General features: G+C 39.0%; 2 protein-coding genes across 4 annotated transcripts in view; both read right to left on the bottom strand.

Annotated features, from left to right (window-relative positions):
• Positions 1-38,894, bottom strand: part of LOC127526744 (L-selectin-like) — a 43,674-nt gene extending 4,780 nt beyond the window's left edge. The window contains exons 1-2 of the mRNA XM_051923272.1: positions 38,845-38,894; positions 24,641-24,973 (exon numbers count right to left, since the gene is read on the bottom strand). Coding sequence (XP_051779232.1) covers positions 24,641-24,662 — 22 coding nt within the window. The 5' untranslated portion in view covers positions 24,663-24,973; positions 38,845-38,894. The remainder of the gene's footprint in view (positions 1-24,640; positions 24,974-38,844) is intronic.
• Positions 38,895-60,855: 21,961 nt separating this feature from the next.
• Positions 60,856-119,105, bottom strand: LOC127526745 (secretory phospholipase A2 receptor-like). Of its 3 annotated transcripts, XR_007934175.1 has the most exons (9): positions 119,054-119,105; positions 110,055-110,399; positions 104,161-104,505; positions 103,224-103,550; positions 101,209-101,544; positions 81,560-81,592; positions 63,788-63,885; positions 61,045-63,017; positions 60,856-61,014 (listed from the first exon to the last, which is right to left on the bottom strand). XR_007934175.1 is itself a non-coding variant. In XM_051923280.1 (8 exons), the coding sequence occupies exons 1-8, from the start codon at positions 119,097-119,099 to the stop codon at positions 62,922-62,924; spliced, it is 1,626 nt and encodes a 541-aa protein (XP_051779240.1). In that variant the 5' UTR covers positions 119,100-119,105; the 3' UTR covers positions 60,856-62,921. The 3 variants fall into 3 exon arrangements, 1 of the variants encoding a protein (XP_051779240.1); XR_007934176.1 differs by lacking the exon at positions 101,209-101,544; XM_051923280.1 differs by having other exon boundaries at positions 60,856-63,017.
• Between the last annotated feature and the right edge of the window lie 25,074 nt (positions 119,106-144,179).

Here is a 144,179-nt window from a genome sequence, read left to right as displayed (position 1 = left end):
TATTTAATATTAATCTAATTATTTTAGAGGTTGAACCCTTGAAATAGTTTTTAATTATTTATTTCACAATATAAGCACACATTATTTGCATTAGCTACTCTTTTATCTACCTCCTTTATTGTCCTGCTGGTGCTTGGTCCCTAACAAATGCTCCTAGGTCCTGAAATACCTTTGTTGGAGAACCTTGGAATGTGTTAATGCCCAGCCTCCTGTGAGGGACCTTATTAAATACTTTCTGAAAATCACTATAAATAATATCATATGTACCACTCTGGTCATGTCATTATGTTGCTTCCTCATGGAAATCCACCATGTTAGTAAAACAAAACCTCTCCTGTTAGACCCCATGTTAAGTGTTCCCTAAAATTTCTGTTCTTTCCATATTCTGCTAAATCTTCTCCATAATAATTCATTCCATTGTCATGAATCTCATTTTTCTTAACTTTTCCTGGGAAGGATACATTTTTCCTTAAGCAAGATTTGTCTTGTAATAATGTTATTTGTTGTCAGAATTTTTTTGGTTAGGAATTCCAATGTATATAGCAGTGTCACTCAATCAACAACAATTTATTTCTTGTATAGCCCAAAGACACAGAAGGAATGCCTCAATGGGCTGTTTTTGACAGCCCCCCAGCCTTGAACAGAAGAAAAAACTCCACAGAAAAAAACGTCATAGGGAAAAAATGACAGAAATCTGGAGAAAAGCAACTGAGAGAGAGACCTCCTTCCAGGTTGATTGGACATGCAATGGGTGGCAAAAAATGGGCAATTACAACACACAAAACTAAACACAAGTAAGCCTCCTCACAGAGTTAGATGGCCAGTCTATCATTGCCACCTCAGAAATACAATACGATAGTACAAACCACAAGGCAAAATGCAGGAATAGATTATACCACTCACTAAAGACAGAACTATCACATATGAGGAGACACTTTGTTCAAATACATCAAAAACAAAGTAGAAACTTAACATAAATGAAAAACTACAATATCTGTCCATCATTTAATTATCTATATTACTAAACCACAGTTTTAATTTATGCACGGAGGCACCGATACGCATGCGCACTACGCCTCGGCGCCCCAGAGTCAAACACAGCCGCTTCCCAGAGTCAGTAGGTGGCGCCCAAACACCGCCCGAACACCACAACCCACAGTCAAACGCAGCGGCCTCCCAGAGTCAGTAGTATGTATGTGCCAGCGGTCTGTGTTGCATGTTTGAATCACATAACGGTAATTCAGTACCAGAGAAACAAAAACGAGACCGCATGGATACAGACAATACACGGAGGAACCTACCACACGCTTCACAAACACCAGAAGCAAAGAAGTCACGGCTCCAAAACGAAACACCTCAAGTAACGGAAATACAAAAACGAGCCCGTATGGATAAACAAAATGCACGAAGGCGCCTACAACACGCCTCTGAAACAGCGGACGCAAAGGAGTCACGGCTCCAACAACACAGAGCTCAAAGGCGCCTACAACGCGTTTCTGAAACACTACATGCAAGAGAGGCACAGATTCAAAACGAAACTGCACAAGGGCTACAAAGTCCTTGAAGAAAAAACTGCCATTACAACTGATGACTTCACACGTGGTTGTCAAAGAGGTCAGGTTAAGCTGCCTCCTTTGGATGAATATCCTGAATATTTACGTATGCGTTTAACTAACAATGTACCCGAAAGTAAAAGCTTTATGGAATGCATTAGATCCTACAATAATTCATTTGCTTTTGCATCTACTGGGGTAAATATCAAGCCACCACCTGGGAATGGCCCATACTGCTTTCGCGTGTGTGGACAAATATTGCATTGGATTGGAACAGTGCACCCTGAGCCAAATCACCACCGCAAATTTGCTCTCTTTGTACGTGTGTTAGATCTAGATGACGCAGTTTATCAACAATGTTCCCATCGTTAATGAAGTGGCAATTGTGTTCCACAGTAAAGACGGTGAGCCTCCGTTTTACCGTGATATTGTCATGCATTTACGTCCTGATGGAACCAACTACCCTAACTTCCAATGCGTGGACACTGGTTTTACTTATAAGTGCAACAACTCAAAAACATTTTAGACTTACATGATGTGACAATTACAATTCCATGTTTGTTTTAATAAATTGGTTAATGATAGTACAAATATCATGCGCACAGCCCCTCAGCGCCCCAGAGTCAAACCATGCGGCTTCCCACAGTCAGTGGGTGGCACCCGAACAACACAACCGGGAAACTACACTTGCTGTAATCCACTGTCCCGGCAACTGGTGTCAGCAGAGGCAAAGGAATCGCGACTCCACAAAATGAAACCGCTTTAGTACAAATATGCTTATTTAATTAAATGACGTTTCCCCAGATGTACCCACCCTCCATTGTATTTCATCCATCCAAATATCGGAGGGAACAGAAACTGATTGCCATTCTTGGATTTGCGATTCTTTCGAGAATTGTGGGCTTGCTGGTAGAACCTAGGAGTCAGAAAAGCCAGACACAGTCAGAATTCTGGACACTGGCCATTTTAGAGCTGAGTCAGTGCTGAGCGGGCCAATCTGATTAAAGGACTCTTCTACCCTGTGATTCCAGTGCCCCTTTATCTGAAAATGTATTATTATTATTATTATTATTATTATTATTATTATTACTTTTCCATGGCAGGCAAACAACTTGGCCATAGAGCAGTGGGACCAAGTGCCACATGAGGATACTGAGAAGGGAAACACAATAGAGGAAAATTATTAACAGTTTATAAATATCATATTATATTTTAGTAATAATGACTAAGAACAGAGATGCAGTATGCACAGCTAATCAACAGCTCCACTCGGGGTACTAAACTGAAGTAGTGAGGCTTCAGCCAGGATTTAAAAGCTGAAACTGAAGGGGAATCTCTTATTGTCGTAGGCAGACCATTCCACAGCTTCAGTCCCCTGCAACTAAAAACTCGACTATTATTTTGTTAATCCTTGGAATCATAAGTAGGCCGGAATCTTGAGATCTTGATGTGTGCTCTGGTTTGTAATTAATAATAAGCTCAGATATGTAAGTAGTTCCTTGGCGATTTAAGGCTTTATATGTTAAATTAAGAATTTTGAAATCTGCCCAAAACGTACTAATCCCTGTTGGGTCACAGGCTGGAGGCAGTGGGAGTGAAAGTGGGCTGCAAGTGGCCCCTCTGGGTCATGATACCATAAAGGTTGAGAAATTGTGCCTTTTGAAAATGATTAATTATTTTATGTTAGTATTTTGAAATGCCATGATACCTTTTTGTTTTTATTTGGACATTGCCATTGAGGAACCTCGTTGCTAGGTGGTTGCCAGGGTTACATCTCTGCGGAAGGTTTGGCTCCCATGTCAGTTACATGATAGTATAAGTAGTATAAATCATTTCTGAGTGAAACTTTCACTATCCAACTTTGTGGGTAGCTATAGAAAATTATGCACAAAAACCTTTCTTGCATTTTCTTTCTTGTTTTTACCCTGCTTTGTTTTCTTTTTTTAACAGCAAATTTCCCTTACCCTTCGGTTTAGCTGCCAGATCTCTTGTCTTTCTGGTTTCAATCTTTGCCTGCCTAGATACTTCTCTTCCTGGTTAGCCCCTTTAACCTGTCTTTTCATTTTTTCCTGATGGAAAAATTCCATTGATTTATTTGTGATGCATGTTAAGCTTACTGGCTTACTTAGATTAACCCAGTCACCCTTTTTTATATAACGGAATAATATTGGCTATTTTCTAGTCCTGAGAAATTTCTTCAGTGTGCAGTGACTTTTTGAAAAATATGCATCAAGGGTTTATATATGCACTAACTAACCTTCTTAAGCACTTGAGGATAAATGTTACCTGGTGCTGTTAGATTTCAGCCTATTTAATGTAAGCAGTACTTCTCCTTCCCTCTGTTACTGCTGGCAGGTTGTCCACTTTCTCACATGTGAAAACTTCAAAAAAGTTTAGAGCGTTTGCCATTTCATTGTCTAAATATTTTAATTTCTTCTGACTATTTCTTCATCTCCTCCCTGACTGTTTTTTATTACTAAAATATTCAAAGAATCTGTTTGGGTCATCTTTTGCCTTATCTGCAATGTTCCTCTTGAAATGCCTTTTAGCCTCCCTAATACCCTTCTTTAAGGTTGTACTTGGAAGGCAACACATGAGACTCTCTATATCTAGAGCAAAACTGCATCTCACACCAAATAAAGATTGAGTCTTCCACTCTCACAACCTCTCTCCTGCCTACCACCTCAGAGTTTTTAGAGTTGTTGTCCAGCTCTGAAAAGGTCTTTCAAAAATAGTTTGACAATTCCAGTTCTGGGGTTGATGCCCCTGAATGGTTTGCACCCTTTAACTTGCACTTAAATTAGACTATCATTCACCCATCTCTACTTCGCTGGTCAGGAGTCTCCTCCCATGTCACCTTAGTGGTACAAACTCCATAAAGGACACCAGGGCTATGGATTTCATTTATCAGACTTTGTGTAGATTCAAGCATGAAAATATGCTCACACCAAAAATAATCAATAGGAAAATTCTTATGCCAAAAACAGTCAGATTTATAAAACCTGGTGTGCGCAAATTTCTATGCAATTTACTTTTTTAAATCATAATCATCTTGTAAATGTATGCACGTGAACACACCTGGAACATTGCGTGGTTGCCATCCTGGAACAACCATACATGGACTATGCTAATGAACCTCATACATATGCAATCACTATACTCTATTGGCTGATAGAGCAACCTCTCAGCTGAATAATCCAGCCACTGCCAATTGCAATTGAGAAGTAATATGGTCTCCGTAGCATTGTAACGCTGCTCTTTAGTGCTCTGGGGGTCTGGGAAAGACATAAGATGCCAGCATCTGAACACGTAGTCACTATCACCTGGCACATGTTATGACCTGATTTCTGTTACAATGAATAGTCACATACATACCAGTGTCTACCACTGCTTACCTTCACTAGAATGACTGTTTGCCACCTGCAAAGCCCCTCTCTTATACTTCTTTATTTTCTTGCCCCTTATACTTTAATTAACTCTCATTCAGCAGTAATGCACAACACTTAGCACTTCTTTCACTTCAGCTTGCAAGGATGACATCAACATGTCAATACTTTACTCTCAGTTTCCAATTATATCTCAGTCTCCTCTCCTTTCTCTTTTTCCCATCTTCATAGAAACAATTATTTGGCATCAAGGAGTTTTCCTGGGCAATACTGCTAAATTTTGTAACCCGGGTTTATCTGCCAAGAATTTTTTTCTAGGTACTATGTACAGGTGTTAACAAGTAATGTTGAATTGTGTGCCAGTAACACATGTGGAGAGTTAATTACACTTATAAATAAAAATATATTTGAAACATGATGTTTCATTATCCACCTTCTTGCATTTAAAAAAAATATGTACTTAGAGGGTCATGGAGGATGGACAGGCATCATGGCCAGGATGGTGGTTGGCTTCCGGTCAGTAAAGGAAGCCACAACAGAAAGACAAGTTGTGTAGTTGTGACCAGTAGGGGACGTAACAGCATCATAAACCCCCAGACACAACTACATAATACAGTCCATGGTTCAAATATAAGAACTTCTTTATTATTTTTACTTCCAACATTTTCCCAATTCTCTTCCTTAATAATATGATTATCAAAACCAACTCTTTTACCTCCTTCCACACCTCCCTGAAGCCTCACCCACACTCTGACTGCTCTTGCTGGAAACTTGACTTCTTTCACTCTAGATCCAGGATTACTTCTGGTGGCATAGCATTGCACACTGGAAGCACATCCAGGCCAGGTGGAATTCTATTAAAGAAGTCATACCATTCCCTTACAGCTCCCCTGGGCGGCACTTGAGAACCCCAACAGAGCTGTCTCCTAAGGATTACAATTCCCAGTCTGTCCCATGGATATTCCTATGTGTGTCCCATCAGTGGAATGCCGCTACCTTGTGTATAGGAGAAGAATATAAATTTAGGTGACAGGTGTCTGTTGTCCTTTCATTGTGGCTTCTTTTTCTAGCTGGAAGCCAACTTCCTTCCTGGCTGGGATGCCCGTCTTTCCCCCACGATACTCACAGTACATTATAGAAAGTACTATGTGATGTTTAAGTATTCATATGTCAATACTGCCTTTAACACAAGCAGTGTTACAGTTGACACCATTTGGCATTTTGTATTTTTAAATGCTTAATTATTTCATCAGTATTCCTGTTATGTTCCCATCACTCTTTGACGTTTCCTAAATTATTGCCTCTGTTGTCATAAGTCTGAAATTATATTTTTATTTTTAAACCAAAGACCTTGCTATTAATGCTACAGGCAACACCACTGATCATTTTTACCCAGATGTGAATCACTGCCTATCTCTTTTGGAAAGTTTATTCAGATTTTTTTATTTCACATACTGAAACAATGTCAGTGATTATACTGTAAGTAATATTTTTTTATGTGAGTATTGTGTAGACATCTGGAGGAGAGACAGCAATTCATATTTGTGCAGCAAAATGCATTACCCTCAATAACGGTGACTAGATTGAATTTTTCAAAGTGAAAGCCATCTCACTCAATGTTTCCACAGACACAGCAGACCCAGTAATGTATGCAATTCAAGAATAAACTGTGGGCTTTCTTTGTGGAGATGGAGGGCTAAGGCACTTGGACAGGAGAGAAAAGCATTGTGCTGAAAGGTGTCTTACTCACGATGTTTTCACAGACTTGGCAGGCCTGACTATATATGCAAAAATAAACAGTGGGTTTTCGTTATGAAGACTGAAGGACTGATTGAACATGGTACTTGGCTTTGAATGAAGGGTCTTTTAAAAAAAAATGTTTGTGTATAGCTATATGAAAATGCCAGTGCACATATTGAATAACATACAAACACAATTTTATGTGTTTGTACAATATAATTGCATGTATTGAATCACATGCACACATAATGATTTTATTGCTGATGTGTACAGAAACAAAGAATGATTACTGTTTATTTTTGTATTTGTATGTATTGTTGAGCCTCGCAGTTGGGAGACCTGGGGACCTGGGTTCACTTCCCGGGTCCTCCCTGCGTGGAGTTTGCATGTTCTCCCCGTGTCTGCGTGGGTTTCCTCCGGGCGCTCCAGTTTCCTCGCACAGTCCAAAGACATTCAGGTTAGGTGGATTGGCGATTCTAAATTGGCCCTAGTGTGTGCTTGGTGTGTGGGTGTGTTTGTGTGTGTCCTGCGGTGGGTTGGCACCCTGCCCGGGACTGGTTCCTGCCTTGTGCCCTGTGTTGGCTGGGATTGGCTCCAGCAGACCCCCGTGACCCTGTGTTCGGATTCAGCGGGTTGGAAAATGGATGGATGGCTGGATATATTGTTGAGTATGCAGTGTCTGAACATTGCAATGTTTTCACAGAATTTGGAATAATAAGTACAGTACACAGCCAGTATCAATTTGGACTTATTAAATGTGTCATCTTGTTTGTTCTCTTTTCCACATATCAAGTTGATGTTGGCTTTATTCTTCATATCCTAACAGTTCTGCTGCTATATCAGACATTTGGCACATTTATGTCTTAACTACATCTTGCAGTAAATAGGACCAGAACACAACCACTGATAAGCAATTATTCAGATTAAAAAGTTGATGTCCTTTCACACCGTGCAAGTCAAGCAAACCTGATAAGCATGGCCTCAAATTTTGAACAGCTGCTGATGTAAATAACAAATACATACTAAATGCTGTTCTCTATTTGGAGAAAGAGTACCCTTGATTTTAAGGAAAAGACAGTCTGTGACTGTGGTGATGTAACTTGTTGAGATTTTTATAGGCAATGGCAACAATGTCAGTGCTAACAATATTTTCACATCACTTTCCATGGCAAATAAACTACTTGCCTAAAAGACAACCCTTCTCTGTACCAAACTGTAAACAAAATGAAATGGAATTTAACCCCCTTCCCTCATGATAGGTAACACAAAAAATTGTCAAGGAGACAGACACCAATGAAGATCAAATACAGTGTCAGCGCACAAGCAGCAATGCAAAAGTCAATGCAATGCCTCCATTTTTAATGCAGGAGTCACTCACTCTGCTGCTGTGGACATTTTTGTAATTAGTTTATCATGGCATTTGCTGTCTATCTATCTATTTTGTGAAATCTGAAATTATGGCTGGAATTTTTATAAACTACTAGCAAAATACCCGTGCTTTGCAGCGAAGAAGTAGTGTGATAAAGAAGTTATGAAAAAAAATGAAACATTTTAAAAATAACATAACATGATTGTCAATGTCATTGTTTTGTCACTGTTATGAGTGCTGCAGTTATCAGGGATTTGATTATCATTATTTCTTTCAATCAGGTTCGTATTTGGAGGAAGTGTTGTGTTCAAGTTACATTCCGTGTTTGTCAACCGTTGTAAAGCTACAACAAGTTTCGTTGATAACTTTGCGTCCACGTTATCAGAGTTGAAACATTCATAAACATCAGAGTGTCCGCTACCCAAATCGCTACCCATGAATCTAAGATGTTTAACAGGCATTCCCAGTTGTCCAAAGCTGTAAAATATTTCCCCATTTTTCTACACTTGAAAGCAACAACGAAACAATTCTGCGGCAGCTATCAGTTCACATGCAGAACCATAGGTTGAGAGTTTAAGCATTTCACTGCTATAGTGGTCCTGTGTAGTATAATTGTCTCCTGTACCATCATCAGTCCACACCTTGAACCTGTCCCAGTCATTCAGTACATAAGACACAATGTCTCTGCGGATATCAAGGCTGAGTCTGATATGGACATGCAATAAGTAAGAGAGAGAATGGAAGAAGCAGGCACAATCTCGGGGCATGGAAACCACTGGGTACGGGTTGGTGAAATTGTGATCGATGGTGATCACCAGAATAGACATGTTATTCAGGGTAAACTTGAATCCATTGAGAAAGAAAGTATGAAGGAAGGAAAGAAGCAGTGGAGCAGGGAATGAAAAGCAGAAGTCAGCAACAGGAAAACGTACATGAAGAAGCAAAGAAACCCAACAATGTCAGCCTTGAACCGGTGAAGTAAATGAAAAGGCAGGAGTCACCAGCAGGAAGACGTGAAGGAAAGTGAACAATAACAGGCTTGAAGCAGCAGATTAAAGAAGAAGGGAGCAGTGAGCACGATGAACAGCTGAGGAAAGTAAGGAAGCGAGTGAGGAGGCACATAAGATGTCGTTAATGTATATAGGCAGGGAGTCAACCACGTGGTACATGAGCGGAAGGTGGCCGTGCAGAAAAAGGAAGGGGGACCAGGGGCAGCCATTGTGCATCTCTGCCATGAAATAAATTGTCTGTTAACGGAAATAAGGAATGAAACCACCAAAAGGAGAGGTCAGTTCCGAAAGTTCCCTATGGAATAATGGTGAGAACCACCAAAAAGGACATTAGAAAATTAGAACACTCTAGCCGAGAACAGGCCATACAGCCCAACAAAGCTCGCCAGTCCTTTCCACTTATTTCTTCCAAAAAAACATCAAGTCGAGTTTTGAAAGTCCCCAACGTCTTACACTCTACCACACTACTTGGTAACTTATTCCAAGTGTCTATCGTTCTTTGTTTAAAGAAAAAGAAGACATTATTTTCGAAAGTTTGTTATGGGGCATGGCGCGAAATGAAACATACTTAACATTTGTAAGTACAGTGTAAAGGATGAGCATGGGAAACTTGGGCTTCCTACGTATATTGGAAGTTGCAGAAATAGTGAGGAGGGGTTTCCCCTATCTATATATACAGTTTAGGGGGTACACCTGTTTCCTCCCTTTGGGTGTTGCAATAGGACATGAAACATACCTAACTTTTGTAAGTACACTTCAAGGAATGAGCATGCAAAATTTCAGCTTCCCACCTATATGGAAAGTGGGGGAATTAGTGATCAGAGTCAGTGAGGGCTTTGCCTTTTATATGTATAGATATATATAGAGAGAGAAAAATTTGTATTTTTTGATTAATTTATTATTATGTGTTTCAAGTTGAATGTTATCTTGCTTTTTACAATTAAACAGTGAGTGCATTTGGACAGCTATTTGTGTTACACCATACCTTTGGGTCCCTCTTGCTCTCATTAGAACAAAGCAGTGCAAGGAGGGAACAAATGGAAAATGTGTAAAGAGTCATTATTAAGATGGAAAGAATCTGTGTTTATGGCAGATGCGGACTGTTTTATAATAAGCCTACATGCTAGATAAATGTAAAGAATTATTTTTATTATTATGCTTCCTGTTGTTTACAAATGCTTGCAAATTTGCATCTCAGAAATGTGCAAGTATTGTAAGTTTTTCATTTGCTTATTTTATGTTCCTAGATAAACACAGAAACAGTTTTCTTACCAGTAGGCAGTGCAACCCTTGAAGTTCTTTCTTTTTTTTTTTAAAACATATAGTATGCTAAAAATTTATCTAAATAATATTGGCCATGTGTCAAGCAATTATTTACTTTTACATTCATTCAAGCTGTATTAGGCTATCTATGGTTTGTTTTGGTAACGCAGTAGGGATGCACCATCAGGATGCCAAAATCATAGGCTATTAGAGAGAACAAAAGGATTCAGAAACCACCTGGCATAGTCATGGCCGTCATACTGTAGTTCTGAAAACATGGGTGCCGGTTATAGTGTTAAAAAATGTTCTAAAACATGCAAACAGAGGGAAATCTGAATTTAATTTCAGTGCAATCCAATGAGTAAGATGGCCTGAGATACAAACAAACATTGAAGCACTGTGCATTGCTTTTATTTAGTCAACAAAGATCTAAAGATACAGTATACCCTAAAGGATAGTAGTCATCTGCTGAAACATTAGCATCAGGTGCACCAAAGTAGCTGCAAATAATCAGCAAAAAACTAGAGGGTTGATTGAATGGAGCAGTTTTACATATTTTTTTATTGTTCACATATTTACTATATTTCTTTATATATGTGTTTTGTGCAATTTGTTTTTTTTTTTACAATGGCAGTACACACAGACGCTTCATGCTCCCTGATCAGGTGCTCTTTTGTGCTAATAATGTTCATAATATTGACTTTCATCATTTTTCAAATGAAAGTGAGCATCCACTACAATCCCCAAAAGCTTCGACAGATCGGTTCAAACAGCACACATAATTATTATAAAACGGAAGCAATACCGCAGGAGATTCTCAGATCACTGGGACTTACATTGACTCCTACCCTTGGAAGAAGGCGATGAAAGACAGCACAGAGAGAGGAAGCAAAAGAGAGGTAAGCAAGCAAGATTACTAGCTATGCTAAGAGTCGCTCCACATAAAACCCTTCTTCCTAGCGCTCTTCTTGCGAATACTGTTTATATGGATGAATGGGTAAATGGACATTGTACACTATACTTTAAGGACTTGTTTTCTCGATATAAGTCCAGCCTTTTAGTTGTTTAACCCTAATCCATGTGGCGTGGATAAAAACTGGTCCATGACAAAGATATCTACCAGGAAGCCTTTAATAAATAGCTGCACAGTATATCACAAGTATTCAGCAGTACTGTACATACTGTGACAGACGACCGCCTATGGACTCCGGTCGTCACCCCCAGGCCGCTAGGAGGAGCCCTCCGGACAGCATATTTGTGCCCCGAGTTCCAGCAGGGCCTCATGGACTTTGTAGTGTTTTGACACAGCCCTGCTGGATACCTTGGGGGCCGCCAGGAGTTGCTGTAGGGGGGCTAGTAAGCTCTTGTGTGCCCTATAACCTGGGAGTGCATCCCAGTCACGTGACTGGAAGAAGCGATGTGCTCCCGGGATGAAGAAAAGGACTTTGCCCTGACCCGGAAGGAAAACGGACTTGTGGGTTTGGCTTAGAGCCACTTCCGGGTCAGGGGCTTTAAAAGGACTCTGGGTGAGCCCAGACATTTGAGCTGAGCGGGGAGGAAGGGTGGCAAATTGTCTGGGAGTGTGGAGGATTGATTATTGATTATTGTTATTATTATTGAGTATTGTGGAGAGGAGGGTGCTTTGTGCACTGTATTGTCCAAATAAATACAATTATTGGACTTTTACCTGGTGTCTGTAGTCGAGTCCGAGGGTTCAAGGGGTCACGGAGACCTCTAAACTATCACAATACACATTGAAATTAGTGAAATAGATGCTACATACAGGTCATTGCTCTATCTAAGAGTACAAAGTGCTTTTAATGTGCATCTTTACACCAATCAATAAACACGCTTCTACTGCGCTTCATATCCAAGATAACTGCACCACGGGAAAAGTCACCCTGAACATTAGAATGGTACAACAACAATCCTGGTCACTACACAATTTTGTCTTGTTTTGTCTTCATGTTGTTATTCAACTGCTCTTTCATTTAGCTGCACATTTTGTGCCTTCTACTGTAATTATGTTAGTTGTAGCAAAGTCTTGAAAAGTTGATATACCATTCAAGTGTAGGAACACCTAAATCTTCTGTTTCAAGTGCCAAGAAGTGAACACAAGATTGCTTGAAAGGAGTTGAAAATATCTTCTGACTTACAGGAGAGGCACATGGTTCCTTAATAATAAAAAAAAGCCATGCACTGTGTTGTCTGCTCTACGTGACTGGCATGGAGCCTGCCTGCAAAATCTGATCCTTTAAAGAAAACCAAAGTCCCAGGGGTTTAGGGATACTGGGGGTACTACATGCGGGTACCCCTAACCGTAGACATGTTTCTAGAGCTAGAATGAAACAGATTCAAAAAGGTTAAAACCATCTAATAGCCAAGTTACAATAACATCTAAGACCAGAAGGAGAATTTTGGGCAAGGACTTGATTGATAAGGAGGATGGGGTTGAGAGAGACAGAAACAGAAAGAGAGTAGGAATTGTGAATAAGTGAACAGGACACCATATGTGTTGACTATTGTCTATATTCACATAAACTACAGCATTGTTGTATTTTTAATTTTAGTTTGTAATAGTTTGTAATGTTGTACTATTTAATATAGAAATAATGATAGAAAATATTCATGAGAAGCATATTATTTAAAAAACGCTTCTTTGATTCATCAGCAGCTTCAAAATTTACAAACATTCTAAGCAACCAGTTCATTTGTTGTGCTAACTACAATAGCGAGGATAATGTAAATAGTAAGGTGGAAAATTTTAATACTAAGGTGAGAGCTGCTGCTGACATAGTCACACCTGAAAAGACAGTTAAAAAATCTTCTAGCATTGTTATACCATGGAAGACCCAAAGAATGTCTGATTTAAAGGGAACATGCCTTAGAGCTGAGCATAAATGGAGAAAAACTAAACTAACTATCCACTATGAGATATTGAAGGTTAAAATAACAGAATAGAACAACATAGTCCATCTTGAGAGGCACTGCTATTTCTTTAGAATTATAAATAACAATGCTAGTAATCCCAGAGTCTTATTCTCTATAATTGATCGTCTGCTAAATCCAGGTCACTCAATGGAATGCCTCCAAAATACTTCCAGTGAAACTTGTGAGGCTATTGTTGTATTTTTTAATCAAAAATTAATAATATTAGAAATAATATAGTACATCTTCCCAACACTGATCCTCTTAAGCTCCAGTACTCCATTATAAACAAATTAAATTCTTTCACCAGGATAGATTTACCTGATTTATATAAAATAATTTCTCAACTGAGACCCTCCACCTGCGTCCTTGACCCAATACCAACAAGTTTTTTCAAAGAAGTATCCGGCGTGCTCATTGACAGTATTCTTGATATAGTAAACTTGTCATTAGATACAGGGGTCTTCCCAGACTGTCTTAAGACTGCTGTAGTTAAGCCCCTGCTCAAGAAAAATTATCTTGACTCCTCTGCTTTTTAAAATTTTAGACCTATCTCTAACTTGTCTTTCTTAAGTAAAATTCTAGAGAAGACAGTCATTATGCAGCTTAATGATCACCTCAATAAACATGCTATTCTTGATAAGTTTCAGTCGGGTTTCAGAACAAATCACAGTACAGAAACTGCACTTGTTAAAGTAGTAAATGACTTGCGGGTAAATGCAGACAGAGGCTGTTTATCTGTTCTCATCCTCTTAGATCTGAGTGCCGCATTTGATACCATTGATCACAATATTCTTAGAAATCACCTTAATCAGCGGGTGGGCCTCTCTGGCAGTGTCTTAAATTGGTTTGAATCCTACCTGGAAGGTAGAAAATTCTTTGTTAGTTGTGGTAATTATACTTCTATGACACATGATATTCTCCACAAGGCTCTATACTGGGTCCGCTGCCCTTTTCGATTTACATGCTTCCGTTAGGTCAGATTATCACTGGGCATAACGTGAGCTACCACAGCTATGCTGATGACACACAATTGTACTTATCAATAGCACCTGATGACCCCGACTCTGTTGATTCACTGACACAATGTCTTACTTGTGTTTCTGAATGGATGAGTAGTAATTTTCTCAAACTAAATGAGAAAACTGAAATTTTTGTGATTGGCAATCTATATACAGTATATAATTCACTAAATCCATGGCAAGCAAGACGCACGCAAGACATGGCAAGCAAGATGCATGCAAGACAGAGCCATGCCTGCCAACAATTTACTAAGCAGCCGACCATGGCACACAAGACAGAGACCAGACCATGGCAATCAAAATACATGCAAGTCCTTGACAAGCAAGACGCATGCAAGACAGAGCTACGCCCGCCAACTCACAGAGCCTCGCACACCAACAATTCACTAAGCAGCCGACCATGGCATGCAAGACAGAGACCAGACCATGGCCAGCAAGATGCACGCAAGTCCATGGCAAGCAAGACACACGCAAGACAGAACCACGCCCGCCAACTCACAGAGCTCCACCCACCAACTCTAAGACCATTGGATACGCATAACAGAGCCCCGCCCACCAACTATAACCCTCCTTCCGAGTCCACCCTCGCTCTCGAGGCACGCAGCACCTCACCAAACACTGTCTCAGTCGCTTTCATCTCTGCTACAGTCCACATGCACCTCTGAGCCATGTTGACTTTTCATTGTTCTTTTCGGGTCTGGCTGCTTTTCTATATATAATCCATCAAGTCGCCCGACCATGGGATACGCACGCACGCAAGACAGAGCCTCGCCCGCCAACTCTAACCCTCCTCCCGCGTCATGGGGTACGCACGACAGAGCCCCGCCCACCAACTCTAGCACTTACTGTCACCGGTTGCATTAACAAGCAACCTTTGTGGCGTCACATGCGTGTACTTACACTGACAACAAATATGACAGCTCTTCCTCACGAACAAGATTTCGCAAGACGGGAAAAACGGAACACCTGCAACATTACCTTCACATTATTTTCCTTTTATTTCTGATACCGTTCAACAACTATGTGGCGACATCGACTTCTCAACTGTGACTCCGGAACAACTCAGTACGCGAGCTATATTAAGCGTCACCAACGAAGACTCGCTACACCTTAATGAACAGGTACTGAAACTTATCCCGACCGACGAAGCAGCTTTCACCAGCGTTGACTCCATCGTCACAGACAATCCCGCACATCAACTTTCATTCCCCGAAGAATTTCTTAGCAGTCTTACTCCCACTCGCATGCCTCCGCATAAACTCAAACTTAAAATTGGTTCAGTTGTCATGCTTCTCAGAAACCTCATGCCAGCAAGAAGTCTCTGTAAAAGCACTAGACTGACTGTTACCAGCATTCACCACAATGTACTAGAGTGTAAAACAATCGCAGCTGCTACCTCACAAACTGTCCATATTCCTCGGATTTCCCTGACCCCATCAGATTTAAATTTGCCTTTTACTTTTACACACAGACAATTTCCTGTTAGATTGGCCTTTGCAATGACAATTAATAAGGCACAGGGACAAACTTTCAAAAAGATATGCCTGTATCTGCCAAAAACAGTTTTCAGTCACGGACAATTATATGTTGCTCTCTCCAGAGTTCCATCTTTTCATTCACTCACAGTCGTATCCTCAAACCCACCCCATTTGGACAACTGTGTCTATCAGGAAGTGTTCACCCATCAATAAATAATTATGCGGCGTATGCTACGCCGCGGGTTGGCTAGTAATGGATATAATTAGGTTATTAGAAATAAATTGGATGCATTAGGATTAAAAGTCAAGAAGGAGGTAAAGAATTTAGGGGTAACTGTTGACTGTGACCTGAATTTTAAATCACATATTAATCAGATCACTAGGACAGCATTTTTTCACTTAAGAAATATAGCAAAAATGAAACCTCTTATATTATTGAAAGATGCTGAGAAATTAGTTCACGCTTTTGTTTTCAGTCGACTAGATTACTGTAACACACTCCTCTCAGGACTACTCAAAAAAGACATAAATCGATTGCAACTAGTGCAGAATGCAGCTGCTAGACTCTTAACTAGGAAAACAAAATCCGAGCACATTTTTCTAGTTTTGATGTCACTACATTTGGTTACCTGTGTCATTCAGAATTGACTTTAAAATACTGCTTATGGTTTATAAAACCTTAAATAATCTCGCCTGCGGTGGGTTGGCACCCTGCCCGGGATTGGTTCGTGCCTTGTGCCCTGTGTTGGCTGGGATTGGCTCCAGCAGACCCCCGTGACCCTGTGTTCGGATTCAGCGGGTTGGAAAATGGATGGATGGATGGATGGATAAATAATCTCGCTCCATGTTATATTTTGTAATGTCTGACACCTTACACTCCAAATCTTCAAATGAGTGTCTGCTTAGAATTCCAAGAGCTAAACTTAAAAGAAGTGGTAAGGCGGCCTTCTGCTGTTATGCATCTAAAATCTGGAATAGCTTACCCATAGGAATTTGCCAGGCTAATACAGTGGAGCACTTTAAAAAGCTGCTGAAAACACATTACTTTAACATGGCTTTCTCATAGCTTCATTTTAGTTTAATCCTGATGCTCTGTATATTCAATTAATTATCATTATTATTCATGGTGGCTCCAAAATCCGTACTAACTCCTACTCTCTCTTCCGTTCTTTTTCTGGTTTTCTGTGGTGGCGATCTGCGCCGCCACCACCTAATCAAAGCAACGTGATGTCCCTACATTGATAGATTAAAGACCAGAAGTCCACATGATCGTCATCATCAAGTCCTTCCATGAGAAGCCTGAATACAATGAAGACTGACTGATGTCATTTATGTTAGGTAGAATGCCTAGAGGGGGCTGGGCGGTCTCATGGCCTGGAACCCCTGCATATTTTATTTTTTCTCCAGCCGTCTGGAGTTTTTTTGTTTTTTCTGTCGTCCCTGGCCATCGGACCTTATTTTTATTCTATGTTAATTACAAGGGGGCTCCGCCCCCTGCTCGCTTCGCTCTCCTACCCCCGGCGTTTTGAACCCACGGCCGCTGGGCAGCCACGTGTGAGGATGACGCACGTCCGGGTCCGCCCCCGCTGTGTGGTGTGGACGTTTAACTGTTGTTGTTTCTGCCTTTTATATTCTGTAACTCGGTGTGCATGTGTTTCGTGCCTAGGTTTTTTTGAAGTTGTTGCATTCTAGTTTTCATCATCTGTAACCCGCACTCCATGTGTTCGTCCCCGTTCTTTAATCCCTTTATAAAGTTTGACTCTGTTACCTACTCTGTGTTTTATTTCTGACCTCGCTTTATTCTGCTTGCGGCATGTCAGACGGTTCGTAGTCTCTCTCGTTTTACTCTGGGCAGGGGGGCTTTGTTCTGTAACCTGCTCTGCATGTGTCTGTACCTGTTCTTTAACCTTTTCATGACGTTTTACTTTGTTTCCTACTCTGACGGTTCGTAGTCTCTCCCGTTTTGCTCTTGGGGGTCGGGGGGTGGGGCTTGTTTCCTACGTTCCTTCCTCTCGTTTTGCTCTGGGGGAGGGCTTTGTGTGGCGGCTGCGCACGTGCGTAGTCTCTCCCGTTTCACTCTGGGGGGGGGGTTTGTGTGGCACTTGCGCAGTATGTCTTTTGCGTCCACGGGCATGTCCCTGCGTGCATTAGTGCCACTCACAATATGGCGGCGACGCCTGCACCTTCCGTATTATGTCGGTTTTTACCATGCTGTGTAGGCGCCTTTGCCTATTGTACTTTACCGCGCCTTCTGACGCACGATGTAGGCACCTGCACCTTCCGGGTCCGCCCCCGCTGTGTGGTGTGGACGTTTAACTGTCGTTGTTTTTGCCTTTTATATTCTGTATCTCGGTGCGTAATGTTTTTCGTGCCTAGGTTTTTTTGAAGCTGTTGTATTCCAGTTTTCATCATCTGTAACCCGCTCTCCATGTGTTCGTCCCCATTCTTTAATCCGTTTATAAAGTTTGACTTTGTTTTATTTCTGACCTCGCTTTATTCTGCTTGCGGCATGTCAGACGGTTCGTAGTCTCTGTCGTCTCTTTACTCGGGTCTTTGTTCTGTAACCTGCTCTGCATGTGTTTGTCCCTGTTCTTTAACCTCTTTATGACGTTTTACTTTGTTTCCTACTCTGACGGTTCGTAGTTTCTCCCGTTTCACTCGGGGGGGGGGAGGGCTTGTTTCCTACTCTGTGTTTTATTTCTGCCCTCGCTTTATCCTGCTTGCTGCATGTCAGAGGGTACGTAGTCTTTCTCGTTTTACTCTGGGCAGGGGGGCTTTGTTCTATAACATGCTCTGTATGTGTTTGTCCCTGTTCTTTAACCTCTTTATGACGTTTTACTTTGTTTCCTACTCTGACGGTTCGTAGTCTCTCCCGTTTTACTCTTGGGGGTCGGGGGGTGGGGCTTGTTTCCTACTCTGTGTTTTATTTCTGACCTCGCTTTATCCTGCTTGCGGCATGTCAGACGGTTCGTAGTCTTTCTCGTTTTAACCTCTTTATGCCGTTTTACTTTGTTTCCTACTCTGACGGTTCATAGTCTCTCCCGTTTTGCTCTGGGGGGGCTTTGTGTGGCACCTGCGCACATGCGTAGTCTCTCCCGTCTCACTCTGGGGGGGGGGGGGTTTGTGTGGCACTTGCGCAGTATGTCTTTTGCGTCCATGGGCAGGTCCCTGCGTCCATATCCGGTTTACCATTCTCGTTTAGTAATATGGAAGTAATATGGATAGTTCTCTTATTTTAATTCTTATTTTGTCTTTTTTCTCTTTCTTCATCATGTAAAGCACTTTGAGCTACATTATTTGTATGAAAATGTGCTATATAAATAAATGTTGTTATTGTTGTTGATAGTCAGCTCCTTTACAGATGTATCCATCTGGAATGAAAAGACCCACTACAGGCATTCCCAACAGTAATCACTGAGCCTAGGGCAAACATTGTTAAATACGGTTTTTCAAAGGAGGAGCTCAGTTAGTGGTAAAAATTAGAGTTTTGCACAGATGTGGTAATAGGGACTGCCACAGGTACTGTATGTGTATCAAGATAACAACACCTGCACTATTGTGAGTAAGGAAATGAAAACATACTTCAGGTAAGGTTTGGTTTTGGAAAAGTGACTGCAGAAGTTAAGTAGACACAGAACTAAAGAATGTATTTAATGTGTACTACGTAAGTGAACAGTGTAAACTTTAGTGATTTAACACATACAGTATACAGTTGGCCTTCCATATCCGTGGGTTCTGCATCCAAAAATTCAACCAACTGCAGATCAAAAATATATTAAAAAAAGCAAAAGTTGAATCTGCCATGCACTGAGTACTACACTAAATCCCTGCATATGAAATGATTTTTAGACACACCCTACATTACCTTCCTGGCATTACACAGATCCTCAGTCTCTCTCCAGCACTCTTTGTTTGTGCATTATTAGCCTGTTGTCTCATTCGTTCACTATTTATGTTATGTGCACAATTTTGCTGCCATCACATGCTGTCAGACAGACAGTAAATCTAAGTTGTCAAGTTGGAAAAACTACATGAATGCTTGACGGACTTGAAATTACAAGTTAGACAATTCAGAAAAATCAAAACTACCCAGATTGTCCAAGTTGTGACGTAACTCTTGCTTTTCACGTTAGTCAAATGTTTAAAATAAAACATATAACCGGGGACCCCAAAATGCCATTTTTTGGATCAAATTGAATTTGGAGCAGCTTTTTTTTTTTTTTTGCAGACCAAGTAACAAATTAGCAGAGACTTCCTGATGACTCAGTTTGGCTATTGCGTCATGTGATGTGTAAAAACATTTGACACTGTGGGACTAAATTTTCAAAAATTTTCTTTTTTTGAGTATTGGTTTAGAATACTTGGTTTCTTTTGCCAAATGCCAAAAAAAATGCATTTTTATATATTAAACATTACATAATTATCTTAATAGGATGGACAGCATCATTGTCTCCCTTCTGGAAATTGATGCTGTCTAATTTCTCCTGCTTACGAGGTGACAAGGATGCTGTCTCGTAATACAGCAAGCATTAAAAACTAATGCGTTTATAGTTTGTTTCTTTTGTCATGTGTGTAAATATAAATTAATGATTTCACTTAAACTTATTAGAGGATACCATATTCTGGGATGGTATTAGTGTTGGAATGTATATTTAAGGTTAATTTTATTGTATGAAGACCTATTACTTTGAAGGTTGCTTGTGTATCAAGGCTAAGACAGCGACACCCTGGATACTGTTTAAGAGAAACTACTGAATATTGTTTATGTGTTCGATATATGACCTTTTGTTAATTTTATTATCTCAATTGAACTTGATTCTCATTACATTTAGCTATGTTAGTGTGGAAAGACAGTGGTTAATTTCTAGATCCATGTGTTATTGCATTTTCCTTCAAGCAATTACAGTAATGTCATTTCCTGTCTTTCAGAAAAAAGGACACAATACCTATATTAACTCTGTATGCATATAAAGGAGAAAATGATTCCTTTGCCAGTTACAATTTAGTTTTAACTGGGTGGCATATAAAATAAACTGGTTATTCTGAAAGACATCTTGTGTCTTTTTGTCTCTGACTGGATCTGCTGTGAGTACTTCCTGAACTTCCTGCAGTGTATGATTGTGAAGGCTACTCACTGAGAAACACTTTCTTTATAATATTAGATTAAATAAACTGTATTAATTTCATGGGGAAATTCTGATGCATGGGAACAAATACATAAAAACAAGGATACAGACTCACAGGACAAATGATACAGCTGATCAATCAATCATTCAATCAATCAGTCAATAAAATAAATGTATATTGTGCAGATATTTCAAAATTAACTTAAAACAAGTACATTGGGAGGAAGCATTGAATTGCCTTATAGCAATGGGCAGAAAAGAGACGCTTCTTAGCACACCTTGGTGGAATGAGCCTGTGGCTAAAAGTGCTCCAAGAGAGTGCATCCTGGAGGGGATGGAGGGGATTTTTTCCTGATTGCATCCAATTTTCCCACCATTCTCTTTTCCACAACAGCTTCCAGTGTATCCATCATTTGCCCTGTGATGAGGCAGCCTTTCCTGATATGTTTGTTCAGGCATTGTGCTTCTTTTGAGCTCAAGTTGCTTTCCCAGGAGACTGCAACTTAGTACAGCACACAGGCTACAATGGGGTGATAGAACATTTCCAGCAGATTGATGCATACATCAAAAGACCTGAATCGCCTTAAGATGTACAGTCTGCTCTGACCCTTCTTGTAAAGAACTACTGTGTTGTCAGACCAGTCCAGTTTGTTGTTTATGTGAATCCCCAGTTACTGTTTGTGTCACACTGCACCACTTCCATGTCCTCCCTTGAAAGGTGACAGGTCTCAGAGGCTCATTGGCACATCATGAGTCCACCACCAGCTCTTTTGTCTTTCTGATGTTGAGTTGCAGGTTGTTGTCCTTGCACCACAAGAGTCCTCCATAACTTTCCTGTTCACTGGCTCTTCTCCATTATTAATGCAGCCTATGATGGAGGTGTCATCTGAAATTTCTGTAGATTGCAATCACTGGTACTATACTGGACATCTGTTTGGTAGAGGGTAAACAGGAAGGCAGACAGGACTGTTCCCTGAAGTGCTCCAGTATTACACACCACCATTTCTGACACAGTCCCCTCAGACTTACAAACTGTTGTCTGTTGGTTAGGTAACCTATAATCCAGGAGATTGTGGGGGCATCAAGATGCAAAGCCTTGAGCTTTTTACCTAGTTGATGAGGCAGAATGGTGTTAAAGGCACTGGAAAAATCAACAAACATTGAAAACCAGGGGTCATAGCTGTTTTAGGACCAGTGTAAAGGTGGCATAAGGTGAAGAGACGGCTGGATTCACGATTCATTCATTTATCTCCAGTTTATATCGGTCGTTAATCCAATTAAAATGTCTATATCTTGTCCACCCCCTCCCTCCTCCATTAATCAAATTATACACATCGATATCTCAGTCTGCAAAACCAGTATCAGCCTTATATGCACGTTTGCGAGATGCTTTACATTGTTCTTTGCCTCTTCAAGTATCTGACCACATGATCTATCCTTGGACCCTCATCTCCAAAAACATGTCGGTATCAGCTATAAACCCTAATCTTCAAAATACTCAATGTTAGTTTGTACATCGTTTATATTCTGATAGTAAATGATTTATCATGTGCTTTGCCGCAAACCTGTCATGCCATCTGGGGCAGTAGGCACTTTTTTTCACACATTTGTCGAATGTCCCATCATAGCTCTTTTTTTGTCTAATGTTCACTTGTTTCTGTTTCCCATTCTTGATGTTAACGTTCCTCTCTTGCCGCATTATTTTATTCTGCTTGATCTTTCCTCCCTCTCACTAGATTTTCTCCAACAGAGGGTATTCTTCTTTGGCGCTCTTGCTGCTAAATCTATTTTAAGAATGTCTTTTTAAATCCACAGACTACATCATTCTCAGCTTTGAAAGCCTTTTTTCTTAATATAACCTAGTTAGAGCTTTCAGGAACAAGGACTAATGTGTCATAACAGTAGAAAGTGGCAGCATTGGGTGAAAGTCATTCATGGCCAGGTTTTGAGTGGTCAACACTGCTGTCACGAAAGCGCCTCTAGGAGCTCTGGGGACCAGTTGGCATGGCTGCCTCTCCCGCTTGCTAGTTTGGGCTTCTTTAACTATATACATTGGTTTGAAAGGCTGGGGAAGGAGGCTAGGGGGTGGATGCCAAAGGAGTGTGGTTCATTATATACAGTATATATATATTTTTTTATGTACATTATTTATCTGGATTTGTTTTTACAAAAGTAGCAAATGACTGATCACAAAAAAACAACTTTTTAGTAATATATTTAAAAATACAGTACATCCTGTCTCAGCCTACCCACTTTCAGCTCTATGCAAGTGTAGAGAAAGAAACTATTATAATGAATATTATGATGGAACGCATTCTAAAAAAAAAATGTTGTTGTTCCCTCTTCCATCCAGGAATCGGTAATGGTTGGACAGTATGGGTGTAAGGACATCCTGACAGGATAACTGTTGCATAACCTGACTGGGGAGACAGAAAAAGGAAAGTACCGTGGGAGAATGACTCCTGGGGTCATGTATTCCCCCACTGCACTGGATGGCAGTATCTATCTGCCAACTGGCTTCCCTGTTGGGCTCCTTAGATGCCGCTGAAGGAAGCTGCCAGAAGGAGGCTCCCCTGTTCTACTGGGATTCTGTCTGACCCAGAAGTACTTTCTGGAGGCAATACTATGATACTAGAAGTACTGTATTTCCGGGTGTCTTGAAAATGTGTCAGGAGAGAAGGAGAACAAAGCTCACCTGGTGCAAAGTCATGGAGGAATACAAACTGAAAAAAGGAAGGAAATAATAGACTATTGTGCTTGCTGCATATTGGGATAGGGCATCAATTGAGCACTATTTTATTTGTGTGAAAGATATTGTCCCATAATAAAGGAGTCTTTCTGAACCAAAGCTAAAGTTGTGGTCAGTTGTGTCTGGGATTTTGAGTGTGAGATGCACACAGCATCTACAGCCCACGATAGCAAATTAAGAAATTAAAGCTTGTGAGAGATGGTGTCCTAGCTAGAGCTGTACCAGGATCTTTACCCAGCCAGGACAATAGTATAATGGAAGGGCAGGTGATGGCAGTGTATTCAGGTCATTGTCTTCCCCCACACGATAGGTGGCAGCATCCCTGGGTTACAGTTCCCTTGCAGATACCCACAGGGCTTTATGGGATTTGTAGTTCTGTGGGTCAGTCCTGTTGGTTCCATGGGGGCTGCCAGGGTGCTCTTGAGCCACAGTTTCAGGACAATGGAAGTACTACTGGGTCCTCCATAAAAGGAGCCTCCTGCCTCAACATCAATGGGCCTGAGTCGGGAGGAGGAAGCCAGGAGGAGTGGAGGAGAGACAATGGAATTGTAGACAGTAAGAATTAAAGTTGTGGTGCGGGAAATGCTTTGGGGTGTAACAGTTTTGTGCAATAAAACCATTTGCTCATTGGAGAACTTCTGTCTGAGCCTTTGTGTTGGGAACTTGGGGAGCTGCACAGCCCTCTGCTGTTGTACAAGCTGTAAAATTATATATTAGAAGTGAACCCAACTTGGTCAGTAAAGCAAAATAACATTCAAGAGGAGCTCAGGTGAATCAATTACATATCACCAAGCTAAAACTGCTGTAACCCTTTACATGTTCACTTGCAGCTCCTGGGAATTCAGTTTTTAGACTCATTAAAAGAGTTTTGACAGACTCAGTTATCAGCCATCACATTTTCTTTCAACCAAGATATTTTTTCCAATAAACTATAAACTTAACTATTCCATTCAAACTCTGTGCTGTTTATTTGGCAATATAAATGTGCACAAATCATGAAATATTAAATTACCTACCATTGTAACACATGAAAGGCATTTCTGTACTGCATATAGTATCATTCCAGGAGCCATCTGATCGAACAAATGCACAGTAGAAGTCTCTACTCCAGTTGGTATAAGTAACGTTTTCCCCACTTGACCACTGCCAGTTGTCTCTGTTACGTCGCAGTCCAATCCAGAATGAATTTCCTTGAGAGAGGTTTACCAGCTACTGATTTATTTCTTCATTTTCAACTGTTGCCAAATCTGTGAAAGTAATTCGGCAAAAATTCTGTGCATCATCCCCCGTCATTTTATTTGACACAAAGGTAAATTGGGTGACATTGCAAGATATCATTGAGTATGACCCTGTAATAAAGAATTTGTTTAGAAAAATTATTAGAAAGGGCTATGACAAGCCTTTATTTAAACAAGTAAATGCACTCTATATGTATTTGTACTGTACATCTTTTCTTACATGCATTATTTATGACACCAAGTTTCCTCTTCTACCTTGTATGCTTTTTAAGTTCAATTGTTAAGATTAATGCAATCATTAAGTATGATTAACTTATGACTCCTTTGTTAAGCGAATACCTAATTAATGTCTTCATTTGACAAGTACATCATGCCACTTTTTTTCCTTCCTTCCAATTGTTCATATTCTGCTTTGCAGAAAGAGTATGTAGTCAAGATTCGGAAGAATGGATAAATTAATATTTATTATATTGTTTTATATTATGCAAACATATTTCCATTAAGCCAGATAGTTGTCAGGTCAGGCCAGGTCAGGTTGGGGAGCATGCACTGGTACAGCACATTGCTGCACCCACCACACGACGAAACAGCTCAGGATCCTGATTGGCAACCCCCCAGGCAGACACGGGTCTCACCCTCCAGAAATGACCCTCTATCTGCTGCAACCAGGTGTTATATGGATGTCACCTTGGCCTGTTCCAGCCACTTGGGTCCTCAACAATGAGGATCCTGTGAGTTGAATCACCCTCGGGGAATCACACCACATGGCCATATTGCCATAACTGATGCTCCCTCACAGTGCAGGTAATGTGAATCATTCGGAACTCAAGGGATACAAAGTCAAACCAGAGATGCCCAAAAATTCTCAGAAAAGACACAGTACCAAAGGTGTCCAGTCTTCATCTCAGGTCACTGGATATCTATGCAAAAGGACGAAGGTCCAAGTCTTTAGAGATAGTTGTGTGGATAAGAAAATGCAACATGTTTGTTATGAGATCCATCCTGTGATATACACCTAGAACTCATCCTCTTCAAACTTTGGGCAAGGCCTATGTGCCCAGCATACATTATATTGAAATAGGAAATCTTGCACCTATAGTGCCAACTATCTGGATGATGTCATCATCTATTCCGACACATGTAAGAAATACATAGAGTAGGTTCAGTTGGTGCTCCGGACTCTGGGTAAAGCCAGACTCTGAATTAATGTGAAGAAATCTTTCTTTGGATTACTCAAAGCCAAATATTTAGGCTATCTAGTGGGTGTGGCCAAGGTCAAACAAGAATGTTCTAAAGTAGATGCCATATTGAAATGGCCCCGTCCAAAAAACAAGAGGCAGGTCTAAGCCTTTCCCAGGGTGACCAGGTACTACCACCTGTTTGTTCCCCAATTCTCCAAGAGAGCAGCACTCTTGATAGATTTAACACTAGAATTACCACAGCCTACGAAAAAACTTGTAGATCCGTCCCAACTTAAATCTGTTCGCACCTCTCCCTCACCGTCTTTTGTCCTGTAAATGTGCCGATTAAGACAAGCAGCAAGCAGCCTGCTATTCCATCCCTCACAGCCGCAGAACATGAACAAAGTTCTACCAGCTCATGCCTTGATTGATTATCTGGGAGAGAAGTGCTGGAATTTTAGAGTGGAAATAATAAATTGTTATTTGGAACACATGCATTTCATGTGTGTTCCATTTCTACAATAACTAGGGGGCTCCGCCCCCTGCTCGCTTCGCTCGCCAACCCCTGGTGTTGGGAATGAGAAAGAGCGTGATGTATGAATGAGATATAGAATAGTGTGAAGGTGTAGATGATGCAAATAGAAAGCAAACAATAAAGTGTGTGGCACAGTGTAAAGGTTTATTGGAAAATTTCTTTGCACACGCCGTTTAAGTGTAAAAGGTAATTCCAGGTCAGAACTTATAAGGTCAATGAAGATGGTTATTGTCGTGATCAGAGTCAACTTTGTCAGAGCTTAGAAAGAGTTGTGTCTCTCCAGGAAGTAATGCAATGACTTGGGTATTTATGTTTTCCACATTAATATTTTTTGGACATAATATAGTGCGTTGTGTTAAAAGGGGCATTTGGTCTAATGAGATTGCTGTTCCAAATCTGTCTGTAACTAAGTAGGCGCAGATAAAGGCTTGAGGAATTGTAATAATATCTGGGAGAAGTCTATCTGTGTTGGTGAGTGTACCATCTCCCAGTTGTAATAACCAATTGTTATGATCTGGATGTGGACATCGCATGTTTTGTACTAACTGTATCTTTTGAAAGCAATGCCAATTGTCTGCGTATTTTAAGGTGCACTGAACAATAGCTGAGCGCATGGAATGTGAAACAATAGCTAAGCACTGTCTAAAATCTCCTCGTAATAAAAGTACCTTTCCTCCAAAGGGAAGATTATTATGCATAAACGTTTGTAGAAGTTTATGAATGGTGTTGAGTAAGTGAGTGGATGCCATTGTACATTCATCAATAATTAACAGTTTTGCAAGACGGATGTCATGTGCAGTGCCACTGTTAATGTTCATAGTGGATATCGATTTGTAGGATCTAATGCAGTTCATAAAGATTTCACTTTCAGGTACATCGTTAGTTAGAAGCTTCTGTAGATATTCAGGATATGAATGTAAAGGAGGCAGTCTAATTTGACCGTTTTGATAACAACGTGTAAATTCATTACTTGTATTGCTAGTTGTTTCTTCAGGGAAGTTAAGTGAATGACAATGATTGCAAATGACATTCATTAATCCCAATGAATTTTCCTGAATAGTGGACTCATTATTGAACGCGTTGTCAGCCACCTTTATTTATTTTGTCCCTTCGCTGCCGTTTCTGTATGTCTGAGGCGGGAGGTGTTTCGTTTTGAATCCGTGCCTGTTTCGATGCAGCACTTTGAGACGCGCGCTGTATGCGTCTACGTTCAGTGTGTCTGTCCATATGCGCTCGTTTCTGATAATGTGTTAGTTGAGCTTTGCGTTTTTGGAGCCGAGACATTTTTTCTTCCGGAGGTTCAGAAGCGCATTGTAAGCGCCGCCGTGTATTTTGTTTTTTCATGCGGGTTCGTGTGTTTGATCCCGTTATTCAAGCTGTATCGTTTTGTACCTGTGATCGTGTATTTATGACTTGTTTGTTCTTCAGCGTGATAAATATGGATAAGTAATAAGGAGGATCGCACTCACTGTTAATATGGAGCCTTTTCTGCAGTTGAACGGTTAATAGTGCTTCAGTGTAAGGAGATCCACCTATGCTGCATAGTGTGAAGGTGTTGAGATGACGTATGTTTAATACAGACTGGCACTCACTGTTAATATGGAGCCTTTTCTGCGGTTGAACGGTTAATAGTGCCTCATTGTAATGAGATCCACCTATGCTGCATAGTGTGAATTGTGTTTGGTCCCGTTATCCGAGCCGTATCGTTTTGTACCCGTGATCGTGAATGTATGACTTGTTTGTTCTTGAGCGTGATAAATATGGATAAGTAATAAGGAGGATCGCACTCACTGTTAATATGGAGCCTTTTCTGCGGTTGAATGGTTAATAGTGCCTTATTGTAATGAGATCCACCTATGCTGCATAGTGTGAACGTGTTGAGATGACGTATGTTTAATACGGACGGTTCATTTAGAAATGGGGCTTTGTGTGTAGATTTGTGCATATTTACGTTGTTGATTTGTTTCAGGGTGCACCGTTCCAATGCGATGCAATATTTGTCCACATATGCGAAAGCAGTATGGGCCATTGCCTTTTGGTGGCCTGATATTTACTGCGGTAGATGCAAAAGCAAATGAACTATTGTAGGATCTAATGCAGTTCATAAAGTTTTTACTTTCAGGTACATCGTTAGTTAGAAGCTTCTGTAGATATTCAGGATATGAATGTAAAGGAGGCAGTCTAATCTGACCCTTTTGACAACAACGTGTAAATTTATTACTTGTATTGCCAGTTGTTTCTTCAGGGAAGTTAAGTGAATGACAATGATTGCAAATGACATTCATTAATCCCAATGAATTTTCCTCAATAGTGGACTCATTATTGAACGCGTTGTCAGCTAAGTGGCGCAATCGTTTAGCAGGTGTCTGCGGACGGTTCCTTTAGAAATGGGGCTTTGGGTGTCACTTCTTATTGATGTTAGTGTGTTTGTGGGTCTGAATCGTCGTTGTTGTGAACGTTTCGTGTGCCATGTCCGTAGTCTGTCCCATTTCGTCTCTAATGGGCTTGGTGTGGCGGTCACGGCTTCTTTTTTTTGGTGTGGTAGGAGCTTGTTGAATCCTCCTCTTTGTGTGCTAGTTTCGTGTGCAATGGCTTTCGTGCGGCGCTGTGTGCGTCGCCTGCATTTGACTCCTTTTTTCTGTGCTCACTCCTTTTTTCTGTGGTCGCGGCCGCCTCTTGCGGCGCCTCATTTCTTGGGGCGCCTGCGCAGTACGTCTTTTTGCGGCTACGGCCCATGGCCGGATGTCCCTGCGTCCATCCGGTTTAGCATTCTCGGTTAGTAATGTAGATCTGTGTAAACACATTGTTGAAACAGAAACGTTTTCTATATTTTAGTACTAAATGACAAAATGTTGGCATAAACTGTATAATGTGTGAAGCCTGAAGTCCAAAGATCAAATAAACACTTTCACAAAAGGCTCAAGGATAAAACAACAGCTTCTGTGTCATAGCAGTAAGATTTGCTGACTTGTATTCAAGAGTCCCCGGTTCAATCCCCACTGCCTACTATATTTGCCGTTTTCAGTAGTGAGCTGCTCTTATTGTTAATATTATACAGTACACACATACATTTGGTTTTAGTCTGTAACAGACGGTGTACATTTATAGGACTTGGAAAAGTTACCATTTTTTTTCACTTGTATTCTCTCAGTCACTATCACGATACATACTACCGTCCTAGGGATCTGACGCTGTTAGTTTTTATTTGAAACAGGGAGTAACTGTAGATGTGAGTGGTATTTTGAGGCAATGGAACGGGACATTCTCTGATCTGGAGGGATAAAAGCTGACAAACAAACGCTGGTGAATCTGCCTTCTTCATATCTCACCGTCACTTGATTTTTTTTATTCAGTTTTATTGAGTGTTCCTGCTCATGCTGAATTAGTATGCACCTTATGGTCTATGATGTCAAAAAAAAAAAAAAAAAAACAGAGACATAGGTATATATGATATTTGGAGTTATTAATTTTATGACCTGTATAGTACATTTTGGAAAACATTGTGGCATGGATGCAACATTATTTATATTATTCATATTCATTTGCATAACACTGTGTGTTTTATTTCCCCGATCTTGCCAGTCCCCACATGTTGCTGTTTCTTTTGTACTCCAGGACATGCAGAGGCAACAATAGTACAGAGACATCAGTTCAGCGCTATATGCAATCATCAAATTCAAATGTTAACAGTTCACACACATGCAAGGACCGTCCTTTCTACATTTACAATATGTGTACCTGTTGCAATGCGCACACTTCTCTCTACGCTGTGGTTTCTATTACACACATGAAGTAGAGACAATATATGTGACATTTTGAAGAAATCATTTTATGACCTGAATAGTGCCAATCAGAAAACATCATCACACTAATGCAATATTATATGAAAACGAACAGCGTCAGATCGGGTATGAATTTATGCTGGCGCTGTTACTTACAGTCAGATCAGGAGGGGTGGGGTTGGGGGGGGTACAGCGTGATCGTGATTCAGAGAATAAAAGTGAAAAAAGCTAACTTTTACAAGTACAATAAATTTATACTCAATGTCCCATATATAGTATTTGTCTCTTTCTTTTTTTCTAAGTGCTGCGTTGACATTGTGCACCAGAAGTCGTGAGCTTACTCTGCAGGAACACACAAGTGGCCAGTTGCTTGTGTTATAACAAGCTTGACCTGGCAGCGATCAACACACATGTACTGTGCAAGGCATGCACGGAGACCACTGAGAAAAGAAGAATGTTCATGGCTCACCTTGCTGAGGAACTGCGTTGTCGCATCTTACTAGAAAAGGCGTTGGAAAAAGAAAAGGAGGATGCAACATCGACAAGCTTCTTTCCAAGACAGCCGCTTTCCCCAGGAGAGTAAACTGAGTCAGTGTCAGGTGTCCTTTTAGTGTAAAAGGAACCAAAGCATAGAGAGAAGTGTGCGCATTGCAACAGGTACACATGTCGTAAAGTTAGGAAGGACGGTCCTTGCGTGTGTGTGAACTGTTAACATTTGAATGTGATGATTGCATATAGCGTTGAACTGACCTCTCTGTACTATTGTTGCCTCTGCATGTCCTGGAGTACAAAAGAAACAGCAACATGTGGGGACTGGCAAGATCGGAGAAAAAAAACATGCTGTGTTATGTGAATGAATATGAATAATATGAATAATGTCGAATCCGTGCCACAATGTTTTCCAAAATGTACTATACAGGTCATAAAATGAATAATTCCAAATATCATATAGATAGATAGATAGATAGATAGATAGATAGATAGATAGATAGATAGATAGATAGATAGATAGATAGATAGATAGATACTTTATTAATCCCAAGGGAAAATTCACAATATATAACATACAGTAATCTCTCGCTATATTGCGCTTCGCCTTTCGCGGCTTCACTCTATCGCGGATTTTATATGTAAGCATATTTAAATATATATCGTGGATTTTTTGCTGGTTCGCGGATTTCTGCAGACAATGGGTCTTTTAATTTCTGGTACATGCTTCCTCAGTTGGTTTGCCCAGTTGATTTCATACAAGGGATGCTATTGGCAGATGGCTGAGAAGCTACCCAACTTACTTTTCTCTCTCTCTCTTGCTCTGACATTCTCTGCTCCTGACAGAGGGGGTGTGAGCAGGGGGGTTGTTTGCACACCTAGATGATACGGACACTCGTCTAAAAATGCTTTCACGTTGCTCCCTTCTGTGCAGCTGCTTTGTGAAGCGACATGCTGCACGGTGCTTCGCATACTTAAAAGCTCAAAGGGCACGTATTGATTTTTGATTGTTTTTTTTATCTGTCTCTCTCTCTCTCTTTCTCTGCTCCTGATGGAAGGGGTGTGAGCTGCTGCCTTCAACTGCTTTGTGCCGCGGTGCTTCGCATACTTAAAAGCCAAACAGCCCTATTGATTTGTTTGCTTTTCTCTCTCTCTCTGACATTCTCTGCTCCTGAAGAGGAAGATATGTTTGCATTCTTCTAAATGTGAGACGGAACTGTCATTTCTGTCTTGTCATGGAGCACAGTTTAAACTTTTGAAAAAGAGACAAATGTTTGTTTGCAGTGTTTGAATAAAGTTCCTGTCTCTCTACAACTTCCTGTGTTTCTGTACAAATCTGTGACCCAAGCATGACAATATAAAAATAACCATATAAACATATGGTTTCTACTTCGCGGATTTTCACCTTTCGTGGGGAGTTCTGGAACGCAACCCCCGCGATCGGGAGGGATTACTGTATATAATATAATAACATATATACCTATATCTCTGTTTTTTTTTGACATTATAGACCATAAGGCGCATACTAATTCAGCGTGAGCAGGAACACTCAATAAAACTGAATAAAAAAAAATCAAGTGACGGTGAGATATGAAGAAGGCAGATTCACCAGTGTTTGTGTGTCAGCTTTTATCCCTCCAGATCAGAGAATGTCCAGTTCCATTGCCTCAAAACACCACTCACATCTACAGTTACTCCCAGTTTCAAATAAAAATTAACAGTGTCAGATCCCTAGGACGGTAGTATGTATCGTGATCGTGACTGAGAGAATAAAAGTGAAAAAAAAATGGTAACTTTTCCAAGTCCTATATATGTACAGCGGCTGTTACAGACATAAACCAAATGTATGTGTGTACTGTATAATATTACCAATAAGAGCAGCTCACTACTGAAAATTGCAAATATAGGAGGCAGTGGGGATTGAACCAGGGACTCTTGATTACAAGTCAGCAATTCTTACCGCTACGCCACAGAAGCTGTTGTGTTGTCCTTGAACCTTTTGTGAAAGTGTTTATTTGATCTTTGGACTTCAGGCTTCACATATTATATAGTTTATGCCAACGTTTTGTCATTTACTACTAAAATATGAAAAACGTTTCTGTTTTAACAATGTGTTTACACAGATTATTGTAGAAATGGAACACACATGAAATGCATGTGTTCCAAATAACAATCTATTATTTCCACTCTAAAACTCCAGCACTTCACTCCCAGATAATCAATTAAGGCATGAGCTGGGAGAACTTTGTGTATGTTCTGCAGCTGTGGGGGGATGGAATAGCAGGCTGCTTGCTGCTTGTCTTAATTGGCACATTTACAGGACAAAAGACGCTGTGGGAGAGGTGCGAACGGATTTAATGTGGGCCAGATCTACGAGTTTTTTCATAGGCTTTGGTAATTCTAGTGTTAATAAAGAAACGGGCTCTGAACCATGTGGTATGGGATGGCAAAGCAGATGCTGCATTTCATAACCTTAAGTAGGCCCTTATGTCGGCACCAGATTTGATTGTACCTAACTTCTCTCTACCCTTTATTCTCCAGACTGACATTTTGGACATAGGACTTGGAGCCATGTTAAGCCAAAACATGATGGTGTCGAACACCCCATTATGTTCCTGAGCCGGAAACTGTTAGACAGCCAGTGGAACAGGAAGCCTTGGCGATTAAATGGACAGTAACATAATTGAGGTACTACCTCCTGTGTATTGAGTTCACCCTTATCACCGATCATGCTACTTTTCAGTGGATGGCAGTGAAAAAAGAGTCAAACCCAAGTGTCTCTCGGTGGTTTTGAGACCTCCAGCCTTTTAAGTTTTCTGTCCTTTATTGCCAAGGATCTCTCCAGGCCAACGCCAATGCTCTTTCTCTGTTTCATGACCTCTCGGTATAGGCTGCCTGTCCCGATGGGTTTGTGCCGGGGTGTTAGGGGAAGGGGGCATGTTACACATCTGCAGATGGGAGATGGTTTACTGGCTCAAATAGTGTAATTTCTCAGCCAGACCAGGGGTTGTCGCTGTCAGCTAATACTCTCTCCTTTTGTCCCTTTGCAGACCAAGTGAAGACAATACCTCCCAGTAGCACCACCTCTGAAGCACCCACTGATGACATCACCGCCAGCACCCTCTAATGATGTCTTATTCGATATCCAGAACCCACCTTCAACAGACATCACTTCCTGACTCCACCTCTTCCTGTTTCTTCAATATATTTATATATATATTATATATACATAATAATAATTCATTACATTTATATAGTGCTTTTCTCAGTACTCAAAGCGCTATCCACACAGGGAGGAACCAGGAAGCGAACCCACAATCTTCCACAGTCTCCTTACTGCAAAGCAGCAGCACTACCACTGCGCCACCTGTGAGGACAAATATACATGACAGAACTCCATTGTTAGATCAGATCCATTTTGAACTCCACTTGTAAAGATGTGTTTTCTTTATATATATTTTCTTTTTTGTTTTCCCGTACTGATTTTTATGTGAATAGCCAAGTCAGAAGTTTTCTTTCTTTACTTTTTAATTTTTTTTTGCTTTATAGTCATTCTGGTGTGTATTCAAACCAAAGTGAGTGTGTATATTTATTTATATATTTATTTACTTATTTACCTACCTATTTAAGCAGTATGTAATGAATGTATTTATTTATTTATTTATTTGAAGAACTTCTGTAAAAAGCCAAATTTCCCCCTCGGGACAAATAAAGATCTATCTATCTATCTATCTATCTATCTATCTATCTATCTATCTATCTATCTATCTATCTATCTATCTATCTATCTATCTATCTATCTATCTATCTATCTATCTATCGTTTGTTTGATTGAGTGGTATGCCATGGAAATGGTCTGCTTTTAAAAATAGAATAGAAAATTATTTTTTAAAAAAATAAAGCTGGTGCATGCAAAATCAGGGAGGTGGCAGCATTAACAGGTGGCTCACGCAAAGACAGAGTTGAATGTGTACAAAAGGTAGGTACAAATTCAAAGTGAAACAAGAATACTGTTTTATAGGAAAAACTGTGCATCACTTCTGAGTGAAAGTTTGATGACAGTATTAGTAAGCAGGCTGGAAAAGAGCATTCTTTATATTTTGAGATATATAGATATGCATTTCATAACTGAATTACAGTATATACTTCTCAAAAAAATTAAGAGAACACTTAATTATCACAATCTAACACCAAATCAATTAAACTTTATGGATATCAGTCTGTCCAGTTACGAAGCAAAAGTTATTATGAATCAATTTCATATGCTTTGGTCCAATAAGTTATAACAGGTGCACTGGAGAAACAACAGCAAGACTTCTCAAAAGGGAATGGTTTTTTTTTAGGCGGCAGAACCAGACAATTGCTCCCTCCTTATCTTTCCTGAATGATTCTCCTCTAGTTTTGCTTTTTTCTAGTGTTCTTGTCACTACTGGTAGCATGAGGCAGTATCTTCAGCTGATTCAGTTTGCAAAGCTTCTCTAGGATGGCACATCCATATGTGTGTTGCAAGGGGGTCTCAAGAGCATGGAGGAGATACCAGTAGATGTGTGGGCCAATCAATGGCATCATTGTGACCAGGAAAGAGACCAGGGGCCTCATGTATAACACTGTGTGTAGAATTCACACTAAAACATGGCGCACGGACAAAAACAGAAGTGTGCGTATGTACAGAAAAATTAAAATGCATAAAACTGTGCATACACCAAGTTCCACGCACTTCCTCTTTATAACTCCCAATTAATGTAAAATTCAACACATGTGAATGTGCCTACAGCCCCCTACAGACTACTCTCAGAATTTTGCATATTTGAATATGAAAATCAATATAAATAGCCCCTTCTGTTCCATGTTTTGTTAAAAGACAATGGTAAAACCACATATAAAAAAGAATTTCACCAAATGAGAAGTGGAGGTCCTATTTAGTGAAGTGGAGGCAAGGAACAGGAGTGTGCAAGCAGTGATCATCACACATTAAATACATGATATTACGGCTCTCTGAAAATTTTAGAATACTAAGATGTATAATTGACATAACTTTCATGTTGAAATGCATTAAAGCTTGTGTTAAACATGAGGACACAATGGCTCAGAGGTAGCGATGAGCTGGCGCCCAGTCCAGGGATTGTTCTTGCCTCCCACAAGATGCAAGATCCTGGATGAAATCATTTATTGCAGCAATACTATGTCTGTCAAACATACCAAACCCCACTTAATTTCTCCACGTAACCTATCACCACAGTATAAGCTCTATAATAACTGTAAAACCAACTGTAAGCTCAGAATACTAATTTTTCAAAACTTTTCAGGAACATTGAAAAATCTTCTTCATACACATTTAATTATTTCATCCATCTATCCATCCAGGGTCACACCAGTCTCAGCAAGCATACAGTGAAAGGGAGGTAGAATCCTTGGATAGGACAATAGCTTATTGCTACCACTGCGCTGCTGTGACCCCACTTGTTTAATTATTAACAGTATACATTATTTAAATGAGGTTAACAACTGAAGTTAACAATTTATCTGTAAAATGTAATATACATACTTTAATGAATTTCATCATAAAAATTATATCAAGTATACATCCTTGTATTCTAACAGCACACAGCTTCAAGAGGATAGCTCTTGGAAATTTAAATTGACTTAGAAGCCAGTCATCATCATCTGTAAATACATGCACTCTTCTATTGAATTGAATTGAATTCCTTAATTGCCATTTTATGGTACAATGAGATTCAATATGCAAATCTGCCACAAAATCCTTTTCTTGTAAAATGATAAAATAGCAATAATAATAATTATACAAAAAAATAATGAAAAATATACAATATGAAAGCATAAATACAATATACATGTACATATAGTACAGATAGTGCAAATGGTTCATAAAGTGGCTCAGATTGTACAATGTTACATTTGTTATGCAAGTTTACAGTGAGGTAATTGTAGTTTTAAGTACAAACAGTTCTACAGGGAGCACTTGATGCACTGATTGAGTGTGTTTATAACTCTTGGGATGAAACTGTTTCTGAGCCTCGAAAAAGCTCTAAAGTGTTTGCTGGATGGGATAAGTTCAAATAGACTGTGCGCATGACTGAGTTGAATCCATGCAGATGGTGGTGGCTTTCCTGAGGCAGCATATGCACAGATATAATGGGTTAAAATGTGGTGCACTGAGAGAAACAATGCTAAAGCAGCCTTCGGTATTTGGAATAGTTTGGCCATTGTGTGCACCTTTACATTGTTACAGAATGACTACAATCAAGTGCCTTAAATTTGTAAACAATATGCAATTAATTTTGACATATTTGATAAATCCTGCGTCACTGATGCAAATCTCAATAAAAGTGACAGTGGGTGCCACCAGTTTGCAAAACCAAGCAGAAAAGTGCATATGCAATGTGTGGGGCTGCTGCGGAAACGTGCATGGCTTTACACCAAGTTTAGATTTTATACAAGTGAGCGTGGAAACAGGTGTATGCACCATTTATACATGAGGCCCAAGGACACTAGCAAAATGCAAAACTAGAGAAGGAATAAGGAGAGAGCAATTGTTTGTGGTCACCACCAGCAAAACCATTCTCTTTTTGAGGGTCATCTTGCTATTGCCCCTCCAGTGAACCTGTTGTCATATTCATTTGCACCACAGCAGATGATGTTGATTCACAATTGCTTATGCTTCCTAACTGGACAGACTGATATCTCTGAAGCTTAACTGACTTGGCGTTAGACTGTGATGATTAAGTGTTCCCTTAATTTTTTTAGCAGTGTATATAGTTATTGGGGCGTACGTAGAAACAGGACAGAACCACTTTCAAATCTGAATTTAGCTTAGATTGTGCCATTTCAGTTTAATAAAAATAAAACTATAAAATTAATCCATTTTAAAGTTGTGTGCAAGAACACCACGGCATTATGTACATTACAATTTCAGTCCAGTTTGAACAATGAAGATAAATTAAGATACAGAAAATGTAGGTATACTGTATGCGTCTGTAGCATTCCACTATTTTGTGTGGGAGATAGGAGTCAGATGAAGGCATAAACAAGCCTTGGATTGAATTCTACGGCAAATACATAACCATGCTGACCTATACCAGCTAATTTAAAGTCAATAAGCATGTCTTTTAGAGAAGCCAGACTATCCAGTGTTTCCGCAAACTGTAACACATTTGTGTGAACATACATATACCTTGTTTCTAATGCTGTCTACTGAAACGCTAGTCTCACTTTTTGACTTACTTGGTTATTCAGTTATATCATATACAAGGAGCATTTGTATGTGTTTTTTTAATCTAATAAGATTTTTGTCGCAGAATTATCATAACATTATAATAACATATCATAACACGTCTCCATGCATAAACTTGACAGATGTCCCCTCTTATTTAGTGTGCACCACTTGTTTTAATTTTCTGTTGCTTGCACTTCGGGCCACAGTACAAAATAACCTAACCTGCATGACATTGGTGATATGGAAAAAAGGAATATTCCGTTTTGGAAAACCCAAGCAGATACAAAATTTGTGTGTCACACAATTAAAAAGACATAGATCAAAAGACTACAGTACTGGGTTTTGAGGTGTGTTTCTTTTAAATCTCATCTGTACCCTGCTAAGATACATCTGGATCATAGACACTAAAGGATAGTACACACACAACAGAGTAACCAATATTAAAGTTGGGTAAGAGCAAGTCAGAAGGCAGAGAATGGAGATGTACAGTATGTAGTGACTGAGTTGGTCAAAAGAGCTAAACACAAGTTGTCAAACCCAGCACCATATAAAACTAGTTCCATCAGCACCACAACCTCCATTGTAGATTAGCAACGGAGAAAATAAAGTCTGTGGTAGAAAGCCTTTCAAACGCATATATGACACTGGGATTATATAACTACTATACAACCAACAATTGCTCAGAAACAAACAGAACTTATCATGAAAACATGTACAGTATATTTCATGAATGCCAAATTGACTTCTTATTAACAACTTACCGGTTAGCAGAAGTATCACTAAAATGTCTTTCTTCATATCAGAAACCTAAACAGTAAAACAAACAAAAACAAACAAAAAAATGTAGCCACATCATACTTAAATGTCAATAATTTAAAGCTTCATTTTTTATGTACATTTTAAGTCATAATTTGCATCTTTACATTTTAAAATTTCAGTCAATTTAAGACACAAGTCTTTGCATTAAATCTTTATCCTCAGCTATGCTGAAGACTTTTATTGAAATGTTTTAAGGTAAAAATAACATCAAAAGAGTTAGTAAACCTGTAATGTTTCTCCAGTTAATGCGATGGAGCTTTTAAAGTAGTCCAAAATTGTCTACGAGACAAGCCAAAATTATTTCCTATTTGGCATTGTAGGGATTTTAAGTCGATTGCATACAGGAAGCCTTCTCTGGAAGGGAATTCTCAAGAATGTCATGAAAATAGGCCCAGCTGTCCTTCCTCCTTCTTGGTTCCTTATTAGGCTCTTTCTTGTTTTCTTACTTTCTTGGCCTGGATTGGTTTCTTGGTTTCCTGTTTACTGCAGATCCACTCTCTCCACCAGGCTCGGAAGCATGTAGGGTTCTTAACCCACTTTTCATGGAAAGATGGAGTGAACTGTGACAATCTTGACTCCTTTCATATTCCGTCCAGGACATACATTTCAAAGGTACATGATCCATTACCAATAAGAAAGGAGCCATACTGTACAATCAATATACATCCACTGTTTTGTTTTTTGAACTCTAAGTTATACTGGTGTGTTCAGGTTGTGAAGTGCTTCTTAAATTTTTCCCAGTCCAAGATTTTTCTTGGAACATAGATGTGGTGTTGCTTTATTTCAGGAGTCTTTATTCTGGGTAGCCAATGAGTATAAAGTTTAATCATGTTTTATTGATAATAACAAATTAAATAACCTGATCTATAAATAATCATTATAGTGTCTGCTATGTCATGCACCATTACTCCTCAGTTCACCATTACAATTTGCAAATCTTCTGTTACTGTATTAATGTCATATGTCAGACAGGTCTTGTGTTACTGTCAAGAGACATTCTGAAATGAAAGAGTTCTACTGCCTATTTCTTGACTGTGGTATATAAAGGGGGCATGTTCTGGCACTTGTTGACTGGGCAAGAATAAAAATCTCTGTTCAGTTAACTGGAAAAGGGTTCAGGTTTCAGAAATTCAATGACAGCATGACATTTATCTTAACTTGATTTTGGAGCAAAACCATACATAATAAACCACAAATATTAGAAGCTCATAATTCACATATTTTAGAATACAGGAACTTGACTACTTATAAAATAAGCACCACAGAATACCATATTCAGGTTCAGACTCAGAATGTTCTGATCACCCCTTATATGTAAACATTTTGCTATGAGTCATCATCTTATATAGCATGACCGGAATTACATCAAACGTACGTTGAGATTAAACTGCATGACTGGTAAGAGAGTGTTTGCCAACAACAACATTTAAGTATCTATCTATCTATCTATCTATCTATCTATCTATCTATCTATCTATCTATCTATCTATCTATCTATCTATCTATCTATCTATCTATCTATCTATCTATCTATCTATCTATCTGTCTATCTATCTATCTATCTATTGCAAGGCACCTGAAAAAACAAAATGGTGCCGTGATTATGTGTTAAAACAAAATAATGTGTATGTAAAATAATAAAAATTAAAAATGCTAAATGATACACAAATTCAATATAGTTGGCTGTGTCTGTTCTTTCTGAGCAGACTGATGAAATTTCTGCAACTTTCATAGCTGTATTATGGTCTGATATGTCCAGGACTGGATGTCTCTTCAGTGACTGGTAAAGGCAGCTCATGATATATAACTAGGATTTACACCCTAGAGTTTGTTTCATTTTGATTTTATGATGATCAAGATTGTTTTCAAAAATGTGATTATTTTTATCATTGCAGTGCCATCTTCTGGTTTTGTTGTCATTATCATTGTCACCATTTTGTCTGTTCCCAGCAAGGGAGTCGCCATGTTGTTTGTAGAAATGGCACCTCTTGCTATTTATGCAATTGTCATGTCATTATGTGTGATGACACAACACTTTAAAAGATGACAACACCTAGGTCTCCTAGTCCAATCTTTAGATTCATTACAAATGTTTTTTTGCTGCTACTATTTAACTCATTGCACACATCTTCTAGAATAATGGAATGTGCGTAATAATAACTAGGTTTTACTTTACAATATTACTGTCTATACCTTTGTTATGTGTTTTGGCATCAAGAAAGAGCCTCAATGTAAGAATTTTTTTATACAGCATAACCCCCTTTTCTATGCTTATTTTGTAATGTAACCCTGTGTATATGATAAAGAAAAACAACTTATTTGTTGATCCTGTAGTCCTATCAGAAGGACAGGCTGACATTGTGTTCTCTTGAATATCTGCTCTCTTATGTCTCTTTTTTTTCAGGGTTGTCCCTCGCAGGTCCTAGTAGTTAGCATCCTTCCATCACTCACACACAGAGGCATTCTCCTCTCCTCAGGGTGTTAGTGTCTCTCTTTCTGTGTTTTGATGAGTACAACTCCAGTGTCACCTTTGCCTTGTAGCAACTCCTTGACAGCCAGGAAAAATCCATAATATCTATAGACATTATAGTTTACTTTTAAAACAATGCAGAATATTTTAAAAGGAGAGCACATTTCTCATGCTGTGAACAATACCAATTAGTCAATGATAATAAATTATATGTTGGTTGAAGGAATAACATTCATATACACATTCAAAGAAGGTATAAAATGGGAGAAAATCAAGAATAATAAAGGTCAGGCAAACAATAAAACAACTGTCGTTTGTCTCAATCTTTGTGTTTGTGGTGCAATGGCTCCCCCACTGCCCCCTCCCAGTCTATTGCCTACAGTGAGTCTTCACTCCAACTGTAGACTCAGATGTACCCTGAAACAGTTTTTAGCCAACACTCTGGATTATGCCAACAATTGGATTGGTTTAGAGAAAAATATACCCAATAATGTAAAATAAACCCAGAAACTGAAACCGCAGTTGATTATAACTGTTGGCACTGCCTCATCATAAAACTATTTAGAACATCTATTTACACTTTTAGAACCCCATTAAGAATCTTCAGAATTCTGTATAGAAAGCTCAGTCACGCAGTACAATAGAATTTATTTTGTTTTATTGCTAGTTTATTACATAGTTTTCCTCATATGGAAAAAAGCTCTATAACATTCTCTTTTATTATTGCTGGGAGATGTATTATTTAATATAAAATTGGAATATATCAACTAAGTTCTTTTTCAAACAATGGCAGACTTTCTTGAATAAAGCATCTTTTTCTTATTCTTCTGTTCCCAGAATAATTTAAGATCTTAGATTTTTTTTTCTTTTGCTCTTTCTTATGTTTTTAGGAAAGGGAGGGAAAAATAATAATAGGAATACCTGTATAGTCTTTTCAGTATATTATAAGATTTGGCATTGAAGCAGTATACATTTACATTATTTTATTAATGTAGGAAAAATGTAAGAATTTGCTATATCAGATAAATTGATTTTTCTGATTTAAATTAACCTCAATACAACTGGCTTGAAAATGACTCTGATTATTGGGTAGTAAAATCATCCGCCCTATACATAAACAATATACAGTTCCCTATAAAATCTATACCTGTCCTCATTCTATCTATCTATCTATTTAGATTAAATTATCAAAAATATTAGAACATATGTCTATTATATTGGTTAGATTACTCCTCTGTTTATAAATATAATATATATTTTTCACAATTTGTAAAATGTATTTAAGATAGATATAAAAAAAGAAATTTGACTCACCCAATAAACTGAGAAATTGTGATGGAGACCTCTGATAGATTTTATGTTAACTTTATTCTGAAGAACATTTCATCTCTCGATAATGAGTGTCCTGTGAATTATATTTGAATTAGCTTTGCATAAGGGTGGCATTTCTGGAAAAAAAGTAATGTGATACATTCCCATCACTGCAGGGTTTCTGCAGTATCTGCAAATGTATTTGGATAATATTTAATCTGAAAATCACAAAAAAACAAAATACGTTCAGCATTCAAAAGAAGTCTGAAAAAAGAAAAATATACCAAAATGGTTCAAAAACATAATCTCAAGTGTCTAGGTCCTTCCATTCATTGGTTAAGAACTTGAATTTGGAAGCAGCTTTACCCAGGAGGCATAGATGCATGACAGCATGATAGATTGATTAATATTTCAATATACCACAAATAATAATATGCCATTATACTTGTAGGAATACTGTGAGTGACAGAAATCAATTGATTCATCTTAATCAGTTCATTAATTATTTTTGCCTTTGGTAATGGCAGTAATTAATTCAGCAATGCACCCAGCTCTTGGACGTATATGAAGATAACTGAAACACACTTGTTTTAAGGAAAGTATCATTCATTGATAAAAACAGGGATTCTGGAAATATAATAACTGTTTACGGCATGTATTAGACAGTTCTTAGTTTATTTTTTACAGATTTTCTTGGTTTTGCAAACTTTTCAGTTTAATGTTTCCCTTTTAAAATTTTAGCATAACATCACAGCTTTAAGAATGATGTCCAACACTGTGTGGAGTTACATGACGAGGCTCAAGGTTCAAGTGGAAAGCATTGCTTTGTACTGAAATGCACTCTGTGTCTTTGCCATGTAGTAATATGTTGCCTACCTCAACTTGCTGTTAGTATTTTTGAACAGAAGTATCATAACACATAGACACAACGAAGTACACCAATTTCTGGTTAAAACAAAAATAAAAATGTATTTGCTAAAATTATAACATTGCACAATAAACTTCCTCAAAATGCAGAGAAATTCCCTCTCCTTGCCCCCTTGTAACCCAGGCAAGCCATTGATCTTCCTGACTCCAAACTCAACTGTCTGAGGGGGATAAAGTGCTTGTTTTTAAAGCTAGACCTTGGATTACTTCTGGAACATCAGAAACTTGTCTCAGAAGCACTTCTGTGTAAGATGGAGGAAGGCAGGGAAGCCACCCCACCAACAGCTTCCTACAGCAGGTCCAAAGTTTCCTGACTGAGCTGGCTACTGTAACTACAACTCCCAGCTGGCTACTGTAACTACAACTCCCATGTAGCCCCACAAGATTTCAATCTGGCAATACATCAAAGGTATCCAGCCATCTAGAATATTGGAGGACCATATTGGCCAGGCAGGCAATCCTCCACTGCTCCTCCTTTATTCAGGCTTTCGATATCGGAATGATATCTACTACCTCCTTCACACTGCTCCCTACTGAGCAAAGTCCACAGTTGGCCGCAACAATGTCCACTGTCACTTCCTGTGAGGAAAAGAAATATAATGTTCAGGTGACATCAGGTGCTGCTGACAGGCTGTAGTTTTTCCCTGGATTTATACAGTAATCAGTGAGTTGAAGCATGCTACTGTTCATGACCCTGTTTTTGGCATTCAAAACATTTAGGCCTGGTTGTTATGTACTTGTGACCTGAGCTCCTAAAACAAAGGGTAACTTCTTTATTATGGGTTTGTCATACTGCAAGGGCTGCAGCTTCTATTCACAATTTGTACAGTAGTATGAAGGTGGTCTATACTTTGCCTATTTTTTCACAATCTTTATCTTATCTCTTGCTAGGGAGGTGCACACAGGTGGGTAGATGTAGATACCCTCCCCACTAGATTCCTTTAGGAGTACAGAAGACCCCCGCGAAGATGCGGTTCAGGGTTCGCGGCCTCAGTCGCTGGCGGATTTTTCCTTAGAACCTAACTAACATTTGTTAGCGGAAACCACAAATATCCTTTTTAATGGCTTTTTTTGTGGCAATACTGCACTGTAGAGAGAACAGGAAGCAACCGTAGGGGAAAACATGGCTTGGGATGGTGAAAGTAGCCAATCCTAGAGTGTTGTACTCTACTAGAATTTGAAACTGTAACTCCCAGCAGTCCCTGCAGTGGCTCTGATTGGTCTTCTGCTGAGGGTGCAGGGGCTGTTGGGGTCAAAGTATGTCAGCGCAGCTTTTAAAAATGGGGCCGGTAACCGAAAGAAAAAAAAAAGTTTTTGTAATTTGTGTTTCACGTTCCTGTCTCTCTGCCTGCCTTCTGTTGGGTTACCTGTACTTATTTGTTTTGTCCTGGATCGTTTCGTGGTTGGGGTCTGGGTTGTCTGCTGTTTGCCTGTGTACATGAGGACTGTAAGTGGATTCATTGCCATCTTGCGAAAAAAGGAGTGCTCCTGAACCCGTCTACCTGTCTGTACCATTTCAGGAACTACCGGTAGGACTATCTTTACATTCCCATTCAATGTGCAGATCTCTGGACTATCTATTTTCATCATTACATTACATCCATTGCCGTTTTTCATGGACTTTATTGTGTGTGTTTTGTTGGTGCTTTGTTGTATTTAATATATAAGGGGAACAGGGGTGGTATCATTGTTTTCATTTTTGCATTACATTCTTTATTTGCTGTTTGATTACTGGTTTGCTGTGTTTTTATCTCTGTTTGTGAGTGTGTGCGGATCGGGTCAAGGCTGGGTGCGTACCTGGAATCTCCACCACAAAAATAAATAAATCACTGTCTTCTCGACGGTGTGAATCTTAGAAACACCGGACTGCTACAGTGTTATTTATTTCTCCTTGCTGCTAATTGACTGCTGCCCTGTGACGCATCTCCAGCTTAGTGTTCTTGTGTTTTCCGTTTTGTTCTTCTTAATCTTTAAACTGCTGCAACCGGCTATAGTCATTTCTCAGTGCCATTTGCCAGCAAGTAGGAGACGAGTATATTCATACATTCATTGAATGACGCAACTGGCTATTGTCGGTTCCCACTGCAATTTACCAGCACGCCAGAGCTGATCAGTCAGTGCCGTACATTTGTTGAGCAGCCAGCTCATGACCATTGCTGGCCCCTGCAACACTGCAGCCTCACTGTCTCTCGGATTCATCCGCTGCACTAGACTAGCCAGCAAGTATCAGCATTTACCTGTGTGTGCCAGTTCAAGCGCAGCTGGCTCGGTGGCGTCAGTTGCACCTTGTACATATTGTACCAGAAGTTTTTTAAATAGTTTTTACAGTTCATTAGCAGTGTGTAAAATGATCAGTGTTGCAGTAATTGTGGTGCTCTTTGCATGAAAAAAAATGTGTACCATTTAAAATGTTACTTTTTCTTTGTGAATTGTGATGTTTACTTAAAGAGTGCAGCAAATAAGTATTTGGCGTCCAGGGATGCATTAACCCCCAAGTATGTGGCAGTTTAAGGGTTAAAGCCCCAAGATGCTGGCGAAATGCCCTGCACCTTCTAAGGCTTCTGGCAATGAAAATGCGCTTGCATGAATTACAGTACATATAGCAGTAACATCGGTATGTTACATTCTAGCACTGCAGGTGACATATCAGTACAGTACTGTACAGTATACGAGTTTACCTTTACATTTTCTTAGGTAATGTATTAAGCTGAGGTTGAAATGAAATTAAAGTATTTTGGGGGCATATTTAGTGTTTAAACTGTAAAAATAGGCATTTTTTTAACCATATCCATAAGTTGCGGTTTTCCACAATTCGCAGGTGCTCTAGGAACGTAACCCCCGCAAATTTTGGGGGAGTACTGTATGTTCTTCTTCTGGCAGCTTGTGGGCTTGTGGATCATTTTTAACACTAGAATTACCAGAGCCTACGAAAAAAACTCGTAAATCCGTCCCACCTTAAATCTCTTCGCATCTCTCCGTCAGCGTCTTTTGTCTTGTAAATTTGTTGATAAGCCCAAGCAGCAAGCAGCCTGCTATACCATCCCCCCACCGCCTCAGAATGGGCAAGAAGTTCTCCCAGTTCCTGCCTTGATTGATTATCTGGGAGTGAGCTACCTAGAATTGTAAGGGGAAATAATTTCTTATGTGTTCCATGTCTACAGCGATCTAGATAAACACATCGTTAAAACAGAAACGTTTTTCATGTTTTAGTAATAAATGACAAAATTTAGACATGAACTGTATAATGTGTGAAGGCTGAAGGCCTGGCATGGTATGAAGCAGAAAGAAAAAAATAATAAAGAACTACCTAAAACATTTCTGTTATGCAGAAAGTCCAGTGTGACTGGGTGGTGTTTTGGCGTGGAACCCCTACATATTGTTTTTTTTTCTCCATCTTAACTGGAGATTTTTTTTAAACAGGAGTTTTTTTGATTTTTTTCTGTCCACCCTGGCCATCTGACTTTATAATCTGACTGTCATTAGAAACGTTTTAAAAAATTCTATATTTAAGAACACTTCATCTCTTAATTATATATCTTTCTTATGTAAGTGAGATTTATTTATTTATCTTTTATATACTGTTTATTCTTCTTATTCTAATCTAAATTTAACTTGTTTTTCTTTTGTATGTAACTACTTCTTTGACATGTTGTTAAGCAATTTGAGCTACATCCTTTATATAAAAATGTTCTAAAGAAATAGATGTTGATGAAAATGCTTTTAGTATACAACATAAATATTGAAATCCCATTCACTTGCCCTTTGACACTCTGAAAATCGTCACATCCTTGTACCACACTTGTTACATTTCAAACTAGTGTCACTGTACTTTTACCTCACAAGCTTGTTTTTCATTCCCTCCTCTCTCCCCTTTTCTTATACTTGTCTTTGCTTGTCAGTCATCTCAGGTTGATTGTTTCACTGATGAGAGAGTATGTGGTGTTGGGGTGATTATGTTGTTGCTCTCTGTGTTGCAACAGTATTGTACTACTGCAGTAGACAGTGTGATAAATAAAGGATAGTGCCTTACTCACCACAGTAATTGTGCTTTGGTGAACTTGACTAATTTTACATCTCCATCATATGGCAACCCCACACAGATACGTCCACAACCCAACTTGGACCCATACTTAAAAAAACTTTTAGAATGTTGCCACCTTTACCTTAGAATTTATACTTGATTGATTATCTTGTGATTTAATGACATTGTCGCACAACTGAAAGCCATGTGAGAATGTATTTCTGTGATGTTTTGTTTTGTAAAAAAACTACTAAAATATTTAATATGGAAATGTTTTCAAACTGTACACCTTGTCACACACATGTGCATAGGAGGCAGCTAGAGGGCTCAAAAGAAGGTAATTCCATGCCAGACTAGGGGGTGGCAGAGTGCACTGATCCATTCTATTTTTCCTCTACAGACCAACCACGGGATAATCTGCCTGGGCCTGACAACATCACTTCCAGTTCCGTCATTTCCCCAGCCCGGCTTTAAAAACGCCATGTTTTTTTGTTATGACTGTACCTTGTTGGACTCATGTCTGTAAAGACCTGCCTATCGTATTTTTGCCTTATCCAACCAATATTAGAGTATACGGGGTGGCTACCCCAAACCTTTTTGTGGTGTCCTTGGCATTCTTTTCATAACCTACATAAATTAACCTATAAAGTCACATTTAAAGAAAAATATTTGGGCTAAAATGTTTGGAGTGGTAATCAAGATGTGGCTACCTTTTATTGAGTGTCATTCCAAAACTTAAGTGTAGGGCATTTGTGATAACTTGTAAGATTACAAATATTGCCTTACAGACCACGTTGTTAACATATGAAAATATGTAACTGAAATTAGAGGGTGCAAAGTGCTGTGAAAGGTCAATTTAATTTCCAGTGTATAGGAGTGGAGACAATCAAAGCAAAACCTCCCAGATAAGAGATTGTTATCTTCCCAATCTTAGGAAACAGGAAAGTAGTTTGCTGATGAGAGATTTGATTTAGAATTTAGCATCTTTTAAGCACAAGTTCTTCTTCGAAAGATGTCATTGAGTCATTGTGAAGCAATGCAAATTGATCTGTGGAGCTTTTCAAGATCAAGACTTTTTTGAAAATCAAGATTTAAAAAAAAATCATCCATAATGATGCTTGAGACTCTTAGCATTTTCAAAGTGATACATTTTTTTGTTGGTTGAAAACACACTTTGACTATGGACAGAAGGTCAAAACAAATAAAAAAGCTGATTTTTCAAATGTATTTGTGTGAGTATGGACAAGGTCCAAGGGTGCAGGAACACCTGGAGATGTCAACACACAGATTCTTGTACTTAAGGCGTTACATGCTACATACAATGTTAGCGATTAGGGCTATGTTCTAAAATATAGTCAATAAAAGGGCAAGGTTAAAACCAGAAATGGCAACCAGATCAATCCATCCATCCATTATCCAACCTGCTATATACTAACACAGGGTCACGGGGGTCTGCTGGAGCCAATCCCAGCCAACACAGAGTGCAAGGCAGAAACAAATCCCTGGGCAGGGTGCCAGCCCACTGCTGGGCACACACACACCCACACACCAAGCACACACTAGGGACATGTAAGATTGCCAATGCACCTAACCTGCATGTCTTTGGACTGTGGGAGGAAACCACAGCACCCAGAGGAAACCCACGAAGACACGGGGAGAACATGCAAACTCCATGCAGGGAGGACCCAGGAAGTGAACCCAGGTATCCTTACTGTGATGCAGCAGTGCTACCACTGCCCCACCGTGCTGCCCGCCAACCAAATAATTCCTGCCAAATTTCAAAATCCCAATTTATTGCATAGAGGGCAACTTAATAACTTTTCCCTAACTACGAGTGCAAACCAGTGTTTGTTGTACGGCAGTAGTACCTCATGTCACACGTTGTGGCATCAGGCATCACTTGGCAAGTAACCTACGCCTTTGCTAACAACAATATATATGGCTGCCACAAAAATAATATGGAAGAGGTTGGTGCCTGCAGGAGACATTCAGCACAAAATGGTGCTGAAACAGTCATATATTGAAAACCTTAACACCATCAGAAAAACAATATTAATTAAGCTATATTGGAATTGATACAATAAGTTTCCTAATGAATTGTGACACCTTTAGAAAGGGTGAGAAATTAGCATCAAGAGAAAAGAAATATATTGTGTGCCAATCTATTTGCTGTAGACCTTGAATTGCTTCTCATTATAAATAATGTGATTCTTTTGTTTTGGTGATTATAAAGACTGAATAAAATGCTAAAACAAATGGGAAATAGGAGTAAAATCAGTACAAAAATACACCCAGACAGCCCTAGATCCTTAAATGCATACATTACTATGTTGTTTTGCACTCATCATGATGTTTTGTGTTTTATTTGAAATGTACCTGCAGATATGTTAAATGTGTTAAGAAGTTAAAGGGAAGTGAGCTATTTAAATGAACTGTGAAAAAAAGATAGAAATGCAAAGTATTACTGGCATGATGCATAATTAAAAAAAAAACACTGAACCTTCAGGCTCTGGCTAGCTCTCATAAAATTCCATGATAATATTATTTATTTTGTATAAAACATGTTGATTTTTAAAATATGCTATTGTGTTTCTTTCTAAACATCCTTTGAAAAGAAGCGTAGTTAGCTGTCATTTCAAGGCTGGACTTGTGACATGGCTCCTTGGCCACACATTCCTTCTCATTTGACATCATAACAGAGCAGTATCTACATAAGTAAAGGTAGTACTAGGGTGTTGTACCGTGTTAAACATTATGAATGTAGAGAAAAGCCAAGCAAAATGACACCTTTTTTTGGCTAACTAAAAAGATTACAATAAGCAAGTTTTCGAGGCAACTCAGGCCCCTTCTTTAGGCAAGATGTAATACAGAAACTGAAGTTCCCTATGTTTATATACACACTCTAGGACAAGAAACAACACTGGTAAATCTTTAAATGAGAAATAGAAATTTTAAATGTAAAAAAAATAATAAGATTCATTCAGGCTAGGGTTAATTTAACAAGAGAGAGAAGAACAATGTATGGTCAAGATCTCTGGATAAGATAACTGTCCAACAAAGGCTTTTGAAGTTTGTAATGAGTTTTTTCAAAACAATGTGGGTCTGTAGACATGTTGTCTGTCATTCTGAGAGATGTAAACAATCCTCATATCTGGCCATATAACTCTTGTCTCTATTCAATCCATGTTGTAAAGTATTAAATTTTAGCATGAGTTTAACTTCCTATTCTTTTCTCTCTTGCTGTGTTCTGAAGTTGCCCATAAGCACTGTGACTTTAAAGTCCCTCTCACAGTGTCCATGGCTGTTGAAGTGGGCCGCTACAGGAACATCTGTGTTGCCATGTTTAATGTGGAACCTGTGTAAATTCATTCTCTGGCTGAGTGTTTGTCCAGTTTCTCCCACATAGAGTGCAGTGTCAGGACATTTCATGCAGAAAATTAGGTAGACTACATTAGATGATCTGCAGGAAAATGATCCCTTTATGTGATGCTCAAGTCAGCAGTGTGGTATAACTATACAGTCTGTATCATAGATGTGGGCACATGTTTTGCATCTTTTCTGTAAGCATGGAGATGTGCCATTTTCTGTTGGTTCACTTAGGGAGCTTCGGACAATTAGTTGTTGAAGGTTTGGTGGTTGTCTGTATGCCAGGAGGGGAGGTTCAGAAAATACATTTTTCAGTGTTTGGTCATTGTTTAGTATTGGCTGAAGTTCTTTTATAATTTTTCGAAGTGTTTCAAGATGTGGGTTGTAGGTGACAACAAGGGGGATGCGGTTCTTGTTGTCTTTGTTTTTATATTCCAGAAGGTTGTCTCTGGGTATGTCAGTAGCTCTTCTTATTTGAGTGTCTGTCGTTTTGAGGGTGTAACCTTGTCTAATGAAATCTTGTCTGAGCTCCTGCAGTTGTTGATCCCGGTCTGTCGGGTCTGAGCAAATATGATTGTACCGTATTGCTTGGCTGAAAATAATGGAGCGCCTTATATGCTTGGGGTGGAAGCTATCACTTTTCAGGTAGGTCCGTCTGTCTGTCGGTTTGTGAAAAACAGAAGTTACAAGGGTGTTGTCTTTCAGTTGAACGGTGGTGTCAAGGAAGCTGACTTCTGTTTTTGAGTAATTCAGCTTCAGCTTTATGTTGGGGTGAAAACAATTATATTCATTATGAAAATGGAGGAGGTCCTTCTCACTGGCAGTCCAGGGTTTATTTTACGTAATTTCTTTAGTACAGCACACCTTACAATATACTTCAGAATATGCATACTGTAATAAACCTGTAAAATAAAATTAAAATGGTGTGCAAACTCATTTGCTGTATATTATCATGGTCCAGGATGGTAAATTATTGAAAAAGTTATCTTCCTCATGGATTAATAATGGATAGCATTGGTGAAGCAGATTAGTGCCGGAGAAACTGAAATAATATATAATGTAAAGAACATTAATTTTAAAGCTAATGAGAAGGCAGACCAGCAAAAAACAGGTGGAGGTCCACGCGGTCCAGACCTAACCCCTGCAGAAGAGTTGGCTCTCCAGCAAAATGTCCATCGCCCTGTTTCTGAGGGCATTCCAGGGGGAAGCTCCTCCTCAGAACCAGTGGCAGAATGCAGTGGTCACTTCATTTCAGGTAAAGGATGGTCATTGCATATATTTGTCATCGATGTGTGCCATAGGTATGTTCCATATAGTGCTCTTTTTTGTTGGGTCAGTTGCATGAAATGTCATATCCCTAGAACCTAACGAGATATTGACAAAGGTCAAATATTTGATGAAGATACTGTGTCTGATTATTCGGATCTGCATACAATCCTGTGCCCCAATCACATTTGGAAATCCTGGTAATGAGAATGTTAGGCTGATTGAGATTCTTCATGGAACTGTGGGTGTTTTTGCCCATGTGTTGCCTACCTGCAATGGCATGAAATGCCTCTTTTATTGTCTGCACATGCAGGTGTCCAGGAAACACTATGAAAACCCGAAGGAAATATTTCAGAGCCAAACAGACTTTACGAATTGCCTGTCAAACTGCACTTTTAGTTAGATTTTCCACATCGCCTACAGTATATAAAAAAAGTGCCGCTTGCAAAAAACCTCAAAGCAATGCATACTGTCTGTGTGGTTGTGAGAGCCCGACTTCGCCGAGTTTGACTTTGAATATAAGGTGCTAATAAATCTTTGAGGTACAATATTCCCCCTCGGCTAAAGCGGTATCTTTCAAAAAGAATTTCCTCCGGGAGCAATAAAGAATCTTGCCAATCGCGCAAACTCCTCTCTATATGAAATTCTCTTCTTATAATTTGCGTACTGATATCAATTGGTCGCTCATTCATGAACGGTGAAGTCATGACTGAATGAATTCCATGCACGGACACTGATAAAGTGTGTGCGCTAATCCTTGTTTACATCGAACAAACCTGCTCCAAGCAGGTCTGAGGATTAGGATGTGTTGCTATGACAATACATCCAGCAAGAGTTTCAAAAAACCGACAGATCCAGGATCAGGCCAAATCGTCAACAATTACATCCGGCTAAATGAGTAATCCACGTATGAAAAATACCCCCAGGAAATCTTTCATATGTAAATATTTACAAAAGGAGAACTGAAATTCCAAGCCAGAGCCAGAGTCCTACATAAAAGATTTCAACAAAGACAAAACTCAGAATTTTAATCTTGGGATGTACAGTATCTGATAATATCAAAAATCCATAACCTTCTATTAAGAGGGTACACTGTGTGGGCAACCTTCCCTAGCATGGCTGGGTTGTGTGCCAATAACAAACATCAGCTTCTGCTGTGAAGAATCTGAGCCAGAAAAAGAACAGTGGAGAGTTGCTCCATCATGCTCAGCAGAGTGCTTAACCTACAGTAAGTGTAGATAACCATCTAAATGAGCAGAAGGTAATTGATGAGTAATGTTAAACAGGCAAGAAACAAATAAAATACCATCTAAGGTCACCAATATGTTTGGGACAATTTGTGTCAGTTACTCAGGGGTGTTTCATTGCTTCATTAGTGCCGGCATAAGACACCTAGGCTTGCTTCTACCTACAGACTACAGTAAATTTGCAGTCTGCAGTTGCTTTTGTTGAAGATAAGGACAAGAGTGTTGTCAATGAAAGTCAAAGAAGGCATTATGAGACTGAAAAACAAGAAGAAAACCCATTAGAGACATAGGTAAAACCTTAGGATTACCTAAATCAACTGTCTGGAATATCATTAAGAAGAAATAATGCACTGGTGAGCTCAGACTTTGCAAAGGGACTGGTAGTCCAAGGAAGACCTCCACTGCAGATGACAGAAGAATCCTCACTATGGTAAAAAAAAAAGCCCCAAACACCTGTCCAATAGGTCAGTAGTAGTCTTCAGGAGGCAGATGTAGATATGTCAGAGACAACTATCTGCAGAAGATTTCATCTTCAGAAATACAGAGTCCACATTGCAAGATGCAAACCACTAGTTAGCCACCAAACCAGGATGGCCAGATTCCAGTTTTTGAAGAAGTACTTCAAAGAGCCTACAGATTTCTGGAAAAAGATCTTGTGGACAGACGATACACACATGAACTTGTGCCAGAGTGATGACAAGAGAAAGGTGTGGAGACAAAAACGAACTGCCCAAGATCCAAAGCATACCCCCCACTGTTAAATATGGCGGCAGGGAGTTATGGCTTGGGCATGTTTGGCTGCCACAGGTACTGGCACACTTATCTTCATTGATGATGTAACTGTTGATGACAGTTGCACAATGAATTTTGAGGTTTATAGAAACATCTGCTTAGGCTCCAGTAAATGCCTCCAAATTCAATGGATGGACCTTCATCCTACAACAAGAAAATGATCCCAAACATCTAAGGCAGTACAGGAATTTGTCCAAATTAAAAAATGGAAAATTCCTGAATAGCCAAACCAGTCATCAGATGTAAATTCAATTGAGCATGCCTTCAATATACTCAATAGAAAAATTAAGGGCACAGGCCCCTAAAACAAGCATTGGCTGAAGATGACAGCATTAGAGGCTTGACAGAGCAACACCAGAGAAGATACTCAGCACCTTGTGATGTTTATGAATCACAGGCTTCAAGCAGTCATTGCATGCAAGGGATAAGCAACAAAGTACTAAATATGTCTGCTTTAATCTACCTGCCATTGCTATGTTCTAACATTATGGTACCCTGAAATGGGGGACCATGCAGAAAAAGTGTTATCATTCCTACATGGTGTGACTGAAATGTATGCAAATACCCTTAGATGAAAGTCTGTAATATGCAATTTAGTAATGTCTGAATTGTTTGGTTTGTAATTTTAAACTGTAGAGCAAAGAGTTAAATCAAGAAAAAATGTGTCTTTGTCTCAAATGGTATGGAGGGCACTGAATTTGCCTTACCACAGGCATCATATGAGCGCACCATAATTAATCCTCCTTAGGAACAGACTGAGTGAGATGGTTATGGCTGGATGCAAACAGCACATAAAATCAGGGGCTGAAGTAGGGCACAGATCCAATCTGGCCCAGTATTAGGAATATTCAGATTTATTTTAGACTTCCTCCTGGTTGTCATTCCCCTCAAGCTTTTATCAGGTGTGTAACTGAAAAGGAAAGGGCAAGTAACATATATAGCAGGAGAAGGAGAGAATAGAGAGGGAAGATGAAAGAACTGAAAGGTAATAGCAAGTGTGAAAAGTTACCGTTAGAGAAGGTGAAAGGAGAGATTAAAAATTAGCTTTACTTCTTCTTCTCAGTTACACACTTAACTTCAGTCCTCATCAGCTTCACACCCGATGAAGACTATACTGTCAAAATGGGGTTTCTGTTACCTTCTTTCTTTTTCAGTAAGGAAAAAGCCTTTAACCTTTTTTTCCTTTGCATGTTTATCCTAATGCAGCCTTTCATTAACTCCAAGTAGTGAATAAGACAATTTAAATTGCAAGCATTGTCCTGCACCCATGACAAAAAATAGGTAAGCCCAGGCTTCCCTTGAACAAAAAGCTACAATACCTTTGTAATTAACACTAGAATTACCAGAGCCTACGAAAAAACTTGTATATCCAGCCCACCTTAAATGCCATCACACCTCTCCGTCAGCGTCTTTTGTCCTGCAAATGTGCCGATAAAGACAAGCAGCAAGCAGCCTGCTATTCCATCCCCCCACCACCGCAGAACGTGCACAATGTTCTCCCAGCTCATGCCTTGATTATGTGGAAGTGAAGTGCTGGAGTTTTAGAGTGGAAATAATAGATCGTTATTTGGAACAAATGCATTTCATGTATGTTCCGTTTCTACAATAATCTGTGTAAACACATTGTTAAAACAGAAACGTTTTTCATATTGTAGTAGTAAATGACAAAATGTTGGCATAAACTATATAACGTGTCAGGCCTGAAGTCCAAAGATCAAATAAACACTTTCACAAATTGTTCAAGGATGAGACAACAGCTTCTGTGGCATAGCAGTAAGAATTGCTGACTTGTAATCAAGAGTCCCCTGTTCGATCCCGACTTCCTCCTATATTTGCTGTTTTCAGTAGTGAGCTGCTCTTATTGTTAATATTATACAGTACACACATACATTTGGTTTGCGTTTGTAACAGATGGTGTACATTTATAGTACTTGTAAAAGTTACTGATTTTTTTTTATTCAGTTTTATTGAGTGTTCCTGCTCACGCTGAATTAGTATGCACTTTATGGTCTATGATGTCAAAAAAAAAAAAAAAAAACAGAGACACAGGTATATATGATATTTGGAATTATTTATTTTATGATCTGTATAGTACATTTTGGACAACATTGTGGCAGGAATGCAACATTATTCATATTATTCATATTCATTCGCATAACATCTTGCGGTTTGTAATCAGTGACCGCGTGTTTTTTTTTTTCCCCGATCTTGCCAGTCTCCATGTTGCTGTATGGTGTTGTTTCTTTTGTACTCCAGAACATGCAGAGGAAAGAATAATACAGAGAGGTCAGTTCAGCGCTATATGCAATCATTAAATTCAAATGTTAACAGTTCACACACATGCAAGGACCGTTCTTCCTACATTTACGACATGTGTACCTGTTGCAATGTACACACTTCTCTCTACACTGTGGAAAAACGTTTCTGTTTTAAAAATGTGTTTACACAGATTATTGTAGAAACTGAACACACATGAAATGCATGTATTCCAAATAACAATCTATTATTTCCACTCTAAAACTCTAGCACTTCACTCCCAGATAATCAAGGCGTGAGGTGGGAGAACTTTGTGCACGTTCTGCAGTGGTGGGGGGATGGAATAGTAGGCTGCTTGCTGCTTGTCTTTATCGGCACATTTACAGGACAAAAGACACTGATGGAGAGGTGCGATGGGATTTAAGGTGGGCTGGATCTACGAGTTTTTTCGTAGGCTCTGGTAATTCTAGTGTTAATTGCACAAAATGTGCTACTAAGTTACTCACTTACGCTTTACATTACGTATTAAATTCAGTCATTACACTTAGTTAAAAAGCTGTATCTATAAAGCACACTTAAAAAGAAGAAGGCAGACATTGCTACCTAGTGGACAAAAAGTGAAGCACAAGTGCACAATTTCATCCTGCAGCTGATTTATCCATTCTTCCTGTTTTTCCTGCCAATGTTAAATGAAGAAAAATCAAATCACACTGAAGAATGTGTACAAGTCACAGAATATATTTGGAAATACTATGGTTAAGATACTGCAAAATCTATTACTCGTTTATTCTTATGTAACAAGACCTTAACAAAGGCTTCATAACACTCATAAAACATCAGTAGGGTTATTCATCTCTGAGCAGTGTAGTATATTGACATGATGGTAAAATTCTTTATTAATCTGAAGGATTCACAAGTCTTATAATAAATAAGTAAATGTAATATCAAAAGTAATGTGTCTCAGTTAAGCCACCTCAGACTACTCCAAAGTAATTTTGTTAGTCGGTCACATAGCAGGGATGAATAAACATTTTACTGATGCTTTGTGTAATGAAGACCCAAGAGGTGTTTGTTAAGATTTTGCTATAAAATAGTAAAAATGAGTACTAGATGCATTTTTGCAGTACTTAAACCCCCTGCTCGTTTCGCTCGCCCACCCCCGGGTTTGGTTTACCAAGCATGTTTAAATCTGTTTCTCGCAGGATGTATAACGCTGCTCGCGTTGTGAAAGGGGCGGGGAGGGGGGGTTAGGGGGGGGGAGGACTGAACACACACTAAGGAGAAGCGGTCGGATCATCTGCTGGCTTCCTGCTGCTGGCAAGCATGCTTTTGTTCTGCTTGTCGCTTGTCGTAGTTTTAAGAGCTGGGAGCACATGTGTCTGCCAAAAGCATTCCAACAACTGTGAGGTTAGATGTCCGTGAACTTGTTTTAAATGTTGTCTCACTGCCGTCTCTCGCGGGATGTCAAATTGTCTTCCGAGAAGATCATGTCTCGTCTCCCTAGTCTCCCTCCCAAGATTTTTTTTTATAATAGAGAGATGTATTATTTGTTTAAATGCTATCAGTCCACTGATCTTTGAAAAACTTTGTGCTGTAGCAACAGAAAACAAGAGAAAGATGGTAAAAAGCTTTGCTAAAAGCACCACTAAATGTCCAATGTCTGCATTGTAAATATAACATGAGAAAAGGCTGCATGAACTTACAAGGCCAGTGTGCTATAAAATAATTATAATAGCATAAGTTCAAAACATATACAACAACATCAAAAATATAATGTACAAACAAATAAGCATTGTTTTATCAGGTTAGTGCTGTGAGAGAAATATTAAGTTGTTCACATTTTAACCATAACACCGCCTACCACTGCTTTCACTGCTGTCTAGGAAGCCTCACATTAATCTTTGCAAAAATATTTATTTTGCCAGGCAAATTGTGAAAAGATTTTTTTTTCTTTATGGAAGAGGAGAATGGGAGTCACATTACATTCAATTTTACTTGCCTCTTCTTATGACAAAAATATATTTACACTTTAACAAGTAAAATGAAAACACATCTATAGGCCTACTAAAAAAAAACAAAAAAGCACTGAAAAAGGGGTTGTGGGTGCTCTGTGCTCTTTTCATATGGTGGCAAACTTCAGGATTCAATTAGCTAAATATTAATAATATTATTTATTTTTGGTTTTAACTCGCAGAGAGTTAAAACAACAAGGCACATTAAACCTGTTCCAAATCTGGCAACTTTCCACATATGAATATGTAAGAGTTTATTTCTATTAGAAAATAGTAATACATATTTCAGTGAAACAGACCCAACAAAGACATTGACATTTGGCGTGAGGTGGGAGAACTTTGTGCACGTTCTGCAGTGGTGGGGGGATGGAATAGTAGGCTGCTTGCTGCTTGTCTTTATCGGCACATTTACAGGACAAAAGACACTGATGGAGAGGTGCGATGGGATTTAAGGTGGGCTGGATCTACGAGTTTTTTCGTAGGCTCTGGTAATTCTAGTGTTAATTGCACAAAATGTGCTACTAAGTTACTCACTTACGCTTTACATTACGTATTAAATTCAGTCATTACACTTAGTTAAAAAGCTTATGGAAGAGGAGAATGGGAGTCACATTACATTCAATTTTACTTGCCTCTTCTTATGACAAAAATATATTTACACTTTAACAAGTAAAATGAAAACACATCTATAGGCCTACTAAAAAAAAACAAAAAAGCACTGAAAAAGGGGTTGTGGGTGCTCTGTGCTCTTTTCATATGGTGGCAAACTTCAGGATTCAATTAGCTAAATATTAATAATATTATTTATTTTTGGTTTTAACTCGCAGAGAGTTAAAACAACAAGGCACATTAAACCTGTTCCAAATCTGGCAACTTTCCACATATGAATATGTAAGAGTTTATTTCTATTAGAAAATAGTAATACATATTTCAGTGAAACAGACCCAACAAAGACATTGACAGGCACAGTATATGAACCAACCTTACCAGTAGTGTTGATCAGCGAATTTTTCCAAAGCATTATTTGCAGCAAATTTGCTGTGTTCATTTTCACCCTTGTTCGTCAGATTACTTACTGATAATTTTACCAGATTAGGAGAATTTTTTTTTTTAATACCAGTGCCCCATAATGTTTTGTGAGACATCCTCAGAGCTATAACAGCTAACATTGATGGGACTGCCCCCTGGGTATATAATGCTGATCATTTGCATTACAGACTCTGCGGGACAGGTCATCTGTGCTTGTAGCCAAATATGCAGGCTGATTTTTGAGTTCCAGGTCAACATAAGAGAAGGAGGCATGTGCTCTATGCCTGCATAATAATTAGCCACGTGGCGTGGCGAGAGTGAAAACAAATCTGAAGGAGCCTGACACCACCCAACAGAGGAGACTCTAAGAAATAATAATAACAAAACATTTATTACTATTTACAAGATGTTTCTAACTTATTTATAGAATAAAAAGTGCAAAGCATCAGCACAGACAGTTTAGAGAGCCTTTAGCATGACTTCAAAAAAAGAACAAAACAGAAAATTCAATTATGACATGCCACTTTGAATTTTCTGCCTTTAAAAGACATATGTTTTCTGAATTTTGACTATGATTTCAGCATTTCTGATTTGTTTTGATGAAATATATGATTGTGTGTCTCTGACTTTCTTCTTTGATCTCATTGAGCCATGGTGGTGCAGTGATTGGCACTGCTGCTGCTGCACAGCTCAGGTCACCTTTTTGGCCACAATAATGGAACATATACAGCATAAATAACAAATTACCTCTGCCTGTGAAGTTGTAATGTATTATGATAAACAATTATATTTTTAAAATATTAACTGTGTCAATTGCAAGTATCCAAATTCTGCTACACAGAGTAGGTCCACCTACTGTTTTAGTTTCAGCTGACGTCATTGAATTGACAGCCATCAACAGGTTTTGTGAGCAACTGTGAAGATGGTTTTAAACAGGCCATTATCAAATAAAACCATCTGACTGAGAAATGTTGAAAGCCATTTAGCAAATACAAGTTGCTACCAGAACCAAGATGCTAAAACCATACTCAAGTTGATAAATGGAATCTTATAAGTCATTAACCAGAATGTTTATTCAAAGTTTTTTGCCAATGTGCAGGTCAATTTTCGAGTGTCACATCAGTATAAGAGAAGGAGATCCGTGACCTATGCATGCATAATAATTAGCCACATGGAGATAAAAACAAACCTTGAAGAAACCTGACACCCCCCACACCCACCCAAACACAGGAGACTCTGCGAAATACAGTAATAATAATAAGGAAAGGTTTATTACTATTTACAAGACGTTTCTATCTTTTTGATAGAGGAAAAGAAGCAAAGTATCAGCAGAGTCTGGAGAGCCTTCAGCTTGACTTCAAAACATAGAATGAGCCAGCAGCTTAAATCATGAGATGCCACTTTGAGTTTTCTGCCTTTAAAAGACCTGCATATTTTTTTCTGACTTTTGAGTACGATTTCTGCATTTCTGCTTTGTATTAATGAAATCTATGCATACTTTCTTCTTTAATATCACAGAGGCACAATGAGGCAGAGGTTGGCACTGCTGCCACACAACTCAGGTCACCTTTTTGGCCACAATAATTGCTCCAGTATAGTTGACAGACGTTTCCCTAGCCCACAGGGGCACTTTAAATGTGACAACACCATTATAATCCAGTCAAATCTAGTTCAGTTAGTCTTTCCTCATTAACTTTAATGCAGTTTGCCAAGTTCAGAGAATATCGCAAACATTTCCGTGATTTTGGGGAACTCACTGCGAAGTGAACTCATCAATGTTCGCTCATCACTACTCACCAGTTCTAAGAGGGTGTAGATCCCCCTCATAAAATGCTGGATACTATTCTACATATGTGATAGGCTAAATGAATAATTATACTTCAAGCTATTGCACATTGTAAAAGATACATAAAGATAATTTAGCAGAAATCAGTACTGTACATTACCAATAATACTTTTATGTAATTTTACATAATTAGAATTTATGTATCAGTAGCTCTTAAATGTATTAGGTTATGATAAAGGATGTCAAATGAAGACAAACAGAATTCATCCAGAATGAATACTATCACACGTGTGCATGGGAATGGTTTACAGGCTCAAATAGTGTTATTTCCCAGCTGGCTCAAGGGTTGGTGCTGCCTTCTAATACTCTCCTTTTGTCCCTCTTCAGACCAACTGAAGACCGTACTTTTAGTAGCACCACCTCTGTTTCTCCTTCCCATGACATCACTCCTTGCACCAGATAATGATGTCCTATCTGGTCCAGAACCCACCTCCACAGACATCACTTCCTTTTCTGGCTTTCTGAAACTCCACCTCTTTCTGCTTGTGCAATACATGCACCTGAGAACATAATTGTTAACCAGTTCTATTTTGAACTCCGTTTTGTAAAGATGTTTATGTTGTTTTTTAACCTGCTTTTTTTCAGTATATGGGGTGGCCATCCCCAAATCTTTTCCTGCTTCCGACTATTTTCTATTACAATACTTTAAGAAAGGTGAGATTTCCTTCTTGGTTATGACATGGACCCATCTTTCAAAGTTAATGAACTTCAACAATTCACTTTTGTTTTAACAAAAGATAAGGGTTGTGATTTGCCACAGTCCTTAAGTCATCAATATTGCATGCCTTCTTAATCTTTTCCAATTTTTGAGTAATACACAGTGAATTTGGAGAACATCCCTTTACATTTATAAATGTTGCTAGATAATAAAGAAAAAAAACATTCAGCAAATAAATGAGAAAGTAGTATAACTAGCATACCAGAGCAAAATTCTTCAGCGTCTAGGTGACTCTGGTTCTGTGGTATATGCACTGTAATGCTTTGTGTTCTTCAGTTAAACAGAAGCAGTACCAGAATGTGAAGCAGCCAGGGAGAACAGTCCCCAGTGTGCTTCTGTTGATCTTTAAGAGCATAGATGGAGGGCTGGACTTTTGCCAGGTAACTGAGAAAGTAAACATGTTGGCCATGTTGACAATTGATGAGGTGTGTTATGGCCATTTCAGGCACTCAGTAATGGTAGCTGTTTTAAATATCTGGCTCTTCTAAGGTTTTGATAACCTAGGCTGGCTAGTATGATCTGTTCCATCAAGCATTTTATATTATGTTACTTTGCATGTGCTGAGATTCTTGAGCTGGCCCAAAAATAAGAAATTGCAGCTATAGTCAATATGTATGACAGTAATCAAACATTAAAATACCACAAAGAGAGCACACATTATTAAAGGAATACAGATATGTGGGAATCCATCTTAGTGAAGAAATGCAGATATGACCAAGTATGAAACGGCACATTGTCCACGTTGTCTTCACACCTTTCTATTCATCAGTGTTTAGCCTATTGAAAATACTTCCACTATTTATTTTCCACTGAAGGTTTCCTGTAACATTTTGCTTCAAAAGATTATTCTTGACCTGAAAAGGAAAGCATTCTAATTTTACAAGTCTTGTTTTTAACCACCCATCCTTCTCCTTAGGGAGTAATAGGCTCAAGGTAGGAACCAACCCAGTCTATCACAGTGAGAACAACCACATCCACTCATAGCAGATCATTTTACAGACAATAGTCAACTTAATTTGCACATATTGAGAATTTGGAAGAAAAATGGGAGCATACAGTGAAAAACCCATTTAGACATGTGAATTTGCTAACACCAAAACCACAGTTTTCTAAAGCCAAATGGTTACTGTATAAAATAACCATTCATTCTCATAGTCTGCTTAATCTAATTTTCTGACAGAAGGCTAGTGGTTGCTCTAATTGTACTATGCAGAATACAGGACCAATACCTGGACAGTCCAGATATAATCACATACACATAAGACCAATTTAGAGATACCAATCCTCCCAAATTCAGTAACCTAGGTTCTTGCGCCCAATCATTGTCTTGGTGGAGTTTGCATGTTCTTCCTGTATCTAAGCGAGTTTTCTTCAGGATAACACAGCATTTTTCCCACATTCATAAATATGCAAATTGGAATTAGAACTGTATGGTTCAAAGTTAACTTTATTTGTCAGTCAAAACCACACATAGCCTTGCACAGCAGCATAAATTATGTCTCTACCTCATTTATGTGACAGAATAAGTAACAAAATTAACAAGAATAACAACTAACATAAACAGGAGTAAATAAAAAAGGGTGAATGAGCCCTGTGATGTTGAAATAGACATAATATCACATACCTGTTTTAAGATGGCTTCAGTGACTTTTGGGTCCTCAGGATTCATGCCACTTTGTATTTTGATAATGACCTTCATTATTTGCCTTTTATTCACCATACCTAAGTTGGGATAAAAGCAGCACCACAAAAACAGTTAAAATTAACCTTAGTCTGCCAAATACTTATATCTTGAAGTGTTCTTTTTCATACTCTTGCATATCTTTACATTTCTGGCCATATAACCGTGTCCTTGTGCCAACACACCTCTGTTTAGTGATTTTGTATTGTAGGTACTGGTGTTATTAAAAGTTCTCAATGCAAATCCAACTTACTAATGAGCCTATGAGAAAGAAGGTCTGTATATCTGTAAAGTGTCCAGGACATGTAGTGTTCCCTCTGGAGTGTCAGTCAGAACACTATTAGAAGATTCAGAGTATTCTACACAACACCTCAGAAGGAAATTTATTGGATGAAATGTAAATAAATATACATGTGCTGTCTACAATAAAGAAATAAAGAAAGGATACAAAAATTAAATTTGTAATTTACATAAAAAACCCACTAGATGCCAGTATTTTTCACAAATGAGTCTAGTTATTAACTCACTGGCGGTATGAAAGTTAAAAAAAAAAAAGTTTACTAATACAAAATACTAACAAACATAAAGTAAAGCATTACACATAAATGCAGGAATGTGAAAAAATACTGGTATAAATATTATTGTATATACATAACGCTGAAGCAAAAATTCTTATTATGAAAATGATAAACATTACATTTCATGGAACATTACTGCTTAAATATATAACAGATGGGTAATACAAAATAAGTGCAAATTAACTTACTTCCTATTACAAAGTATTAATAACTCAGTGTGGAAATGATTAGTACATGTGTATCTTTTCCTCTTATCTGAAAATCTGAATCTTAGAATAATTATCCAAGCTTGGGAGAATTGGTCACAATCCAGAAAGAGACAACAGTAATAACCATTGGGAACATTCACAACTTACTCACACAGAGCTAATTCAGAGAGCAAGTCAAGTCAAGTCAAGTTGGGGAGCATGCACTGGTACAGTGTGTTGCCGCACCCACTACACGATGAAACAACTCGGGTGTCCGGTTTGCAACCCCCCCAGGCAGACATGCGATCCAGTCCCACCCTCCAGAAATGCCCCTCTATGTGCTGCTGCCAGGTGTTACGTGGGCGACCCCTTGGCCTGGTCCAGCCACTCGGGTCCCCAGCAATGAGGATCTTACGAGCCGGATCACCCTCAGGGAAACGTGCCACATGGCCGCAGTGCCGTAACTGACACTCCCTCACAATGCAGGTAATGTGCTTCATTCGGGACTCCATGAGCAACCACTCATTCGACACAAAGTCAAACCAAAGGTACCCAAGGATTTTCCGGAGAGACACAGTACCCAAAGGTATTCAGTCTTCGTCTCAGGTCACTGGATAGCGTCCATGTCTTGCAACCATATAGCAAGACAGGAAGCATCAGGACTCTAAAGACTTGGACCTTCGTCCTTTTGCATAGATATCGGGAGCGCCACAGACCTCTTTCCAGCGACCTCATGACCCCCCATGCTCTCCCAATCCGTCTACTGACTTCATAGGAAGAGTCACCAGAGACATGAATGTCACTGCCAAGGTAAATAGACCTCACGACAAGGTTGACACTCTCTCCGCAAACAGACACACTGCTGATAGCTGTACCCAAGAGGTCATTAAAGGCCTGCATCTTGGTTTTTATCCAGGACACTCGCAAGCCGAGACACTCAGACTCCTCGTTCAGTCTCTCGATCGCCCCGATCAGAGCCTCCATTGACTCTGCGAAGATCAAAGTATCATCAGCAAAGTCAAGATCCGTGAATCTTTCTTCACCAACAGATGCCCCACAGCCATTGGACCCCACGCAACACCCCGTCCATACAAGCATTGAACAGAGTAGGAGCAAGAACACACCCCTGATGAACCCCAGAATCAACTGGGAAAAATGCAGAGGTTCTGCCTCCACTCTGCACAGCACTCACAGTACCAGTGTACAAGCCAGCCATGATATCCAGCAACTTCGAGGGGATCCCGCGAACCTTCAGGATGTCCCACAGGGCACATTCGAACACTTTGCGAAAATCGACAAAGGCTGCAAAGAAACTCTGCCGATATTCACGTTTGCCCTCCATGAGAACCCTCAGTGCAAAGATGCGGTCGATGGTAGACTTCTTAGGCGTAAAACCAGACTGTTACGGTCGCTGGTAGGTGAGCAAGTGATCACGGATCCTGTTGAGGACGACCCTAGCAAGAACCTTACCCGGCACAGAGAGCAGTATTATCCTCCTGTAGTAGCTGCAATCCAGGCGATCACCCTTCCCTTTCCAGAAAGGGACGACAAGTCCCGTTTTCCAGTCAGTTGGGTTGATGCCAGTCTCCCAAATGGAAGCAAAGATTTTTTGCAATGCCAGGAGGACAGCCTTACCACCAGCCTGGAGACGTTCACCCCAGATCCCTGCAGCCTTTCCCCCACTCATCTGGTTCACCACCTGTGCAATCTCAGTGAGATTGGGAGGTTCAGAGCTAATTGGAGGATCAGCCTCAAGAACCATGAACCCAGAGATATCCAACGTCCTAGCTGGAGGATCAGCTTTGAACAACTGCTCAAAGTAGCCAGCCCAGTGGGTCAAAACTGCAGTGTCATCCGTAAGGACCATTCCATCAGCCTCCCTGACTGTGACTCTCCGAGGAACAGATTTAGATGTGTGTAATGCTCTGATTCCTCCGTAAGCAGGACATGGATCGCTAGACCACAGATGATGTGTCACTTGCTCACAGATTCCTCTAACAAACACCTCTTTATCTGCCCTCAGAGCCCTCATAGCCATCCCTCTCAGTTCCTGGTACAGAGCAGAGTTGCCATTGAGCCATGCGCTGTGATTCCTCTCGATGATATCCAGGGTGCCCTGCGAGATGAAACATCTACTTCTGGGAACACTGGTAACACCAATACAACCCTCAGCAACCTTCAGGGTCTTGTTACGGAAGGTCTCCCACATCACATTAGGATCGGCAGTTGTACCCAAATCTGCAATTTCCTCACACAAACTGCGTGCAGACTCATTAGCAACAGCTTGGTCTTGTAGTCTGGCCAAGTCCAGGCTCATTTTCCTAGTAGTTGGTAACCTACTGGACCTAAGCTGGATCCTAAGAGTAGCAACAACAAGTCTGTGGTCAGAATTCACAAACTGGGCACTTCTGTACACACCACAGTTTTGCAAGAGCCTCCAGCGTACTGCCCACTAGGATGTGATCAATCTCCTTCACCACACCACCAGTATTTGAGTACCAAGTCCAACAATGCGCTTCTGGGTGCTGGAAACAGGATCCAGCGATTCGCAGCCCTGTCAGTGCCAGTGGCTGCATTGAAGTCACCCATGACCAGAGGAGTGTCACCCCATGGGCACCCATCAACCACCGATCGAAGATGGAAATAAAATGTCTCCCTCGCCGAGACATCACTCTCCACGATTGGCGCATACACTGAGACAACAGACAAGGCACCCAGAGAGTGCTGTAATCTGAGTCTCATAATATGCTCATTGAAAGGAGTGATATCGGACACCATCGGAAGAAGCCAATCCGCTACAGCAACAGCAATTCAGAGAGCTCAGTTAATTAAATCTTCTTGACCTTTATATGGGGGAAACAGAGTACCCAGAATAAATATAGAAAATGGAAAGAATGTGCCAACTCCACATCTAATATGCATTGAGCTAACATGAGTGACCAGACCAATTTTAGCAGAGATCAGCAGGAATCACCAAGTGCCTACAACTATACTTGATGGACTGGATGTCATTGTTCTATGAGAAATTGCAATATTTGTTGTTTTAATGTTAATTTTGGAAAAATACAGCCCCACAATTTCCCATAATTGGTGTATTATTTTGTATTCTGCTGACTAGGTCAGCCATGGCATGTCTTTTCCATGTTTTTCCATACTAGTCATTGACCTCTTGTACCATTGGGGAATGGTCATCTTCATTGGACTAGTACCATAACAACCATAAAATGAATAAGTCACCATGAAATGAATGTAATCACTGAAAATCTCACTGTAATTGCAGGCATACATTTTGTTCTGCAAGGAATATGTGGGCCTAAATCCAGCCTGCAAAATGCACTCCATACCATTAGAGACTTACCAGATTGCTTAGCTGTGGGCAAACAAGAATGTATTCCTGTAAATTTCTTTCATTTGAGACATTCAGTACATGTAGTCATTAGCATAAAGGATGGCTCATCTGACAACACAATATTTTTAGTAGATCACTGCTTGTCTTCTTTCCGCTATTTTTTCAAAAAGGTACATGTATAGGTGTAACAAGTGGTTTGTGTGGAACACAGTCATCCTTCTCGATGAAACTCTTGACAGATTGTCTTGCTTCCTAATTACATTGATATGAGAGCTGTGATGTCTTATGTATTTCTCTTAACCAACACCTGTGTTTTTTGTGCATAAATTTATTTTTGTTGTTTGTGCAGTCAATTATAATGATTAACAGTTATCACTGAAAAACCTTTGTAAACACTGGAAGAAGTATTCAAAATTTGATTGCAGTCTACTAAATGTGGAGCTACTGGCATCAGTTATACTGAGGCAACACAAATAGTACAATCCAGCTAACCAATAATGCCCAGCATTTTTCTGGCTAACATGCAGTCATCTGGACAATGCAAGGTCTAGAGCCGGAAGTTGAATTTTCAATTGTTTTTGTGATGTTAGGTCACTATTACTTTTATGTACTGTACTGTAAGTACTGTACCATCCATTTAGTTGTAATGCATGGCTACACTGAGTTCATTTTTGGTAGAAGAAATGAGCATCTAGAAAATGAAGAAAAGGTGAGAGGGAATTATAAAATTTCTAGTGGGCGCTTTGAAAAAAATGTAAGTCTGTGTAGAATATTTACAGATTTCTTACAACTTGGTCAGTGGTCTTTCCACATGAATGCATTTAATGCAGGAGTTGAATTTCTTTGAACTTGGTGAAATTTACTGACATGACTGATAAACTTTTGTTTATAATAAGATACATAACAATGTTTTAACCAGCAAATCCTGAGAATGCAAGAGACACCAATCTTGCCATTTACTTGTCATATTCAGATTTACAATGTAAATCAGCAAAGCAGGACTCTTGTTTCCATTACATATTTGTACCAAGCAAATACATTAAGTGCACCAAGTGAAAACCTAATAGGTCCTTCCTTCCATCTTACCAGTATGTTGTAACTGATGCTTTAATGGGAAGAGCTGTGATACTGACTCCAATGACAGAGTGAAGTTTTACATTCAGACATGTACAGTACTCATTTTTTAGATAGAAGTAAAGCTTAAGGGTCTTCAGCTTTTCCTTCTCTATAGTTTCAATGCTTGTCTTGAGGTGAATTCTCCCACAGAGTCGGCCCGAGACATAAGCGAACTAAGCGACTGCTTAGGGCCCCGAGGCCACCAGAGGGCCCCCAAGAGCGCTTGAAATGTCCCAAACGAGAAGATTTTTTTAATTGTTATTATTATTATTGGAATTACAAGGTTCTAACTTGCAATAGTTTATTCATAAATAGTTACAAAACACAAACTGGTGTTGTTACTTTGTCTACATGTATTAGATGGTGGTGAGGTTGTCCGATATGACATTCTGTTGTCTATACATTATCACCCAGCCTGAAGGTTTTTTTTTACCATTGTCATGACAGTATCTTTCCAAGTCCAAATAAGAAACATCCTTTATTTTGTTCTTTCTGCGGGAAAAAATATTCCAATGCATTATGTCATTTTTCATGGCGACTCTGCCAAGTCATTTTTAACAAATTGTCAGTCTCACCAAAGAACAGCTTCAATCAGCAATCTAACTACAACACAGATAGGCTACTTCTGGGGTCTCCCGCTTTGCCAGGATTAAAGGACACCCATCATATTATTAAAATGAGGAAATAGTTTGGAGGGCACAGATGAATGCTATTCCCCTATTTCTGTATGATGTAATTTACCCGGAATATACAGGAAAATCGGTGCATTTTAAAGTTAAAATATATGTAATTCTGCAAGGTGTCAGACATAAAGTGTGATGTACTGTATAAATGTTGACATGTTGCATTCTGGTATGGATCTGCGTCGCTTCGATTTAACATACAAGATTTATCCAAAATCTCATTAATTATACTAAGTGTTACAGCCCCACAGTGAAACAGTGTGGCCAAATGACAAAGAAATGGAAACAGAACTTTATAATCCTTAGGGAACATATTAATATTTTGTGATATGTTATGTCTACAGTAATCACATAAAAATTCACTTATGTTAAGCTGGTGTGAGCTGGTGTCATAAATCATGTGCATGAACGTGCATTGTAAAGGACATTATATTTAATGCGATCAATCAGAATAACATCAGGTTACAGTGTTCCCTCTCAGTCTCCGTTGAAAAGCTGCAAAAAAAGTTATGTCACAGAAAGGACATATCCTTCTATAGCAGACAAAAGAAAGAAGAAGAAAATAGAAGATGAGAAGAAACAGCAAGATAAAGGTAAGTTACATGACGAATTTCAGCATTTCATCCTTAATCACTTGCTAAATAGAATTATTCAGTTCAGTCAAGGTATGTTCGGCTAACGTTAGCTAGTTGGGGGTGAGGGGAATTCATGACAAGGATATGAATGCATGTGCGCCGTCATAAAATTAATGTATACCGTAGACCCATTTTCTAAAAACAAAAAGTTCATATATATTATTTTACAAAAGATGCGTCAGTTTAGAATGGCATCAACTATGTCAACTAACCATGGCAGTAGCCCTGGATGTAATGATACACGACAAGACGCTTGGTTTGGGTCACACTGTAATCGAGTGAATATAAATAAGTTTTAACAAAGTGTAACATTTTTGAAGTATTCCAGCTTCAGAATAATACATTCAGAGAGAAACTACAGTATTCAGCATAAAATCAAGTTATATATGATATATATGTTATTTTATTTTGCTTCTTTTGAAGAAGATAGATGTTCTGCACTTTTACATGTAGAACATTTTTTAACAAAAAGAAATTAAAGAGTTTAACATGCTTACAGTATATGCATGGCCTACTGGTGTATTTGGTTACTTTTCAACATACCACATTCAGTATATAACTTTTCATCAAACTACTCAAAGTACTGTATATCTTTGTATGAGCATTTTCATCCCAGCCCTCAGGCCCCCACAGGCTGTCTCACTTTTTCCTCTATTATAACTCCCCTCTACAACAGAGCCAAGCAATCAGTAATACTGAACAGCTGGTATAGGTGTGCTGAGACTTAGGATAAAACAAAAAGTTGAACTGTCCAGGGGAGCCTGAAGACTGGGTTAGGAAACCTTCACTTTAAATATTAAAGTGCGCATTAACAACCTCTGCTCCTTAGGGACAAGCTGAAAGAGATGGGAGTAGATTCATACCTGGTGGCATGGATAGTGGACTATCTTAAAGACAGACCTCAGTATGTGCATCTCGGGAACTGCAGGTCTGACATTGTGGTCAGCCACACAGGAGCACCGCAGGGGACTGTACTTTCTCCGGTCCTGTTCAGGCTATATACATCGGACTTCCAATACAGCTTGGAGTCACTGCATCCACTAAATAATGTCATCTCCAGACAGAGGAGCAGCTTCAGCGACAGACTGCTGTCACTTTCCTGCTCTACTGACAGACTGAGGAGATCGTTCCTCCCACACACTATGCGCATCTTCAATTCCACCCGTGGGGGTAAACGTTAACATTATTCAAAGTTATTGTCTGTCTGTATACCTGCATTGTTATCACTCTTTAATTTAACATTTTCTTTATCAGTATGCTGCTGCTGGAGTATGTGAATTTCCCCTTGGGATTAATAAAGTATCTATCTATCTATTTATCTATCTATGAGACCACTTTGATGAGTTTAATACCTTTTAAGATTAAAAGCCACAGAAGGATGAAAACATGCCAGGCTGACATTGGTATAATGTAAAGAACAGCAAAAACTAATAAAAGCGATAATGAGTGTGTTAAATTTATAGTAGGTATGCGAATGATCAAGCATTGGCAATAGTAGTTTTGGCAGTGCCAAGGCGGTGGGAATCCCCTAAATTTTCTTAAGCTTAGGGCCCCATAAAGGCTTAGGGAGGCCCTGCTCTCCCAAGTGCATGAGCTCCCCACGGAAACACCTTTTCAGACAAATGTCATGTATGATAATCAACATCCCTACAGCAAGGAACAGGTAAAGGTCTGAATGAATGGTGCAATGTTTCTTTTAAGAAGATCTCCACACTCAGGTGTGCAAACCAGGAAAAACCTCCTTTTAAGTTTGAAAACAAACTATAGCTAATGGAAGAAGGGTAAGCATTCACTGGGAGTGTGGAAGACTCATCAAAAAAGATGGGATGGAAAAGAAATCTAAATATGTGATAAGGAGTGGGAAAGCAAGGTGAAAAAAAATGTATTCACTGAATAAATAAATTCATATTGATAGGGGTGTACAGAGACTTTGTGATTTCCTGCTTTCCTCTCTATTATAAGTTTACATTAATAACAAGAAAATTTTACCAAGACACTTATATCAGATGAAATGAAGTACTTTTTAGGGTTTTTTTAATATTAGCATACTGCAGTGCCTTTGCATTTGTAATGTCAGTATACTCAATTTCCAATGTTATTTATGATTCATTTATCTATAACAATTGTAGGATCATATTAATCTAACAACATATATTTCATTGAGAATTTCCTTTTTATATTTTTCAGCAGTTACCTGTTGTGTTTGAAGATGTTGTGGGTGACGCTGTGAAAATAAAAGCAAAGCAAAAATATAATTCAAATATGTCTTGGAATATTTCAATAACTTACTTAGGGCCGGTTTATACTTAATGCTCATAACGTTTAAGCGCACAAAACATGGCTGTGACGTGTTCACAGCGCTCGTTTGACGCATTCTCTGTGCATGTCATCAAAAATTAACATGACGCGTGCATAAGTTGCAAAAATATGGGTCACGTGTGTGTTCAAGTTTTGGTACATAATGTCAGCATCATTGTTTTCTATCAACATGTGATGGCAGGTCTGCAGCTCCAACAGGATCAATCTGTGTGCTTTAGTATTTGATGAATGGATCAATGTGGTGACAAACTTAAATTCTGACTTGCTAATGTCTTCATTGTGCTTTTCTTCATCCATTTCTCACATAGGCAATATTCCCTCTTTGTAATGACGCAATATACTTAAAGGTCTCACACACCATCTTGACATTTTGTGTCGCTGTTGCCATCTTTTTTTTCTGCGCCTACAAAACAGCATCAGAATGCAAAGAATTTTAACTTTTAACATCTTTCTCACCATGACGATTTCACACACTGCCATCTGGTGGAATCCTCCAGATTTACTTGAAGTATGCACGCAAGTATAGAGAGAACACTGCTTAAATAGCAGAAGAGTCCTCAAGCTCACGCATCGTGTGCCATTAAGTATATTGCCAGCCTTAGAATTCAACAGTTTTGACAAGAAACAGATGGAACTCAAGAGTAATTATTGTACTTTGTACAAACATGAAGGTAATTTACGTAGTTCTTGACTTGCATTACAGTAACATTGCACAGGTAGTACTATCACTGGAATATATTATAGACTTGATGTTAAATATTCTTAAAACTGTAAAAAAAAAACTAACAACTAAAACAAAGCTCTAAAATTTGGCCTGTACAGAATTAAAAAAACAAAACAAAAACATTTCTATGTTCCCCAGGGGAAGCTTCAGTTAAAAGCACCAGTAAGCATTAGTATGTCCAAGTCAATGGATAATAAATTATTGTGGATGAAATTTAAAATATCTGCAGGCAGCGATAATTTGTTTTTCTAATGAGACTTGGACAGATACTAAAACAGAAACGTAATTCAGAAATGGCAGCTAAAAAATTTTTAAGAGGCATCATACAGCAAAGACTGCAGTGCAGTATATTGGACTTGCATAAACGCTTTAGAAAAAAGAGAGGTGCATCCAAGTTAAATAACATCCCATAATGGTAAAAAACTGAATAAAAAGTGATTTTTACAATAAATGATATTTGTGCTCATCCACTTTCAACACAAATTAATACGCCTTTACCCAGACCCTAGACTTTGTTGTTCATTTTTTTGAATTGCTGAACACATCAATAAAAACTTGACTAATACACCACACTACAAATATACAACAATGCTATGCCTTCATGTGCTTATTGCTTCCTCAGACACGCAAGCTGGAAAAAAACAACACAGAATGTAACGATAAACTTCTCACTAATACTCAGGAAACAGACCATAAGTAATTTCCTTATTTTTCTCCCCCAAACCAAAACAGAAACGAAGCTCTATAAAATAAAAATAAATTTGGCATATAAAACCTGATTCACAATTTGTCATTTAAGGCCTTTATATATTAAATCAGTTTTATTTACTTTCTCTAGATATTATTTACCTCTTGTCGATGAAGAAGTGGGTACTGTGACTGGTGCTGTAAAGTTTGAGAAAGAAAAATAATGCAGATATTAATGAAGTATTTTCATTTGACTAAATAAAGGAAAAGACATTTTTAAAATTTGTTTAAGGTGTAGATTACAGTTGATCAGAGTTACTTTTACTTAAAAAGGATCAGTTTAGCTCTTAGACATGGCTAGACCGAAAGGATTTTTATCAGTGAGTGTCCAGAAGCTTGGAAGTTGAGAAGGATGGACTGATAGGAAAGAAGGAAAGAAAACCTATGATTACTTTGTACAGAATATATTCAAATATTTAACAAGCTCCTGATGGGTTTTGTAACACATACGTATTTCAAGCAATGTTTAAGATCCTTTGAACTTTAAGAAACTTAATAAGGCCATCGGAGAACAGTCTTATCCCGTAAACATGGAAAGGGCAAGAGACGGCCATCCTGCCATTTACTTATCAAATTCAAATTAACAATTAAGATCAATAAAAAAGGACACTCTTCTCCATTATATATTTAAATATATATACAGAAATCCTTTTTGTTTAAGTGCAACAAATTTGGAGCTAGTATAGCGTTTCTTTCATCTATCATCCTGCCAGAGATATAAACGTAATGTGATGCTAGGTGCAATGACAGAGTGAAAAATATTTTCACCATTTTACAAACAGACATGCATTCATTTCTTAGTAGAAGCAGAATGCAATACTTGTCTTGAGGTGAACTCTCTCAAGAGCTTGAGCTCCCCAAGTAGGCAACTTTTCATACAGTTTTGATAATTAACATCCGTAAAGCAAGGAACAGGTAAAGCTCTGGGAGAATGTTACAGTGTGTCTTTGAAAAAGATCTCTACACTACACTTAGGTGTGTAAACCAAGGGGACACCTCTTTCAAAGTGTGCGTGCAGACTGTAGATAATGGAAGCAGAATGAGCACTCATTGGGAGGTAGAAACCCCATCAGCAAAGTAGGGATGAAAAAGAAGATTGCATATGTAATAATGAGTAGAAAAAAAAGGTGAAAAAAATCTTAAAAAAATCTTATTAACAACTAAAAAAAAATAAAATGATATTGATAGGGGTGTACAGAGACTTTAGGTTTGCTGCTTTCATATCTATTATAAGTTTACATTTAATAACAATAAAATTTTACCAAGACACATATCAGGTGAAATTGACTACTTTTTAGGGTTTCTGATTATTAGCAAACTGCCATGCCTTTGCATTCATACCCAATTGCCTTTGTTATTTATGATCCATTTGTCTATAACAATTACAGCATCATATCAATTTAATAACATATATTTCATTGAGAAGTGTTTTATTATAATATTACAGTATTATATATTATATATATTATAGTATATAATATATATATATATAGTCATACATATGCAAATTAAAGGCACCCGAAGGGCTCAAAAGAAGGTAATTTCATTCTGGACCAGGGGATGGAAGAGTGCACTGATCTTTTCTCTTTTCTCCCTGCAGAACAACCAAGGGAAATTCAACCTGGTCCCAAAGACGTCACTTTCTGTTCTAGGCTCGATGACATCCTCTCCAGGGGCCTCATGTATAAACGTTGCGTACGCACAGAAATGTTGCGTACGAACCTTTCCACGCTCAAATCGCGATGTATAAAACCTAAACTTGGCGTAAAGCCACGCACATTTCCACGGTAACTCATACCTTGGCGTACGCAATTTTTCCGCTCGGTTTTGCAGACTGGCGGCACCCAGCGTCAAAGCAGTGCTACTGTTCCTATGTGGTTACTCTTTCTTAGATCCACATCCACGGCGGCGGCTTTATCAAATACACTGAAATTAACCGCATATCGTTCATAAATTTAATGCATCTGATTGTAATTAACCTGTAACAATATAATGGTCCACAGAATGGTCAAACTACTGTTCCTGTGTGCTCATCCTTTCTTTCTTAGCTCCACATTCCTGACGCGGCTTTATAAATACACTGAAATTAACTGCATATTGTTTATTAGTGTAATGCATCTGATTGTAATTAACCTGCTGCAATATAATGGGCCAGGGAATAGCCATAGTATTCCAAATACCATAACTGCTTTAGCGTTGTTACGCTCACTGCATCTTGTTCTTCTTTTTGCTGTTCCCGTTAAGGGTTGCCACTGCGGATCATCTTTTTCCATATTACTCTCACTGCACCACTCGGAGTATTTATATCACTGTATCTGAGTGTGAATAACAGCAGCAGATGATCGGAAAGAGAATTATCGGTATATAGTTTCAAGTACACACTACCTCAACCACGGCAAAAAGCGTCAAAGCCTTTCCTGTACGGACCTTGCGTTTCAGAAACAGTTTCATCCCAAGAACTATAAACGCACTCAATCACCTCACTATAAACTTGCACTACAGTTATAATATTGCACAACCTGCGCTACTTTATAAAGCGCGTATGATGACAATATCATTTTTAAGATGAAATGCAGCAAAATATGTTGCTTACAGTATACAGATAAAACTTTAACTTCATTTAAATAATCCATCCATCCATCCATTTTCCAACCCGCTGAATCCGAACACAGGGTCACGGTGGTCTGCTGGAGCCAATCCCAGCCAACACAGGGCACAAGGCAGGAAACAATCCTGGGCAGGGTGCCAACCCACCGCAGTTAAATAATCTGTATTGTTAATAAATAAACATGTGAGGACACGGTGCCGCAGCGTATAGCTGGTTCAAGGATAGCTCCTGCCTTGCGCTGTATTCTTGCTGGTGCTGACGCGACACTGGAAGGATAGACGAATAGAATAATTAAACACGTACTACGAAGATATTTCAATGTTCCTTAAAAGTTTTGAAGAATCAGCGTTCTAAGCTTACAAATGGCTTAACGTCTATTACAGAGCTGATTGTGTGTCGATTGGAGAAAGAAAAGTATGGACAGGAATTGGAGGTTTGAAAGAGACAGTACTTCTGTAATAAATTATTTCATTGAAGGTCGCACATGGTGCAGCAAGCCTCTTGCGTGAGATATGAACAATCACTGCGTCACCATGTTCCCATATTTAATAACATGCTTTCATTCCTATCATCATGAAAATGATATCACGTATACATCTCAGTATTTTAATTATTCAGAGAGCTGTAATATGTCGAATGTAATGCATTCTGTGCCCTGTCAGAGAAAGAGAAAGAACGGAAGCACGTAATGATTCACACACATAGAGCACATAGAAGATCAAACACGGAAAAAAGCATTTAACATGCTACTTGAGAAACTAGTAAAATAAATGATTTTAAGATGAAGTTTATGATGTTCTACTTTAATGGCAAAATAAACAACGTGATTAAAGTGGAAATTTCGAGATTAAAGTTGACATTTCGTGCTTTTTTCCCACTGTGTGCCTATGTTTTTTGTTTGTACCCTAATAAGCTTTCATATGACACTCAGACGGTGGGCTACGACTTGCCTTTTCACAGCGACTTTGATATGTGATTTCTTTTTTATTTCGGGCACTGTGCGACTTTGTGAATTTGATCTTTCGAGTTTTTCCGGCACTCTGTCACTCGATCAACTTTCTTTTGTTGATTATACCACTGTTTAAACCAACAAATAGTACGTTTTTCCTTTGCCTCCACTTGGTATTCGCTGAAATTCTTATATTTTCCCCTGTGCTTTTCCCATTGTCTTTTCACAGAAGGCTATTTATATTGATTTGCATATTCAAAGGGGCCTCATGTATAACGCCGTGCGTAGAACTCACACTATAACATGGCGTAAGCACAAAAGCGGGATTGTGCGTACGCACAGAAAAATCCAGATGCAGGAATCTGTGCGCACGCATACTTTCACGTTCTTCCACTACATAAATCCCGATTTGCGTGAAAAGTAACGCACGTGCACGCGCCTTCTGTCCCGCCCCAACTCCTCCCAGAATTACGCCTCTTTGAATATGCAAATCAATATAAATAGCCTTCTGTGAAAAGACAATAGGAAAAGCACAGGGGAAAATATAAGAATTTCAGCGAATACCAAGTGGAGGCAAAGGAAAAACATACTATTTGTTGGTTTAAACAGTGGTATAATCAACAAAAGAAAGTTGATCGAGTGACAGAGTGTCGGAAAAACTCGAAAGATCAAATTCACAAAGTCGCACAGTGCCCGAAATAAAAAAGAAATCACATATCAAAGTCGCTGTGAAAAGGCGAGTTGTAGCCCACCGTCTGAGTGTCATATGAAAGCGTATTAGGGTACAAACAAAAAACATAGGCACACAGTGGGAAAAAAGCACGAAATGTCAACTTTAATCTCGAAATTTCCACTTTAATCATGTAGTTTATTTTGCCATTAAAGTAGAACATTATAAACTTCATCTTAAAATCGTTTATTTTACTAGTTTCTCAAGTAGCATGTTAAATGCTTTTTTCTGTGTTTGATCTTCTATGTGCTCTATGTGTGTGAATCACTACGTGCTTCCGTTCTTTCTCTTTCTCCGACAGGACACAGAATGCATTACATTCGAGATATTACAGCTCTCTGAATAATTAAAATACTGAGATGTATACGTGATATCATTTTCATGATGATCGGAATGAAAGCATGTTATTAAACATGGGAACACGGTGGCACAGTGCTTGTTCATATCTCACGCAAGAGGCTTGCTGCACCATGTGTGATCTTCGATGAAATAATTTATTACAGAAGTACTGTCTCTTTCAAACGTACTAACCTCCAATTCCTGTCCATACTTTTCTTTCTCCAATCGCCACACAATCAGCTCTGTAATAGACGTTAAGCCATTTGTAAGCTTAGAACGCCGATTCTTCAAAACTTTTAAGGAACATTGAAATATCTTCGTAGTACATGTTTAATTATTCTATTCGTCAATCCTTCCAGTGTCGCGTCAGCACCAGCAAGAATACAGCGCAAGGCAGGAGCTATCCTTGAACCAGCTATATGCTGCGGCACCGTGTCCTCACATGTTTAATTATTAGCAATACAGATTATTTAAATGAAGTTAAAGTTTTATCTGTATACTATAAGCAACACATTTTGCTGCATTTCATCTTAAAAATGATATTGCCATCATACGCGCTTTATAAAGTAGCGCAGGTTGTGCAATATTATAACTGTAGTGCAAGTTTACAGTGAGGTGATTGAGTGCGTTTATAGTTCTTGGGATGAAACTGTTTCTGTAACACGAGGTCCGTACAGGAAAGGCTTTGACGCTTTTTGACGTGGTTGAGGTAGTGTGTACTTGAAACTGTACACCGATAATTCTCTTTCCGATCATCTGCTGCTGTGATTCACACTCAGATACAGTGATATAAATACTCCGAGTGGTGCAGTGAGAGTAATATGGAAAAAGATGATCTGCTGTGGCAACCCTTAACGGGAACAGCAAAAAGAAGAACAAGATGCAGTGAGCGTAACAACGCTAAAGCAGTTATGGTATTTGGAATACTATGGCTATTCCCTGGCCCATTATATTGCAACAGGTTAATTACAATCAGATGCATTACACTAATAAGCAATATGCAGTTAATTTCAGTATATTTATAAAGCCGCGTCAGGAATGTGGAGCTAAGAAAGAAAGGATGAGCACACAGGAACAGTAGTTTGACCATTCTGTGGACCATTATATTGTTACAGGTTAATTACAATCAGATGCATTAAATTTATGAACGATATGCGGTTAATTTCAGTGTATTTGATAAAGCCGCCGCCGTGGATGTGGATCTAAGAAAGGGTAACCATACAGGAACAGTAGCACTGCTTTGACACTGGGTGCCGCCAGTCTGCAAAACCGGGCGGATAAATTGCGTACGCCAAGGTATGAGTTACCGTGGAAATGTGCGTGGCTTTACGCCAAGTTTAGGTTTTATACATCGCTATTTGAGCGTGGAAAGGTTCGTACGCAACATTTCTGTGCGTACGCACCGTTTATACATGAGGCCCCAGATGACGTCATCCCCCCTGTCCGGCTTTAAAATCGCCATATTCCTTCTGTTATCTCAGTTCTATTTTGGACTCTTATCTTTAAAGACCTATTGCTCAATTTTGCCTTTTTTTCAGACAAACTTTCACGTATACAGGGTGGCTGCCCCAAACCTTTTTGTTGTGTCAAGGTGTATCATTTCACAATATCAACAGTTTTCTGTTGGCGTATTTGGGAGGTCTGAAAATCAAAATGAGAAGGATTTAGGACTTATAGCGGACTCTATACTGTCAACTGTCAGACAGCGTTCAGAAGCATTTAAGAAGGCAAACAGAACGTAAGGTTAAATAGCACGATATGTAGAGTACAAGTCCAAGGAGATTATGCACAAGATTTATAACGCACTGGTGAGGCCTCATCTGGAGTACTGTGTGCAATTTTGGTCTTCAGACTACAAAAAGGACATAGCAGTACTGGAAAAGGTCCAGAGAAGAGCAACTAGGCTGATTCCAGGACTACAGGGGATGAATTATGAAGAAAAATTAAAAGAGCCAAGCGTTTTCAGTTTAAGCTAAAGAAGATTAAGAAGTGACATGATTGAAGTGTTTAAAGTTATGAAGGGAATAACTACAGTGGATCGAGACTGTTATTTTAAAATGACTTCATCAAGAACACGGGGACAGAGTTGGACACCTGTTAAGGGTAAATTTCACATAAACATTAGGAAGTTATTCTTTACACAGAGAACCATAGACTCTTGGAAAAAGCTACCAAGAAGGGTGGTAGACAGTAAGACTTTAGGGACTTTCAAAAGTAGACTTGATGTTTTTTAGAAGCTTTAAGTGGATAGCACTGGCAAGCTGTGTTGGGCAGAATGGCCTGCTCTAATGTTCAAAAATGTTGTAATGTTTGTAGATGTTGAGGGTGACTCTGTGAAAATAAAGGCAAAATCAAAATATAATTTGTTATGAAAATATTTTGGAATATTTCAATAATTTACTTAGGCTTATGTAGTTCTGACAAAAACAGAATGCATGTAGAAAAAAATACAATATTCACAACTGAAAAAATAAAATATGTAAATCTCTTCTGAGCACTTAGGATTTGTTCCCTTCTTCTAGATTATAAGATTGTATTTAATAACTATAAAAATTTACCAAAACACTTATGTCAGGTGAACTAGCCTATTTTGTAGGATTTATTTGCTATTACCATACTGCCATCCTTTTGTATATTTCACGTTTTCATACTCTGTTTCATTAATGTTTTTTGATCCATTTGTATATAAAAATGAGAAAATCATATTGATTTAACAGTTAAAACGGAGGATCTTATTTATCAGTAGTTACCTGTTGTTGAGGTTGTAGAGACTGAAGATAATTCTGTAAAAATAAAAGCAAAATGAATATATAACGCATAATTTGTATATTTTAGAATTTTTCCATAATAACTCAACATTTACTTGGGCTTCAACAATTGGACAAAAATGATTCCTGTTTACGGTTGTTTCTTCTATCTTTTTCTAACTCACTTTGCAGTATGACTTACAAAGTGTAAAATAAAAATGAATTTATTGACAACTGTCTCAAGAGCAGATACTTTGTACAAGTATGAAGGCAATTGACATAGTGCTTGATGTGTGCTACAGTAACAATGCACAGGTGGTACTGCTTACTGAAATATTTTAGTCTTTATGTCAAATATTCCATAATCTATTATTAAATATAATCTGTTATCATCTATATCAGAATTTATGTGATTTTGGTAACACTTTAGTTTAGGTACTGCATCTTTTACCCATTTACATTTATGTAACAATACCTTAACAGAAATACTTTTAAAGCATCAGTAAAGTGTTTATTCATCTTTGCAATGTGACCTACTAACAAAACCTCACTTTGGAGTGGTCTGAGATGGCATAACTGAGACACATTTCTCTTGATATTACATATTAGTATAAGACCAACAAGTAATTTTATCATCATGTGAATATGCCATACTGCACATCGATGCATAACCTACTGAGGTTTAATACATATTATGAATACCAGAAGAAGCCTTTGTGAAGGTCTTGTACCATTCAAGTAAATGAATAATATATGCATTTTTGCAGTAACTAAATTAAAGTGTTACCCAAGGTTTTTCATAGAACTTTTTAGCTAAAAACATCTGTACTCATTAAGTAAAAGTGTAATAAAGTAGGTAAAAGTAAAAAAAATATCTGCAAGGATTACTAATCTGTTTTTCTAATGAGATATGGCCAGGTGCATTTAGTGAAAAAGGTAACTCGTACATCAGTACAGAGTGTAATGATAGGCTTTATAAGAATTCTCTGGAAACAAACCTTAAATCAGAGTTAGTGGCAGTGAAGCAGCACAACAGTCATGACAGATGAATTTGAAAGCAAAATTGATTAATAAAAGGCCCTTAGGCTCATATCTAAGTAAAATGATAAAAACAGTTAATCTAGCAAAATTGAATCTGTGCATACAAGAAAATCTTAACATTTTATCTTTACAAATATGAAACGTATTGCAGTAAATACAAAAATTATTTTATGCCTCTTCCTTTGATATTATATATTGAGTTTTCACTAAAAACACGGGCCCAAATTAGGTGAAAAAGCAATGCATCATCCCTTGTATTTAACGGAAACCGAATCCAGATAGCAGACTATTCTGTCCCAATTTGGTTGAATTTAGGTACCCTAGGAATGGCCAAAATGTAGTTGCAATTGTTAGTAGGATAGAAGGTGCTAAAATGTCAAGGCAATAAACTTGGAATATAATCCTCAACCACAGTTTGTCATTTGAAGCCTTAGTTTTATAAATCAGTTTTATTTACTTTCTCTAATTATAATTTACCTGTTGTCGATGGAGAAGTAGGTGCCGTGAATGGCACTGTAAGATATGAGAAAGAAAAAAGTTGTGTTTTATTAATGAAGCATTTTTATTTAACTAAAAAGGAAAGTAATTTTTTAACATTTTTTTTAAGATAAAAACTACAGTAGATCACAATTACTGTTATTTATTACTGTTATTACTGTTATTTATACACTATCAGTTTAGCTCTTAGACTTAACTAGACTAAAGCAATGAGTTTCTAGAACTTTGGAAGAATAGAGAATGAGAGGCGAGAGGGATGAACTGATAAGGTTTTCAAGTTTGCAAATAGGAAGGAAACCCTATGATCAGTTTATATAGAATATCGTGTCACACACATGTGCATGGGAGGCAGTCTGGTATCCGTCAATAAAGGCGCGCACATAAAGGCGACCTTCAAAAGGGCGACCTCAATTGGGCGCGGCGAATAAAAGCGCACATAAATAAAAGCGATCTTCAAAAGGGCGACCTCAATTGAGCGCCGAATAAAGGCGCGCGTAAATAAAGGCGAGCTTGAAAAGGACGACCTCAATTGAGCGCCGAATAAATGTGCGCGCAAATAAAGGAGCGCTTCAAAAGGGTGACGTCAATTGGGCGCAGCGAATAAAGGCAAACGCAACAAAATTATTACAGAAAATTTATTAGATAAAGGCAATGATTGAACGTATAAAAAGGTGAAAGCAAGAATATTAAAACATCCAATTAATTAATGCATGAACTTCTAACGAACTACTTCTAACGAACTATTTCTAATTCTCTCTATATTTCGTTGTTTTCAAAATTACAGAAAATTAGATTAAGGCAATGACTGAATGTATAAAAAGGTGAAAGCAAGTTACACTTGAAGCTGTAGATTATGTGCAATGCCACGTAGATATTCGAGATGCGGTCTATTAGCATAATCAAGGACAATTAATTTAATTTGCTCCGTAGGTCATCCTTTTGAAGCGCTCCTTTATTTGCGTGCGCATTTATTCGGCGCTCAATTGAGGTCGTCCTTTTGAAGCTCGCCTTTATTTACGCGCGCCTTTATTCGGCGCTCAATTGAGGTCGCCCTTTTGAAGGTCGCCTTTTTGTGCGCGCCTTTATTGAATAGAACCGGCAGTCTATGAGCTTAACTAATGGTAAAACACTAATTCAGGGGTTGACAAAGTGTACTAATGTCTTTTCTCCATCCTCTGCAGATCACCAGAAGGAAAGACCAGCTAAACCCCAACAGGGTCCCACTACAGTCTCCAGACTATGCCCTCCTACTGAGCTTACTTCCACCTGTGTCCCATTGGACCCTCCTCTTCCTTCACACTGCCTATAAAAAACAGCCACTTTCTTTTCCCAGTCAGTCCTGTTTGGACACAATCGAAGTACTGTTCTTACTGTTACAAATGTTTCACAACTTAATGGTTTCTTTTGAAACACCTATTTTTAGCAGGGAATGAATCGTGGAGAAATGTTTTAGGCTGGGGTTATACTTCAAGCGACGCAACACATGCTGCAGCAGACGCTCCTGCTACGCTGGTGTTTGACTGTTTATACTTGCGCGCGTACTTTACGTAAATCTGGAGGAATCCACCAGGTGGCAGTGCGAGATATTATCACAGTGAGAACTGGTTCGGCTTCTTTGTGTTGTGAATTGCCTGGAACACACATTAAATTCCGATGACACCTTACCGCAATATCTCTGAAAAGGATGTTTAATGATTGCACCATTCAATCCAGGGATGTGTCCATTCCAGCAAGCATTGGGCACGAGGCAGAAACAATCCCTGGATGGGGCATCGCAAGGTGAATACAAGCACACACATATACTGGAGTCATTTTAGTAGCACCAAATCCCCAAATCTGCATGTGTTTGGAAGGAAACCGGAGCACACTCTGGAAACCCAGCAGGAAAACATGTAAATTCCAAGCAGGGAATACCAGTGACGTGGCTCCCTGAGAGACAGCAGTGCTACCGCTCCTCCACCGTGTCACCACCATGTGTGTAATTATTAACAGTATTTGTTATTTAAACAAAATTAACATTTTATCTGTAAAATGTAACATACATACTTTATTGCATTTCATCATGAAATTGATATCAAGTATAAATCTAAAGATGTGTTCTGTGTGGTGATCTATTGCTGCTTGCCACTGCTGTCAGGTCCAAGAAGCTCGTAGCGATTTAAAACTGGGATGACATTTACGACAGTCTGCTTTAATAATAAAGTAAATTACGAGGTTAAAGTGGACATTTTGAGATTAAAGCCGAAATTTCCACTTTAATCACAAAATACATATTTTCACCATGTCCTTAATTTTTTTTCTCTGTGGCTCAAATACAGCGCTGTGCATTATGTTGCTGTTGTGCAATTGCAAAAAAAAAAAGGCACAAAAGATGTTATGTGAGACTTTAAAATGCATCGTGTTATTACGATCGGGAATATGTAATGCTTGAATATAAAAGCACCACGAATGCATCTGTATGTCGGCATTTTGCTTCACCACGTCGAACCATTCATCAAACATCAAAGCACGCACATCGATTTAGGATCCTCAAGCGGATTTCTGTCACATGTAGATAGTAAACAGAGACTCTGACGTCACATTCCAACTTTTAGCACAATGCGCCCTCCCCCCGACTTTTTCCTGGTACTGCAACTTGTGCACACGTCGCATTAATTTCTGAAATGAACGCTGGGAACATGTGGCAGCCGTGATGCAGGCGCATATGGGTTTTGAGCTTGAAGTATAAACCGGCCCTTAGACAAACTGTCAGTTCACAAAAGACATGTACCAGTGTCTTATCTAGCAAACATGGAGAAGGTAAGAGATGCCCATCTTTCCCTTTGCTTGTCACATTCTGATTAATACCACTACATATTGGTGCATATTCAAAAGTGATTGATAAACTGTCTATCTAATGAGACATCATAAAACACAAAGACGTTTTATAAGACGTGACTAAAAATTATTAAAAAGAGCTATTACTATTATAAAAAGAGCAAAGTACATTGACTATGCCACAAATAAAATATCTGACTTTCAGGGTGTTTTTAAGGGTTCATGCAAACTGCATAATTGGAAAATGTAAGAGATACCTGACCTGCAATTTCCTTGTTGTATTATAACTACCACCAATTAAAGCTGTTCTCTCCAATATACTTTTTTGGATTGGATTTATATAAATTCCCATTAGTGTCCTTCATTCTAATCTGCCTGCATACCTAAAATATGTGCCGATACCTAAAATATGTGGTACTGTGACACTGACTCCAATAATAGCCTGAAGAATCTCCCACTTCTTTCTACTCAAGATGTTTTGCATAATAATTAAGATGCTTAGAGAGCAAACAAAACCATTGGCAAAAGCAGGACTATCTCTCTGTAAGAAATGCCAGTCTTCTATTTAGGGGCATAGTCCTGGGTTACTTTCATTTGTTATTGAGACTACTGCATACCTAAAGAAAGATGGAATGGCCTTCAGTGAAAAAGGGAACTGTTACAAAATGGATAAGGGATGGTGAGGATTGTGTATGTGATATGTGGTGGGCAAGCCTGATGGAAAAAGTAACTACAACTGGGTGTGCTTTGTGCTGTTAGGTTTTAATGTGTTTTATATCTAAACAATTATAATGAAACAGTTCATACAGCACTGAATATAGGTAATATGAATACTTTTGCATGTGGTTTCAGGTTATTTTCATATTTTAATAGTGTGCTAATATTTTTCAAATTCTAGTTCTCTCTTTTAAAAAATAATTATGATACAGCTTACTACAAAAATATATTAGATGGCATTCATTAACAGTATAGCAAGTTTAAAAAGAAAGATCATCATCTTTGTGTTACCTGCAGCTGTACTTGTAGAGGTTGATAATGACTCTGTGAAAAACAAGAAGAAAAAAGTAAATGTTAAGCATTTTATTTTATCTTTTTAAGTTTCCACAATGAGCCAGCATTTTGTATGCAATTTACTTACCTTTTGAAATTCTGTACCTGTCTGTGTTCTAAATCACTTTGTGTTATGGATTACTAAGTAATACAAAGTGAAGACAAACTGGCTCGGCTCCAAATAAACTGCAGGTACTTGATACACAAATAATTGATCTTTCCTTGTTACTCAGATGTCTATTGTCCAAATATTTCTCCAACAAATGTTGCAAACCTCCTCTGAAATTTGGCCTATACCCTGTTATGAAACTAAATAATATGCAATTTTTACAGAAACAGTTATTAATTTAAAAACCCCAGCTAATCAACATCTATAATACAAATAAGTCATGTACGTTAACTAGCATAATGGATAGCACACATGGGTTGGCATCCTGTCCAGGACTGAATTGGGATTCTTACCAAGCCAGGAGGCTGCAATGGAAGGATCGGCGGAGATGACTGGTCAATATTTTGTTCCCAAATACACTAGATGGCAGCATGCTAGGAACCAAAGATCAGCCCTATTGGGATTTGTGGGTTTTATCAAGGGGTGCTGCAGGGGTTTACAATCCGGGCTTTGTGGCACTTCTACCTGACATGTAAGTGTTTCCAATGGACCATATTCTGGCACCGGAAGTACTCCTGGGTCTGAGATAAATGGAATCACCACCCTCACCTTGGGAAGTCAGAGTCTGGAGGGAAGAATTTGATTACTTGTTATATTCTTGTATTGATTTTAGCTGGTGATTATTTGTAATGTGTTTGTAACAAATAATTACCCTTAATTTAGACATGAAGTTGTGTTGGGTGACATTGTGTCTGTTGTTTAGGGCTCAGTGCCCCCCTTGTGGTTACACTAGTCTGACTCCATCATCAGCTGTGGTTACTTAGAATCAGAATCTCCCCTCCGCCTGGAGAGTCCAAGCCTCAAGCAAACACTTTCATTAACACATGCATAACATTATAGGTGTTATCTCATCCAGTATATTCAATCTATTGTTAATTTTTTAGGGTTTTGTTTTTCTTAAGTTTTAATACTGATGTTGCTACACACTCTTGTTTTCACTATGGTTGCAGATCACAATGAGGAGGCCAACAGTGCTACAAACTGAGATCAATATTATAATCTGAGCAACAGGCATAGTAGTCTTTATTTGGTGAAATATGACTCCTCCCATAGATGAGTAATACAAATAATAATTCTGTATGTTGATTCTGTGAAAAAAACACCTTTTGTTTATGGCTTGCTTAAAACAGAAGCCAGCTTAGAGTTAAGCTTTGTGCATTAGTGTCAGCAACCTAGGACTCAGCATAATATAAATTCCAGGTCTACTTCATGGCCTTCTTTTTTGGTTAATTAGATTCTTAGAAGTCATCTGCATTTCCCTCTAAGCAGCGGAAAGTTGCTTTAACATTATTTGTGAACAGTGTTGGGAAATGTTACTTTTATGCGTAACAAGTAACATAATTTACTTTTAATAAAATAACAAAATATGTTATATAGTTACTTATTGTGAAATGTAATGTGTTACAAGCACTGTTACTTTTGTGTTACTTTTTCTTTTTTTGTATGAAAAAACTGCACATTTTTCTGGCCAGCATTTGCTATTAAATTCTAAGCCTAGATTCAGGTCTTCCAATATTTTGATGTATGCAAGTACAAACAAATGCATCTTTATCTGAAAGAAGGAAAAATAGGTTTATTGTTTATATTATAAGGAATGTGTTGCCCATAATATGACATGACATTCCATTAGGGATATAAACAGCTTCAATGCAATGGCAAGGCTGCAAAATCTCATAAGAATTCCAACTATCATGGCAATGGTGAGCGTGCCACCTGAAAAAGTGTTGTAAAGGTTCTAAAACCCATTAGCACTTAGTGCCAGTGAGCACTACAGGGGACCATTATAATATGAAGTATGCCAGTCTTAATGATAATTATTAATATTATTTCCTCTTGAAAAATAAAATTCTGTCCAAACAAACTAACAATTCAGATATGAGGATCTGCAAATGCAAAATTTGAAACCAGGAGTCCTAAAGTAATAAATGAAGTAGAAAGTAGAAACTATTATTTTCTGTTTAAACAGTTTAAAAATTATGGCCTTACATATTTCACTGTATACATATGTGAACAGCCGATGGCATGTTAGATGAATACAAAACTTTTCACATCAGCAGTCTGCACAGATTCATAGATTCATACAGAAACAGTTGTTGCTCACAAAACAATGGCCCTTCACACAGTTCTCCTTTATTTTGTTGTATATTCATTGTGCCTACACTTTCTCAGGGACCTATGCCTTGGCCATCTCTCAGCATGTTTGTGCTTTTCAAGGGAGTTACTGGGTTGGGAAGATGTGGTCTCATTTTATTTATAACTCATTTGTTTTTTTGGAGATTAAAATGTTTGCCAGAGAAAGAGATTTGTGAATATTGCTAACAGTTGCCCTACTGTTGTCATGATTGTGTTGCTGAGTTTAGCATTATACATTCATCACATCAACATAAATTTAGCAATTTCTGAAATTTTGAGACACAGATCATTTATATCTGGAAATTTATTTTGTGGACACTTCTACTTGTGGCTGCTAATGTGTGTGTGAAGAAAATACTGTACATGTGAAGGCTGACAGAGTGCAATGGACATGCACAGAACAACATAATCCTTAACAGTAACCCAATTAAGGGTTTACATGGCCATATACAGAAATCTATCTCTGTTTTAGAAGATTGCTCAGAGGCTAATAATCCAGTTTCTCTAAATGGCTTTTTATAAATCATCCATCCATCCATCCATTGTCTCCCGCTTATCCGAGGTCGGGTCGCGGGGGCAGCAGCTTGAGCAGAGATGCCCAGACTTCCCTCTCCCCGGCCACTTCTTCTAGCTCTTCCGGGAGAATCCCAAGGCGTTCCCAGGCCAGGCGAGAGACATAGTCCCTCCAGCGTGTCCTAGGTCTTCCCCGGGGCCTCCTCCTGGTTAGACGTGCCCGGAACACCTCACCAGGGAGGCGTCCAGGAGGCATCCTGATCAGATGCCCGAGCCACCTCATCTGACTCCTCTCGATGCGGAGGAGCAGCGGCTCTACTCTGAGCCCCTCCCGGATGACTGAGCTTTTCACCCTATCTTTAAGGGAAAGCCCAGACACCCTGCGGAGGAAACTCATTTCAGCCGCTTGTATTCGCGATCTCGTTCTTTTGGTCACTACCCATAGCTCATGACCATAGGTGAGGGTAGGAACATAGATCGACTGGTAAATTGAGAGCTTCGCCTTGCGGCTCAGCTCCTTTTTCACCACGACAGACCGATGCAGCGCCCGCATTACTGCGGATGCCGCACCGATCCGCCTGTCGATCTCACGCTCCATTCTTCCCTCACTCGTGAACAAGACCCCGAGATACTTGAACTCCTCCACTTGGGGCAGGATCTCGCTACCAACCCTGAGAGGGCACTCCACCCTTTTCCGGCTGAGGACCATGGTCTCGGATTTGGAGGTGCTGATTCTCATCCCAGCCGCTTCACACTTGGCTGCGAACCAATCCAGAGAGAGCTGAAGATCACAGCCTGATGAAGCAAACAGGACAACATCATCTGCAAAAAGCAGTGACCCAATCCTGAGCCCACCAAACCGGACCCCCTCAACGCCCTGGCTGCGCCTAGAAATTCTGTCCATAAAAGTTATGAACAGAATCGGTGACAAAGGGCAGCCCTGGCGGAGTCCAACTCTCACTGGAAACGGGTTCGACTTACTGCCGGCAATGCGGACCAAGCTCTGGCACCGATCGTACAGGGACTGAACAGCCCTTATAAGGGGGGCCGGTACCCCATACTCTCGGAGTACCCCCCACAGGATTCCCCGAGGGACATGGTCGAATGCCTTTTCCAAGTCCACAAAACACATGTAGACTGGTTGGGCAAACTCCCATGCACCCTCCAGGACCCTGCTAAGGGTATATTTTATAAATCAGGTTTCTCTAAATAACCTTGTTATTGAGGTGAATATTAACCTCACATTATACACTTCATATCTACAAGTCAAGTCAAGTCGGGGAGCATGCACTGTACAGTGCATTGCTGCACCCACTACATGATGAAACATCTCGGGATCTCGGTTGGCAATCCCCCAGGCAGACACACGGTCCAGTCCCACCCTCTGGAAATGACCCTTTATCTGCCGCAGCCAGGTGTTACATGGGTGACCTCTTGGCCTAGTCCAGGTACTCGCGTCCCCAACAATGAGGATCTTACAAGCTAGATCACCATCGGGGAAACGCGCCACATGGCTGTGCTGCTGTAACTGACGCTCCCTCACAATGCAGGTAATGTGCCTCATTCAGGACTCCATGAGCAACCGCTCATTCAACACAAAGTGAAACCAACAGTACCCAAAGATTTTTCAGAGAGACACAGTACCAAAGGAGTCTAGTCTTCATCTCAGGTCGCTGGATAGCGTCCATCTTTCGCAACCATATAACAAGACAGGAAGCACCAGGACTCTAAAGACTTGGACCTTCATCCTTTTGCATAGATATCAGGAGCACCACAATCCCCTTTCCAGTGACTTCATGACCTCCCATCCTCTCTCAATCCGTCTACTGACTGCATAGGAAGACTCACCAGAGACATGAATGTCACTGCCAAGGTAAGTAAATCTCTCGACAAGGTCGACACTCTCTCTGCAAACAGACACACTGCTAATGGCTGTGCCCAAGAGGTCAATAAAGGCCTGGATCTTGGTTTTTATCAAGGACACTCGCAAGCCCAGACACTCAGACTCCTCGCTCAGTCTCTAGAGCGCCCTGATCAGAGCCTCCATTGACTCCGCGAAGATCACAGCATCGTCAGCAAAGTCAAGATCCATGAATCTTTCTTCACCAACAGATGCCCCACAACCTTGCCCAACTCCCAGTCCATACAAGCATTGAACAGAGTAGGAGCAAGAACACACTCCTGACGAACCCCAGAATCAACTGGGAAAAATACAGAGGTTCTGCCTCCATTCTGCACAGCACTCACAATACCAGTGTACAGGCCGGCCATGATATCCAGCAACCTCGAGGGGATCCCGCAAACCCTCAGGATGTCTCACAGGGAAGCTCGATCAACTGAGTTGAATGCTTTACGAAAATCGACAAAGGCTGCAAAGAAACTTTGCCGATATTCACGTTTGCACTCCATGAGAACCCTCAGTGCCAGGATGTGGTCGATGGTAGACTTCTTAGGCATAAAACCAGACTGTTCCGGTCGCTGGTAGGTGAAAAAGTGATCACGGATCCTATTGAGGATGGCCCTAACAAGGACCTTACCTGGCAGTGAGAGCAGTGTTATCCCCTTGTAGTTGTTGCAATCCAGGCGATCACCCTTTCCTTTCTAGATAGGGACGACAAGTCCCATTTTCCAGTCAGATGGGATGATGCCAGTCTCTCAAATGGAAGCAAAGATTGCTTACAATGCCAGGAGGACAGCCTTACCACCGGCCTGGAGAAGCTCACCCTGGATACCACAGATCCCTGCAGCCTTTCCTCCCCTCATCTGGTTCACCACCTGTGCAATCTCAGTGCACTGGAAAAAATGAAATCTTAACAAGCCAGAAAATCTTGATAAGAAATAATAGATCTTGTTTTTTTTATTTTAAGAATAACTGACTTGAGTAGATTTGTATGTGTAAGATATATAATCTCATTTTTAGAAAATTTAACAAGTTAAACTTTCTCACTATATTGGCAGATAATTTTGCTTGATTCTAATACCTTTTTCTTGTTTTAACAAGTTCTGTAATAATTTCCAGTGCATCGAAAGAAGCCATTTTCTCCAAGATTTCAGATTCTTCAGTGTTTGACCTGAGGGAAAACTTATCAAAGACCGCCAGAATCTATCTCATCAGCAGTGGAGCACAAACCATCATTGGACAGGATACCAGTCCATAGCAGGTCACACTCATAAACAAGGCAGAATACATTACTGTATCCTATATAAACCAAGCACTTATGGTTTCAGAGTTGCTCCTGCAGTTATACTGTGTGTGAAGGCAGCAAGAATATTACTTGTACTGAACTACCTTCCCTTCGGAATATATATAACACTCCCTGCTTTAGTAAGCCTGCTTAAAGACCTCAACCATACTTCATGGCTGCTTTTCTCAGCCCTCTCTTCTAGCAAACTAGGGGGCTCCGCCCCCTGCTCGCTTCGCTCGCCAACCCCTGGTGTTGTGAATTTACAAAGAGCGTGATGTATGAATGAGATATAGCATAGTGTGAAGGTGTAGATGACGCATATAGGAAGCAAATAAAGTTGTCCATGTCCAAAAACGGGCTCAGAGAGGTAGATGCCAACTTTGTCTATGGTTTGTCCTTGTGATTTGTTGATGGTCATGGTCAAGGCAGGTCTAATGGGGAACTGTCGCCGTTTAAGTGTAAAAGGTAATTCCAGGTCAGAAGTTGTAAGGTAATTGTAGGAATTAGAACAGTATTGTTAGCATGTGATTCTGTAAGAAGTTTTGCTTTAATAACATTGTGTGGCATGGTGTTGACGACTAAACGTGTACCATTGCATAAACCCTGTTTAGTGTTAAGGTTTCTTAATAGCATGATTATTGTTCCATTTTTAAGGCTAAGATTGTGTTGTGGTAATCCGGCTGGGGTAATAGTGTTCAAATACTCTAAGGGGAAATTGTTCCAAATATCTCCGTAACTCTTTTGAAAGCAATGCCAATTGTCTGCGTATTTTAAGGTGGATTGAAGAATAGCTGAGTGCATGGCATGTAGAACAATAGCTAAGCACTGTGTAAAATCTCCTCGTAATAAAAGTACCTTTCTTCCAAAGGGAATATCATTATTCATCAACGTTTGTAGAAGTTTATGAATGGTGTTGAGTAAGTCACTGGATGCCATTAGATGCAAAAGCAAATGAAGTATTGTAGGATGTAATGCAGTTCATAAAGTTTTTACTTTCAGGTACTTCGTCAGTTAGAGGTTAATAGTGCATCAGTGTAATGAGATGTAATGTAATGCAGTGTATGCTGCATAATTTGAATGTGTTCAGATGACGTATATTTAATACGGACGGTTCGTTTAGTAATGGTGCTTTGTGTCTCATTTCTTATTTATGTTAGTGTGGTCGTGGGTCCGAATCCTGCTTTTTGTGTATGTTTCGTGTGCTATGTCCGTAGTCTGTCCCGTTTTGTGTCCAATGGGTTTGTGTGGCGCTCGCGTCTGACTTCTTTTTTTTTTTTTTTGTGCTAGGGGGCGTTGCCTCATTTGTGTGTCGTGGGTCTCAATTCTCTTCTTTGTGTGTGTTCCGTTTCGCGTCTGACTCCTTTTTTCTGTGTGCTATGGGCGCCTCATTTCTTATTTTACGTTGCTTTGCATCCGGTTTCCGTTGCTTGGAAGGGGGGTTTTGTGGGGGCGCTTGCGCAGTACGTCTTTTGCGGCTACGGCCCATGGCCGGATGTCCCTACGTTCATTCCGGTTTACCATTCTCGGTTAGTAATATGGATAGTACAGGGCCATTGGCACTCACACTATAGATTCAAGGAAAGGTTTTACCCACAAGTTGTAAGGTTCTTGTTTCCCAAATGCACAGCATATCATAAAGTACCAAACACAGATTATAAAGCACTATTATACAGCACACTTCTCTCTTTCTTTGTTTTTCTCTTCTCTGTCTCTGTTCTCCTTCTGCCTCCACTTCTCCTCCAGCAAGTTTCTTCCTACACCTCCTGACTTTGGCTCAGGGAGTAATGGCAGCAGGCTTCTTTTATACTGCACCCGGGAGTACTTCTGGTGGCCTATTAGGATGGTCCAGAAACACTTCCAGGTGAGGCAGAAGTCCATCAAAGTACTGCTTCGCATTCCATCCAGCACCCCATGGTGGCTACCACAGAACCCAACAGGGCTGCACTAAACTCCAACTCCCATGGAGCCCTGTGGGAATCCGAGGCACTGCTGCAACCAAAGAGGGCTGAGATAGTTCCCTGTGCATGCACTCCCTACCGGTTCTTCCTTTAAGAAGGCATGTATATACAGTATATAGTGGTAAATAATCAAGTCTTGACACACAAAGATGTTTGGGGCAGCCTCCTGTATACTTGAGAAATGGCTGCAAAATTCGAAAAAAGGTTGTGAGAATAGTCTATACAGACAAGATTCCAAAACAGAACTGCCCAGATTAGAAAACATGGCGCATATATAGTAAAACGGCAGGAAGAGGAGGGATAATGGGACCGGAACCGGAAGTGACATCTTCTGGGGGTGGGACCAGGCGGAATTTCCCACATTTGGTCTGCAGGGAGATAAGAGAAAGGATTAACACTAGAATTACCAGAGTCTACGAAAAAACTCGTAGATCCGGCCCACCTTAAAACAGTTCTCACCTCTCTTTTGTCTTCTAAATGTGCCGATTAAGAGGAGCAGCGAGCAGCCGGCTATTCCATCCCCCACCGTCACAGAACGTTCACTAAGTTTTCCCAGCTCATGCCGTGTTTGATTATCTGGGAGTGACTGAACTGCTGGAGTTTTAGAATGGAAATAATAGATCGCTCTTTGGTATACATGCATTTCATGCGTGTTCCGTTTCTACAGTAATCTGTGTAAACACATTGCTAAAACAGAAACTTTTTCATATTTTAGTAATAAATGTTACAAAATTTAGGCATAAACTATAGAATCTGTGAAGCCTGAAGTCCAAACATCAAATAAATACCACAAAAGGTTCAAGGAGGATACAACAGCTTCCGTGGCTTAACGCTACGGTTTGCTGACTTGGAGCACAGCTGCCGAACCCTGCTACAGAAACCTGAGTTCGATTCCCAGCTTTGAAGAAAGTGTTTTTTTTTTCCTCAAACAGACATTAAATTTATAAATTGGTATGCACTGTAAATCGTTAACTTTAAAATGTCAATCGCGGTTATTTCTGTTGATTAATTCATGCTTTTTTACTTAGAGTCAGAACAGGAGCTTTTTCAGCTTATTCAGCTTCTGATCTGACTCAAACAGCGCCAGTATAACTTCACACCCAATCTGATGCTGTTCGTTTTCAAATAATATTGCATTACTTCGACGATGTTTTCTGATTGGTACTATTCGCGTCATAAAATGATTTCTTCAAAACGTCACATATATTTGTCTCTTTCTTTTTTTAAAATGTGCGTTGTAGCACTCAGTAACTGGCCACCTGCATGTTCTTGCGCACACTGAATAAGACAGCGCTATATGCAATCATCAGATTCAAATGTTAACAGTTATATAGCACGGAATGGAAATCAGCAGTTCTTAGCATTCCACCACGCAAGCTGTCATATCAACCGCCTACTGTAACTTGCTTTCTTTTTTCTTCGGTTATAGTCTTGAATAAAAGTGCACTTGTTTTGTTATACTTTTATATCAACATATGTTCCTGTGTTTGAGCTACATGGGCATACTCAAAAAATACACGTGTAATGCCACGAAAAGTGCATGCAGACACTTCAGTTCGCAAGCATTGGTACGACAATGCAGTCACAAGTACACTGCAGAGCTTTACCGTGTCTTTATGTAAAAACAGCATCAGATGGGGAGTGCCTGATGATTGCATATAGCGCTGAAGTTACTGCTCTTTACTATGCTTTCCTCTGCATGTCCTGGAGTACAAAAGAAACAGCATACAGCAACATGTGGGGACTGGCAATATTGGGGGAAAAAAACACACGGTCGTATGTATCGTGATACACTGCAGAACTATAGCGCGTCTTTATGTGAAAACAGCAGTATCAGGTGGGGGGCGGTAGGGAAGGATCCTGAACGCGACTGAGACAATGAAAAGTGAATTTAAAAAAAAAATAAAGCTAACCTTTACAAATATCATAAATTACACCGGCTGTTACAGACTGAAATTAAATGTATCTTTTTATTCTAAAATAGTGAAAATAAGAACACTTCTCAAAAGGGAGTTCTGCAGGATCGAACTCATGACCTTCTGATTCCCAGTCAGGAAATGATACTGTTGCGCCACGGAAGCAGTGATAGTTAATGCGTGTCAATGTCACACACTAAGGTGGCTTTTTTTGGAGGTGGCTTTTTTTTTGTACCTTTTGTGAAAAGTGTTTCTTTGATATTTGGACTTCAGGCTTCATACATTATATAGTTTATGCCTACATTTTGTCATTTGCTACTAGAATATATAAAACACTTCTGTTTTAACAATGTGTTTACACAGATTACTGTAGAAATGCAACACATATGAAATGCGTGTGTTCCAAATAACAATCTATTATTTCTACTCTAAAACTCCACTTCACTCCCAGATAATCAATCAAGGCATGAGCTGGGAAAAGCTCGTTTACGTTCTAAGTCGTTGGGGGGATGGAATAGCCGGCTGCTGGCAGCTTGTCTTTATCAGTACACTAGCAAAATACCCGCGCTTCGCAGCGGAGAAGTAGTGTGTTAAAGAGGTTATGTAAACATATATATACATAAACATATATACTTATATATACATATCTACATATACACATATCTACATATATACATATATATATATATGTATACATATACACATCCACATATATATACATATATCATCATATATATGCACATACATATACACACATACATACATACACACACACATATATATACATATATATACATATATATATATATATATATATATATATATATATATATATATATATATATACATACAGACATATATATATATACATATACATATTTACATATCTACATATATATACACATATATACACATATATCTACATACATACACATCTATCTATCTATCTATCTATCTATCTATCTATCTATCTATCTATCTATCTATCTATCTATCTATCTATCTATCTATCTATTTATATATATATATACATATATATCTCTATTTGTCTATCTATATATATACATCCCCGTGCTTTGCAGCGGCGAAGTACTGCTTTTAAATTTTTATTAAGAAGAAAACCTTTTTAAATTGAGTGAAAATATACCAATAACAATTTGTTAAGGATCTGTTTTTTTGTGAAGCTGACTTCACACAGCCTCTCCGCTGTTTTATAAACGAACGTCATATAAGGTCTTCCTTTTTCGTTGCTTTGCCAATGGAAGCAGCCTTTTTATTTAATCCTGTTTTTACGATTGTTCTGTTTGTATTGTCAGTTCAGCACTCCGGTTATAATATGACCAAGCTGTGCAAGCACACTCTTGAGAATGCAACGTATAGTTGTACAGGAGAAAAGCAATCTTGCCTGAAATCAATGGCAACCTTTTGTAGGTCTATGAACTTAATTTAAACTTTAGGTTTACAGGGTGCTTTCTTTCCGAAGTACCTGCACTCATGAATATGTCTGTATGCGTCAGTCGCTCAAATCCCCACGGTTCGCACCAGCGAAGTTCTGCTTTTAAATTTTAATTAAGAAGAAAAGAAAACCTTTTAAAATTGAGGGAAAATATACCAATAACACTTTGTTAAGGATCTGTTTTTTTTGTGAAGCTGCCTTCACTCGAGTGATCACTTCGAGCTTTAAGCCTGAGAAATCACTCCGTAAATGCACACGTTTAATTGCACATCTGTTAATATGTATGCTTACAAAGTATTAAAAGACACTCAACAATTACACAGTATTAAAAGACACTCAACAATTAACGTCATTTACCTTCGTTCCCGCTTTTGACTCGTACTGTAAATCTCTTCCTTGTTTTCACTTCACGTGATTACGTAGGAGGCGTAATACGTGATGACGTGATACGTGACTCCACCTCCTCCATTAGAGTATATGGACAAAAAACAGGTTCCAGTTATGACCATTACGCATAGAATTTCAAAATGAAACCTGCCTAACTTTTGTAAGTAAGCTGTAAGGAATGAGCCTGCCAAATTTCAGCCTTCTACCTACACGGGAAGTTGGACAATTAGTGATGAGTGAGTCAGTCAGTCAGTGAGTCAGTCAGTCAGTGAGAGCTTTGCCTTTTATTAATTAGTATAGATTTAGATGACAAAAGACGCTGGCGGAGAGGTGAGAACGGTTTTAAGAAGCGATTTAAGGTGGGCTGGATCTAAGAGTTTTTTCGTAGGCTCTGGTAATTCTAGTGTTAATGCACTCTGGCACCCCCTGGACTGATCGAGATTTACCTTCTTTTGAGTCCTTTAGCTGCCTCCCATGCACATGTGTGTGACAATATATACTATAAATATTAGATAGATAGAAATCCACAAAGGGAGAAAATGAATCACATTATCTTAAAACAGCTTTTTATTCCTGAAGTTTTGATACCTGACAAGTACCATCATAAGAGGAAAATAATTAGACATAAAGGAATGAAGACAATATATAGCAAATAAGGAAGTGGGGGAGTGCATTAGTAAGGTGGGGTTCAGTGGGTGTTAGTCTTACTTACGTACTTATCCTTTTTGTAAGTAAATCCTTTCAAAGCAGTTAATAGTTGTGTTTATGTTTTAGAACACTCTCAAAATACAGCAAGCCCACAGCAAAATCGTCTGGGTCAAAAAGTTTAAAATAACAGTCAGAAATATGGAAACACCTTTTTCAAATAAAAACTTTAAGTATTAATTTAATCTGACATTTTGTTATGCAGCACTGCTTCAATGTTCAAAGCTTCAACAGCAGATATTGACCTGTTCTACGCACAAAAAAACACTTGAAATGAAGACTCACATGTATAATTCATTACCACCGAGCTGTTATTATAATGTACGCTGATGCAACAAACATATATTCAAGTGCAGTGAATATGATGCACAAATTGTATTTTAGTTCCTTTTTAACTGCACCAATGCTGCGTATTTGCACTGCAAATTTTTTTACTTCAGGTTTATATTGGCTATCTGTTGTCACTTGTCAGGGAACTGGCCGATATATCAGGGATAATCTAAGCCAAGCTTCAGTATGTCATGCGCACTGTGCTGGAAACCATTAACTGACTGACAAAGTGTTATATCCAGTTTTCACATGGTATGGGTGCATATATATATATATATATATAACATAAAATGTTGTTACCAACATAAAAAGGCAATTTACATGTGTGTCAGTTTTCATAATCCTAGCACTTTAATGTACTCATATTGCACACTTAGCAAGAATGATGTTGTTTTTGTTACATTCTGTTAACATGCAAGTCATCTGTGATGCCAAGATGAGACTGACAATTGTCTGAACTCCTCTGCCATAATGCAGCAAGAAAGAGCATCTACAATTACAGATCAGGCGTTTCAGGCATGGTGTGGCTGGAGCTCACTATATATAAAGCAGCAGTAACACGTAGCCATTCAACATATCTGCGCTTGTTGCTGACACCCATGCTTGGGTCACCAAATAAAGGTTCTTTGCACAACTCTGATTTAGAGACAAGAACTTCCATCTTGCACTACCAGGAGCGTGATATGGCTGCACAACCAACCGATAAAGTTCTGCAGCATAGTGATTGCATGAATATGACATATTCACAAATGTATATTTACAAGATGATGTTGTTTTATAGAGGATAATTGCGCATAAATGTATGAAAGCTAGGTCTGATCTTTTTCTTGGCATATGCATTTTTCTGTTTTTTGTTATAAACGTATTTTTATGCTCGAAATCATGCAAACTTTTATAAAAGAGACCCCTGGAGCAGCATAGGTATAATATAGCTCTGACCATCTTGAAAGTCATTTCCAGGACAGGGACATGGTGGAAAACACTGTTAAAGTCAATTTCTGAAGCTGTCAGCTTCTTAGTATATAGTAAATGAATCATGCTCCAAACTGATTCATCCTACTGCATTTATCTTGCAGCATCTGGAATTGCAATCTAGTCAAATATCAATCAATATGTAACAGTAAATAAAGAAAATTTACAAAAAAATGAATTTGCCTTTTCTGCCAAAACACCACAGACAAATAAAAAATGTAAAGGCTAACAGTGAATGACTAGTTGTGCATAAAGAATTTCTGAAGATATGTAATTATACTTAAGATGACATCAGTACTTCATGTAAAGTGCACAAGTTATGTTATTCATGAAAGTCTAGTATAATATGTGTTTTGTGTGTGTGTGTTCAAATAAAATTAAGGGGCAGAATGTGATGTCAATAAAAAGGCCATTTAGCCAATCATTTATTTTGGCCATTAATAATACTTGTGTGTTCTATATCCTCTGATTTGTAAGTGCATTTTCATTGAAGCCATAAATAAGTTTTCAAGAGATTCTTACTGTTACTGCAGAAGAAGGAATATGGAGAACTGCAGGGAAACTCCATCCAATTTCCAAACCATGTGTTTAATCCACATATTTCATTGGCTTCCCAAATGCAAAAATATAGATTCCAAATTTGTAACGTTGAAATCCCACCATCAGACCACTTCCAGGGGTTGTTGAACAAGCCGATCCAGAAGGGGCTTCCCTGAGCCTTGTTCTTTAGCATCTCATTTTCACTGTCATTCCTTATGCTGACCAGATCACTGTAGTTTGTTCGACAGTACTGCAGAGCGCTGGACCAGTTCATTATCTGATTTATCCACACATATGCCTCATTTACATTGCTGGATTCTATGTTATAAATAAAGAATGTTTACTTTATGTATTTTTGTATATATTAAATCTTTGTTAAATAAAATGCTATATGAAATCCTGACATTTTATTAGTATTGGTTAATCTGCATTATTGTAAATTGTCTCATCATAATTACATGAAAAAATTCATTTGTGTTTGTTAGCATTATGACATTGTGAATCTTAAGTCAGGCTCGTATATATACAGAGGTGCAGCTTCAAAGAAGAAAGACAGTGCTTATCATTAAATTCAGTTAAAAAAATGCTACAGATTAAAAGACTCATTCTCCCTGATGAAGACTAGGTTAAAAAAACTTACAGACACAGACTATAAAATCTTCTTAAAAAGCTATCATTGAAACATATAATATTAATGTAAACTATATCCTTAGATGAGACACTGACTATAAATCTGTTAAACTAATATTATTAACTTGTTTCACATTAGCACTGAACTGTTTACTATGCGCGGCATGGTGGCACCGTGGTAGTGCTGCTGCCTCGCAGTTAGGAGACCCGGGTTCGCTTCCTGGGTCCTCCCTGTGTGGAGTTTGCATGTTCTCCCCGTGTCTGCGTGGGTTTCCTCTGGGCGCTCCGGTTTCCTCCCACAGTCCAAAGACATGCAGGTTAGGTGGATTGGTGATTCTAAATTGGCCCTAGTGTGTGCTTGATGTTTGTGTGTGTCCTGCAGTGGATTGGCACCCTGCCCGGGATCGGTTCCTGTCTTGTTGGCTGGGATTGTCTCCAGCGGACCCCCGTGACTCTGTGTTCGGATTCAGAGGGATGGATGGATGTTTACTATGCTGATTCAGGTTTATGAAATCAGGTTGTCTCCCACCCCAGTTTTTTGCTGAGGCTAGAGTCTATCCTGACACAATAAGATGAGAACCAATTCTGAAAGGAACATCAGTCCATTGCAAGACACATAAACACACGTACAAAACTGATTGAAACAAAGTGCAACGGAGAGGTGCCAATTAAACCATCTTTGAGTATCTTGCAGGACTCAAACAAAACCTCACAAAAACAGGCACAATGTTCAAAGTTCACACAGATTTTAAACTAGCGGTTAGTCACTATGAATAAGCAAAGCTCCCAACTATGCCAGTGTGTTAGCCCATTATTAACACTCCAACTGCACAACCCTGAAAAGCAATATAATACAATATACATGCAGGCAAATGTTATTTACTTTTAAACTCATCTGCACAATGGATAAAACATACCACAAAAAAGTGACTATCCTGATTGCTGTATTGAACCCTAACTCTCTCAGAATAGGGCTCTGAGTGGTAACTCTTGTCTTGAGTAAATTTTAAATATATTACTTCATAAAGGACATACAAATCAATATTAAAGATACAAGGTTGTTTTTCTTACAAGTATAATGTAGACATAACTAGTAGCCTCTAGTATAATCTTTAAACATTTAATGTGGACATTCAATAATTTTTACCTGTCAAGTCTGTAACTTTGAAGCCTTACAGCCTCTGAAGTGTTCTAAGACTGACGATTGTTCTCCAAGTGTCTTTGAGGCACTGACTAATGAGACTTAGATTTAAAAGGTAACAATACAATTTAAATATTGAAAGATCATTATCTCAAAAACAATTTTAAGTAAGAAATGCTAAAGAGAGTCTTTCAGGATAACAATATATCATAAGAAATATATTTACCATTGTAGCACATGAAAGAAATCTGCTCACTACAACTTGAATCTCTCCAGGAGCCATCTGATTGAACCTGAGCACAGTAACGGGATGGACTCCATTTCGTGTAGGTTATTTGGTCTCCATTGGACCACTGCCAAGTGTCATTTCCATGTCTCAGCCCAATCCATCCATCATTTGCTGTGACTTGAATCACCTGGTTATTCACTGCTTGGCTATCCACAGTTGCCAGGTCTGTGAAATGTGATCTGCAGTACTTCTGAGCATCATACCAGGACAATGCAATTGATACAAAAACATATGTTGTAGTGCAAGACGATGGTCCACAGACTCCTAAAAAACAGAGTTCACATGTGAGCAGTATATTCTGATTTGTTTTTTATCTAGAAAATAATTAATTAAAATGGATGTGTACATATGGTGGCACAGTGGGTAGCGCTGCTGCCTTGCAGTTAGGAGACCCAGGTTCGCTTCCCAGGTCCTCCCTGCATGGAGTTTGCATGTTCTCCCCGTGTCTGCGTGGGTTTTTTCTGGGTACTCCGGTTTCCTCCCACAGTCCAAAGACATGCAGGTTAGGTGCATTGATGGTTCTAAATTATCCCTAGTGTGTCTGCGTGCCCTCGGTGGGCTTGCGCCCTGCCTGGGGTTTTTTGGCTGGGATTGGCTCCAGCAGACCCCCGTGACCCTGTAGCTAGGATATAGTGGGTTGGATAATGGATGGATGGATGTGTACATATTGGTAAATTTTAATTTTTCTTTCAGTTTTCATAACTATTACAACAAACAATGTTTCATTTTATTAATCTGCCAAATAAAATAATTAAGAATATCTGTGTGTCTTCAATTAATTTTTATTATTATGCTTTCTCAAAGATTAAGCTCGTTCCAACATTTCTATAAGGATAAATTTTTGCTGGCAAGGAAAAAAAAAAGAGAGCCTTACTGTTACTGCAGAAGAAGTATGACATATAGTTGCATTGATAGACATTCCAGTCTCCATTAAATCTAATCATTCCGCATAATTCACTTGTCCAGTCTTCAGAATACACATTCCAATATGAAGCCCAGTTTCGATATGTTGAATTCCCTCCATCAGACCATGTCCAGCCATCATTGAACAGGCCAATCCAGAAGGGACTACCTTGTGCTTCCTTCATTATCTTTTCATTTTCACTCTCATTTCTTATGCTGACCAGGTCTGTGTAGTTTACTCGACAGTAGTTCTGAGCACTGCTCCATGTCATACTCTCATTTATCCAGAAATATCTCCCACTGATGTTATTGGTTTCTGTGATCAAAATGAACACAATAATAATTGATACACTTATGAAAGTTAAACAGGGAAAATATACCTACAGTTAAATCATATATCATTCTTCATTCCTAGAGCTGATAGATATAAAACAGAAAACTAAGAACAATGCACCAAACCTTTAGTCATTGTCCAACCTGCTATATCCTAACTACAGGGTTACGGGGGTCTGCTGGAACCAATCCCTGCCAGCACAGGGCACAAAGCAGGAACAAATCACGGGCAGGGCGCCTGCCCACTGCAGGGCACACACACACACTAGGGATAATTTAGGATCGCCACTGCACCTAACCTGCATGTCTTTGGACTGTGGGAGGAAACTGGAGCACCTGGAGGAAACCCAAGCAGACACGGGGAGAACATGCAAACTCCACGCAGGGAGAACCCAGGAAGCCAACCCAGGTCTCCTAACTGTGAGGCAGCAGCGCTACCACTGCGCCACTGTACCACCCCCAAACTTTTATATAGTCATAATTTTATCTGTGAATTGCACATATATTCATATTTGTATATTAGTTTCATATTATGTGTGTTTACATGCACTCACAAAACCAGGATACAGTTAAGGCAGACACCTGGTTTCTTAAAAAACCCTTTTTACATGTGCACGTCCCCTTTTGGAGATCTCCCCTGTTAAAATGCTCCAACATTATTAAGCTGTGCAAGAAACAGTTAAACAACATCATTGGCTGCCATGAATCATAAAACAAGCATGGGGCCTGTGTCTCCCAAGATTGGGCAGCTGAGCCTAACACTGTAATTTCAGATCATTAACATAAATTTGACAATTTTTGAAAGACTGAAACAGATTATTTCACCCAGGAGAAGGAATAATGCAATTGCCTGAGCATTTGCCTCAGGAAATTTATCTTTGTGGCTTCTTCCACAGTTTTCTACCTGTGGCTGCTAGATGTACCTGGCCATGGACTTGTACAGGATAACTGAGTGCAACGGATATGCTCAGACTGAAATTTTTAACTGCAACCCGGTTAAGGGTTTACATGGCCACATAACCAGGTTACTCATGGAGAGATCTACTTGTGTTAACCTAGTTTCTCAGAAACCAATATGCAAGACAAACAGGAATAATGGTATACTTTGCCTTTTTGAAACCAGCTTCCTGGGAATAACTGGGTTACCAAAGCACATGTAAATGTACTCATTGTGTGAATTGTATATACTGTAATCAGGATAGTACTTTTGTAAATTATTCTTCTTTTTAACATCTGAACATGTCAGCCTCCAAGTACACATTTTCTTTAAAGTAGTATAGATCTGGCATGTCAAACACGCGGCCCCCGGGCTGCATGTGGCCCGCAACAGAAATCTGTGCGGCCCGCATGACAGATCCTAGTCAGCACTGAACTTGTACAAAATGATTACTATCATTTGTGATTGAATCATTCTGCATCTTCGGTGTTACTTATTGACTTTTCTTACTTTTGCCTTCTGACAAAAGCATGTTTTCCCATTGCATTACGGTACCGGAAACGTCATCTGCTAGTATAGCCATGAGCCTTGACCAAAGTTAATGACCCGCAGTGTCACAACTGAAGTGCTAGGCTGCAGCAGCGGGCAGCAGGGGTGGCCTTAGGCATGTGCAAACTGTGCACCTGCACAGTGCTGCCAAATCCCAGGGGCCGCCACGCCAATATATATTGAATATAAAACAGAGAAAATAACAACACAGCTGACGGCAATGTGGCCGATAAACATTCTGTTTCTTGTTAATTAGTACGCTGTATTTACAAATGTCGCTAGATTCGGAGCAGTAAGCTATATGTAGTATTATAACGTTCTGCCATAATGAGAATATCATGGGCCGCCACTTGGTTTTCAAGTTACGGACACGCGTATATAGAAGCGTGTCATGAGCACGAGGCGGCTATGCAGTGTCCGCAACGGATGTGGGCATCCGCCGTGCATAAGATACCATATTGACATTGCCAGGCGATGGGGCCACCGATTCTTTCTCTGCCCAGGGCCGCCACGACTAAGGCTACACTACTGACTGGGCTGCTGAGACTGGCCACTGAGCAGAACTGACCATCACGAGTAGTAATAGCCGCATATTTTCACGTTTTTTTTTCTCTAGTTTCATGTAATTTTGTGCTAGTATTGTAACGAACAGTTAGTGCAGACTACAGCTGAAGATCTGAAGTGGACGCGAGAAGTTGATGAGTTGTTTATTAACATATTATTGTGATTTTGAGTTTGTAAAATTATTGTAGGTCAGGTGGCTTTTACAATATAAACTTTGAAGTAAGCTTAGTAAAGTAAAATTTGATTTCTGGAGGATTTGTTTTCCAACTTGAATTACTGAGCAATGAATTCAATGAGCATTTTCGTGATTTCAGTTCACACAAACAGGGCATTGCGCTGTTCTCTTACAACGTTAAGAATGCGCTTGAGAATATCCAAATGGAATTGATTGAACTGCAGTCAGATTCTATTCTGAAGGCAAAATACAACGAAGTTGGTGTGCCAGGCGTGTATGCTTACCTGCCACCCTCGTATGTGCAGATCCGTAAGTTGGCATCGAGAGTACTGTCACTTTTAGGAAGCACTTACCTTTGTGAGCAATTGTTTTCGTTAATGAAAGCTACCAAAACCCCACATCGCTCAAGACTTACCGTCGAGCACCTTTCATCCCTCATAAAAGTTGCAGCTGCACAAGATTTCAAGCCTGATATTGACGAACTGGTTACTAACAAGAGATGCCAAGTGTCGGGACAAAAGAAATAAATCTCGCACTGTAAGGCTCCTATATAAGCAATGAATATAATATAATGAATTTAATATAATAAGGACCTAGCTAAGAGGCTAAGACTCTAATTCTACACTGTTGTATGGAGACTGTATGGAAATAAATTGCTTTTCTTTAAACTTTAAAGTGTTACATTTTCTAAAGTTTTCAGTATTGCAAAGAAAGCTACAATAACTTTGTATAATAGTATAATAGTATTTGTTACAGTGCATCCCGCTGACGCACGTATGGCAGTCGAAGCGGCCCACCAATGGTAGTGAGTTTGACATGCCTGGTATAGATGATATATAAAAATGATTTAATGAAATCCTTGGAGTCTCCGGCAACTACTACAGTTTCTTTCTTACTTCTACTGTTCCATCTGCCTCTCCCACTTTCATCTTTGAATTTACAAATGAGCTTAATCCACTGCTGCCACATCTCAGCTTTTACAAGGTTTCATGCAAAAATGGAATTCCAAAAACACAATAATGAAGCCAGGTTTTTAAAGTAAAGTAAAGCAACACATTCACAGTCCATAAATCATGTAGAAAATTTCAATAAAAGTAAATGTACAGTATTTAGTGAATGAAAGAACTTTTTGTCTTTATCATGAAATGCACACATTTAATGTGAAAACAGCAGCACTCTCAAATAGAGTAACATGAGTAAGGAGTTAGGACAAGATGAACGCCAGTTTCTCATAGAAGACAGGTATTTCTCAATTTGAATTCTTCCTATCTTTATTTACTTCAATAGGTTAGCTAAATAACTTGACTGCACACTAACATATAGAAGTCACCTTAAAGGACAGGTATGGTAGCTGTGCCCATTCAAGCTCATTCAAGTTAAGATTCTGGATTAGACTGGTAATTAAATTAGTAATTAGGATTTTAAGAACAAAATTACATCTTTTTAAAAAAAGATTTCCCAGAAATTCTGCTGAAATTGGAGATGCTGTGAGTCCAGAGTAGGATTAGAAAGAGGTTGGTAAAATGATTTTCACAACAGAGAGTATAGAGCCAAGTCAGGCTTTGTAAAGGGAGTGAAAGAATTGAGAAGTGCATAGATGGAGTGATCAGTTAATGGGGATTAGTAAGACAGCAGACAAGGTATTAATAGAAATATGACAGGTATACTGAAAGTAAAAACCAAAGAGGAGAAGGAATGTAACAATCTGTCCAGGTCATGGATGTGGTCATTGGAAAAACCCAGCGTGTCAAACTTGGCTTCCAAGGGTTTTACTCCCTAGAAGAGACCAATGTTTTGATGCTTTGATGCCTGCCCAATATTCAAAGAGAAAAAATGGAGCAATGACTATGCAGCTCTAGAATGTTCATTTGTTCCACTAAGCACAAAATTTCTATTGTGAAGGACAATGCCAGAGCCAGATAAGGGTTTATTGATTTCAATCAGATATTACCAATTAGCAGACAAGACAGCTTACAATGGAGAACAAAGTAAGAGTTGCAGAATGGAGTGATCCTGGTCATACAAACATTTAAGGCTAGTAGTACAAAAACAAGCGTGCCGTGAGCATCCAAAGAAGAAACAGCACACAAATCACTGTCTCATTGGGAGCTACACTAGTAGTGGCCACTTGAAACATAAACAGATAAGAAAAAAGTGTTAACGTTCCAAATGTTGTTTGTATTTACAATGCAGATGTCTAGATAGAATAAAAAATATATATAAACATATATGCAACAGAGAAAGAAAAGAACTTCTTCTTAATAATGTTTATTTCTAAAACTAAACAAGTAGACAGCACAGAGTTCACTAATTTCAAAGAAAAGAACAATGTCCACAATTCTCCTTTCTTAAAGAAAAACTTTAGTAAGGCATAACTGAAGATGAATCTTTAGAAATTGAAATTAACAAGCAATAACCAGTGTTTTGTTAGTTTACACTTTTTAATGTAAACCAAACATCGATATTGACAAAAGGGGATTCCTAACCTTGCTTACGTAGGGTTGGAATTTTCATAAGTATGTAACTAAAAAAGTCTATAACCTGCCTTCTTTAGAATCCCTATTCCAAGTTCAGATGCTGTGTGTAAATTATTAAAACAATTCTTGATTTTTTTGCCTGGTCTTCTCTCCCTTTACTTTACTTTTCAGTTAGTCACTCCTGAGTATGCAACACTGAATTACTCAAACCAATACCAAACACTAAAAATGCTGTACAACTGAAGCAAACTACTAAGAGATGCCATCTTTATCCCCCCTACTGAATTATTCTTTAACCAAATAACTTAATGGGGACTTCAATGGTGCATGGAATAGATTTTTAAAAATACATAGATAGGGAAACCATTGATATTTGCAATTGTAGTGGCTCTGGTGTATTTGTTGTGGTTTCAAGCAAAAGAGACCACACAAAGGGATCAAGATCCAGTGCTCCACCTTTTGCTTGAAACTACAGCTAATACACTACAGCCACTACAGTTAGGTTAGTACTTGTCCTTTTTTGCATATGTTATGGTGTTTTGTGTTTTTTCATGTGTTCAACAGCAAAAACATAAAAGAAGAAACAATATTTTTGTCTTGTCGAAGGAACTAATAAGATTTTAGTCTGAGAAATCACAGGATGCAATATTTCAAATCTATTTGCTATTTTGGATGCTATAAAATATATGCGTAAAAAGTTTGCATAAAGATACTAAAATAACTGAATCACTAAATTAACATTTAAATATATTTTAAAATTTAGACGTGTATTAAATATAAACTAGGAAGTTTTAGATAATCACTTTAGATAAACTTGACTTGTCCAGTACCTTTGTAGCAGATAAAAGTCTTCCTAAACTCACAGGCAGTATCCAGCCAGGAACCATCTGCCTTGACGTAAGCACAAAACAAGTTCCTTTTCCAATTAGAATAATTTGTATTGTCTCCATTGGACCATTTCCAGTTGTTTCTGTCATTATAGAGCCCTACCCAAAAATAATTATAATAACTATAATTTCTTGAAATTTGTACCAGCTGCTGATTCATGTCTTCATTTGTAACAGTTACCAGATCCGAGTTGATACTTCTACAGAAGCTCTGAGCCGCATGCCATGTCATAGGAGTTGGTACAAAATAAAAATCATTTCCACTGCAGGAAATAAGTAATACGGAGTCTGGAATAAAGAAAAGAAAAATACAAAGACAGAATGAGGGTTTTTGGAAATAATAAATGATTCAGTTGTTTGGAATACATCTAGAAACCTACAGTATAACATCAGTCTAGTGCCAGGACAAAATGTCTTATTTAACAATTCCTTGTTATAGTATGTTGACTGTTTAGGCTTACAGATTTTTTTTTTTTCAGAAAAAAGAAAGAATACTTAATTCAGGACTGGTTTATGGAGTCTACAGTTCTTCTGCCCCCATACACACAGACAAACCAAATGCAATATACTATACATCAAAAACAAATGAATAAGCCAGCATTAAGGCAGACACCTGGGACTTGCAAGTCATCACAGAGCACTGTCACCCGGAGCCAGTTTGCAGTCACCTATTGCCATACTATATATGTCTTTCACAATAAAGCTCCTAGTAGTGTGATGCTATTATAATCTGTGTAATCAGATGTAATACTATTGGAAAACTGTGCTTTTACAGTATGCTCAATACAACTCGTAATATTTAATTTGTGCTTTTTATATAATAACTAGCTGTGTAAGCCCGTGCTGTAAAAAGCATAGGGTCTTAGAATCTATTGAAATCATCAGAAAAAAAATTGAAACATACAGATGTGAGATAATTGAAAGGAACTACTATGGGCATCTCTCTCCTTGGAGGTTTCGTTTTGCAGAGGTGCTTGCATCGCTTGTGTATTAGCGGAGGGAGGAAAAGTAAAAGGGATACCGTTTTACTGATGTGCTCGCCTTGATTCTGTATTAGCGGCTAAGTGAGCGACTCTTTCTTCGGAGGTTTCATTTTGCTAACGTTCTGGCCTCACTTGTGTTTCCTCAGAGGTAGAGTCCTTACTCCGATTCCACCTCTTACTTCCGGGTTAGACAGACAGACACACACACTTCCACGCGTAGACGTTTATACATAAGATCTGTTGCTATTTTGGAATTATTTAGATAATAACTCTTAACTTAGTTCAGAGCTCATGTGGGAAATGTTCTGTAACTGAAATATCAAAGAGGTACAAATGACCTCACTAGATCTTTAATATTCAGGAGGTAGTTTTCCAAGAGAGTAGAATTTGAAATTAGATAAAATCCTGGAGTATATGCAAAATAGACATAGACAGGAATTCTGGGAAAATAAGTATGAAATTGTTAAGAGTGGCATTGTCTATTAGAATGTATATGTTTAAGATTAGATAACGTGACCAGTGTATTTATGCTTGCAAGAATAAGTGAAAAGGACGCTTGGGACTTTAACATTAACATGTTTCATGTCTCTATCTAAAAGTAATTTAATTAACAATCAACTAGACCATGGGAACTTATGGGTGGTACAAAATTTTTGACTGAGGCAACATCTTGCACAAGGCAGTCAGCAAGACTCTATAAATACAAAGGATTTTATAATAAGCATAAGGAGGAGGAGAGAGAGAAACAGCTGCCAAAGAGAATACAACCTGGTCAGACATACAGAGCAAGCAATATACCTGGCTGAATAAAACAAAAGACTACAACAACCAAAGCTACAGCACTTGAAACAAAGCTTGCTGTGTGACCTTGATTTGATTCGTTTACATTGTATGCTTTCATATCTAACATTTACATCTGGTTTGTCCTTCAAATAAACCTAAGTAATGATTGAAATAGCGTGAGCATTGCTTTGCTGAAGTTGCCCTGTTGTTTACTGACATTTAGGAATGAAATGAACTATGTCCATTTAGGTTATGTATAGTCAATGATTAGGCCTTGGCTTCTGTTAGACTGTGTAGCCCTTCCAAAGGTATCCAACAGGATGCAAAAACCTGACAGGAGCAGCGGTTCCTGGCTTTTGCTAGGGTATTCTAAAGTGTTGTCCTTTTAGGGGAAGTTATCTGAAGACAAATCAACATGTAAGAGAATCCTGGCAGGGACACTTTGTGAGCAGAGTGCTTTCTAGCCCCTGGTAAGGTACCAAAGTTGAGGTAGCTTGCCTCTTCCAATGCTGAAAAATTCTTGCTTTGTATTTGAGCTTATCGGTGCTGAGTGGATGTTGAATAGGTAAGTTTTGCAAGATTTTTGTGTGAATCAATGCTAACAGTTTAGGCATTTCATTTCACTTGTCCACCAATTTAAAAAGAACCTTAGAGGTTAAAGAGCATTTTCTGGACACCTTCACACCATAAAACATAATTGTTAATAATGGGTGAATCACAATTTTGCATTTCTTTTCAAAATATACAAAATTAAGTAGCTTTATCCATTTTTTTTTTATTGCCCAAAAACTGAAACAAATAAACCAAATATGGCCTAGGCACATCTCTGGTCATTACATGAACTGCAGCAGGTTTACAAATTGTGAAGAAATATAGAATTAGATATAGTGAAATTAAATATTAAAATAGCTGTAATTCAATTCTTAAAGTTTAAAATAGCAAATAAACAGAACATGGCAAATCACAATGCATTTTGCACAATGCAGACCTGGCCAAGTACAGTAATCCCTCGCTATATCGCACTTCGCTTTTCGCAGCTTCACTCCATCGCGGATTTTATATGTAAGCATATTTAAATATATATCGCGGATTTTTCGCTGCTTCACGGGTTTCTGAGGACAATGGGTCTTTTAATTTCTGGTACATGCTTCCTCAGTTGGTTTGCCCAGTTGATTTCATACAAGGGATGCTATTGGCAGATGGCTGAGAAGCTACCCAGCTTACTTTTCTCTGTCTTTTGCGCTGACTTTCTCTGATCCTGACGTAGGGGGATTGAGCAGGGGGGCTGTTCGCACACCTAGACGATACGGACGCTCATCTAAAAATGCTGAAAGATTATCTTCACGTTGCTATCTTTTGTGCAGCTGCTTCCTGAAACGACATGCTGAACGGTGCTTCGCATACTTAAAAGCACGAAGGGCACGTATTGATTTTTTTATCTGTCTCTCTCTCTCTCTCTCTCTCTCTCTCTCTGCTCCTGACGGAGGGGGTGTGAGCTGCCGCCTTCAACAGCTTTGTGCCGCGGTGCTTCGCATACTTAAAAGCCAAACAGCCCTATTGATTTGTTTGCTCCTTTGAAGAGGAAGATATGTTTGCATTCTTTTAATTGTGAGACTGAACTGTCATCTCTGTCTTGTCATGGAGCACAGTTTAAACTTTTGAAAAAGAGACAAATGTTTGTTTGCAGTGTTTGAATAACGTTCCTGTCTCTCTACAACCTCCTGTGTTTCTGCGCAAATCTGTGACCCAAGCATGACAATATAAAAATAACCATATAAACATATGGTTTCTACTTCGCGGATTTTCTTATTTCGCGGGTGGCTCTGGAACGCAACCCCCGCGATGGAGGAGGGATTACTGTATTGCTAAATCCTAATGGTTTTGAATCTTCACTTTTTCTAAGAGAAATATCTAGCAATTACAGATTTGCTTTGTAATGTGGCTGCATTTCAAGAATTTTTTTTCTGTTTTTTATTTGTTTTTAGCGTACCCACAAGCCAGGGTCCTCAACCTTTTTTATTGAGGGCTGCAGCTCTTTTTGTCAACATGCAAAGTGCACTGCGCAATAAGAAATCAACATGTTTAACTGAAAAGGACATCAAATGTTAGTCCTACATATAGAATATTTACCTGGTAGTGACATTAGTATAAATTTAATATATTTCTAAAATCAAATCTTCATAAAAATACCAATGTAGAAGAACATTAAACAGAGAAATTAGAACTCATTTTATAATTTTATAATTAGTAAAGAATAAAACCAACCCTGTTTGTTTAATTAATAATTAAATATGTGTTCAACAGTTTACTTGAACACCTTTCTAACAAAAGCTTACATTACTGAGACTTCTGATGAATTCTTACAGTCAGAAGACAGGAGCGTAAAGGCAAAACAAAGTTATGTTTCCAGATTAAGGTGCTTGAGATATTAATAATAATAATAATAATAATAATAATTCATTACATTTATATAGCGCTTTTCTCAGTAATAATAATAATAATAATAATTCTTTGCATTTATATAGCGCTTTTCTCACTACTCAAAGCGCTCAGCAATTGCAGGTTAAGGGCCTTGCTTAAGGGCCCAACAGAGCAGAGTCTCTATTGGCATTTACGGGATTCGAACCGGCAACCTTCCGATTGCCAGTGCAGATCCCTAGCCTCAGAGCCACCACTCCGCCCAGTACTCAAAGCGCTATCCACACAGGGAGGAACTGGGAAGCGAACCCACAATCTTCCACAGTCTCCTTACTGCAAAGCAGCAGCACTACCACTGCCCAAAAATGTAACTTGCTTTTTCTCTATTTTCTAATAATTAAAAGCTTAATGAGCTTAATGAGTTACTGTAATGAAGATAGACTCAATATTGAACTCAATATTCCATATGTAGAAGACTATGAAGGACCATATGTAGACATAGATAGTGTTTGACGAAAAAGATGATAAAATAAGAGTTTTTGTGCTTCCAGTTACTTTGAAGACTTTTTCAGTGTTTAAACCAAAAAAGAGTGTAACTGCACTCTACAGTACTTTTACATCACATGGCCCAGTTAGTTATTTGTGTCTTTCTTGACACACCCAATTCAAGGTGTATATTGCATGGTGTTCTCATAAGATGAGAAGAATTTATTTGGAGAGCTGTAGTGTCTTGATGCTAGTGCGGTTTTAGGACTTCACTGTTAGGGTGGGAGTTTATACATCCAGGATGTTAACTTTTATACAGATGGATTCGCAAACACTGGTGATTCCAGAGGCCTGTGTATGCAGTTTGAAAAAAAAGAAAACAGTAGTTAAACTGTTAGCTAGGTATGTGTTGAAGCAAATGTCTTACTTTAGATTTCTTGTATGCCAAGAAAAATGTGGATACCTATTACACTAGCCACTCACCTTAATGTTTGTCCTAAAACTCTATTATTTTTTCTGTCATTTCCAGCTCCAAATAGTTTGAATTCACTGTCAGATCACAAGAATATGATGACAAATTTGTGTCTTACCCAGGTTCCCTTTCATTCCTGTAATCAACACAACAAGTCAAGTCAACTTGGGGAGCATGCACTGGTACAGTGCGTTGCCGCACCCACTACACGACAAAGCAACTCAGGATCCCGGTTGGCAACCCCCCCAGGCAGACACACGGTCCAGTCCCATCCTCCGGAAATGACCTTCTATCTGCCACAGCCAGGTGTTACGTGGGCGACTCCTTGGCCTGGTCTGGCCACTCGGGTCCCCAACAATGAGGATCTTATGAGCTGGATCACCCTCAGGAAAATGCGCCACATGGCCGTAGTGCCGTAACTGACACTCCCTCACAATGCAGGTAATGTGCCTCATTTGGGACTCCATGAGCAACTGCTCATTCGACACAAAGTCAAACCAACAGTATCCAAGGATTTTCTGGAGAGACACAGTATCAAAGGAGCCCAGTCTTCGTCTCAGGTCACTGGATAGCATCCATGTATCGCAACCATATAGCAAGACAAGAAGCACCAGGACTCTAAAGACTTGGACCTTTGTCCTTTTGCATAGATATCGGGAGCGGCACACACCTCTTTCCAGTGACCTCATGACCCACCCATGCTCTCCCAGTCCGCCTACTGACTTCATAGGAAGAGTCACCAGAGACATGAACATCACTGCCAAGGTAAGTAAACCTCTCAACAAGGTCGACACTCTCTCCACAAACAGAGACACTGCTGATGGCTGTGCCCAAATGGTCATTAAAGGCCTGGATCTTGGTTTTTATCCAGGACACTCGCAAGCCCAGACACTTAGACTCCTTGCTCAGTCTCTCAAGCGCCCCGATCAGAGCCTCAACACAACACTGTTGAAAAATAACCAGTTTTGCTCTCAGTTGACAAACAAATTTAGAAGAATTCATATCAATAAACTGAACTCTACTTCACATTTCTCAATTCTATGGGAGACAATCATGGCTTCTTCAGTAACAATTCAGTCATGTCAATGTCATGGTAAACAAGCCAGACTTGAAAGTACAACATGCAACTTGGGAACAATTAGTACCTGTAGTGCATGCTCCAAAATTTCATTTCAATTTTCTATATTTAAAAGTGAATTAAAATTTTCACTGAATAAACAGGAACCCAACAGAAGATTACTTTTGGCATTTAAACATTATTTCAATTGTGTTATTATGCAAAACTACTGGTTTATATTCCAATTATGATTGCATTATATTGCAAAAGTATTGTTTTACTTCATAAAGATAATGTCTGCTTGTTGCCAGTATTATTAGTGTGCACACATGGGCTTTTTTTTTTCCAGGGCCAGCTAGTGAGGGAGAGAGATTCAGCACAAGTATAACAGACAATCATTTAATTTTAATTAAGTTATTTCATTTAATTTTAATTAAGTTATTTAGTACTGATTGTGGAATATAACCCAGACACAGACAGGCGGACACTGATGGTTCACCAACCAACACACGTTTATTTACATTTTCCATATGTAAAGTGAAACACACAACCCAGTACTCCTCCAAAGTCCAAGCCTCACACAATGCCTCTTTGTCTAGGTCTGCCTCCACTCCTCTCCTCCCGATCTCTGTCTTTCTTCCTCCTGACTCCAGCCATCGAATGGAGGGAGGCGGCCCCTTTTATATCGACCCAGATGTGCTCCATGTGCCTCCCAATGAGCTACTGCCGGCACTCCCTGGTGTGGCGGAAATGCCGGCTGTGCTCCCGGAAGAACTCCGGGTGTCCCTGGTCTTCTTCCCCCCAGCACTTCCGGGTTTGCCAGAAGTGCTGAGGACCAGGGCTCCTCAGGCATCGGGGCATCCCCTGGCAGTGACCATGGGCCCCTATAGGATTGAGCTTCCATACTCCTTTCCCGTGGTCCCCATAGCCACCAGGGCGGTCGCCCCCTCGCGGTCTGGAGGAGGCAGAATCCCTCCTCCGGTCCTTCTGGGTGTTCTGGCTGGGTACCACCCCCAGCCGCTCGCCACATGATGTTTTTGCAGTGGTGCAGAGCTAACATTCATACCTCACTCACAGTGCCAGATGTTCAGGTCTGATTAGTATCCTGGTCAAGTGTTTGTAGATACTTCCCACATATGTGTAGATTGACTAGTATTGATCATTGTGCATAACTGCAGAAAGTTATCTGTTTTACAACTCAATACTAAAAATATTTTTATTTCTTTTACATCTGCCCAGTTAAAGGTCACAGAGAACAAATGATCATACCAGAAGCACTGGTTTCAAAGCAGGAAGCCACTACAGTGAACAGGATACTAGTCACTTGTAGGGAATGATCATATTAACCTAAGCAGAAAAAAGATTTAGTAAGGGTGCTTCCAGTAACAGAAAATTAAAGCATCAATTAAGTTTTAATTCAGTTATTTACTGTGGATAATACTTTGAAACAGTGTGACCTGATAGAGAAGTAACTAGCATTCAAACCTCAAAGTTTCAGGAGCTTATTTCTAAGCCTTGTAACACTCTTTGTGTAGTTTGATTTCTATAAGCGAGTGTTCATTTATTGTCCTGTGCTTGTACATATGTGCAAATATCCATTATTTATTATTCATATTTTATAAATATACAGTGTAATTTTGTAATTTCTCAAAGTAGACTATCATTTCCACAAACAGAGAGCATAAAGATGGATTTGTACAGATCATTGCCAGTTTATCCCTTCATAGTTATGGTGTCCCAGCTGGAATGTGAAATAGAGATACTGTATCTCTCTCAGATCAGAAGTATTCTGGCACTGAATGTTTCATTATTTGGTATTTTGGCATCCTTTGCTGGTCATTTTCCTAAATCCAGAGTTGGGAGAAAATATTGCTTTGGGAATATGGCTATTCTCACTTTTATTTAAAGGGAGAAGTTCACATTAGTGGCTGTGTGCATTTTTATTTTTGTTCATCAAGAGTTTCATAGCTAGTTTGAATTCATGTCCCACTGTTAGTTCTAATTGAAGAATTTCCTGATTATATTATGACATTTAAATAAATGCTTACTATGAAATAGCTGCCTAATTTCAAAAGTATTTATTTGAATGGAATATTAGCTGTCTAGTAAATTGTGTTTTTATTCAATTAAGTCTGTACAGTCCCCCTCAATAAACTTTTTACAGGTTAAGGTTTTCTGTTATCTCAAAAGAAGATACCAGTTCCTCTCTTATTTTAGTGAGAAAATAAAGTTCTATTGTTCTTTGAAAATTATTTTCAATCAAATAGTAAGAAGAAGAGGATTAACCAAAATCTGGAACTATAGCTCCAATGAAACATTTCTGCATTTCTAACTAATTTGACAGAGTACTTACCTTGAGCAGACTATGTCTCAAATATACCTAAGTCTATTATGTATATTTGTACCCAGGACTGGTGTATCATCATCACGTTCTTGTAGGACAGACATTTGGATGTATTACCTGGTTGATTGCTTATCTACTTACCGATGATGAGGGTGTGGATCTCTACAGGGATGTATAAATCCAAGTATTATTAGGACTGCTTCACAAGGATATTTCACCTTGTTTTAACGTGCTGGTGATCTACCATTATCTTCTAGCTTTCAAAATGGCAATGACTTCATGATATCACTGGTGGTTAATGTGTTTGTTCATGCTTTGGGGTTATCATACTTATACCTCAGTCCGCAAGTTAACTACTGTTACATAAATAAATAAATAAAATAATTTTATCTAACTTACCTGTTAAAAAAAGAATGATTAATATCAACTTGTTTGATATCTTCATTTCAGTAGGCTGCAGATTGAATGAAAATTATGTTATTAAAAATATTAGAGCATTATAAAATATAGATTAAGAATTAAGGAAGGACAGGTGGTTTAATCTAATTTTTGGAACCTTCTGAGTTTTGCTTTAATTTAGTTTTTATATCAACCACCCATCATAATAATTCAAGGATACTAATTTCATAAAAATGCTGTATCTCATCTCAGAAAGTTTAGAGATCAAGGTTTCTTCCTTAACAATCAATAATTAATTTAAACATAAATTTATTAGCAAAATAGTTTTTTGAACATTTTTGAAAAAATGTTCTAAGCAACATACTCCAATTTGTGGAGCAGTTCAGAACATAACAAAATCAACATTGCAGGACATGTTCTGTATTTTCCAAAGTTAATCAAGTAATACTTTTTCACAATTATGTTATACATCAATTTGCCATGGGAAATTATGCTCTCAAGGGAAGCATTTTTTTAAATTTTAAAGATTTCCTGCCTATTTTTGCAGTTTAAAATGGGGTCTGTGTGACACTGGCCCAGAGGTGAAAACAAAAGCCTTAAAACTTACCAGATACATCCATTTGCAAACCTGGAGTGTTCCTGAGTACTGATCTGTTTCTTGAGATTGCAAACATATTGTAAAAAAGCATATCAATGTCATTTCAGAAAAAAACATTTTTGTGATATTCATTGATTCATCCGTTGCAACTTTCCTAATGTTGGTTTAATATTTCCCATTGTATATGTGTGTTTTAAAACTAGCAATATTATGCATCCCGAAGGAGGTGATGGACATTGAGTCCGAATGGGCCAGGTTCCGTGCCTCTATTGTTGAGGCAGCTGACCGGAGCTTTGACCGTAAGGTGGTCGGTGCCTGTCGTGGCGGCAATCCCCGAACCCGCTGGTAGACACCGACGGTGAGGGATGCCGTCAAGCTGAAGAAGGAGTCCTACAGGACCCTTTTGTCCTGTGGGACCCTGGAGGCAGCTGATAGGTACCGGCAGGCCAAGCGGAATGCGGCTTTGGTGGTTGCTGAGGCAAAAACTCGGGCGTGGGGGGAGTTTGGGGAGGCCATGGAGAACGACTTTCGGATGGCTTCAAGGAGATTCTGGTCCACCGTCTGGCGTCTCAGGAGGGGGAAGCAGTGCAGAGTCAACACTGTATATGGTGGTGATGGTGCGCTGCTGACCTCGACTCGGGACGTTGTGGGTCGGTGGGGGGAGTACTTCAAAGACCTCCTCAATCCCACTAACATGCCTTCCAATGAGGAAGCAGAGCCTGGGGACTCAGAGGTGGGCTCCCCCATCTCTGGGACTGAGGTCACCGAGGTGGTCAAAAAACTCCTTGGTGGCAGGGCCCCAGGGGTGGATGACATACGCCCAGAGTTCCTCAAGGCTCTGGATGTTGTAGGACTGTCTTGGTTGACACGCCTCTGCAACATCGCATGGACATCAGGGACAGTGCCTCTGGATTGGCAGACCGGGGTGGTGGTCCCCCTCTTTAAGAAAGGGGACCGGAGGGTGTGTTCCAACTACAGAGGGATCACACTCCTCAGCCTCCCTGGGAAAGTCTATTCAGGGGTCTTGGAGAGGAGGGTCCATCGGATAGTTGAGCCTCGGATTCAGGAGGAACAGTGTGGTTTTCATCCTGGTCGCGGAACAATGGACCAGCTCTACACCCTTAGCAGGGTCCTGGAGGGTGCATGGGAGTTTGCCCAACCAGTCTACATGTGTTTTGTGGACTTGGAAAACGGCATTTGACCGTGTCCCTCGGGGAATCCTGTGGGGGGTACTCCGAGAGTATGGGGTACCGGACCCCCTGATAAGGGCTGTTCGGTCCCTGTACGATCGGTGCCAGAGCTTGGTCTGCATTGCCGGCAGTAAGTCGAACCCGTTTCCAGTGAGAGTTGGACTCCGCCAGGGCTGCCCTTTGTCACCGATTCTGTTCATAACTTTTATGGACAGAATTTCTAGGCACAGCCAGGGTGTTGAGGGGGTCCGGTTTGGTGGACTCAGAATTGGGTCACTGCTTTTTGCAGATTATGTTGTCCTGTTTGCTTCATCAGGCCGTGATCCTCAGCTCTCTCTGGATCGGTTCGCAGCCGAGTGTGAAGCGGCTGGGATAGGAATCAGCACCTCCAAATCCGAGACCATGGTCCTCAGCCGGAAAAGGGTGGAGTGCCTTCTCAGGGTTGGTAGCGAGATCCTGCCCCAAGTGGAGGAGTTCAAGTATCTCGGGGTCTTGTTCACGAGATCACGCTTCTTCACGCTTCTTCAGTCATGTTTGTTGTGAATTGAAAATTATTTCCATTTTAAGTATTGATCAAACGTACACCCCAAAATTCACCCCTTTAAGTATTTTGTGGTAAGATTTTTCTCAGAATTTAGACAAAGAAGCTGTCACTTTGAGCACACTCACACACAAAGACACTCTCACTCACACTAATTTGGAATTGAAAATTCACCTAACCTGCATGTCTTTGGAGATTTGTGAGGAAACCCAAAGCTCACTCAAATAGAATGTGCAATCTCCACAGAGACAATGACTGGGCAGGTGTCTTGGAGCTATTTGGGGGCCAAAGACATTTTGTAAAGAAGGGCAAAGTAGCTCCACTCTGGCTACAAGTTTTGCTCTGATGAGATATGATGAACTGCATTTGAACTGTGAAATATTTACTAACAGAGAAGTGCTGTGAGACCCTGAGAGTGGTACCCTGAGATTTTGTTTTATGTTTTACACTCCTATGTGTTTGTATAAAGTCTGTGTATAATATATTTTGTTTTATGTTATCGCAGTATATATCTGTGGTGCACTGATATTTTGCATATACGTGGATAAAAGTTTTGTATGTCTTTATTTGTAAGTCAGACAAAGCAAATAAATATTACTGTTTCAGGAGAAATGTTTTATTTAATTGATGAGAACATCAGTGCTTTCAGATCTAACTAACCAAACCCGCCCAGTCGTTAGGACTGATTTTCAATGAGGAATTTATGGCTGGTTTGGGGGAGGCACATCAGGCCAGCTTGGCAAGGGTGACTGTGTTTAGACTTTGAGCCTATGAGACACCCCCTGGAAGGCCATAAAACTACCTACAGTAGCTGGCACGCTTCAGCGAAACAAATGGTATCCAATACTCGAGGGTGGGTGTGAAAAGGCAGTGTGTGCAAACATTGGTCTGAAGTATGGCTGTTTGGGAATGATTTTGAATCAGAGGCCATTCTGTAACATGACACCCTAGTGGCCTAAGGATTTGAATGGAGAATCTGTAAATTTGGTCACTTTACCCCTCCCTCTCTCTCTTTCACACCCTGGCCATGAAGAAAACACATTGATGTAGATCACAACTCAACAGCCATGTTGAGACAGGCATGCAGCCTATGCTGAAATAAGCTGACTAGAAATGATGAACTGACCAGAGACATTTGAGCATTATCAGGTTGTATAGTTGTCAATATTCAGTTGTACTCTGCTGCCTTATTATTATTATTATGTTATGAATATTATCAAGAATACATTATTAAGTTGTAACTTAACTGCTGCTTGTCCCTTAACTCTATATCATTGCCTGACATTATAAATGTAGAAGGGAATATGAGGAGAAGTTGTTATAAAGTACAATAAACAGTGATAAGTCTAGGGGATTTGAGGCATTCTGATAAAGTCTACACAATAAAAAATACAAAGGGGAAAGTAGAGTCAAATAGGACTCTACCAAGACAAAACACTATCTCATATTTAATCTTAGATTAAAATGACTGTAAAACCTACAACTCAAATGCCAGATGTGAGTATCTATTCCTAAAGGTAATTGGGTACCAGACAGATAAACACAAATTACAAGATAAAGATTTTTACACATACTTTTATTATCAAAGCTTGTGAGAGAAGATGTCCATTACCAGAACAGGTACTAACCATTTATCTATGCGTAACTGACTGTAAGCCCACATGGATCATTTCACATAAAGGATCTATCGTCAAAAACACTGAGAGAGAGAGAGACCATCCACGTGGACATAGAAGATGCTCTCCATTTATCAGTCTAACTTGTGAGTCAAGAGAAGCCACACAAAAGACAAGCTTCTCTCTTTCTCCCTTCTTTCTCTTCTGTGCAGATGTTTCCTTTAAAGGTATTTTTCAGCATCCATAACTTTCTTGCAAAAAATATTACCTAAGTTTTTGACTTTGGAACAGAGGGAGTATTTTTATCTTTATATCCAGACTTTGCTATTATTCATTTTCATTTATATTATTTGCTGCTATTACTACTCTCATTATATTTTAGTAAATATTGCTTTGCTTTAAATTTCTATACTTTGGATGTCTTTGGCAGTTAAGTTAAATACAGGACACCTTGGATCTCATGTATAATGCTGTGTGTAGAATTCACACTATAACATGGTGTACGGACAAAAGCGGAAATGTGCTTATGCACAAAAAAATCCAGATGCATAAATCTATGCGTACACCAACTTCCACGTTCTTCCGCTACATAAATCCTGGTCAGCGTGAAAATTAACGCTTGTGCACGTGCCTGCTGTCCCGCCCCAACTCCTCCCAGAATTATGCCTCTTTGAATATGCAAATCAATATAAATAACCCTTAAGCTCAGCCTTCTGTGAAAAAACAATGGCAAAAGCACAAGGGAAAATATAAGAATTTCAGTGAATACCAAGTGGAGGCAAGGAAAAACAAAGTATTTTTTGGTTTAAACAGTGGTATAAACAACAAAAGAAAGTTGATTGAGTGACATAGTGTGTCGGAGAAACTCGAAAGCTCAAGTTCACAAAGTCGCACAGTGCCCGAAATAAAGAAGTTGTCAGATATCAAAGTCGCCGTGAAAAGGAGAGTCGTAGCCCACTGTCTGAGTGTCATATGAAAGCTTAATAGGGTACAGAGAAAAAAAAATAGGCACACAGTGGGAATAAAGCATGAAATGTCAACTTTAATCTCGAAATTTCCACTTTAATCACGTAGTTTATTTTGTCATTAAAGTAGAACATCATAAACTTCATCTTAAAATCGTTTAATTTACTAGTTTCTCAAATCCCATCGTAACTAAAGTAGCACGTTAAATGCTTTGTTTTGTATTTGATCTTCTATATGCTCGATGTGTGTGAATCACTACATGCTTCAGGGCTTTCTCTTCCTCCAACAGGACACAGAATCCATTACATTCGTAATATTACAGCCCTCTGAATAATTAAAATACTGAGATGTATACGTGATGTAATTTTCATGATGATAGGAAGAAAGGTTAAAGCATGTTATTAAACATGGGAACACGGTGGTGCAGAGATTGTTCATGTCTCACGCAAGATGCTTGCTGTGCCATGCTCGATCTTTGATGAAATAATTTATTGCAGCAGTACTGTCTCTTTCAAACGTACTAACCCCCAATTCCTGTCCTTACTTTTCTTTCTCCAAATACCCAATCGCCACACAATCAGCTCAGTAATAGACGTTAAGCCATCTGTAAGCTTAGAACGCCGATTCTTCAAAACTTTTAAGGAACATTGAAATATCTTCGTAGTACGTGTTTAATTATTCTATCCATCTATCCTTCCAGTGTCGCGCCAGCCCAGCAAGAATACAGCGCGAGGCAGGAACAATATCAGCTCCTTGCTAGCACTGCGACACCGTGTCCTCACATGTTTAATTATGAACAATATAGATTATTTAAATTAAGTTTTATCTGTATAATATAATAAATATATTTTGCTGCATTTCATCTTAAAATATCATCATCATATATAAATATGCGCTTTATAAAGTGGCTCATGTTGTGCAATATTATAACTGTAGTGCAAGTTTTCAGTGAGGTGATTGCACTTATAAGTACAAACAGATCTACAAGGAGCACTTGATGGACTGATTGAGTGCGCTTATAGTTCTTGGGATGAATCTGTTTCTGAACAGTGAGGTTCATACAGAAAAGGCTTTGAAGCAAGTGCCATGTGTACACCGATAATTCTCTTTCCAATCAGCTGCTGTAGATCTGTGATTCCCCACTCAGATACAGTGGGAGTAATATGGAAAAAGATGATCCGCTGTGTCAACCCCTAACGGGAGCAGCTGAAAGAAGAAGAAGAAGGTGCAGTGAGAGTAACAACGCTAAAGCAGCTATGGCATTTGGAATAGTTTGGCCATTCTGTCGACCATTATATTGTTACAGGTTAATTACAATCAGATGCCTTAAACTAATAAACACTATGCGGTTAATTTCAGTGTATATGATAAAGCCGCGTCAGGGATGTGGATCTAAAAAAGAAAGGGAAACCACACTGGAACAGTAGCACTGCTTTGATGCTGGGTGCCGCCAGTCTGCAAAACCGAGGGGAGAACTTGTGAATGCCAGGGTATGAGCTACCGTGAAAATGTGTGTGGCTTTATGCCAAGTTTAGGTTTTATACATCGTGATTTCAGAGTAGAAATGTTCGTACGTAACATTTTTGTACATACACACTGTTTATACATGAGGTCCCTGGTGTGGTTAGATCTTTCCCACAGGGTTAGCCCTGAGAAGGGACAATTCCAATGGTGATCAACATAGTAAGGAGTGTTGGTAAGTAGCAAAAACCAAGATTTACCAGCTTCTGGTGTCTAGGAGAAGTGGGTCCCTTTGTGGAGTACTGAGAAGTGATTGTACATGCATAACTCTTGTGTGTGTGTGTCTGTGAGTGTTAAGCTTAGCGAGTAGGCTCATCCATAATGAACTTTGTGAGTACCACTTACTCCACAATAACACAGCATGTGATCCAAAAATTGGATGCTAAATCCATGTAACAGTAACTCTAATGCCTGCTCTACCATGCCACCATATATACTATGTAACCTGTTCATTTTTATACTATTTGGTTTGCTAGTTAACATTATTTTAGTTGCTAATATTATAAAACATTTTCTTCACCTGCTTCACATTTAGCTCTAATGCAATGACACACCTGGATAACATTTGGAAACATGTAAACAGATGTGTGCATTTTAGAAGTTGCTTAGTAGAAAGGCAATATCACTCTTAACAGTTCAGATACATGCATAGATTTTTAATATTTTACTTCTTTATTTACATGAAAATTCCACCCATGAAGGCTGCTATAAGCAGACAAGTACAGAAACATATAATTATCCCTGGAAGAATATTGGCAAGAATCTCTGATAACATTTATTACTTCCCATTTCCTTTTTTGTCAGGAACATATGCACCTCAAAAGCATTTTTTTTAAATTAAAACCGTTGTTGCTTTGAAATTCTTTTTATTCGGTTTTAATGTTTTTTTCACATTCGACCAGTGCTCTGTAGACCTTATTTTAAACTCAAAAAATGGCATTGTATTTTTAAAATGTATAAAAATTGCTTCACTTAACCCTTTAAACTCAACCCAATTGTTTTGGACCTGGTAGCAGGACCGAACAATAATGCAAATTATATTATTATATTAATGTCCTCATTGTAAGTAAAAAATAGTGTTTTTCCAATTAAAAGCATTAAAAACACACCCCAAAACAACGCTGCAATGTTTTTCTTTCTTCCCACAAAGATGGCTGAATCTCTGTATCACTGCAATACCTGCCCCCAAGCCCCTTTTGAACGTCCTGATTCAACTGTGTACAATATGACGGGCAAACAATTATCTACTAAATGAGTGGCATGTTTAATCTTTCAAACTACATCACTTTTCACTTTCTATGTTTTTTTCTTTTTATATTTCAGGATTTTTTAAAGACATTTTTGAATCTTGTAACTATTGGTATAATTTGGATGCATAGTATAATTTTTTACCAACTATATGTGCTCAGACAGAGAAAGATCTGCCCTTCACAGTAATACAAAGGTAATGAGTTTTCAATAATGGATACTATTCTATGTATACTTATTTGAAAGCAGTACAAGCACAGAATAAAAATCCTGCTTTTTGTGCTGCTTCAAAACAGTAAAACTAGACATATATTGTAGATATTTCATAACCATTTTTTCTGGGTGCTTGTGACACATTCACTGACACTTTTATAGTGTTTGGAAGCTTATTCGAACAACTATGAAAACAATAATAATATTCAAAATGCATTTTTTTGTAAATATATTACTTAATTTTGCAACTTATTCAGCTATCTGATTGTTGTATAACATAACTAATTCTCCTAAATTCTGAAATTGAAATGTTCAGCCTTTACTTTGAATGGTAGAACATGAATATTGAGTGAAGGATTGATGAAGTTATGGGCATTTAAAAGGACAAAAGTGAGGCTGAATTTAAAGGGTTAACAGCAGAATTTCCAGCAGCAAATTAGTGTATAATATGATTGTGAAAAAAATAATTTGGTCACACTTTAGTTTAGTCATCCATTATAAACCAGCTATTAACAGTCCATAAACATTTTATTAATTATGTTATTAAAAATAATAATCTTTTCAAATAATAAGACTCTCAAAATGTTACTGTCATTTTTTATATTATGTTAAAAAGGCTTATATTTTATAACATGCAAATTGTTAATAGCTGTTTATAAGGGATACCTAAACTATAATTTATCTTTTAACAACTGTATAGTAATTTTTAGTAATACTACATTTGTAGATGTTATGATATCCTTTGTTTCATAAAACTGCATTAAATCAAATGCATATGACAAAACAGAGGTAAACCACCTAATTAAAATATTATTATGTTAGAATATTAATTACACAATGAAATTGCCAACAGACTTTTCAGTTTTCAGTTACATCACTAAACTCCAAGATTTTACAGACTGTGTTATGATAAGGCCAATATTTTGCAGTTGCTGAAAATGCAACTTCTGTAACTGTAGACTGTTACTAAGAAACTGAATTGCATCAAAACTAATACATGTCTCAAAATTGAGCTGTCATTTAAGTGTTAATCCAACTAGGAAATGAGAAGCAATGCAAGAGTAAGAAACAAAGAGTACAATGAAACCGCATTTCATACTTTTATATTGTTGCATTATTTGAAAAAAAAAATCACAGGAGAATTACATAAGGAAAAACTTAATATAATTGATACATACCTGGTTAGTTCAATTCATGAATGTGGGGTTGCCTCAAGGTTCAGGTTTATGTGTAGTTTTCAGTATGTGTGACAGCTTGCTTTGTGATAAACTGACTCTTTGGTCAGGGTTGCTACTAACATAAGCTAATGCTCTGTAACCAGCGAGAAATCACTCGGTGCACTGAACCCTCTTTATTTTGCTCCCTAACATAGAGAGATGGGCCACAAACTTGGGTCTTTCGAAACATTTGGTGTCTTGTCTGGGATAACTTCAAGGAGGGTAGAGTGTTGTGAGGACTAGTAAATCTCAGATACAGAGATAGAGTAACAGTGCCTCTGTATAATATACAGTATTACCCATTTAGTTGCAGTTGAAAGCAGAAGCCCCCTTTGCTTAGCTAAATGGAGAGAGTTCCTTTTAGCTCAATAGGGTAAGATGCTGATGCCCTGGGGTCACAGCCAGCATCTCTATATGATGATTAAAAAATACATACGTTTCATAAAGTAAACAAATGAATGTCATAAGAAAAACATTCAGACTTTTTCATGCAAGATGATGTTTGCATTGCTTTTTTCAGATAAAACAAAAAGATCTACATCATCAAACCTCATATAATATGTATAGGTAGTTAATTTATTATACAGTAGCCATAAAATAATATAATTATATGGGGACTACACTGTTTGGATTTGTAAAATCATAACGATAAGGCAAATCCATACGGAGTGCTTAATATATGATGTTTCTGTTACAGCTACACATTTATTGGAATAAACAGCATAACTTACCTTCCTATGAGAATACATAAATATATAAAACATACATAACACAGAGGAATCCACAAGCTCTAGTGTGAGGCAAGCAGATTGAGAAGGTCCTGTGCCCTGGGTTTGAACCCCACATAATTGTCTTTGTGTAGCTTGCATGTTCTCCCTGTGTTTTTGTGCATTTTACGCTGGATTCTGAGGTTTTTCTCCCATACACTCAAAGACATACTGTATGTTAACTGGAAATTCCAAAATGGGCTTGATGTGAATAAGAGTATGGGAGTGCAACTGACTAGGTCTCCATCCATGGATGTTTACTGCCTTACACCCTTGACTCTGAATTAATTTAAGTAATTTAATTTAATTTTGATAATATTATTTTATGCAATGTTTATTGTAAAATTTCCTTCAGCACTCAACTCCCTCACCTCTCCAAACACTAAGCAATCAAATTGATTTTGTGAGCCACAAGCTCAGCGTTATCTTTTAAGAGCAGTAATTGTACCACATTTAAATACTCCTACTGGTTTTTGCTTTAGCTAGTCACTAATGAATCAATTTAGCAAAATGTTAAAAAAAAATTCTAAAAGATAATATTTTCTCTTACCTCTCGACTAACTCACAGACTCCAAGAATTTGTTGACTATAATCTGTTTCAAGCTCTATATGTCATGCTCTGTGAAGTAGATATCTGTTTGACTACAAATCAATTTGCATTTGTTTGCATCAACTTGATTTATCAACACATAACAAAGAGACAACTGTGTACAACTTGACTCCGTCAACAATTACCCATTTTAAACCTGACCCATAGATCATTTTATTTAAATTGTATCAATGTGCCTACTGTAGTTACAGTACCCATCAAGAGTTTAACAATTTTCTCAAAATTACTGTAACATTTGTTATCAAACAAAGAGTCCAGACAATCCCCTCAGACCTCTATCATACCTTAATTAAATATACCTGCTTGTATATGCTAAAAGAGGGCACAACCACTTACACAGAGTGGTTTTTGTTGGTGAGTGAGTCATATATACTCTATATATTGTAACGGGCGGCTGGACGCCCCTGCTGCATATGTTCCTGGGGAGCAGCCATGGGCTCCTCAGTACCTCCCCCGGGACGTTCTTTTTATAGTCAGTGATGCAGCACAGTCCATTCCACAGGCGCTTGGTGTCAGAGCTGTGATAGCTTGACTCCACTTTGTCCCTTCTTGATGGACCTCCGGAGGTTGTAGCTGGCTGCTTTGTATGCATCAGTGTCCCCTGAGCCAAAGGCAGAGGTCCGCACCTTGAGCTTAGCCCGAATCTCCCCATTTACCCAGGGTTTCTGGTTAGGATATATGCAAATGACGGTTTTAGTGACAACTTCGTCAATGCACTTGCTAATATATCCTGTGACAGAGTCTGTGAATTTATTGATGGTGCCATCAGCTGCATCCTCAAACATCTGCCAATCAGTTGTTTCAAAGCAGTCCTGTAAGACCCCCTCAGCCTCACTGTTCCATTTGTAGATGTCCCTGTAAAACGGTTTTTCATGTTTAAGTCTTTGTTTATATGCAGGCAGCAGCAATACTGTATAGAGCAATGATCTGCTTTTCCAAAAGCTGGTCGAGGGAGGGGTTTGTAGTAGTCCTTGAGTAAGGTGTAACAATAATCCAGTGTTTCATCACCACATGTGAGGGGAGAGATGTGCTGATAGTATTTTGGGAGAATTTTCTTCATGTTTGCTCTGTTAAAGTCTCCCAACACAATAAATGCTACTTCTAAGTTAGCGTTCTCTAGTCCACTGATAACATCATACAGTTCATCCATAGCCGAAGCTTTATCAGCTTCTGGGGGGATGTAAACAACTGAAAGGAGAACTGAACTGAACTCCCTCGGGAGGTAAAAGCGTCTAAATTTAATGGTCAGCAGCTCAAGAACCGGTGAGCAGTGCGTTTTTAAGACACACACATCTGTAGCCCACAAAGAGTTAACCATAAAGCACACACCCCCTCCCCTTGCCCGAGTCCTTCGTTCTGTCTCCCCGATAAACTGTGAACCCATCTGGTGTGAGTGCGCAGTCGGGTAACGCTGGGCTCCAACCACGTCTCTGTGAACGCCAAAACGCAGCAGTTCGTGATGTCTTTTTGGTGCTTTATCCGTGCGCGCAGCTCATCTAATTTGTTGTCCAGAGACTGAACGTTAACGAGCAGGATGCTAGGCAGAGGAGGCTTGTTGTTTTTCTGTCGGGTTCGGCACAGAACTCCGGCGCGTTTCCCCCTCTTTGTTTTCCTTCGGCGTCGCGCAAGTAAGGAAGAGACTCGAGGCAGTACAGTGTCCGCGATATCAAAAACTGTTGTAAAATCCAAACTGGCTGATGAACGTAATTCCAAGAGTGTTTGCCGGTCATACTGAAAGTGTGATAAAGTAGTATGCACAAAGAGAGTGAGTAGTAAGAAAATAAATACTGTAATAACTTTTTGCTGAGATGACTCGGAGCTCTCGTCGGTGCAGCCATCTTACGGCGCAACCTGTTTAAAGTTTAAATGTTCTATTTAGTAGTGTGGAGAAGAGAAATTAATTAGTTGAAGTTAACTAATCAATTCTTACCAGCTTTAATTTTGGAAATGCTAATAATTAATCACACATTTTGGTAAGTCTCCCACTTTGTCTTCCTTACCTTTCTCTGTAGAAGAGAATTCCCTGCCTATAGACTTGTCATATATGAAGCATGAGCACTAATGTATTATAAACATGTGTGGGAAAAAAAATTATAGGCTATAATGTAAATATTTATATTCCAATTTACATTATATTTAGCAGCCTAGCATTGGCAGCACTTACTGCTTCACTTTAGAAGAGCATCTTTGATATTAGAAATGTCTGTAGCAGAGAACTATAGTAATGCCTTTATTTAAATAAAGCCTTGAAAACCTGGAGGTGTTTGCAGAGCCTTGTCATCGATATGCAACAGATTTGAGGTTTAAGTACTTGTTGAAAGCTCGGTTAAGTCTGCAGATGATGCCAGGCTAGGGGGACTGGCTGATAATCTGGAATCCATTGAGTCATTACAGAGGGACTTGGACAGCATACATGCTTGGGTAGATTTGTGGCAGATTAAATTTAATGCAAGTAAACATAAACTGTTCCACCTAGGACATAACAATATTAGATTTGAATACAAAATGGGGGTTTAAAAATTGAAAGTACATCTTTGAGAAGGATTTAGGTGTCATAGTGGACTCCTCACTATCAACTGCCAGATAGAATTCAGAAGCCATTAAGAAGGCTAACAGAATGTTAGGTTATATAGGATGATGTGCAGAGTACAAGTCAAAGTCTTACGCTTAAGCTTTTATAACAAACTGGCTATAGTCAGTCTGGAGTACTGTGTACAGTTTTGGTCTCCTGGCTACAAAAAGGACATAGTAACACTAGGGAAAGTCGAGAAAAGAGCACCTAGGCTGATTCCAGGGTTACAGGGGATGAATTATGAGGAAAGGTTAAACGAGCTAAGACTTTTCAGTTTAAGCAAATGGAGAGTAAGAGGAGATATGATTGAAGTGTTTAAAATTATGAAAGGAATTATTACAGTGGATCAAGACTGTTACTTTAAAATGAGTTCAGCAAAAACACAGGGAAACAGTTGGAAATAAGGGTAAATTTTGCACAAACATTAGGAAGTTTTTCTTTACACGGATAACCATAGACATATAGAATTTGTTGCCAAGTATTTTTGTAGACAGTAGAACTTTAGATGCCCTAGACTTAATGTTATTTTAGAAACATACAGGCTCTTCCCAGTTTAAGAAGAAGCTAGTCCATTTCTGAAAGCCCCTTTGCTAAGTGAATTTTCGTAACACAAACAATACAATTCATTTAAACAAACATTTTTAAGCATTCCGTGCTCCATTCAGCAGGCACTGTGAGAACAATGTCTTAACAGGTCAGGAATAACTGTGGCAATATATAAATGTAGTGAAGTAAACGTGAATGTAGGCAGAAAATTTCATACTCATTCTCAAAATATACCCAAGTACATACTGTACAACACTGTGTGGGTTACTGGTGTGTAGTCATTATGTGAAGAGGTGTCTGCCTTTTTTGGAACTTGAACAACCTGAAGTCATACAGTGATGCTTCCCATGAATGTTGCCATGCAAGCCATCTAGTCTCTTAACATTTGATCCATCAGAGACGTCTTTCAGTTCTGCTGCATCAGCCACTGGCTGTTCACTACTAAGTGTCTTTCCATATGGTAACTGCAAAGAGACAAGGAAATGAATAAAAAATTCAAATACAAGAAAAACTAAAAGAAACTTATATGAATCCATCATTGTTCATAGCATAAATATAACAGTTGGGAAAACAGACAGGGAATTCAAACAAACAAGGCGTTTTTTCCCTCTTCCTTGATCCCAATCTCCATTTCTTCCTTGTACCATTTCACACTGAGACACATTGGTGTATTATTTGGTTTCCTCCAGTCTTCTGGCCCAGTGCTGGTTGTGCATTATTGTACACTAGCCAACCTGCGGCGTACCATACGCCGCATAATCAGGCCAGTTTTTTAATGATTTTTAAGCACAGGGAGAAAATTAACATTTGAAAAATCGGTAATGTAATAAATCAGCAAGAAAAGAAACATTGTAACAATGCACGGAACAAACCAACACACAATCGTCCGTGATTTAAAACTGGCGGACCGACATCGCGGCTTCTACTCCCAGACTGAGGGATAGGGGTGGACGGCGCTCAGGCGCGGAGAAAGGAACGGGAGGAGAGGAGAAGGACGCCCATTCCGGTCTCTCCGTCATGCTAGTGTGCTGATGTTTTGTTCAGTATGCACTGCCAGGTCATGTGCCCACATCCAACTCGTCACTTGAGTCGTTGTCGTTTTTGCACAGTCCAGATACACCTGTGACTCACGTAGACTTTTCATTGTTCTGTGCGGTTTTGGGTGCTTTTCTATATATAATCTACCAAGACACCTGACTACGGTAGTAGCGAGGTGGGAGGGGGGTGTGTACAAAGGGTAGGGACGTAATCAGTGGGAGCGTATGAGTCGCACTTAGAGGGAATTGCATGGTTTGCAGCCGGAATGGGGTTCAACGGCTTACCCACGCCTCTCTGCGTCGGGTAGACACACGGTCAATGTCATGCGTAATTATTTATTGAATGGTAAACACTTCTGGAAAGACACGGTTGTCTAAAACGGGTTGGTGTGAGAATACAACAGTAAGTGAATGAAAAGATGGAACTCTGGAGAGAGGAAAATACAACACAATAGTGAACCCGCGGCATAACAAACGCCGCATAATTATTTATTGATGGTTGAACACTTCTGGAAAGACACAGTTGTCTAAAAAGGGAGGGTTTGAGGATACAACAGAAAGTGAATTGAAAGATGGAACTCTGGAGAGAGCAACATATAATTGTCTGTGAGTGAAGACTGGTTTTGGCAGATACAGGCATATCTTTTTGAAAGTTTGTCCTTGTGCCTTATTAATTGTCATCACAAATGCCAATCGAACAGGAAATTGTCTTTGGGTAAAAGTAAAAGGCAAATTTGAATCTGACGGGGTCAGGCATATCCGGGGAATAAGGACAGTTTGTGAGGTTGCAGATGTGATAGTTTTACACTGCAGTACATTACGGTGAATGGTGCTAACAGACAGTCTAGTGCCATTACAAAGACCTTTTGCAGGCAGGAGGTTTCTGAGAAGCATGATGACGGATCCATTTTTAATTTTGAGTTTATGTGGAGGCATGCCAGTAGGAGTAAGACTATTAAGAAATTCCTCGGGGAATAAAAGTTGATCTGCAGGATTATCTGTGACGATGGAGTCCACGCTCGTGAAAGTCACCTTATTGTTAGGGATAAGTTTTAGCACTTCTTCATTAAGGTATAGCGAGTCTTTGTTGGTGACGCTTAATATAGCTCGCGTGCTGAGTTGTTCCAGAGTGACAGTTGAGAAGTCGATGTCGCCATACAGTTGTTGAACGGGATCAGAAATTAAAGGAAAACAATGTGAAGGCAATGTCATCCCATCCCCAACATCAAGGAGCCATTGTGCGAAATGTTGTTCTTCAGTAAGAGCTCTCATATTTGTTGTCAGTGTAAGAACATGCATGTGACGCCACAAAGGGTGCTTGTTAATGCAACTGGCGACAGTAAGCGCGCGGGAGCTACGCATAATGACGGGGAGAATTTGTCGGAAATCTCCACCCAATAGTATTGTTTTGCCTCCAAAAGGCTGCGTGTCACCCGTGAGGTCACGTAATAACCTGTCAACTGCCTGGAATGCGTATATGTGTGTCATTGGCGCCTCGTCCCATATAATAACTTTGGATTGTAGAAGATGTTGAGCATGTGGTGAGGAAGGTTTGATGTTGCATGTGGAAGTAGTAGTGAGCTTTAACGGTATTTTAAAAACAGAATGGGCAGTTCGTCCTCCCGGTAATAATGTTGCAGCTATTCTTGTAGATGCTACAGTTGTAGCAATGTCTCCCCTAGCTCTGATGGTATGAATCAGGGTTTTGTACACAAAGCTTTTTCATGTTCCTGCAGGACCATCGAAGAAGAAGCATTGGGGATGGGAATTGTTATATGCAGCGTGTAAAACAGTTTCAACAGTGTGTTTCTGTTCTGTGTTGAGTTTGTCGTAGTGTTCTATAGCGTGTATTTCCATGAAATACTTTTGAAGCGGTAGCCATGGAGGGCAAAAGAATAGTCAACGTGGCTCACAACTGGATTTGGACCGCAGCACAGACCAAAGCGAGTAAGTATGTGTTTGATAAGCTGTTTGAGTTGGCGGGCAGTGGTCTGAGGTGCGTTCCTGAGCACGTGGGAGGAGGGGCAGAGTTTCTGGGCGGGGCTTCGTTGTTCCTTTCGCATGGTTTTTCATGGTGAACGCGGTCGGGTGTCGAAACCGAAAAAAATAATTAAAAGTCAACGTGGCTCAGACGTGCATGTGAACTCCTAGCACAGACGAAAGGGACTAACTGGGTGGTCGGTGAGTTTTTGCGTCCGGGCAAATGGGCAGGCAGTGTAAATGCCTAGAGAGCGAGGGTAGACGCGGGCCGGTGAAAAAGGAGGGTTGGTGGGCAGGGAAACGTCTTCTGTGTTCCTGCAGGACCATCTAAGAAGACGCATGTTTGTCGCGGATGCGAATTGCTGTATGTAGCGTGTAAAACAGTTTGCTATGGTGCACGCGGTCGTGCGTCGTAACCGAAAACTCGGTTTTAAAGACTGCTTACTTCATTGTGTTTTAACCTCAGTTGTAAAGGACTATTTTAAGGATCCCATGGGATACCCCTCGCAAACCGTTTTACACGCTGCATATGGCGATTCACGTCCGCGAGAAACATACCTCTATGAACAGTCAACGTGGCTCGGAGGTGCATGTGGCCTCTACGACAGACGAATATAAATGATGCCGTTTTTTCTGTGTTGTTCCGTCCCAGTTGGTGGGCGTGGCTCTGCGAGTTGTCGTCGTATCCAATGGTCTTAGAGTTGGTGGGCGTGGCTCCTTCCTGCGTGCGCCATGGATGTCTTACTTGTCGGCGGCTTAGTGAATCCACGCCCCCTTCCGGCGTGCTTTCCATGGTTGTCTTGCCTTAGTGAATTATATATATAGGTTATAGACTCTGAAAACACCCTATTGCATTTGGCATTCATTTTTATTGGTAACTCCATTTAGGGTTTCAGAGTGATAAGCAGACCTTCCTATTAATTACAACTAGAGGAAGAGTCATGATTTGTTATTTATATGCTTCTGTGGCCATTAATATTTCTCATGTACATATGAGTGCTTTAATAGATGGGAGAGTGATGTCAGTTTGGCTCATGCAAGACTGTTGATATTTTATAATCCTGTATTATGCTTTCTTTAGTTAAGATAAAATCATAATTTAAGAAAAAATACAAGAAAAGCTAATTGCCATGATGCTAAGACTGAAGGCAAGGCAAAAGCAAAAAAGAAAAAATAAACACATTCTTTCATATAAACAAACAAAACTAAAGAAACTTTTAAGTCAAACACACACAGCAAAACTCAAGAACAACAAAACTGCGTTTAGTCAAAAAACTTTAAAAAGCAAAATGATTCCTCAAACTCCAAAACTGTTTAAAACATCTAAATCTTGTGCGACTAACTCTTCAGAACAAAAATGAAGTCTGATATGCAAAGGGGAATACCCCAGAATCATGTGCAAAATCTAAAAATGAACATCTACTACTAATAGTAATCAGAAAAACTAGCACAGAAAGACTTTAAAATTTAACCAAAAAGGGAGAACCCCCAGAATGAAATACAAATGAAACTCTCAAATACTGCAGAACTAACCATAAAAAAAAACATAACTCTTAGCTGAAAAGAGTAGGGAAGAATTGTTTCAGTGAAGGGGCACCAAGCCTAAGGAGGAAGGAACTCTGTGCCTCAGAGAGAGAGGATCTTTACAAATGACCTGTATAATGAGTGAGTCCCGTACTCTTGGGCCCAATATCTAGAGGTGAAAATAAGAAGCAAGAAAGTAATCAAAATAATTAAGAATAAAAAAAAACCTACAAAATACAGTACTTAATAAAAAATAAAAATATTAAAAATATTACATTAATTTTCAAAAGGAAAGTGCAGGGGGATCTTTGGTTAGAGGAGTCTCAAGTTCTTGCAACTCCAAAGATAGAAATTAGCATGTAAAACCTCAAAATGTTTCTTTTCAATGGAATTTCAATTCATTTATCATCTAGAGAGTTCCATTTTTTTTACTTTCAAAGCAAAGCAGTTTTAACGTGAATGAATGCATAGCAGCTTACACTAACTTTGGCATGATACAGTACCGTAAAGAGTGTGTGATTTTCGATCATTAAGTGCTTTCATGTGCCCTTGTCACCAAAATTAACTCACATCTTGTACACAGATGTGCAATGAGTTCAATTGCAGGTAGGTCATTTACCTGATCAGTACCACCCTCTGCTTGTAATTCTCACTGTCTTAAGTATGTGTTCCAGTCTTGGTGCCTTAGATCAGGGGTCGCCAACTCCGGTCCTGGAGGACCACCGTGGCTGCATGTTTTCATTCTAACCCTTTTTTTAGTGACCTGGTTTTGCTGTTAATTAACTTTTTTTGAATTCATTTTAATTGACTTGCTCTTGAAGACTTCGACCCCTTTAATTGTTTCTTTTTCCTTAATTAGCCGCTAAATAATGAGATAAAAAATGAATGAAAACATGACCAGCAGACTGTGTCCATCATATAATATCTGATAATTAAAGAAAGATGAAGGTCTCAGGAATGTTGATCTGCTCAGTTCCCCAAAACATTTGAACAGTTCTCTTAGAAAAGAGAAAATCAAAAATTTCAGAAATGTCTGCTGTTGCACCATGAGAGCAGCAACAAGCCATGGAATTAAAGAACAGGTTTAATTAATGAGAATCAGCGCCTAATTAAGCAACTGGTTGGAGTCTGAGGCCCCAACTTAGTTGGTCTTCTGTTGGCTCACTCACTTCACATTTCATTTCTGTTTGGGTGCCATTTAAGGAAGAAATGAAGCAATTCAGAGAAACAAGGAAGAAATTCATGAGAACAAATCTGTAAACAAGTCAACTAAAATTAATTCAAAAGAAGTTAAGTAGCAACAAAAACAGGTCACTAATTATGAAAAGGGTTAGAACGATAACCTGTAGCCACGGTGGTCCTCCAGGACCAGAGTTGGGAACCCTGCCTTAAATTGTAGCCACTGAGATAGTGAAGAAATACTTTGAATAATTCCTCAGCAGAAATACAGTGTGTCTCATAATTGTCAGTTAGTGGTGGATTTGTATGCCATCATCATGTCAAGTCCAACTCCTAAATGTACTTTATCATTAGCAAAATACGCATAAGCTTAAGTTCAACATACTATACATACCCATGGTTCAAATTAGTTTAAATTGTAGGTGTTGTGATTCAAAGTACAGTAATATTATTTAACTTGACATTTTATTAGTAAGTTCAAAACATTTTTCTGTAAAATACTGTAATAAAGTATTATGCATTTCTGCCAATTTCCTATTAAGAGACATTTTTCAATGCCAATTCCAACATTCATACAAATTCAGGTTACTAACATCCATTGGAACGGAAGTGGTAGCATTGACAACACTTACAGCTTCACTTTAAAGAAACATCATTGATAGCAAAAAATTCAGCAGCAGAGGACTATAGTAATGTTTTTTTAAAATGAAGCCTTACAAACTTTGATGTGTGTGTGGAGCCTGTTCATCGATATACAACAGAGTGTTGGTTTTGAATGCTTGTTGAAAAGCTGGTTAATTTTACAGATGATACAAAACTAGGAGGATAGGCAGTGTCACACACGTGCGATTAGGAGGCAGTCAAAAAGCCTAAAGGTGAGTGAAACATCGCAAGATGAAGGGTTGTCACGTGGTACTTACCGGTACTCTTCTCTCCACAGAAAAACCGAGGAAAAATAAATACCAACATGTCCGGGTTCCAAAATGGCCACCACGACGTCACTTCCGGTCACACGAGCTGACATCACTTCCGACGCTTCCAAAAGACATCACTTCCGGTTTTCATCAAAACGACGTTGTTTCCACTTCCTGTTACAACGTCACCTCCTGCCAACCATTTCCTATTCCCATAATACAACACTGTATATAAACGCCATTTTGTGACATAAACATTGTCAAATGTTACCTATTTGGTTCTTTTTGATCATTTATTTGCTACTTTGTCTGCAGGATAATATACGGGGACGGTCCCCAACACTTTGTTTTTGTGAACGCTTTGTTCTTTATTAGAATAATTCTCACAGCAGATAATCTTGAATCTAATGAGTAGAGGAACCGATTAAAACAAATAACATAGAAACATGATACAATTAATGAAAATAAACAGAACAAAAATCATGGTTGGAGCTGTGGCATGATCCTGACACATAACTTTCAAGAAAGCATCTCAAAATACTATTTTTGCAGTTTATATTTTCTACCAAGCTGCTGTTAGCATTTCTTCTGAATCATTATTTTGAATTATCAATTAGCAGCATTACAAATTTTTACAAATTAACTTTAAAATAAAAATTACTACCGCGTTACTGAATGTTGTAATTTGGAATTCATGTTGCTGGCCAAGAAATATATCCACAAATTAAGATTAAAATCACTAAGGGTAACTCTCCAGCCCAATTATCACCAGATAAGATAACAACCACTCTTAAGTTTTCAGGTTACTCCGCGGTTTGTTATGACACAAAAGGCACATCTGTAATATTGAGTTTCCCCGTGTATGCAGGTCAGACTGGTCACTCCGGATTCCTATTGTTGTGGGAGCACATAACAGTGGGCAACAATTGATATGTTACTGCCAGAATCAATAAGTGCAGTGACCTTTTGCCCTTTTACTACAACCACCTTGGTGAAAGGAAGTGACAGAGGGCTGGCCATAAAACAGTACCTTTCTCCTCGACTCATCAAAACAGGGGTAGAAGGGAATGGTTTGGCCCACCTCCCCGCACTTGTAGACCTGTGATCTGACCGCTGGCTCCATCTTGTGGCGGGTAGGCTTAGAGATGATGATGTACTCTGAGATTTTTGTCCATCAGCAGGCTTTTCTGAACCCTCAAGTTGCGAGGCTGCATGGTGTCACTCAAGGGTTGCAATGAGAGATTTTTAATGTCTTGCCTATGGTTTGGCTGGGCAAGAAAATCAGGGAGGTCGTTCTTTTTGGGACTGTTGTCCTCTTGGCTCAGCCAGCGCTCAACTCTGCCCCATAATTCAGCTTGGGAGCGGGTTGGCCACTCAGGTTCAAAACTCCACTCCTGATATGCTGTTGCCTGCTGGTCCGGGCTTATGCCATACCTCAGCAGCATCTTAAGCCTGCAGTTCTGGTCCCCTCAAAAGCAGCGCCAGTATGGTGCGTACTCTGCACACTCCTAGTGATGATGGGTAACGGTGCATTTGAACACTACAAAAAAAATCGACAAGTTGTCATCAGGGTATAATGGAAGTAATACCTGGGACAGTTCCAACGGTCGTTCCTGTTAGAGTGTTTTAATGCCCGGTGTGTATTCTGGTCATGTTCTTATGTTCCTCCATTTTCCAGCAAGGTTAAAAAAATCCTGCTAATTGCACCACTGTAAAAGACACCCAATCATTACAATTTGGGGCACCCGAAGGCCAACTCCATATCATATAAATAAAATTGGTTATAAACGCATCAAAATCAAAAATAAATGTTGTGTCAAAGCGAGTCTGCGAAGAGACTGATTTCAAGATGGCAGTGTTTCTGGATTTATGGATTTAAGGACTCCTGGCAGGAAGGGGTGAGTCCAGGCAAGTGGACATCGGAAGTGACATCACAGGTTTAAAAGCTGTCACTCTTCCGGTCTGTAGAGAGAGGAAGGAAAGGTATCAGTTAACAGCGCCCTCTGGTGTTCCGATGGGAAACTACTGTTATCTGAGCCTTTAAGCTGCTCCCAATGCACACACATATGACAGCTCCCCAAATCTGACACAAACAAACTTTGTGTCACTTTCTTTGCCTTCTTTCTTTGGCTTCCTGTCTCTGTCTTTCCTCCTCCACTCCTCCAGCAAGTTTCATCCCCCTTCTTCCTGCTCCCTGAATGAAGGCAGCTGACTTCTTTTAAGCTGCATCCGGAAGAAATTTTGGTGGCCTGTTAGCATGGTCCAGAAGCACTTCCCAGTGAAGCGGAAGCCCAACAAAGTAGGGCTCTGCAGTCCCCGCAGCACCCCTTGACAGAACTCATGGAGCCCAACAGGGGTGTGCTGAACTCCAACTCCAATGGAGCACCTGTGGGTATCTGAGGCACTGCTGCAACCTAGGCGGGCTGCCATTTAGTGCTCCAGGGGAGATAATGCCATCTTCCCTGGTCCATCCTTTAATAAGGCATCCCTGCCAGGTAAGGACCCTGGGTGTCCACCACTTAATAAATATGTATATATATATATAAAAGGGGGGACCCAAAAATAAGAATTTTTCTGGAGGCTGGAGGGGTGTTAGTTCCAACATTTGCCAGCTAGGTGCGTGTACTAGATTACCCTCTGCATCATTTGGCCAAGCTGCATCTTTGGGGAAAGATCTGTAAAGTCAGTGTAATTTTTTTTCTTGAGCCTCTGTTACCATCTTCTTCAATTTTGTGATGGCAGACTTGAAAGAATAACGTGTTAGCTCTGTTTCTTTTTAGGGACAACAGCAGCAGATGCTGCCACAATGCTTCGAGAGGTCTTCAAAGAAGAAGCTTTGAGCCAGGAAAGGGTTTTTACCTTAAAGTGCTCAAGTGATTGCGTGATGCAGTGCGGAGAAAACGACCCAAATTGTGGCGATCAGGCGAGTGGGTTCTGCATCTCAATAACGCTCCCACCCACACAGCACTGAGTGTGTGTCAGTTTCTCATGAAAACTTATATGACAATGGTCCTGCCCCCTCCCCCTCAAAATTCCATGAACTTTGCACCCAGCGATTTTTTTCTTATTTCCAGGAATGAAGAGGGACCTTAAAGGAAAGCATTTTCAGGATGTAGAGGAGGTCAAGAAGCAAACCACGGAGGTACTGAAGGCTATCACTTTGCAAGAATTTCAGAACAGCTTTGAATAATGGAAAAATTGGTGGGACAAGTGTATTTTGTCTGAGAGGGAGTATTTTGAGGGTAAACAAATTTTGGAAATGTTCAAAAAGTATGTTTTTTTTTTTAATTCCTTGTTATTTTTGGGTCCCCCCTCATATATATATATATATATATATATATATATATATATATATATATATATATATATATATGATATACACACATACATACACTGTATAAAGTATCTATCTATCTAAAGCTATAACAGAATGAATCATTAAACACAAGGAAAAGGATCGAGTGTAATTCAAGGTTAACTAAATGCAACTTAAAGTGGAAAGCACAAGAGGTCTCTGCCCCATTTTAAAGAAGATACCACCATATTTTGTCTAAGGTTAGAATGAAGTAAATGGGTAATAAACACCCCTCCAGCAAGCAGGGATAAACTGATGAGAAAGTCCAAACACTCGTCCTGTGATGCTGTGCAAAGATCAATAGGTCAATCCATAAAACATCCCTCTTAACTAACTTTGGAATAATGGGAGAAATGACATGAAACAGACATTACTGGTGGCATTAGTTGACTGGAGGAAGTAATACAGGGTGGTCCAGATCTAATTATACAATTATTGCATTGCATCGCATTAAAAGTTGCATAGTTAGATCTGTACCACCCTATAGAGTTTTGCACATTGAGTCAGATGATGTACAGTATTAGATAAGGTGATGTAAACAGGAAAAAGTATAAAAGCAGATGAACTGTTTGATTACTCACTCTATTGACCGAGACATTTGTGCATAACTTGGTGCAAATAAAGTGTCTGGACTCTGTGATGGCCTTCTTTGAAGATGGAGATAAGTTTTTTCCACAAAAATACCATACCATACCATTTTTATTTGTTAAGCGCTTAAAAACACAGCATTACAACTGACTGAAGCGCTGTACAGTTAAAACAAGCAAGACTAAAAGCAAAATATTAAAAACAAATATTAAGAGAGAATTAAAACAGAGACACTAAAAAACAGGTCAAGGGACCCAATAAAACAGAGGAATAGCAAAAAGCAAGTGGAAATAAGACAGGTTAAGAATTAAAAGCCAATGTGAAGAAGTGCGTTTTTAGGTGTGATTTGAATGTGGCGACTGAAGCGGCTTGCCTAACCACTAAAGGTAAGGAGTTCCAGAGCCTAGGTGCACAGACGGAAAAAGCCCTTTCACCACGAACTTTAAAACGTGCCTTGGGAACGGTTAGGAGCAGCTGATCTGCGGATCTAAGAACACGAGGGGGATTGTGACGATGGAGCAAGACACTCAAATAGGCAGGGACTAGACCATTTAGTGCCTTATAGGTTAAGAGGAGTATCTTAAAATCAATTCTGAATCTAACCGGCAGCCAGTGTAGGGTTTTTAAAATCGGTGTAATGTGTTGGCTTCTGCTGCTTCCAGTTAAAAGCCTTGCAGCTGCATTTTGAACCAATTGGAGTCTCGAAAGAGTGGCTTTACTAATACCATATAAGCAGGAATTAGAATAGTCGAGCCGGGACGTAATGAATGCATGGATTACTGATTCCAGGAGGTGGTAAGACAGAATTGGTTTGAGTTTGGCAATTCGCCAGAGATGGAAAAAGCAGGATTTTACTGTGCTGTTGACTTGAGCATCCATTTTCAGGACCATATCCATTTTGATTCCAAGATTGGAAACAGACAGTTACTGGAATGGGAAGAAAG

Source organism: Erpetoichthys calabaricus, chromosome 1 (genome assembly GCF_900747795.2).
Source record: "Erpetoichthys calabaricus chromosome 1, fErpCal1.3, whole genome shotgun sequence".
NCBI lineage: Eukaryota > Metazoa > Chordata > Cladistia > Polypteriformes > Polypteridae > Erpetoichthys > Erpetoichthys calabaricus.
Note: the sequence above shows the minus strand (reverse complement) of the source record. Positions and strands in the feature narration are given on the sequence as shown.

What these genes read in the sequence shown, in the direction of transcription:
- LOC127526745 (XM_051923280.1), bottom strand. Translation starts at nt 119,099, where the DNA reads ATGAAGATATCAAACAAGTTGATATTAATCATTCTTTTTTTAACAG. An exon ending in AATCATTCTTTTTTTAACAG is followed by an intron (nt 110,400 to 119,053) that starts GTAAGTTAGATA and finishes TCTTTATTCCAG; the next exon opens with ACTCCGTATTACTTATTTCC. An exon ending in CTCTACAACCTCAACAACAG is followed by an intron (nt 63,886 to 81,559) that starts GTAACTACTGAT and finishes ATCCCAACTTAG; the next exon opens with GTATGGTGAATAAAAGGCAA.